General features: G+C 41.0%; 6 protein-coding genes across 8 annotated transcripts; 3 read left to right on the forward strand and 3 right to left on the reverse strand.

Annotated features, from left to right (window-relative positions):
* Positions 1-10,385: 10,385 nt before the first annotated feature.
* Positions 10,386-24,273, reverse strand: GPATCH1 (G-patch domain containing 1). The gene is made up of 20 exons (XM_069868506.1): positions 24,138-24,273; positions 22,866-23,000; positions 22,503-22,588; positions 21,909-22,069; positions 21,451-21,548; positions 21,234-21,292; positions 20,662-20,907; positions 19,845-19,992; positions 19,025-19,104; positions 18,036-18,240; positions 17,012-17,299; positions 16,138-16,316; positions 15,730-15,857; positions 15,061-15,194; positions 14,570-14,739; positions 13,680-13,884; positions 12,974-13,084; positions 12,382-12,506; positions 11,842-11,987; positions 10,386-10,473 (listed from the first exon to the last, which is right to left on the reverse strand). The coding sequence occupies exons 1-20, from the start codon at positions 24,214-24,216 to the stop codon at positions 10,452-10,454; spliced, it is 2,805 nt and encodes a 934-aa protein (XP_069724607.1). The 5' UTR covers positions 24,217-24,273; the 3' UTR covers positions 10,386-10,451.
* A 6,199-nt stretch (positions 24,274-30,472) lies between these two features.
* On the forward strand, positions 30,473-59,681 carry RHPN2 (rhophilin Rho GTPase binding protein 2). Its single transcript, XM_069868511.1, has 15 exons — positions 30,473-30,668; positions 40,980-41,095; positions 44,169-44,297; positions 46,840-46,915; positions 47,881-47,958; positions 48,611-48,735; positions 49,653-49,819; positions 52,039-52,226; positions 53,435-53,591; positions 54,034-54,153; positions 54,240-54,434; positions 55,167-55,243; positions 55,995-56,141; positions 56,811-56,966; positions 58,199-59,681. Exons 1-15 carry the CDS (start codon positions 30,612-30,614, stop codon positions 58,448-58,450), a joined length of 2,040 nt encoding a protein of 679 aa, XP_069724612.1. The 5' UTR covers positions 30,473-30,611; the 3' UTR covers positions 58,451-59,681.
* A 1,606-nt stretch (positions 59,682-61,287) lies between these two features.
* FAAP24 (FA core complex associated protein 24) lies at positions 61,288-64,838 on the reverse strand. The gene is made up of 5 exons (XM_069868396.1): positions 64,807-64,838; positions 63,711-63,862; positions 62,960-63,099; positions 62,521-62,673; positions 61,288-61,820 (listed from the first exon to the last, which is right to left on the reverse strand). Exons 2-5 carry the CDS (start codon positions 63,820-63,822, stop codon positions 61,578-61,580), a joined length of 648 nt encoding a protein of 215 aa, XP_069724497.1. The 5' UTR covers positions 63,823-63,862; positions 64,807-64,838; the 3' UTR covers positions 61,288-61,577.
* A 374-nt stretch (positions 64,839-65,212) lies between these two features.
* Positions 65,213-82,489, forward strand: CEP89 (centrosomal protein 89). 2 transcript variants are annotated; one of them, XM_069868652.1, is made up of 19 exons: positions 65,216-65,287; positions 66,909-67,015; positions 68,115-68,270; positions 68,876-69,068; positions 69,631-69,736; positions 70,261-70,289; positions 71,314-71,368; positions 71,875-72,093; positions 72,472-72,614; positions 72,973-73,023; positions 73,885-73,968; positions 74,616-74,723; positions 75,409-75,520; positions 75,757-75,937; positions 76,332-76,499; positions 77,165-77,306; positions 77,910-77,999; positions 80,288-80,457; positions 82,025-82,489. In XM_069868652.1, the coding sequence occupies exons 1-19, from the start codon at positions 65,249-65,251 to the stop codon at positions 82,257-82,259; spliced, it is 2,388 nt and encodes a 795-aa protein (XP_069724753.1). In that variant the 5' UTR covers positions 65,216-65,248; the 3' UTR covers positions 82,260-82,489. The 2 variants fall into 2 exon arrangements, with proteins under 2 accessions (XP_069724754.1, XP_069724753.1); XM_069868653.1 differs by lacking the exon at positions 66,909-67,015 and having other exon boundaries at positions 65,213-65,287.
* Positions 82,490-82,573: 84 nt separating this feature from the next.
* On the forward strand, positions 82,574-100,003 carry SLC7A9 (solute carrier family 7 member 9). Of its 2 annotated transcripts, XM_069868654.1 has the most exons (14): positions 82,574-82,916; positions 90,923-91,030; positions 91,856-91,981; positions 92,650-92,797; positions 93,674-93,916; positions 94,433-94,558; positions 94,827-94,926; positions 95,045-95,089; positions 95,380-95,503; positions 96,901-97,004; positions 97,792-97,888; positions 98,627-98,776; positions 98,902-99,076; positions 99,798-100,003. In XM_069868654.1, the coding sequence occupies exons 3-14, from the start codon at positions 91,877-91,879 to the stop codon at positions 99,869-99,871; spliced, it is 1,491 nt and encodes a 496-aa protein (XP_069724755.1). In that variant the 5' UTR covers positions 82,574-82,916; positions 90,923-91,030; positions 91,856-91,876; the 3' UTR covers positions 99,872-100,003. The 2 variants fall into 2 exon arrangements, with proteins under 2 accessions (XP_069724755.1, XP_069724756.1); XM_069868655.1 differs by lacking the exons at positions 95,380-95,503; positions 96,901-97,004.
* Positions 100,004-100,781: 778 nt separating this feature from the next.
* Positions 100,782-121,302, reverse strand: TDRD12 (tudor domain containing 12). Its single transcript, XM_069868574.1, has 30 exons — positions 121,169-121,302; positions 120,710-120,871; positions 120,266-120,402; positions 119,453-119,572; positions 118,329-118,384; positions 117,036-117,121; positions 116,077-116,275; positions 115,406-115,482; positions 115,167-115,225; positions 114,357-114,417; positions 113,681-113,791; positions 113,111-113,296; positions 112,268-112,421; positions 111,892-112,019; positions 111,047-111,238; positions 110,181-110,309; positions 109,790-109,907; positions 108,836-108,969; positions 108,531-108,748; positions 107,704-107,803; positions 107,145-107,332; positions 106,650-106,860; positions 106,050-106,142; positions 104,992-105,161; positions 104,357-104,478; positions 103,596-103,650; positions 102,671-102,784; positions 102,436-102,589; positions 102,277-102,343; positions 100,782-101,517 (listed from the first exon to the last, which is right to left on the reverse strand). Exons 1-30 carry the CDS (start codon positions 121,187-121,189, stop codon positions 101,432-101,434), a joined length of 3,708 nt encoding a protein of 1,235 aa, XP_069724675.1. The 5' UTR covers positions 121,190-121,302; the 3' UTR covers positions 100,782-101,431.
* Positions 121,303-121,896: the final 594 nt, after the last annotated feature.

Here is a 121,896-nt window from a genome sequence, read left to right on the forward strand (position 1 = left end):
CTGTAGGAAAACGCATAAACAGAGTCATGGAATCATAGACTCAAACAGCGCTTTGGGTCGGAAGGGGCCTCAAAGCCCGTCCAGTCCCCCCCCTGCCCTGGGCAGGGACCCCTCCCGCTGGATCAGGGGCTCCCAGCCCCATCCAGCCTGGCCTTGAGCCCCTCCAGGGATGGGGCAGCCACCCCTGCTCTGGGCAGCCTGGGCCGGGGCCTCCCCACCCTCCTCAGGAAGAATTTCTTCCTCATGTCTAACCTAAATCCTCCTGCTTCCAATTTAAAGCCGTTCCCCCTTGTCCTGTCTCTCCAGACCCTTGTCAAACGCCCCTCCGGGCTTTCCTGCAGCCCCCTCAGGGCCAAATACCAGAGTTTCAAATAGAACCTTTGGGTGAGGTAGCTCCCAGTCAGGTTCCAGCCCTGCATCTCGAGTGCCAGCAGCGAAACCGAGGGCAGGTCACGCCTCAATTATGGGCTGAAATCATCTATAATGAGGCAAAAATTAAACCACACTGTGCGCGTGCACACCCTGCTTGCAGAGGGCCGGGGTGCCCGACCTAACGCGCACACGCTCGTCGGGCTAAACGACTAGAAACAGTGAATTGGGTGGGGTTTTCGGTGGTTTTTTACAGATCTGATTAGAATTCTTCATGTGGCATTGATACTGCCGGCAGCAGAACGCCTTCCCTCAGGGCCGCAGCCCGTTACCAGCAAACCCGGTCGGTGGAGAGGGATCATACAGCCACAGAATCATTTAGATTGGAAAAGATCATCATCAAGTCCAACCCTTAACCCAGCAGGGCCAACTCCAGCACTAAACCGTGTCCCAAAACCTTCATGAACGGGCCTGATCACAGACCTGGAGCGTAACGGGAACCTGCAAAGCGTACAGGCAGCTCTGGCAATTTCGCAGGCGTCTAAGGCGTGTTTACAGCCAAATTCTAGATGTTCTTCTTCAAATAACTCCTACAGAAGGGCAGCCGCACCGACGCATTCTCAAACAGTCTTACAACTTTCTCATCGGAAGAGGAGCTGTGGGAATCAGTCAGCCTAGAGGGATACAAGAGCCAGAAAAGTGCAGAGGAGTGTCCAGTTTATGGCTTGTCTAACAAACACGTTCTCTGTAAAACCTACGCTGAACATAAACACAAGCAAACTGCTGCACAGGATCAGTTTGGGGCTGAAGAGCAGCCGACTGACGTGGTACTCAAGCTCTTAACAGGCGATGGGAACGGACAAAAACCAGCAATAAATAATAGAACCTACTGATTTTATCAAAACCAGAATGTAAGAACTCATTTTTCCTTGTTTTTCTCAATTTGGGAAATAGAAGATTCATTCAAAAGAGAATTCCCAGCCCAGTCACATCACTAATGCAAGAAGAGCCAAGCCTCTATAGAGCAACTGCTTTTTTCCCCTGTTTCAGAAGGAAAAAAATGAAGCTTTGATTTTTTCCAGCTGAAAATGGTAAAGGAAGAAACAAAGAACACTTTCAATTCTAATATAGCATTACTTATTCTAGTCCTAATCTGTTCTAACATAGAGAAATTAGTTCAGTATTTCTAACTACATTAGAGCCAAATTAATTTAATATAAAACATGCATATTTTGTTTTTTAAAAAATCCTCGAGGAGCACAGATACAGCATTTTCTTTCAGCCTCAGTAGCAAAAGAATAGTAGTTAATTACAGAGTAAAGAGGGAAAAAGAACGCTGGAAAATAATACAATTTATCACCTAATATTTATTCGAAGCCATAAATCTGTACAAAACAAATTATTCCCTAGGAATATTTTTCGTTTAACCTTGGATTCAGGGGTAATTGTTGCTACATAATTCACAACATATGAACAAGGGAAAAAAAAATGTACCTCCTTAGATTTCTTTGTATTCTGCAGCTTAACTGCATTCCAGGCTGTCACATGCCCGGTTCCAACTATTTTCCCCAACTGAAGTTCCTTTTAGAAGAGGTTGGAAACACTATTTTTAGGAATAAGGCGTCCAAACATTTTGAAACACTTAATTATTTCTTAATTGAGATTCTCACATGCACTGAATAGACATAATCCTCCTGAGGTTGCTCCTAAGAAAGGGTAGGAAAAAAATACCATGCTCCCTGGTGGCGGGAGCCTTTCTTAGGCAGGATTAATTTGTGCTGCGTCGTGTCAGACAGGAACCACAATTTACTCATAATGCCTGAAAGATCCTTTACAAAGTTTTTGTAAGAGGTATAGCAAAAGTTGGTGGTTTTATTCATGGTTTTACTCACAAAACTCTTTCTGATGTCCAGGGACAGCAAGGATTCTTTGTTTGCTTTAGGAAAAAATAGTTTAGCTAAAGAACAGAAGGAAAACTGTCAATAATTTACATATCCACATATTTTCTTTACTAAATTGAACTTGCGCCTAGTGTATTCACTTAAATTCATTTTATATTTCCCAAAGGACATGTCAGTCATTTTATTCTCTAGTACCATGCAGCATAAATAAGATTTCTGCTCCTGGGGATTTTATTCTTTACCTGATATATCACAAGGATGCAATCCATCTCCTCAGAGGAACCCCCTTGATATGAAAGCTCAACTCTCTCACATTTAAATACCATGTCTTTGGAAACAATCTTTAGTAATCTTAAACTGGCTGTACATTTTAAAATAACTGAAAATAAACAGAATTATCAAATTCTTTTGAAGATTTTCTGTGATTACTCGAGGTCAACCCTGAATATAACTTAGCACTTCTATGAGAAACTTGAACATTGTTAAATTTCATCCCAAAAAAACAGAAAACAGGAGGTGAAATCCTCACATCCAGGTATGAGTCAGCTCCTGAAATCACATCAGGAATCACTGATTACCTTTGAGGCCAAAAGGATCCATTTCTTGGGTTTGCTGATCACAACACCTGTCACCTCATCCCAATGACTCTGTAGGAAAGCAAACTCTTAACTGTTAATACAACATCAGGGGAAAAAAATATTTTTATTAGAATAAAAACAATTATCTGTACCATCTTCCCCCTGTTATAAAGGAAGGAAACCAGCTCGGAAAGCAAGCTGGGTCAAGCAGCTCTCTCGGACATCCCCATTATGACAACAACAGTGCAGTGGATTGAGGTGAACAGCATTGAGTTGGCATAGGAATAGATAGATTAAAATCAAAAATGAATTCTTTATTCCAGCTAGGGAGGGCATTCAAACATGAATGACATTATCAGATAAAATTCCTAGAATTTAGGAAGGCAGGATCACGTTTTTCTCAACAAATGACACACCTCAGAAATACAACAAAAACATGAACATTTTTCCAGCACAGAGAAGCAAACATGCATACATAAAACACGGGGTTTATAGCAGAACCTTTAAAACACGCTTTTAAATTCAGTTATGAGACCAGAATATAATTATACCAAGGCATAGATACTAAACTGGAATTCTCCATAGTTACAAAGATATTAGCATTTCAGCAGATGCCTTCTTTTATTTTAATGGGAAGCTGAGTTACTTACAGTGATTGCAGTGAACTGGGGAATTTCCAGCACCTGTATAACTTGAAGCATTCATGCTGGTGGAGAACGAGCACTGCTGCTACCTGGAAGATGCGGTCAGTCCAGTTCTGGAGGGTAAGTGAGCTTATGTTGAAGGTAACGGCTGTGAGGCACAGGCTCATGAGCTCTCCTACGTGAAGATGCTATCTCAAACACAGACAGCAGTTGAAAGCTATTTTTAAGCCCAAAGCTTTGAAGGAAAATCATCTTTTCTAAGATCTTCTGGAGGGTTTGTTCATGTGTGTTTGTTACTACGCCTCGAACAATGTCTGCAGTAAGTAAAAATGTCCATTAAACCCATATTTTCATAAGGTAGGAAAAAGCCAGGGCTGCAAATCTGAACTCTGACGTTGCTCAACATCTGTGACATTAATATTTGACAAATGCATGCAAAGAACTATGAATCTGTTAATCATCTGATCATCAGTTCAAGTCTCGTGGACAGTTTCTACTAAAATAAGAAAGAGATGAAAGGTATCCTAATACAGTTTGGTGTGTTTGCAAAAAAATAAAGTCATGATGGCACAAAGCCACCTAATGAGGGTTGGATTCTTTTCTTATTTTATGCAGGTATTACTGCCTCACGTTCTGAGGAATATCACTACGGGTATGGAAGAGAAGAGGAGGCTGAGCTTTAAGCAGGGAAAGCTAAATACTGAACAGCTACCTCATTCACAGAATTGTCCCTTCTAAAAAGCACTGAAACCTGATGGACCCAAGGGCTGAGCTAAGCTTGACAACCTCCACACTGAGAGTTACATTTTTTTGAACGCTTCCCTTTTAATGTGCTGTTTTCTGTGGACACAGAAACCTACAGATACACAGAGTGGGGCATTTCAAAGTGAATATATACACTATCTGGGCTCTTAGGACTTGCTGGAAGAAACTGTCTCCTAAAGATCCCCCAAAGAGCCTCCTGCAGCACCAAGCACTCTGTCTTCACCACCAAAGCACTGTAAGCACATTAGAAATTTCAACCACATGAAAAGTTCTGCAACATCTCTAGAGCTGCTTAGAACCTCAAGCTAGGAGGGGTTTAAATCCCTTCTTGGATGAGGTCATGTTGCAGGATCAAACCCTGGCTGTTACATGCCCAGCTATTTTTTTGTTGAATGCAGCTTAACAAGAAATAGTTCAGCCGCTCCAACACAAGCTCGTTGTACTACGAGTAGGTTACCACAACAAACCACCCATTTGCCCTAAAAGAAATCATACGCATCTCTATGCGGAAATTTTGACTCGGACATTCAGGGGAAAAGATTAAACGATTCTAGATTAAATTCTAATTTTGGAAGCAGTGATGCCCATCAGAAAAGAAACCTAGACATTCCAGAACTGGGTGAGGACTCCAGTGCTTCCTGAAATCCACAGCGGAGAAAGGATTACGAGCATCTCTTACGGGAAACAATGCCGTAGCCACTGCAATTTAAAAGAAACATTACAACGCTGCAGATTGAATTTCCCATCCAAAGTAATTCCTGATCCCTCCAAGACAATGTTATTACAGTGTTTAAAGGCAGCCTCTCTCTCTAATTATTGTTGTAAGAATTCGGAGCTAAATTGGTTGATTTTATTTCAGGGCATTTTCAAGGCATTTTTAACGGTTGATTTGACATCTCTATCATCGCATACTTCCTTCTGAACATTTTTACTGTGTTACTAACTGTAACACAGTTGAGAGATAAGGGTTTGGCCCGGGAAAGCTCAGGAGATGATCCGAGCAGGGCTTCTGGCGTGGGGAATGAATTTCCCCAACAGTGCAGAAGGAAAAAATAATCTCTGTACTCAGAGAGTGGCCATAATCAGTTCACTGTGAAATGGAAGCACATATCGAGCTGGGGCCCACAGCATCTGTCCCGAATCCAGTCCTACTTCATATTTCAATTAACAATGCAGATAACGAGATAAAGAGTACAGATACAAAATGAAGCCAAAGGCGACTGCAGTTATATAAGGGAGTAAATTAAAATTCAAAATTATCTTCCCAAAGTGAAAAAATCAAGAAAACAAAAGGATTCTAGCAGTCTCTGTAGGAAACAAAGCTGTCACCACTGCAGTTTGCAGGAGTGTTAGTGTTTAATTAATGATCCGATACGCATGCTGCCTGATCGGGTTGATTTTGTCCAGTCCAAGGTGCTGGGGTAGCAGGCAAATAATCAATCACTGTTGCACTTACTGCATCAAACACACAGATGGTATTTTCTTTTTCTGAACCAGATACCACACATCTACTATACGAACAAATATTACCTGAAGTAACAATGCTTTCATGTTCTACTCTCCACTAAAGAGGAAACAGAAGGTTTTAGGAAGATGCTTGAGGACTAAAAGGATTTTCACAGTAGACTTTCTAGCAGGCTCTTTTGGCAAAAGATGGCAGATGTCTTTTTATCCCATTTTTCTGGTTTTGCGTTAGCAAAAAGCTTAACATTAGACAAGGCCACCCTGTTCAAACCCTAAAATGCAAATTAAATCAATCTCAAGTAAGGCAGATTATTGTTATCATAGCCATTTCTATTGGAAATACCCGAGATGCTCATCAAGAGGCTTACCCGAGATCAAGCCACCATCAGTACCAAAACTGGGACTAAAAATCAAGCCTGCCTACCCTAACTATATTGTATTATATGAAAAAAGAATGGTTTTCTTTCTTGTTTTTCAATAACAAAGCAATAAATCTGATTTTTACAGTTGTACCTTCTGCAGGAGGCATTCGAATGGACACATACAAAAATTTTTCCTGTTCCAATACTCCAAGACTTGACAACGTTATCATATGAGGAAGTTACCACTCTAAAAATTATGGTAGTGAAAACAGCAATCAAATGTTTTCATGTAAAAGATATTTAAAAAATTAATGACAACATTTAACTCTGACAATGATTTGACATCCTCACACCCAGTAATTTAAAATAGATTTTTAAAGGCAACAGCAAAAATTATTACGCAGCTTAGTTGAAAAAAGATTATCTATATTTTAAATAGAAAATAATAATAATAATGTCATGTATGTAATTTTCAGTGCAAGCAGTCAACTCCATTTCATTTCATCCGTTACAAGATACTTAATTATTTCTAACGTTAGAATAATTTTACAGCCATTATAATGTCTTCTCTTTAATGAAGGCAAAACGCTCTTGTCGGCAGAGTATTTTGGATTTTCGGTGGATATGCTGCTGGGTAACCCTCTGCTACAAACTCTGCGCTGCACAAAACCAAAGCTTCATTAGACAGCAAAGCTATTAAATAAAATTTACTAAAACTGGCAGGTTTCTGTGAAAGGGGAAGTCAATTTTTCCCCATCTCACAGCTTTGTTACAATATCCCCAAACATCCAAAGTAGTCTTTCTATCGTATTTCACTGGATGTGACAAAGGGGCTTACATACCATTGTGGTTTTTCCTTTTGATAACGTTCATTAACTGCCACTTTCATACCTTTTGCCCAAGAAACTCAATGCATTCAGATTCTAACAACCGAAAAAGCCCCATCCCTGGAGGGGTTCAAGGCCAGGCTGGATGGGGCTTGGAGCAACTTGATCCAGTGGGAGGTGTCCCTGCCCATGGCAGGGGTGGAACTGGACAGACTTTGAGGTTCCTTCCAATCCAAACCATCCCATGATTCTGTGGCAAATGCAATTGGATTATTAAAATCTATTTTCTCCATATACTCCCCACAACCAACACAATCTCTGCTTCTATACAGAAACTCATCATGCAAAAGACCAGCTGAAATGTATCAACTGGCAATAGTTCTTATTGGAAAGTAGTTTCCAGGACCGTACACAATGGTATTTTCCTTGCCATTTAGCAACTTTCAAGGATATACACAACTGCAGCAGACAGCGTCGCCTGCATCCTATTCAGCAATCAGAAACTTAACCATTCAACTCTACAATCTGATAAAAATTGATTTAAATGATGACTTAATGATAAAAGATGCCAGAAATAGCACCCCTGGAGGCACTGCATGACCTGCTTAACTGAACATTAAAATAGGTTGCAGTTGTTTTAATTATTATGCCCACAGATTGGCACTAGATTAACATGCTTTTCTACTTTAATTGACAAGACAGGCTTAACAGAGAGCCTATAGAATATTAATAAATAATACAGACCGAAGAGAACTTTTATGAAGGTATAAATCTCACTGACAGATGAAACCCTGAACCTTGGCTAAATCATTATTGTTCTTCTATACAAGTGATGTATATTTACACTTCCCTGTGGGAACACACAGCAAAGACTGCCAGCCCTGGACAACTCAAAAACCCCGTTAGACAGGGCCTTCTTACACTTTTGGGTTTCTTGTTTTTTTCCAGTACTTTTCAAAGTAGGTCTGGATTATGGTAGAAACTGAAGTCTGCACTTCAGATAATTTATAAGATTACATCATCTGTATTCCTATCATATTCAGGCATTACCATAACTCTTTACCAGTTCTTGAATCAAGTCATGATTGTTTAATATCTGCCAGATCTCAACACCTGTAATCTATTTAGCCCAGCTACACTGCCATTTGCTGGCATAAAATACAGTTATGCGAGCCCTTGAATGTTTCCAAGCTATCTTTTAGACTATATTTAGATTGGATGCCCTGGAATCCGTACACCTCCCCAGTTCAGATCTCACCATTGCCCTGCCCGTAGCAGCTGGAACCTTAGGGAAACTCCAGCTAACTACATAAAACATGGAGACGCAAGAAAATAGAGTGTGAACTGAGATTTCAATGGAAGGAAAAAGCATGCAACAAGTATGAAAACACTGATAACTTCTGTATCTCCTCCACAGGCATAGACATAAATAAGCTAGAAAAAGGAACTTGCAGGAGAAAAAGACTAAGATTTGACTATCCACCTGCAGTTTTAAAACATTAATGAACCAGAGCACCAATTCAGCACATGCTACACACGCTTACCAGGGTCACTCTTTACCATCAAAGAATGTGTCTGGAGTATGAAATAGGAATTTACTGCTTATGTGTGACTGCAAAACCATTTACAATTGCTGTTTTTAAACGTTGGTAAAGTATCTTCAGAAGGCTCCTGGATGAGTCAGTCAATCTTCGAGCCTCTATAACATTCTCTGTTTGATTTTGGTTTCAAGATGGTATTATTTGATTTGTTCTGGTTGCGTTCATAACGTACCCAGAGCCTCACTGTTCTATGATAAGAGCTTGAAAGGATTTTCGTGTCTTCAAAGCAAAACCAGCAGGAGCTCACAGTACCACTGTGTCCTCTCAGAATCTTTAATTGGATCTGGAAAGGAACAGAGCGGTTTAGGAATGTTTCCTTGAAAGGGTTTTTGATGGCTTAGCCCACAAGGGGGGGTAGGAAAGCAAGAACTGTCAGAGAATAACAATTTTGAGTTTCACTCCTCTAAGAGTTCACATACTCTCTTTGGAATTAGCTCTGAGCTAGTTTCAGATCCAAATTCAGATTTGCCTTCAGAAAGGCAAAAGGACATGGATTACTTTTTTTTTTCTGGAGGGGAAAGGGGTTTAGTTTGGTTTTCCAGTTTTCCTTCCTTTCATGAGAAGTAATATTTGTCTTGTAACTAACCTCGTGAAGTCTCTCTCAAGCCTTTTGACTACTCCTTTCCCTGGTTCCAGCCCAAAGGGCAGCACATGGAGCTCTTCAGTCACACGTTCCACTACAAATTTTGTCAGATGTTTGGAAAAGGCTTTTCTTCAGTCATTCAGGAGTTTGCTCGTGACTGTCCACTTGCATTTGTGTGAACAGAGCTAACAAAAATCAGCCACCTAAGCATAACCCACACAGGAGGTGACAAGGAGCTTTTCAGCAGCCCTGGAGCCCAGAGCCCACCCTGCTCCAGTGCTCTCCCCGCTCCCATCAGCTCTCGGTGGCCCCAGCGGGGGCCCGTGGCTGCTCCCCACCGCCCTGGGGCCCACGGTCCCCCAGCACTACCTCAGGCTGGCTCATCCTGCGGCTCTGGCGCTGCCCCTGCCAAAACACCAGCGAAGCTTCAGCAGGGGACAAACTTCGAGCCACTTCCATGCACCGCAGCTGCCAGTTTATCGTTTTCCTGTAACAGAGGCAACCTTAAGGTCACCTACCACAGTGAATTCCAGCTCAGGCTTTCCTTGTTGGCTTTAAAGCAGGAATGCTCTCCGGATTCCCTGTGTACCTGGACAGATAAGTTCTAGGGGTCTATTTTAACAGCCTGATCATTAAAAAAGCAGTATTATTTCGTAATTTATATTAAAATAATTCTACAAGATGACTATTGCTTTTTAAATGAACCGCGTGAAACAAAGAAATTAAGCAACTGTGGGTTTAAGTCCACAAAATAAGGCAGATGACAATTATGGTAGTAACTTTTTAGTACCTTAGCCTTAAAAATTTGTGTCAAAATGACAGTTGACTGGTTTAGATGCGTTACGGTAAATCCTATATACAATCTAGAGATGCACAAGTAGCTCCAACACAGCCCAATACTGCAAACCTGCCATGGGAAAATCTGCATTACTCATTAAAAACACTTGCACCCACCACAACTTTCACATGGCTTTAGTTTTTAACTTCCTAACTTAATTAAAACTGAAACTTCTCCAGTGTTTTACAGTTCCTAGGCAATGCCTCATCACACAAAAATTATTTGTAATACTTAAGTTTATTAAAATATCTTGTTTTGTGTTAATTAAAACAGAGCCCATAGTATTTCAGATTTTGCTGCCCAGAAAGGGCTTTTTAAAGAGGTTTTTTTTCCATAATCCATACATTTTGAACATACAAATCATCACAAAATAAACATATGCACATTTACTTTCAAACAAATTCAATATGAATACAGTATCTACAGTGCTTCCAAGTATACATGATTGATCTACCATCATGGAGGAGATCAAAAATTTGAGATCAAGTCACACAGCACTCAAGAAAGCGAGCTGCCTCTTCAGTACTGAAGTTGTTTTAATCTAAAAGGGAGAAACAAAAAAGAAAGATCAGACTGTAACATTAAGAACATTCAGCTACTTGAGCAGCTTCTAAAACCTTAGTTTAAGAAAGTGATCTGAGTTATGCGAGATAAAAACATTCTGAGTGATGTAGAGACATGCAAACACTTCCAAAAGAGCTGTTGATACAAAGAAGTCTGTTCTGTGCAAAATGCATAAAACTATTTTAGCTATTTAGAAATCAAAGGGGTAGTAGCTCAGTTTTTCATTAAGAAAACACCAATATGGAACTGAAGCTCTGTGGCAAAGGGACTTAAGGCAGAGCCCTTTCACACACCAGCCCTTCCACCACTACCGGTTCACTCAACTAAACACACAGACCCCAACTGCTGTGCATTAGCTAGTTGGATGTGCTATTTCATAGAGTCATAGAACCATTTGGTTGGAAAAGACCTTTGAGATTATCGAGTCCAACTGTACCTGTGTACCACTAATCCATAAACCCACATACCTCATCTACCCATCTTTTAAACACCTCCAGGAATGGCAACTCAACCCCCTCCCTAGGCAGCCTCTGTCAGGGAACACATTTCAACAAATACCTTCAGATGTCTCCTTCAGGTAATAAAGAGACACAGAACAGAAGCCAACACAGCGACTGCTCTAAAAGGGATGCACTTAAAGCTGACTATGATCTGAACTAGACACAGTTACTTTGCACTTTACTTCAAGAGTGCGAACAAAATGAAATTGCAAATCATTCTTTTTTGATTTTCACATCTCTGTTGGCGCTACATTCCAGTCCCTTATTTATGAAAATGTAACAGCAGTCTAAATTTAGTAGACGTGTACGTGACTCAAGCACTATTCTGCTTGCTTCACTGCTCCTTGCTCAAGCACAGAATTATCTTGAGCATCAGTGCCGCACACGGGATGTTTTTGAATCGGATCTTTTGCTTACTATCAACAAGGTGAAGCAGACCCAAAACATTCTGAAGCAGACAGCATTCCAGTGCTGCCAAGAGAAGCAGACAAAGTAACGGCTACGAATCCCCACCTGCACCTGTTCAATTTTCAATTCCCATTCAAAATACCTTCCAAAAGGATCTGTCACCTTTAACCGTAACTTCCATGAACTAGCAGAGTTGTGTACTTAGTGCCCTTTACTTTAAGAGGCTTCTATCCTAAAATTAATTGCCCTCTATGTTAAGATGCCTAATATTTGTAATCTTTCCTCGCTTTATTAAGAAAACTAAGCAGTGTTTTATATTCACAAAGGCTGGCTGATCCGTATTCACTGCAAACAGGTTCACTAGAATGACAACTCATAAACTGAGGTTTTGCTTATTCACTGCAGAATTTGCAAGTTTAAGTAAACTGTCTCTTTACCTTCTCAGAAGTTCTTTGGGGGACAAGCCGGTGGTGTCTATATCACTGAGGCTGTCACTGCTATCTGAAGTGTCTGAGCTGCTCTCTTTTTCTGATTTTTTATTCTTGTGTTTTCCTTTGTTTTTCTGCTTCTTATGTTTCTTTTTCTGTAAAAAGAAGAGAAATAATCTCTTATTTCATTGTGAAAGACCGGCTTTTCTGAAAGGCAACAACAGCAAAACACCGATTTTCATACTAAAATCACTCATTTCATCTCAAGTCTTGAACCCCCTTCTAAACCACAAATCTCATTATTTTTTGTGTATAAGCCATGAGTTACATGCAGTTCCCAGAACGTGCCCAACATCTTCAGCATTAAGCCATCCACAATACTGTATCTGTAGTTATATTGTATACATGGAAAGGTCCAGGTTTCAAGACACCCGAGAAACTCAGTTCTAGTCTCAGTATACCCCAGGTTTGCTACAACCTAGCACAAACAATAAAACAGTTTGACTGGCAGATGAAAGAATCAGTAAGCTGTTCATTGAAATTCAATACTTTTTCCTTTTTGTGTTTGTGTTCTCTCTTAGTCTTGTGTTTCTCTCTGTTCTTCCTACGTTTTTCTTTCCCACTGGGCCCAGGAAAACTCACTGGCACCACTGGTTCCTGTTGCCAAGTAGAGCCTAAAGCACAAAGCAAATGTGGAAATCAAAAAAAAAAGACAAAAAAACAGGTTATTTTATTATTAAATGCTGTAATTCCTTTAATCTAATAGGATAGTTTAAAAAAAGGGCAACAAACAAGTAAGCTTTCAAATGGAAATACAACATCTAAAACTCCTAAATGCAACCTTCCTACTGTAATAAATGCCTTTGCAATTTGTTATTAAAAGAAACTGCAAGGCTGGTCCTATATTTTCACTATTTTTTATCATTGCCTCTATGGAACTACAGCAAAACAAGTACACAGGCAAAGAGGTTCCTGCCCATAGATCACAGCAGGAAACTAAAGCGTTTACCGATTTGACATAACACAGGCATTTAAAAGGTAAAGTGCCTATTCACAAGTGTTTTTTTAAAGAGTAATATCACCTATCTTCCATACAACTGCAATGTGCAGAGTTTACACACTAGGAGTCTACAGAACCTACCAGAAGAAAAAGATGGAGGCAATTTTGGTCCAAATTCCTCTGCTGCATCATGCTCCTGCTTTGAAGTAGGCAGCAAAGAAATGCCAGGATCAGCTGCAGCAGTCACATTCTCTATGAAGAAAAGCAAAAATTTCTTTATTGAAAAGGCAAAACAAGGTAACGCTTTTTCCAAGAAGCCCTTAAGAAAGTTAAAGGAGGCTTTCTAAAAAGCTCTACAAAACCACATTGATCAGCATCCTCTATCTCTGAGGCCTGCTTCGGCCATCTGGATGGCCGACTTTCTGAAACGCACTAGCATTCCAGGTAGGTCTTTTGTTCCTTTTTAATCAAAATAGGCCTCTTATACTATACAATTACTCATTAAAGTAATATCAGTGTATGTGTTTGCTTCTATTTAGTAACACAGTATTGCTTTTCCATTACTTGGGACGAATAAAACACTCCACAAAAAAGTAAAAGTTAGTTGGCTCTGTTAACATCTGTGACAGTGTAAGCTAATTATATTGTACATTTTGTTAATTTAATGGTATCTTGAAAATATGGAAACTTTTTACAGCTTGTGTATTAAATTCTACTGAAAAGTAGAGTAAAAGATTGGCCTCTTCCCTCTCTAGTGGAAGTATTGTGGCAACTTTTATAACTAGAATAGAAATAAACTCAAGTGTTTACAAAGCATTTATAAAAATGAACACCCATTAAGTACCACCTTGTACGTTAGATGAAGAAGTGCCTGGTAGATCAACTTGCTTCGTGGTTTCCAATTCTGCTACTGAAGTAGTTGGTTGCTGTTCTTCATCACTCTCTTCTTCAGAGGAAGATGATTTTTCATCTGAGGAACTCACAAAAATGGCTTTAAATAAGTCCATGGATGGTCTGCTTTCTTCTTCCTCATCCTTGTCTTCATTAGCCACCTGCAAAACACCGTCAAAACAAACTGTATTTTAATACTATACAATCTCTCTGCTAAGCAATAACTTGAAACATGCTGACAAATATTTAGAAAACACTCAAATACCACAATACCTGTGAAATACAAAATCTTAGCAACTGCTGGTCCAAAATAGTGAAACTCAAACACTGATAACACTCAGACACTCCTGCACAGGGTAGTGCAATTTGTGCTACACAGACAGTTGAAAACAGACCCACGTGTATTATAAATTATAATTCATTCATTCAAACTCCAATTACACACTACTAAATTCAAGCAAAAGGAAAACACCACCCTTCTCCCCAAAGTGTGCACCCTCCTCCATTCAAACCAGAAAAAAACTATATTCTGTGCCTGTAAACCAAGTAGGTGTAAGGAACTGAACTGAACTGAACTCCCAGACTGCTGAGCTAGTTTTTCTTCTCTTCAGCTGCTGCTTCAAGTTCAGTCAAACCTTCTGTCCTTGTACAGAGTAAATGTTTTACCTCTCAGAGTTGTAACCTCAAAATTCTTCAAAGTACAACCTCACTTCTTTGCTTATCCCGAGCTGGCTCTTCTGCAAACTGATCAATATTAAATCAGTTCATACATTCCCCAACCTTATTTCAAGGTTGTGATGCTTTACAGCTGTTCCCCTTTACATTCCAAAGCTGCCGTAGACTCACCTCAGTGGAAGGACTTTTGCTGGGTGCAGTTCCACATTCTTCTGTTGCTGGTGCTGGTGGCTGCTGCTGAACATCCGCTTTTGCTCTAGCAAGACTAATGAACTCACTGATAGAATCTTTTTTCTCCTTCTCTTTATCTGACACATCCCACCTTGAAGGTTTCTTTGGTTCTAAAAAACATCCCAAACATTCGTATCAGTTCCATGCAAAATTATCCTGCATTTCACAGTCTACTTGATCCGAAATTACTCTGCTTCTTCGGTGGAGTTTGACATTTTAAAATCTTTCTAATGAATATCTGACCTATAACGGTCTTCTAGGTAGAAGAAACTAGCACAATATCATTGATGCCAGTTTTTATTTTCAATTAGTTTCGGTTCTTTAATTGAAAAAACAAACAGGTGGATAAGTTCTCCACAACAAAGGCATCCTTTCGCTATACTATTAACTCATTTACTCGCTCATTATGAGCAAAGTAACAACAAACTCACTGTTGAGACTGTTATTCTGTTGAACCTTTTCATTTGTTGCTTGAGTTGCAGACGTGGTGGGCTCAGGCAGAGTTAAGAAATTGAAGACAGAATACTTGTCTCGTTTCACTTTCGGCAACCCAACAATGGAAGAACTACAGGGAAATAAAAATATTTGTTGATTATTGTTTTCAACACAGAAAGGCCTTGAACTACATACAATAAGCCATAACACCTACAATAGCCCTTAAAATGCTGCTGGAAAGCTGGGGAGGGGCTCTTGATCAGGGAGTACAGGGATAGCACAAGGGGGAACGGTTTTCCGCTGAAAGAGAGGAAGTTGAGATGAGATCTTAGGAAGAAATGTTTTTCTGTGAGGGTGGGGAGGCCCTGGCCCAGGCTGCCCAGAGCAGCGGTGGCTGCCCCATCCCTGGAGGGGTTCAGGGCCAGGTTGGATGGGGCTTGGAGCTCCTGATCCAGTGGGAGGTGTCCCTGCCCAGAGCAGGGGTGGGACTGGATGGGCTTTAGGTCCCTTCCACCCCAAACCATTCCATGATTCTATGTTTAACAAGGTAGTTCTAGATCACATCTGTTATGAGTCAAAAACAAAACATCAAGCCAGATTTTCCACAAGCATATGAAAAACTCAGAATTTTGAGCTGTTTAAAATATCAGTATTAATTGTCTTACTCAGGATATGGATCAGGAACGTTAAATCTTTTACACAACAGCTTTTCAGGATGCCATTCAAACTTGTCTCTTGTGAGTTTGCCAAACATCTTCATCTTCACAGCAGCTTCCTTATCATCGAGATCATTCTAAAAAAGTCAAACATTTATAGCTGCTAAATAAGTAACAACTTACAGAACTGACAATGTTAGAAAACTTCAGAACAGAACAGAAACAAATATTTATGTGTAGTTTAGCAAATCATTGTTTTGTAAGCAGAGAGTGTTTTTCTAAGTTTGCTAAACAGAAAGGCAACAAAACATCGACGTTGCATCTACAAACAAGTTTCAAAGAAAAAGACTTTTGGAAGCCACAGTTAAGGCAGAAACTGCAGCTCCAACACACTCCAAGTCTGCAAACAGCATCTACCTCTTGGTCCCGAGGAACCTCAACTTTGTCAACATCGTCCTCGTATTTGGCCCGGGTAAACCTGGATGCCAGAGCTGAATTTGAGGATTTGTAGAACATTGCTGCACGAAAGAACTCCTCTTGTTCTCTTCCTCGCTCCCATTCTGTCATATTCGGGTCTAAATACTGCTCCAAGGTATCTAGTATGAGATAAGGAGAGAAATGCTTAGCAGAGATTACAGCTTACTAAGGTTTGATGCTTTTCAAATAAAATAAGATAAAAAGCAAACATCCTTGCAGGTATCTACTCAGCGTTTAGTTTAAGGATAGTATTACTCTCAACTGTGTTGAATAATGGTATTTGCCAAATGCAAGAGACTTAAATATCTATTTTAAAGAAATATTGAAATTACCATTCTATTGTGATTCCATATTCTTTCTGCCTTTATAGGATCTATCAGTTTTACACCTCAAGGACAAACAAACTAAATGGAAATTCTGGTTCCATGTAGAGTTCATGGTACTGGGGAAAGCTGAAGTCTACTTGGGCAAATGAAAGGGAAATCTAGAATTACAGGCACTTAAGTAGAACATCCTAGAGAACTTCACTTCTGCTACAGCATGGAAGAATGAAATGTAATGCCTAAAATCAATTCTTGCCAACACTTATGTTACTGAGCAATTTTCCTGAAATCAACACAATTAAATAGCGGTAAGAATTTCTTTTAATATTGGCCTTAAAAAAGAAGCTAAGGAAGAAATGCTGTGAAGCTCAGGAAAAGAACTCATAGTGAAGACAAATGCCAATAGTGAAAAAAAGGGGAAAAGGGAAAAAATATCAAGAAATATTCTTTCAGAGAAAAATCAAAATATCGGTGTTAATCTCTTCATTTACCTTTTTCTCCTTGTTTAAGACTTTTCACAAAATTTTCATATCTTCTTTGTTTTTCTGGATTTCTTGCAAACGGTTTGAAGTCACTGGGACCGGCACTTGCTAACTGCCCCCCCAACAACATTTGCCACTTGCGGGAAGCATCCTCTGGGGAGGCCGGCTGCAACCTGCTGCTTTGGGCCTGCTGAGCCAACATTCTTGCTTTCATTTGCTCTTCAGATGCCTGTTTTACTTCTTTGAGTCTTTCTCTGTCTTTCTCAGACAGATATTCCAAAACAGAAGGAGCTGGACCTAAAACCCAAGGAAGCAGTAAGACATAAATAGAAATGAAAAAAATCATTACAACCATTTCTACCACTATAGTCAAGGAAAAAAGCCTACCGCTACGCGTATACATTCACAGAAAACGCCCTCAAGCATCAATAAACAGCATAATGGCAGAGACAGCAGAGAGAAAATCAGCCACTATTGCATCTTTTATGCTATTTACTACACAATTACATATCACTTTGTAAACCTCACTACTGTAGATACCAACGCAAACCACGAATCACTTATTCAATGAATTTACATGTATTTCAGTGAAACTTCATTGCAGAGGGAAAAAACACATCCTCACAGCCTACTATCTTCCAAATTCATAAGAAAGTCACAAGAAAAAATACCACCACAAGAAAACACAGTCACCCACATAATTTTAGTCTTTAAAAGATGTAAGTAAAAGAAAACACAGGCAGATACGTCAGCAATTCATCTGGTGAAATGAAACAGAACAACAACTGGGGCCTTGAGCAGGCTGATCCATGTGTCCCTGCCCATGGCGGAGATTGGAACTGGATGATCTTTAAAGTCCCTTCCAAACCAAACCATTCAACAATTCTATGAATGACAATGTATTGCAGCTAATCAACTACATTTAATACACTTATATTAGAAGAGTGATCAAGGTCAGACAAAATATTTACTGTTAGGTAAATAAGCAGGGGGTGTGCAGCACAAGCAATGGCAGGGTCACATCTAGCAGTACCTTTCAGGGCAGCCTCTCCTAGTCGTTCCCCCCTCTGAGACGCATTCAGAGCATGCCTGCTTTGTTGTGTTGTGTCACTCCCAAGTTTTCCAGTCGATTCCTCTAATGCCTTCTGTAAATGGTAGCTGTCATTCCCAGCTGCTACCACAGGTCGGAAGTAGTGGACTGGTCTGTAATTTCGTGGCAGGTCAGGTGGCAGATAAATCTTGCCGTGAGGATCACAAAACAAAAATCCACTGAGAGACAGATACAACTTTGTATTTAACACTTACACACATCTTTGAGAAATAGTCACCTCTACCTGAAAGTTCCTCAATTTACATCCTAGCAGCAGAAACAGGTATTACAAGCTACTGATTCTTTTAGACTCAAGTCAGTAAGTTACATCATACAAACTTTGGGAACTAACTGTTATATTGCTAATAAGTAATGACTATGAAAAACAGGAAAACATGCGATACCATGTGAATGTTCTTCCTTTTTCTTCATTTGAACAAAGATCACGTCAGACAATTCTGCTTGTCATTCTAATATATGCAAATATATAAGGCATAAATAACGCCAAATGGATAACAGGTATAAAAAAATTAACTCATCACCAAAACAGTGAAGTGGATGAACCATAGGGCCTGATTTTTAAAGAGGAATTAAATACTACATCTGAAAGACCTAGAAGCACGATGCACATCTTTTAATTTCAAATCTAAATCAAAGCATTCTCTCAACTTTATGTTCAGTGGATTGCGTGGAAGGCATTTGCTAACAGCCACACAGAGGCAAAGGTTAAATTCACCCAGTGGTCTGACAGATTCTAGGTTTGCACTGAACTGCCTCCAACACTACAATTTTGCTCATTCAGTGTCTTCATTGTTGACTAGAACACTTATTTCTAGGAACAGAGAAAACATTGACTGACAGTACAGTCCATGCAGCTCGCATGTCAATTTGCTGATGATATTCTTAATACAAATATAGTCATATCTGCTTACCTTGCTTGGAGCGGATGATTTTGATGCCAAGGAAAAACCATCCAAGATTTTGCCTATGTATTTAACTTCTCTTTCAGACTCTACAAAATGACCACATAGTTGGTCAAAATTTAACACAGATGTTTGGCAACAAGCACTTTTCCTTAATATTTTCCATTTCTCAAAATATTTTATGGATAATAATTGCAGTTCTTCGTCTTCACTGCCTTTCATTTCAAATTAAGGGTACTGAATCTGGAATAGTGTTATACAGCTAAAAAATGATGACCAGAGAGATGCTGTAAGATGAACACGGCTAACAGCGAGGCAGCAGCACCACTACTGTGCACTGCCAGCATCGGGAGTGCCATTAACTGTGTACAACTAACATCAATAGATCCTCTATAAATCACTAGGGTATTTCACACACTTCAAATAAACCAACAATCAGATAAAATTTAACAAATGTTATTTCAAAATACCCAACTATGAAAGAAAAATTTCTTTGTAAGCATCAGGTCACATTTTGTAGCGTTAATTCACAACCACTTGTTTCCTTCAGTAAAGCTGAATGCTGTATCTTGCAAAGCACACATACTGTCCTTATAAAAATATAATTTGGGGGTTTAATCTACACTGGGATTAGTGCAGGACTTTGGAAATCATTTCCAAATTTGAACACTTGAATACAGAAGGTAGATGAGAGGAAGTTTCAGATATCAGGGCTGGATGATGGCAGTTCATTGAAAATTAAAATATTTGGAAAATAGAGACTATACTTGTATTTTTTTTCCCCCAAGACAAGTCACAGTAACTCTTTAGACAGGAAAACAGTTCTTACTTTTACTGGATTTATACTGTTTAGGCGCCGTCCAGCCATACAAGCCATCTCCAGGTTCCTCATCTTTCAGAACTGTATCATATTTTGACAGTGTTTCAGTTGCATAAATATCATCATCTTCCTCCTCTAAAGCTCCTACACCGAAAGCCTAAAATATATTTAAAATGAGAATTCAAAAGTGTGTAACTAATTGGTTTGAGTTGCACCTACACACCTACAGGTACGTCAATCCATCTCTCACATATATGTCCAGTATCCATATATGTACTAGGAAGAACACACAGCTTCACAAATATGGCATCACCAACTAGTGGAAAAAAACAAACAAACACAAAAGCGAACATATTTCACCCCCTAGGCTAGGAAGGACAGTGAGTTTGGCCCACATCGGATAAGGAGAGCAGCCTCATTCCACAAGATAACATCTGCAGTCCAACTAAGAGCACTTTCGTTTCTCAAAGGATAAAAAAATATAAGTTGGCATAAAATTAAACATGTATCACTTTCAGAAATATATAGAAGCACAGTCCATTTGTAAGAACTACAAATATCATGGAAGAAAAAAAAAAATCTCTCTAGCTGATAGTATTTTATAAGTCTCCCTAACAGTACCTGTAAGTGAAGGCACTTCAAGAGTTCTAAGGATTTACCCACACCTTCACATTAAGTAAAAACCCAGAAATATCCTGTTCTCAAACCACACTTCAGATTTGTGGGAATCACCCTACAATGACCAGGTGCCTTCTACAGAGGAAAGATCAACATTTATTTAGATTTTACCACACTAATAACAAAATGCATTATAAAACGCCCTTACCTGACCCGTAATACCTAGTTTTCTTCCTTTATTGTGTCTGAGATCACCAATTAAATCGCTTGTGTCTCCAGAACTACCTGTGAAAAGATTCACGTGTTCTCTGCCAGATGCACCAAATAAAGCTTGTGAGGGGTCCAAGCCCTTATAGCCAAGCCCATGGACATTCTCTTTTGGAGTCAAATCCACAGGCATTACATCTTTGGGTGCAAACGTCACATTCTCTGGCTGGTATTCATCCTCTTCATCCTTGTACAAAATAAAAATATAAAACAGCAAACATCACTACAAGTTCTGTCTATTAAGCTTTTACAACATTTAGCTAACGTGAAACAAGTCAAGTTTGCGTTTCATAAATTGCATATATGAAACCAAGTATAAACTACACCTACTTAGGTAGGAGAAGAACATGTGTAGTTACACTAAAACCTTTTTTTCATAATAAGCACAATAAATATTTATGAATGCTTTCAACAAAACTTGAAACTGCATATTAAAGAAACTTCTTTGATGTCTTTGAAAGTGTGCTAGCACATATTCTGACATAAGTCAAACAACTTTTGCTTGTTCAGTACCTCAGAACCCTCAGAGAGTCCAGGGGGTAACGCACAACCGTAGACTTTCACTGCAGGGTCTGTAAGGGAGAACAGTATCACGTTAAATCGCAGTTCCTTATTATATTTCTCCAATATTAAAGAAACAGATCAAAGAAAAGGCTTTGAAATGAACTTTCTAGTCAGTCTACGAACACTCATTTTCTATTAATGAGTTTAGGATCTTCACTGAACTTACCTGGTTTCTGCCTGAGTGGCTTTCTTTTAACTCGTGGTCCAATTCCTTGTCCTTCTTTCCAGCCCATTTTTCGTAACAGTTCAACCCCAATTGTTATTCTCAGAAGACAAAAAAAAAAGGAACAGTTACCTCAAACTACATTTTTAACATTTCTTGAAAATAATACATACTTACTATTTGAAATTATGGTTTCACACTCCACTTTAAAATCAAATCTGAATATATCAATATTTGTACCTGCACAACATCTCGGTTTAAATGGGACATTTAAATGTCTTTAATGCTTACCTGCTACAAGTCTGCACGTACAAAACAAAAATCCAGGTGGAAGCCACTGACAGCATAAAACTGCAGATCTTCCAGTCTCTTTCACGGATTACTGTGGTCAAACATTACTTTTCTAACCAATGCAACAGTGAAAGTAATTGCTTGGTTAACTTTTAGCTAAATTTACTTACTTTGATGGTCCTATTAAATCATCAAATGCACTGGTTCCTGGAATGGCAGCAACTACTCCTGCGATCTGTCTAGCTTTCTCTTTTATTTTATCTTTAGCTTTGGAAGCAAAATCATCTGTGGTTGTAATAGCTTTCGGTGCTATCCCAAATTCACTAAGATCCTGGAAAATAAAGACAAAATGGAAAAACGAAGATTAAAAACGCTTCCCTCAAATACTTACTTACTGCAATGGTAAAGGGAAGAAAGCAGGGTATGACCCTCATCTTAGTAAGTTTTTCAAGCTGTTTTACAGTTGCTTCTTCAATAAGTTGAATAGTCATATTTAAAACAGCTTCAAAAGTATTTGTATTTTCTGATAGAGGAAGTGAAAGGGTTGAGTTCAGGTTTGCAGTTTTTTTTAATACTGAGATTACAGGAGCTCCCAAAGTGAATCTATGAAACATCCTATAGGAACTAGCAGTATAACACTGTACACACAAAACACTTTTAAAGGTACTTTTTGCTATTGAAGTTCTTCAGAAAATTCCACTGCCTGAAACACCTGCTGCCATGGTAACTACTTTCAAAAGATTTGTATTCCATCCTAAATTAACCTCTTCATCCATGAAGTCTTCTGGTCCAAGAACAGTTCTGTCCGCTCTCTTCTGCCGTGATGACACAAAAGTTGAAGGAGTCCATCCTTTAAAGAAATGAATATCCAAGTAAGGTACTGTAAACTGTAACGTAATGTTTGAAAGCACATCGAACATTTCAATCATACACCTTAAGGATATATCAAGGCAACATCCATAAAACTGCAGTTCAAAAACTCAAGGGGAAATATCTTCAACAACACTGTTTTAACTATTTATGGTATAATGAAAAGCAGGAAAAAAGTACTTAGTAACATGTAGCTTGTTTTCACTGACATTAAATTACGGTAATTGATTAACCCAGAATACAGGAAAATATCTAACCTTCCTTTGTGCCAACAGTGTTAAAGTAACCGGCCGAGAAACCACCAGTAAATGCTCCATGGAAACGCTGATATCGTCCCTTTGCATCTTTAACAGTCTGTTCTTGAAGAGGAACTGGCTTTTTAAGTCGTTCACCTACAAACAGATAAATCAGAAACTCAGTCAAAACAGTGCGTAAAGAATGGACTCTCCACACGCTCCAGATGCCATCTCTTCCTTGCAATTAAGGATTGGCTCAAACATTAGCCACCCTGAAGCAGAAAGCATCAGCAGTTTACATTTGTCCCCACCATTCCTTAAATATATGTATACACTGTGACGTATCTTGCTAAATTAAAAGCACAAAAATAGAAAATCTAAATTCTAATGAGTTCTGAGAGCATTATTCTTCCTGTGGAAGGGCACTTTTAGTTGTTAGTATGCAAGATCCCTGACAGGGCTTTATCCCTTAAGTAACTTGCAAAATTACACTGTGTCAGAAGCATTCAAAACTGAAACAGAACATAAATGCTATCGACTTTGACGTAAATATTTGCAACTTTCTAACAATACTTCTATTAATTAAGTGGCACAGACTCAAGAGTCACAGCTGCACCGAAGTCCTTGGACCATGCCAAGTCTGCCTCACGACCACAACAGAACTGTGTCCCACTCTGCAGCTCCCAGCACAGGAGGAACACGGACCAGAGGAGGTCACCAAAATCATCAAAGGCCTGGAAACACCTCCCCTATGAAGAGAGGCTGAGAGAGCTGGGATTGTTCAGTTTGGAGAAGAGACGGCTCTGGAGAGACCTTAGGGCAGCTTCGAGCACTGAAAGGGGCTGCAGGAAAGCTGAGGAGGGGCTCTTGGTCAGGGAGTGTAGGGACAGGAAGAGGAGGAATGGTTTTCAGTTGAAAGAGGGGAGACTGAGAGGAGATCTTAGGGAGAAATGCTTTGCTGTGAGGCTGGGGAGGCCCTGGCCCAGGCTGCCCAGAGCAGGGGTGGCTGCCCCATCCCTGGAGGGGTTCAGGGCCAGGCTGGATGGGGCTTGGAGCCCCTGATCCAGTGGGAGGTGTCCCTGCCCGTGGCAGGGTGGGACTGGATGGGCTCTGAGGTCCCTCCCGACCCCAGCCCTGCTGTGCTCACGCCCCACTCGCACAGAGCTGCACAAGGGCCGGGGTGCCGGCCTCCCACACGCCCGCCCCCCAGCGCGGCCGGGGCAGCGGCGGGGGCTCCGGGCCGCCCCTCTGCCCGGGGAGGCTCGGGGGGAGCAGCGGCCGCGCCGCCCTTACCCTCCTGCAGCGGCGGCAGCGCCGAGCCGAAGCTCACCAGATCCTCCTCGTCGCTGTCGGCGGAGTCGGGCGCCGCCATCTTAGCGCGACGGCGGCCGCCGAGGGACCAAAGGCGTCAGCGAGGGGCGGGGCAGGCGGAGCCCTAGGGAGGAACCTGGAGCCGAGGGAGGGAGCTCAGAGATGGGGGCGCTCGGCACCTCCTACAAACACCCCAATACCTGCCCAGACATGCAGACACTAAGTATCTTTTACCCTTTTTATGTTGAGGGTCCCAAAATTGTATACAGGACTCCACGTGGGGTCCGACAAGAGCAGAGTAGAGGGGGAGAATCCCTTCCCCCGGCCTGCTGGCCACACTCCTCTCGGTCTGAAAAGTTGTTTGATATCCCTAAAAGTCCATAATGTTAGAAAACGTAACACACTTGATGTCAGTGGCCGTTCACTCGCCTGTCTCAAAACCCACGCAGCAGGCCAGCCCCCCTCGCTCACCCCCAGACTGAGGGCTGGGAAGGGCCAGCTAGAACTCTGAGAAACGGGGTTACCCAAACCAAGGTGTAAAACAAACCTCGCCCTGGGTCAATATTGCCAAGAGAGGTGAGAGTTCAATTTATTACAGGCTTTAGCAGATACATGGCAAAATGTGGTTAACCACGTTGTCTTGGGAGCTGTTGGAAAAGTGTCTGCGCAAGAATTGGTGCAGAAAACCCTGCTCTCAGACCTTCACCAGAAGAGCTGTAGCCCTCTACACATGCAGGTAGCTCTGCGTCTCTTTGGGGAGTATCAGATCACAGAGGAATTCTTACTGAATATATTTCATACAGAGACCACAAAAGAACCAGCAAGCATTCATCAGGAAGACCCAAGTGTTTGTCAAGCACTGGAAGAGGCTGCCCAGGGAGGTGGTGGAGTCCCCATCCCTGGAGGGATTCAAAAGATGTGTAGATGTGGCAGTGACTGGGTTTATAATTGGACTTGATCTTAAAGGTATTTTTCAACCTAAATTATTATGTGAAAATTTGGGGTTTAATTTTGCAGCTTTCCACATAAACTCTCCTGTCGATGTTGATTAATTTGACTTCTCAAGCTTACATTTTACCTTAATGCTCAGATTCACTGCAAACACAATACATTAAAAATCTAAAAACCAAACAACCCCTAAACCACTGAAACTCAAACAAAATCCACTTCATTTTGTGCTGAAGATAGACTTTGTCAGTCCTCAGCTTTTGTAACCCAGTATCACCCATTTATTGAAATCCTTGAAAAGAAATCACAACACAGACTGGCAAGATGCCTGCCCATGACAGAAAAGGCTTCTGCACGTTTAGTGACCTATTCTCTAATCCAGCATTTGTGTCTGTATGCACAGAACTGGTTTCTTTCAAAGTGAAACTACCTGAGTTTCACGTGGTTTCAGGTTTCCATAGGAAATATTTACAGGGTTCCATGCAAATAGGGAGTAGTCTGTTTAATTTAGGCATCTAACTCAGTTTAAAACAATATAGTAGAGGCCTTAGACATTTATCTACATGCATTATCTTTTTTCATAATTATTCACTAGTAAGCAGTTAGCTAGAACATATAGTGGCAAAATGAGTTGTTAGCACAGTCCCCGTTTCTCTTTGTTTAGGAAATAATAGTTCCTGAAGAGTCAATTCTATGTGACTTTGATTTAAGACACTGGCTTATATAAACCTTTTTAGCACAATGTTAACAGAAAATCCTTTGAGTGTCTTGTCTGTTAATTTTCAAAGAGTTGGAGTAATCAAATATTGGCGGGGGGTGGGAACGGGGAGGAGAGGAGGGTGGGTGTCCCTTTAAGGCTTTTCTCGGGTTAGAATTACTTTTGCATCCCAATGTAGTTTACTCAGTCTCCTGTTTGCAACTGTTAAGCCAGGTGGCAGTTGCTGTTTGTAGCTGTTAAACAAAACAGCAATTCCAGTGTCTTTTGATGACTGCAATGAAACTAAAATGTTCGTAGGTCTGGATAACTTACACTTAAAAGAGTTGGGTTTTTTTAAAGTCATTTGTCTGGTGAAAAAAAAAATCAGTATTTTTGGGTGAAAGCTCAAATACTTCAGTGTATGCCTGTATCTCCAGGGCTGAAATGGAGCCCCTGAGGTACTTCAGGCTTTTCAACATCTGTTTTTGAATTAGTGCATCAAGAAGATCAACTGAAAAGTGTCTTCCCTTACCTTTTGTTACATTCTTTCCAAGCAATCTTCAAATAGGTGACTTTTTCTCATTTAGTTTGAAGTTATGTGAGACACTGGAACTTCAGCCTAAAAGCAGCACAATCGATAGCTAAAAGAATCAATCGAATGAATCAACAATTTTCATTTACAGGGGTGTTAAAACCTTGTTAAAGAAGAAAACGAAAACAGAAGCACAGGAAGTATAAAAATACAATATTAAACACTGTACCTTTTTATTTTTCAAAACACAGTAAAAAGAGACAAAAAGCCTGACTTTACCTCTGTGTTATCTTGCATTCAAAGGGAATGTTCCCTCAAATATTCTTCCCATCAACACACAGCAAAGCAGACACAGGGAGTACAGACCCTGAGGCATCGTTTGAGTTCCTGCAAAGTGCCAATTATCATTTTTTAAAACAATGGACAACAACAACAATAAAGAGATAAAGACTATTGTGCTTAAGTACACAGATTTTATCTAAAGGGAAGGCCTTATCTAGGAAAAGTGGTGATGATTTTGCCCATGTTTGCCCTTCCACACCGAATTCCCACTGCAGCTGCAATCTCGTTTCCAGTGTGATAGCACAGTGGGAAAGGCAAAGCATATCGGATAGTGAACGGGAGGCTTTTTAGTGAAGATAAAGCTGCAATCCAAAGCCCTTACACTGACTTTGTGTACCGTTTCTGTACCGGTTTGCTATCAGTCAGTACATTTCTTGGTAAGGAAACCTTCTGCTGGCACTTCTTACTTGCAGTTCCTGTCTGGTCACTTTTCAATCGTCTGTCACAAAATTCAGAATTCCTTTTGTTTGTGAGAGCACCTTTTAATTCTTTACTCTCAAACTTTTCTAATCTCCTGAATCTTGTAAACTTACAACCGTGTAAAAGCAGATTCACATCACTATTGCTGCTGTGACCCCATGCCCTGCTTTTGCCATTCTCCATCTCTTTTTTTCCCCCAAAATACATACTTGGAAAGAATTGAGAGTGCGACTAAAGCGCTTTTGCTGATAAGCCTCTGTCTCTGTGGAATGAAAGCTGTCCTGTTACCTCCCTGTGGCTGCAAGGTCTGTAAAATCACACAAAAGAAACTCTTTCCAGAGGGCAGCACCTGGCCTTCCGAGCCAAAGCAGACCCATCTCTTCAGTATGTGACAGTGTGTCAACACATGTCCCATCAGGAAATGAATTTCTCAAACAAGAGACTGATTCCTAGTGGCTAAAGACTGAAGCCAGGATTACATATAGTCACGTATCTTTCCTAGATGGGGGAGTGAGAGAAGGACAAGATGAGCTGAGGAAGTGCAGTGACACAAACAGAACAGAACCATAACCCATAATATGTGCACATACATTTGTGTCATAACACTATGGTGTGTCTGTGGTAGGGCTGTCCAAGTTCTGGTCCCTCTTACCTTACTATTATGGGACAAGTCAAGCTCTGCCATTCTGTGCCTTTTTGCAGCACGGTCACTGTTCCCATCCCCTGGCTGGTTTATCCCGAAGGTGCACAAAACCAGATAGCACCAGCTAGAGTTCAGTAAAACAAAGAGAGAGATGTGCTGCAGTGATAAGATTCACTGCTTTCAAGCTCAACACTTGAGGCACAACCTACTGATCTTCTTTGGATGCAAATCCTTGAGCATTTGATGCTCTCTCAGAGATAGTGCCGAGTCTGGTGCACCTGAATTTACCCTCCTCTAATATTAGATAAAATATTAATCAAACATCTGCATCTATATATCCCTTATTCAGAGTGCATGCATTCCAGATTCCTAGTCTGTTATTACTCAGTCTTTACAATGTGGCAAACCAAACTTTCTGATTAATATAATCGTGAGAGATTGCGAAACGCTGCGGTATGAACCCATCTCTATTTAGGAATGCTGACAGCAACCAAAAAGCTGCTGAAGACAAGATGTTGAACCAAATGCTGAGAAGAGCAGGGACATGGGGTTTTTTTGAGGGTAAATCAGCCTTTGGAATGTTCTACACTACAATTTACATTCCAAGGTTAGGAAAAACTCATGCCCAGTCATTACACAGCTCAGCCCGAGCTGAGACCATACAGTTAGTGTGAGCCTTTTGCAGAAAATGCCTGTTCACTGTCTGCAGACACCACTTAGTGACTTACTTAAGAAATCTAATGCAGTTGTGATGAAGTTCCCCCTATCCAGGTGAGGGGAAGGCACACTCTAATCTGGTGATGTGAAGTGACAGACCCAGGATGTGGAAGACAGGGAAGGAAGCCTGTAAGAACTGTCTTGGACTCTTGAATTTGCTGTTAAATCGTGCTGTGTGCAGCACTGCTGCCTTTGGTTTATTCAGAGATTGCACCAGCCACAAAGACAGGCTGCATTTCATCACCAAGACATGTCAAAAGTTATCTTCGGTGTTGTGCTGTGTAGAAATTTCTGCCAATGTGTGTTTTACGCAGAGCCATGATAACATTCTCTCCTCGAGCTGCTCACTGCCTGACCCTTCACTTGGCTACTGACTCCTGGAGCTTTATTTGGAGGAAGAGCCTTTCAATGAGATCCATTTTGATTACTCCAGTGAAAGAGTGCAAACTCTCCACATGGTTATATTAATACTGTCTCAATTGCCAGATCGTATCAGCATGGCCTGCACTGGCAAATTTCTCATTTATCTCTCATTTATATTAGCCTAAACTATTTTATGTGTTTCACATTGGAGTTTTACAATAATGTAAAACATTCTTCACCCTGAATTTCTATTTGAGCAAGTTAAACAACTTTCCCACCTATTACTATTTAACATATAATTTGATACAGTCATCCAATCTCTTTAGAGTTATTGAAAACAAAAATAAAGGGAAAAGCACCGTGAAAAGAATTAACAAAATCAGGAAGAGCAAAACTCAGCTGACATCAGGAGAAGCAGATCCTTGGATCCCAGTCTCTGAGCTGCTGACTCTGGTCTTCTTCCTCAAACCCAGGCAGCAGACACGCAGTTTGCCCAGACTGCTCCGCATAACTCTCTGGAGACACCGGTGTTTTCAAAGGAAGTTTCTGTTAAGGATGCAATTCCACTGATATTTTTCCTTTGATAAAGAACTGTTGTCTCTGTGGATTCTCTCCTGACACAATTATACTGTACCTCTAAGAAAGATGGAGAAAGAGAAAGGAAGGGGAGGGAAAGACAAGTTTGTTAACACTGGTTTAGGTATTTTGCTGTAGCGCATCTTCCAATGCCCACGTAATTCCCTAGGTCAGACCTGGCTGGGACTGGGAACCAGTGTTGGCTGTTTCCCGATCCAAGTGTCCAACAACACCTGCGAAACTGGTTACACAGCAGAATATTTTGAAGACGGGAGGTTTCCAGTGCAAACACTGCAGATTTTTGCAGCTCTGAGGTTGATCCCATAGCGGTTTCCTGGAGCTGGGGCCAGACCTGCTTTTTTCACCAGGACACTGCTGGGCTGGTCCAGGGCTGAGCCCTCTCCAGCTCCCCGGGTTCTGGGATCTCTCCTTGGGCTCAGGGATCTTTCCCTAGCTCGAGGATGTCTCCCTTAGGCCTGGAGAGCTTTCTTGGGCTTGGGGATTTCTCTCTGTGCTCTGGGATCTCTCCTGGACGCAGGGATCCTCCCAGGCTCAGGGATCTCTCCTGGACGCAGGGATCCTCCCAGGCTCAGGGATCTCTCCTGGGCTCAGGGATTTCCACAGGTGCTCAGGGAATCTCTCCTGAACTTGGGGGTCTCTCCAGGTGCTCTGGGATCTCCCCCGGGCTCAGGGACCTCTCCCATGCTTGGGGATCTCTCCTTGTGCTCTGGAATCTCTCTCAGGGTCAGGGATCTCTCCAGGTGCTCTGGGCTCTCTCCCGGACTCGGGGATCTCTCCCTGCACCCCGGCATCTCTCCCGGACTCGAGGACTTCTCCCAGGCTCAGGAATCTCCCCCGGGAGCTCAGCGGTGCCGCAGCCCCCCCAGCGGGAGCCGCTCGGGGCGGGCCGGGCCGGGGCGGGGCGGCTCCTCCCCCGGCGGCTCCAGCAGCACCAGAACCGCCGGCGGCGGCGGCAGCGGCGAGAGTGGGAGATCAGATCGGATCGGATCGGCATCGGGATCGGCTCGGCTCGGCTCGGCTCGGCTCGGCATCGGGATCAGCTCGGCTCGGCTCGGCTCGGCATCGGGATCGGCTCGGCTCGGCTCGGCATCGGGATCAGCTCGGCTCGGCTCGGCATCGGGATCGGCTCGGCTCGGCTCGGCTCGGCATCGGGATCGGCTCGGCTCGGCTCGGCATCGGGATCGGCTCGGCTCGGCGATGACAGAGGCGCTGCCGCCCCGCGGGTGCCCGGCGCAGGACGGCTACTTTCGGAAGGTGCGGGCTGCCCGGGCGGGGACGCAGCTGCCCGGTGGCGATGCGGGTTCCCGGGGCAGCTGAGGGTTCCGAGGGGCAGGAGCGGCTGCGGGTGCTCCGGGGGTAGGAGAGGGGCACAGGGCCCCGGGATGCCCCGGTGGCAGAAGGGATGCAGGAGAGACGCGGGGGGTGCCCCGGGTGCCCCATCCCCTCTCGGAGCCGGGGCTCGGCGGTGCCGTCGCTGCGTCCCCAAGCTCGCTTTGCAGGGGAGGAGCGCTTCTACCTCCACGAAATGAGTACAGTTCCACCTTTTTCTTTCCCCCTGCGCTCTTTCCTTTTCCCTCCTCGCTGCATCCCCTCGCTTTCCAGTGGGTTGCCTTGTGTACCTGTAAGGGAGTAACTTCACACACACGCTGGGAAGCTCTAAGGAGCGTCTGCCGGGGGGCTCGGCTGCAGCCCCTGCACGGGCTGAGGGGCCGGGGCCGAGGGCAGCACCTCTTTGTTCCATGGAAAAGCGCTTCATGGATAAGGTTGTCGTTGTTCATCTCTGCTCAAATCGTAGAATCATCATAGAATCACAGAATGGTTTAAAGGGATCTCAAAGCCCATCCAGTCCCATCCCAGTCCATGGGCAGGGGCACCTCCCACTGGATCAGGGGCTCCCAGCCCCATCCAGCCTGGCCTTGAACCCCTCCAGGGATGGGGCAACCACCCCTGCTCTGGGCAACCTGGGCCAGGGCCTCCCCACCCTCACAGCAAAACATTTCTTCCCAAGATCTCATCTCAATCTCCCCTCTTTCAGCTTAAAACCGTTCCTCTCGTCCTCTTCCCACACTCCCTGATCAAAAGCCCCTCACCAGCCTTCCTGGAGCCCCTTTCCGTATTGGAAGCTGCTCTAAGGTCTCCCCAGAGCCTTCCCTTCTCCGGGCTGAACCCCAGCTCTCAGCCTGCCCTCCTATGGGACGTGCTCCAGCCCTCACATCATCTCCATGGGCCTCCTCTGGACTTGATCCAACAGATCTAGGTCTCTCCTGTGCTGAGGACATTCCAGAACTGAACGCAGAGTATCCCTGCAGTGCCCCTCAGCTCCCACCTGGATCTGGGGCAAGGAGGCACCTCTGCTCTGCTCCCCTCTCTAGGGCTGGTCAAGTTTTGCCCCACAGTATTTGCCTGCAGGAGCTTATGCAACAGCTCTCCCCTTCACCAGAGAACTGTTTGTGGCTGAAAAGAGGAAAGTTCTGCCTGTGCCAGCAGGAATTGGGGCTGCCCTGTAAATAACTAGGCAGACCGAAACAGAACTCTTACCAAATCTTGTTGGGTTTCTTCATTTGAGTAACCCTGCTATAGCATTTGGTGAGTAATCACCTCTTCCTTCATAGTCCTTAGCAGGAAATCATGAAGTGTGGCAAAGCTGCAATTATTTAGTGTTTTCACAGCTCTGTTTCTTGCACGGGAGGCTCATACATTGCCTTGGGGCACCTTCCTGAAAAAGCTGACTTTTCATGAACTTCATAAGTTAGGTAAATCAGCTTTTCCACCTGTTTGTTCTTACTGATGGGCACTGACTGAAGTTTACTAGCCAAGTTGAGCTTCATGAGCCATAAGGAGTTTATCTTATGCATTCAGACTTGCTAAAGGACTGCGTTTATTTTCTATTAAATTGCTGTATGTTAGGGATAAGCTCACTGAAACAGTGTTAGATCAGTGTAAACCCCTTATGCTGGAAAGGAATGAAGTTCTTCTCATGTGAAAATACTGTAAGATCCGTTTTATAGCTAATGATGAGCATCTTTCCCACTTTTTATTTACTTATGTCTTAAAACAGTAGAAAAAAAGATATTTATCTGATATTAAATAAATCAAGGTGAGCCAGTGTTGCAGTGGAACATTCCTCCCCCTGTTCAGTCAGATCTCTGAAAGGTTCACCCAGCTCAGAAATGTCTTTAATCAAGTTGTAAACTTCAGATCAGGCTAGATGCTCAAAGCCGCCTGTCCCTGGAAGTCAGATGTAAGCAGGAAACCAGTATTCCCTGTTATACATTAGTAGAATGGTCTTAAAGATCAGACCTTTGATTCTGACTCAGTGGGTCTAGGAGAAGGGGGGAGGGAAAAAAAACCCCAACCCAACTGAAAACCAAACCAATCCTGCTTATGGCATCTCGAATGGACAGAAGCTGTGAACCCAAGGAGATGCTTTGGGCATTGTATCTTCAGGCCTTGCATGTCCATGGGAGTGGCGTGCTAGGTGAGTTCATGTAACTGAAACCTGCTCTTGAGCTGTTCATGTGTGCCCATAGCTCTTCTCTGCCCTCCAGAGTTCCTTTGTATCACCCTTCTCTCCCTTTTTAAGTCACACTGCTTTGTTTTCCTGAAAAGATTTGAGGGCTGGTTCACCCACTGTGTTGGTGCAGAATCACACTGATTTCCAAGGCTAGTCCTGTGTTTTTAGGTCAAAAGGCATTTAATTGACCTTTCATAAGCCACAGAGCAAGGTGAAAACGCTTGCTTCATATCAGTCCTGCTCACAAAAGGGCTTCCAAGCAGTGTTTATACAGTGAGGTTGCTTTCCATACTTTGCAAGAATATTGTGCGCAATGGAATTTTATAATTGAGAAGAATCTAGTTCATACAGTATTAATTTGTTTTAAACTCTTGGTGTTTTCTTTTGATAAATGGATTACTGTGGGGAGTATGTGGTATAGCGGCCTTCTGTGCATTATGCCTCTTGAAGTCTTAGATACAGCATATGAGAAAACCATGCTCAGTGTTCCCAAGATTAAATTTACTTAATTCTTGTTGAGCAATTTTTTTTCTGTAGGGAGGAGGCCCCGTAAAACTGTGACTGGCTCTGTGTGAAGGGCAGTGAGCAGTAACAGGGAAACAGAGACACAGTCCTGCTCCCTGCTCTGACTCCTGTTGCCACCCTAGGAAGCTAGGCTTGCTGTGACACTGCCAGGCGACTGAGTGGTGATGGGTGGCGGCTTCTGCCGTCCACTTGCACCGTTCCTCAGACTCCCTCTCTGTGCTCCCTTCCAGCCACACCAGAACTGCTTTGTAGGGAACTTTTCCTCATACCCCATCTCTGTCTCTTTTCTCCTTGGCAAAGGCCTGTCATATCTATATAGGCAAAATTAAATTTCCATAAAATGTATAAGATGCTTTGAGCTGGCTCAGATGCTTCTTTTTACCAATACCTAGTTTCAAGAGAATTACCTGTGAGCCACACAGGGTTTATGCAACTCTTGTCAGTGTTGCCCTTATTCCCTTCCCTTTATACCTCCCCTCCAAAGCCGTTTGATCAGCTGCAGCCTTCCAGTACCTAAAGGGGGACCTCTAGGAAAGGTGGGGACAGATGTTTTAGCAGTGTGTGTTGTGACAGGAAAAGGGGGAATGGTTTTAAACTAAGGGAGGGGAGGTTTAGACTGGCCTGACCTAGTGAGATATCTCTGCCCGTGGCAGGGAGGTTGGAAGTAGGTGATCTCTAAGGTCCCTTCCAACCCTAACTATTCTATGATTCTATGAGGAAGAAATGCTTTACAGCGAGGTAGTGAAACACTGGCACATGTTGCCCAGGGAAGTAGTGGAGGCTCATCCCAGGAAACATTCAAGGTCAGGTTGGATGACACTGTGAAACTAGATTAAACATGTCCCTGTTCTGCAGGGTGGGTGGACTGGATGACCTGTAAAGGTCCCTTCCAACCCAAGGCAGCCTATGGTTCTGTGATTCTATGACTTTAGCTTTAAAAATAAACAACAAAGTCCTTGCTGATGTCCTGATTAGGATATGGCAAGGTGGAAGAAATACTTTACTTTCCATCAAAAAGAATATGGAGCTTCTGTCTAGAACTTTTTCTTTCTGGGAAGATAAGGCACCAGGAAACTGGTTCTGCTACTGTTCTGTTTATCTCAGCCATCACATGCAGATAGTTAGTTCAGTATATTCCATGGTCCGTTGCCAGGGCAAACTGTACCTGAACTCCTGGGCAGTGCGAGTGTTCTTGGACTGTCAGCCTCCTGCCTCGATGTCCTCTGTGCAGAGTTCCACATTCCTTCACTATTACCGGCAGCAGACTGTGAATCAACCATGAATATCCTGCACGTCCATCCAAGTTCTGCCTTTGGTGTTTCTTCCTTATGAAAGAGTCTGTGGTCAGCAGAAAATAACAACAAAATTAATGATAAGAGCCAAAACCAATTTGTTTTACAAGTAGAGCAAAGTGTTTAGACAGGAAAGGTTTTTCAACAGACTGAGAGCAATTAAAGCAGGTCTGTCCTTTATGCTGCTTTGCCTTTGTGAGTTGCTTCTCCCGCCTCTGGAGAAGTTACTCTTTAAGCCTGACATGGCTCTGTGGATTGCTTGGCTTCTCAAACCTCTTCCTGGTTTTTTTAGTTACTCTTGAATTCTTGTGGGAGAAAGAGCTCTCTCTTTTAAGCTGCTTCTCCTTTTTTTTTCATTACAGCACACCACCCCTCTAAATCAGTATGTTTTCATGAAGTAAATATCCCCCAAACACATCAATGTACAGAACTCGATATCAATGTACAGAACTCAATATTTATGAAGTAGTATTTGTCCTGTCACAGGATCCAGTGCTTGTGTGGTGATCAGTAGGGCTACGTCTGTTCTAGTTTTGGGTGGGTAGGAGTAGAACAAGGCCAGGTTGGGTGAGGCTTTGAGCACCTCCAGTGGGAGGTGTCGCTGCCCATGGCAGGGGGGTTGGAACTGGATGGGCTTTAATGTCCCTTCCAACCCAAATGATTCTAAAATTTAAGGAGGAGATATCTAACAAGTTCTTTCTGCCATATCTTTCCGATCTTGGTTCACTGCATTGTAACACCTTACAGATCGTAATTTTTCAAATTCCTCAGTCAGTCAGGAAGTTGCAGTGATAGGTTACTTGATAGGTTGATTTCTAAGGTTACCGTTTCCATACTTCTCCAGGCATCTGTTGGTACAGCGCTAAGCATCCCATCTTCCATTTGGCTGTCTGTACAGCAGTCCGTTGTGCGACACAGAGGCAGAGCAGCAGGACAGCTAGCTTAATAAATCTGTAGATTCTGATCAGTTTAATGCAGACACTCCTTTTCTCTTCCTTTTCTCAAAGCTTTGGTTCCATCTGCAAGGCTAGATACTAATCACAAACACTGAGCTGATGATTCAGAAAGACAGACAGTACATATTATTCCTCCCTGTCAGGGGAAAAGGCTATAAACAGAAATCAAGCCATTCCATAAATGAAGCACCAGGTAAAAATGATGATAGGTATGATAACCACCTCAGGAATCAGCACTTCCCTAATTAACTCTTTCTCTCTCCTTCCCCTCCTTAGCTTTTGGGGTTTCTTCTGCAGGGCTTCCCCCGACTGTGGTTTAGCTTTCTACCAACCTGCTACACCTGTGCTTCTACGGGGTTAAGCTCATGTGGTTCTTCTTAGTTATTAGTAGCCAGGCAACCATCAACATTAGCATTGACCCAGGAATATTTATTTCCTCATTTGTCCTCTTTCCACTTGTCTGCTGGGACAGAAACAATGTGTTGATGATTCATCCCTGCCCTGTCATGCCACAGCCACTCATTATATACGAAGTCATAAAACCTAAAACTGGAAGTAGGCTTCATGTGAAACTAGGAATCATGTGAAACTTGGTTTGTCAAGAGGTGAATGTCTCTGATGCAACATTCATTTTCATTTTGCTTAGTAAGCAGTGTGATGAGATGGACTATTGTGTAGAATATATGTGTTTTGAACTTAATGCAATAATTAGTTCTAATGCTTTATATAAATCTCTGGGGCCAGGCACTCAGAACTGTAAAATACTCGTTCACGGCATAGGCAGACCAGGCTCTGGAAGACCAGATCTGCCTCCCCCACCTTCTTAACTCAAATACAACTTCTGCTATTGAAAGATTTGCAGTAAAGAGCAAAAACTTCAAAACTGAGCTACGAGAAACATGCAAAGAGAAACTTCAATTATAGTAAGGAAATCAACATAACAATTTAGCAGGACTTGGGACCAGTGCTGGAAGTACTGGCATGAACCATACTGTTTACTGCAGTTGCAGCCAAAGAAGTTCTGTGCAGAGGTTAATTACACACATGTTTAAATATCTGGAGGATATGGCCATTTGCGTACGCTGCTGGGCTTGACAGGCAGCACAGGTTGCGCTGGCTGGAAAAGAATGTTTTATTTTAAGTAAGAAGGCACACCCAGTTTCAACTCTGTGTCACCTTCAGACAGAGTGTGGCTCATCTTGAACAGTTCAAACCACAACGTCATATTTATGTTAATTCAGATGCTCACCGCGATTACTCATTGTTTGGCAGACAGTCGTGATTTTTGTGTCCACCGCACTGGGTCTCTGATATTAAAAATTACTTGTGTCTTGAAGAAAGAACTTCCTGGCATCCAAATTAAATACAATTGCTTCTTTATTTGGGTTTCATATTTTTGACAGCTGCCTTCCCTCTGCGGTAGGTAATTTCTCAAGGCCTAGAGCCTAGACTTGGAAAACCACAAAAATTCTGCCTGTGCTCCTTAGACTGGAACATTTTAAGAATCCTTCGGGTGGGAATTAAGCACTGGTGCATCGTCCATCCATCTTTAACCTGAGCACCTGCCTACCGGCTTGCTGCCCTCTCTGCCCCCACCTCAGCTGTAGAATAAAATCTCCCCAAATCCTGCCTGAGTCCTGAACAGCCACTCGGCCGCTTCTGAGCGGTGTGGGATCTGCTGTGGCGTGGGCTGAGCCCGGTGTGACAGAGGCAGTGGCACACTGAGATCCCGCAGGCGTTCACAGCGCAGCTGCTCGCTGAGTGTGTGTGTCGGGGGGTGATGTCCATAAAGTTAAATGTACAACCCAGTGGGATGTCCTGCCAGCTAAGCTCAGGCATTAGTTCGAACAGCAGATGAGCAGCAATGCTGCTGGAATCTGTCAGCCTTCAGCAAGACACATGTGTTTATTTGTCCAAAATCAGGGTCTGTGGCTTTCAAGATGTTGCCTGACCAGGTCCATAAATAATAAATAGAAAGAATCTGTAACTTGTGTGCAGGTCTTGTCTCCAACAGGGATACACTAAAACACATCAGCTTCCTAATTCTGCAGTTCAACCAAGCAAGATGAAATAAAGGATCTGGCTAACTGAACTTAAGGTTTTAAAAAACTTTTTTTTTGGTTCAGGAGCCAAGAATATTTAAGCACTTTAAATGTTTCCTTATGAAGTGCAGCTATGCTCTGAGGGGAAGAAAGGCTCTAGAACTGATAGCTGAGTTTATGGTTTGAATTGTATTCACAGTGGAGTTACTCAATTTATTTGTCTTTACTTTTCCTTCCCAAATGCGTGCAATGAAAGCTTAAATCATTCTCCATTCTTGGTCATTTTTGCAACTTCCTTAGTAATAACCATTCTTCTGTTGCTATTTAACTACTAATTGTATTGATGGTGTAAAAGCCAGGGTAAGATCCAGTTCACTATCCAAGTTGTCTTGGATCAGCAAAGAGATAAACAGTAATTAAATGAAGCTTCTAGTATCCTGTAACAAGAAATGAAGCAGTAGGTGTGGAAATCGCTGGGAAGTTTGGCTGCCACTTTGGCTGCCAGATATTGTAATGAACTGAACATTAACATTCTTGGGATTGCCCAGATGTGAACGAGTACAAAAGCTGTCTAGGAAAGGGATCTTGTACATGGAGGAAAACAAAATGAAGCACTTTCTTGGACCTGTCTGTTAAATAACTTTCTAGTACACAGAATTTGTGCTTTACACAAGGGGGAGTCTTCCCCAGGTTGTGTATTTCTCCTGTGTTTGTGCAGATATTGGTTATTTTCACTGTAGGAAAAGAATCTAAGCCTGCAAACGAATGCAAACCAGCTGAGTGCCCCCATCCTCTGTGCAGGAGATGGAAAAAACAGTTTATTCCAAAAGGTAGAATGCCAGCTTGTAGGCCTTGAAGTCAGTGGGAGGTACAAGCTTGCCTGTTGTGAAAACAGACTCCTCTGTCCAGAAGAAGCCTTTCATCAGGGAGGCAGAAATGCAGGACTTCCAGGAACACTGGAGGTGATTTGGGTTCCTCTGCCTGTCAGCACCTTGTCCTATTAGGCCCCAGGACTGGTTTTGCATTAAAGCTTCACACAGAGATGAGTGGCTGGTCCTGAAATGCAGGGGAACATTTCTGCGATTCTTTCCCTTTGTACAGAGTTTAGATCGTTGCAGTTTTGCTCTCGTTGCTCAAAGGGAGCTTGTTTGATTTCTGGGCTGGAGCTTGATCAAAGGTCCACTGAAATAAACACACCGCTTATACCGAGCTTCATGGGCATCAGGCAGTTGATCTTCCTGAAAAGTTTCCCAGAAGGAGAGCTGTAAAGAAGAATTTGAGTGATGTCATGAAACTTGTTTGGCACACAGGAAGGGCAGGGAGCTCTGGCAAGAAGCTGCAGCTTTGCAGAGAAAGTCAAGACAAGGGCAAGGCAAAGACGTGGTTAGGAAGGATGCTTGGATTAAGTGGTTGAAAAAGAAGGTGGAAGAAAGCATCACAGACCTGTGCAGGGATGCAGGGATAAAAGGCCTAAGATGAGAACCGGCTATTCTAACTGAATGCAAAAAGCCAGAGGAGGTAATTTGCAAGGTTCAAATGAAAAATGGCATGGATGGTATGAAGAAAACTCAGAATGCCAGTAACAGCAAAAGATTATATAACATGAAGAAATGGCAAAGTAGGAAAACCAGTGGCAGCCCAGAAGCAGAAACAGGCTAAGACAAGAAAGCAACATGCGGGTACAAGACCATGTTGTACCTTTAAGCCTGCCTTGCTTATGGATCTGTTTATAAACGTAGGTAAAGGAAAGTGAAGTAAGTATTTGGCAGTTAAAAGACTACTTATAATCGGAGAGGAATGAATGAGTTTGCCACATGTGCCTGTCCTCTCCTGTAAGTTAATCTTCAACGTATTGTGCCTACTGCCACCCCGTTCTGGGCTTCTGCTGGTATTTGAGTGCAGAAATGTTGCTGCAATGACAGTAACTTACTGTGGTGTGGTTTTTGAAGTTATCTGGCAAACGGTGCTTCTGAAGATATTTGCACAAGCTTCCTGTCATTTTTCCTATTACAAACTTTTCAAACTAAGGATTTAAAATTAACATTAGGCTGTGGGATTTCTCAGTCGAACTGGTGTAATCTGGGTTGATAAACTCATTTCTCTTTTGTCAAGTCAATTTGCCTTCCCTTGCCAACACAAATAAGAACTGAACTTCAAATAGATGATTTGAACTTTGTGTTCTATTTAAATACTTGCTTTTGTTCTGCTGGTACATCATTGCCTGACTACTCATAATTAGAGCTTGTTGAGAGTCTTTCAAATGCTGTTACATCAAAACCACATTTTTCTAGTCAAAACTAAGAGGAAGAGGTCCAAAATAGTGCGTAATTTAGTGGCTGAAGTACTTGAGGGAAGACTTGTATCCGGCAGATCTGTCTCCTCCTTGTGTAATACGTGATCCAGCAGGACTCTGATAAGCTTTGTAACAAGGCTGCTCAAAAGGACATGCTTTATTTAAGTGTGAGCCTTAAAAGAGAGTGGTCTTACTTGCTTCAGGATCAGCAGTTAAGGCTGGGTTAGGGCAGGGTAGATTGAAAGATCTGAGGGCATCTCCTGGGTACGCAGCAGAGCTGTAGAGATAAGCAGTACTGTGCCAAAAATAAGTTTGAGACGTGAAGAGAGGAACGTAGGGAAGGAGGGGTAGGAAGGTCTGAATGCCAGAAGGAGCAAGAGCAGAGATGCTTAGAAAGGTTCTTAAAAGCTGAGCAGTGTTGCCACCAAAGCTGATCAGTTCTGTGATAGAGTTGTACTTCAGGGTTGCATATATCCCAGTACGGAACTCCAATAGTTTGCAGAGGTTACATAGAAGCTTTGATAACAGTTATTGCCTCACCAGAAACTGGTTTTATGAAACCCACAGAAACTCAGAAACACTCTGTCAAATTAAGTTGTATTGGAAAATAGCTTCAAAATTTTTTTAGCAAAGAAAAGACTGGCTCACATGTGCATAATCATAGAATCACAGAATAACCAGGTTGGAAGAGACCCACCAGATCATCGAGTTTTAAAGCAAATATTTTCTGCCAGGATTTTAATGTCAAATGCTTTGGTCATAGTGTCTCTCTTGCTTTTAATGGCCAAGTTGAAGAAACACTATTAGTCATTCATCACTGATATCATTGTAGTTAATTAATATTCATATAGAACCCATGCTGTTCAATGTCATTCAAATTCAGCGTTGCTCCTTTTTCAGTCTTTTCCAACTGCAACAAAACTTCTTGCTTCCTTAATTCCAGGGATGTAATCCTCTTGCTGAGACTGGCAGAAGCAAACTGCAAAATCAAAGAGCTGTCCTAAACCAACAGATCTTAAGAGCAGTAAGGATGAGAGCCGGTGCAGAAAATCTTCTAAGGTATGTGTCATGACTTCCTGCTTCTCCTGGCTGAGCAACAACTTATTTTTCTTGCTTTTATTTTGTACAAGTCTCTGAGCTGTTGCTCTGTCCCATCTGTCTAATGGCTCCCCTAACATGCTGCATCAATTACTGCTGGATGCTCTGTGAAACGCCCTGGAGTTAGTCAGTGCTGCAGCTCTGTAGAGTTATCTCCTGCTATAAAGTGTTCTTTCAAAGCTGCTGTGCTGTAGCAAATGAGCTGAATGTTGGACGAGCTGAATGTCGGACAGTCTTGTGTTGCCCTGCCTGAGCAGTTTTATTACTAGTGGTGATGGCAAGTGAACCTTGCTGAATCTCGTAATGGGTCCTTTTTACACCTTAAATCAAGTAAAGCTATTGTCACTATGCTGTGGGTTTTTCCAGGATCCTTTAGATGTGTGCTCCATAGCGGAAAGGACCATCAGGTGCCTTGTTTATTCCATGTAGTAGTGATGTAGGAGCAGCAAGGTAGTGCACGTTTAATTTGAGCTGTGTTACAGTTGCCACTGGATTCTCCTACAGTTGAGGCAGCTGAAAGAGACTTTGCCTTTTATCTATTATATTTTGTCCACAAATCTTTTTCTCAGAAATTTCTGACAAGGCTGTCCCCATAGGAACAGCCTAATGTTGACCCTGTCCTGAGGCTGCTGCATCCGGGGTTTAACTGCTCAGCCACCAGCCCTGTTGCTTTAGGACAATCCATCCCTCTGTTACACAGAACTGGACGTTGCCCCCACGCTCATCTGCAGGTCTCTCCCTTAGTGTCTGCTTCTCTGCAGCTGGAGGAACAATGGGTCTGTGAGAACAAAACTGTCAATATACTTCCTCTAGGGAAGTGACAATGCTTGGATCAATTCACTTGAACAGGTTGCCCTTTGCCTGCCTCCTGCCCTTATCTCCACTCTTTGGCAAGAGAGGTGATAGGTCCAAAGCTAATATGTAGTTTTAACCTCTGTGACTGACTTAATTTTGCTTCGTTTTCTGGCTTAAGGAGTAAAACTCAGAGTGGTTTGCAACCATTTGTATGCACAGCAAAATTCTTGGATCTGCTTTTGAAACCAAACACTGTTAATTCAGTTCTAACGTTCAACCTAACCATATCCTGAAGTCTGGCTTCTGACTCCTGTATTAACTGCTGAAATACTGGAGCTGCAGTTGAACAGAGTGGGAATATGCCCATTTGAGGAGTAGAGGGTGAGACTTATTTCTAAGTTATTAAAAATCTATAATGAATTTACACCTGTTAGACTATTAAAACTTGCAAGGTCTTTGAAAGAAGCAGTTTTAAAAGTAATCTGACCACTAGATAGTTCACATGAGGAGACATATTTACAGTTGCCTAAGGAAAATCCCAAATAAATGACCTTTACGTTTTCGGATTCTATTTGCATTTCATCAAGTTCTAAAGAAGCAAACTGATTGCTGTCCACAAGGAGCCCTTGAGAAAAAACTGGAAATGCGGGTTCCTTCACTTTTGGCTTAAAGTAAACACTAATCTTGAAACAAATGATCCATGTAGTGCAAAGACTTTCTGGTTTGGAACTTCTGAAAGTCACCCTCCCCTTTTCATTGTCTTTTGTTCTGGAAGTTCTAAGCTAAAACTGAATTCAGAGAAAAGTTACGTGGATCTGAAGGATATCTGTTGCTGTCTTTGCTGTTTGTCATTACAAAGTATGCCTGCAGTGCAGCAACGTGAAAAGGTAATCAAATTAACTCTGAATTGGTGTGGATGTTGACAGCAATGTAACCCTGTTTGAGAAGTTCGCCTGGACGAGTCATTAGCATTTCCGAGAAAGATATTGGAACTGTCCTGTGGAGGATGGGAAGCTAGACCAAACACAGAGCCTTAATAGCACCGTAATTAAATTGCTGCTAGCATCAAAGCTTGCCCACTTATGTCTGGTGCTGCCTTTCCCAAGGAAGTTCCACTCCACTCTATATTTGTGTCCAGTCTGGCTCATGTGGGCAGCAGCTGTTAACATTGCTCAATCCAAGCAATCTCAGGTATTCAGTGAAATACAGCATAAAAAATTCACAGATAACGCATATTTGTAACATGAAGTGCAAGCTTAGACTTTTAGCCTTGGAATAACTAGTTCTTCCCCAAGCCGCTCCATAAAACTGTAGCATTGTTCCAAGGGGAGCCCAGATCTACGGGAAAATTGTTCATAAAATTTATGAGGGGGAATTTTGTCTTAAAGAAAGAAAAAAGGTAAATGCAAAATGCTGCAAACAAAATGAGTTTGCTATTGTCTAATGATTTGAATTCTAATATATTTTAAGCCTGGATACATTCAAGGCCTTTTATCTTAAAGTCTCTTGAAAACAGTAATTCTGTATGGCGAATCAGTAGAAATAGTGATATACTATCCTGAAACACACGAACAAGGAATCACACAGAAATGCCGTGGGGGCTAAATACTAAGATCCAGTGTGCTAGCAGTTCAAAATGTTGTCATGTAAATACGTGAATGGCAAAGGAAAAAAGCAAATCCAATTTGCATCTGACAAAATATAGTAATAGAGAAAACTGTATTGTTTTAAAAAAATATCTTTCTACCTGCATATTTGGTTGTAAAACATTCTGTAGTTTTAGTTTTATGGGAAAGTTGTTTTCTTTTATTCTAAAGATCAGAATTCTCAACAGATCATTATTCGATTTATAAAGTGAAAAATCTGTTTTGAGAAAAATACCTCCTGACTTCTCCCCCCCATATTTTCTTCTAGGAGAAGATCCCATGATCCAAATCCCGGATATTGATTCTGTTTTGTTGATAATGTATCTCAAAATAAGTGTGACCCTTAATCACACAAAAATATTAGCCCATAGCGAACCTTCTACGTGTCTACATGCTGCTCTCTGGAAACTGTCCCAGGTGCTCCTGACAGAAAAACCTCATAAATTCTGAAACATGAGGCCTTGTATCGACTCTTAGGAGATAAAAAAAAAATCTTAACAATGCTGAGAATGCTGGCGAGGGGGTCAGCCAAGCCCACGGACAAACCCTTTTCCTCAGCAATAAAAACATTCTATGTCTCTTTCTTTCTGCAGAGCAACCACTAACAACAAAGTCCGAGAGCAGGTACTGCTGGAGCTGAGTTTTGTCAACTCAGACTTGCAGATCTTAAAGGAGGAGTTGGAAGGACTTAATATCTCGGTAGAAGTTTATCAGAATACAGAGTAAGTATAAAGCTAAGTTACTCAGTTATTAACAGATCTGCTGTTTACCACTGGAAACAAAATTGTTTCTAGGTGAATGTGAAAACTGGACAATAATTACGTAAAAGAACAAAGAGCTTGATAGGAAGAGAACATATTTGATGGTAGATTTGTTGACTAAGGGTTAGTCTGCATATTTGCTTTTCACTTGGGAAAGGTATGTACCACTAATCCTTAGATACGGCGTTCCTTTGTGAAGGAGAGTATTGCGAGAGTCGAAAGCTCCTAGGGCTTCACGGGGAAACACATGGCATCGAGCAGAATTTCTTGTGCTCAAGTGGCTGTTTGGTTCAGTGCAAGGAGTTAGCAAAACTGTTCTCAAATGCAGTGCATACAACAGCCCACTCTTCAGATGGAGAACACAAGTCCAACGCTTGATTTGGAACTTAGAGCAGACCTGAGGTAATCTTTAATGTGTGCACTTCAGTGATAGAAATCCATAATTCAGCTAGTTAAATCAGAGAAATTTTGAGTAGGTGAAGTTGGAATTGCTCCAGGATATTTTGCCAACTTTGAAAAGCACACTAAAGTTCAAATTGTGATGGATTCCTCAAAGATAGAACTGTAAAATTAAAGATTATTCATTGCCTGAATACTGCAATGATTTCTATTTCTGTATCAGTTTGATGTCTTGCTGCTCCTAAAATGAAACGTTGAGAGCAAGACTGCAGAAGCACCACTGCTTCTTCTAGCTAAAGAATATTTGAAATATGTGGATTCTTAATGAAGAGTGGGTCAGGCCCCAAGGCATGTAGAAGCCTTGCAGATGGACAGCAGTATGCTTTTTATTCTCTCCTGATCAATCTGTTGAGTGATGTTTTACTTTTCTGATGCTCTTCATTATAAGCACTACATAATTTTATGTTCCATCAGCTAAAATAATTCATAGAATCATTTGGTTGGAAAAGACCTTTGAGATCATTGAGTCCAACCGTACCTCCCTGTGTAACTGCTCTCCAGCCTTTATTAGCAAACAGCTATTAATAGTTGCTTTCTGAATCTATTGTGCTTATCGTCATCACCATGAGGTCACACCCGCATTGCTAGGTTACGCTGTATTGTGTTACACTGGTCTGAAGGGTTGCCCTTCCCAATACTTGTACATATCTCAGCGGGATTGAGTAGCATGATGCTATTTCTGCTCAGTTCTGGAAATCCGGTATCACCTCCCTAACTCTTCAGAGCCCCCACGATGTTGACTCTGTGGGTGTGGGACCTTAGAGATCTAAAAAATATGAATTCAGTTCCTTTGAATGACAAATACTAGTGTCTCCAGGGACTGTGGGTGGTACTAAAATTCACTGTACCAGCAAGTTAGCATTTCTTTTGAGTGTATCTCACTTCCTTTTGGGGGAAAAGTCTTGATATAATCTGTTGTAAAATGTTGCGGCTTCTAAAACCTTCATCATTGGCACTACCTGCAGTGGTGTTTTGGCATTATGTCCTGGAATTCCTTTTCAATTCACTTTCTGGATCGTGCCCACCAGTTTAAGGACCCTTTTGTCTGCTGAGGAAGCTGCACTCTTGCTCCCACCTTCCTGAGGTGGAATTTTCACCAGTAAGAAAGTGATTTTGCTGGCTTTGCTCATAAGACCATGAATGAAATGCCCCCACGGATTCTGTACTTAGTAACAGAACACACTCTACAGTCGTTAGAGAGGAAAATATTAGATAAACCTTATAATTGCCCAATACTGATCCATTAAACCCACTCAAAAAAGTGCTCACCTGGAAGCAATTCTGATCTTGTCTGTAATTAGGTGATATGCTTGGTGGAGATTGTGGGATAAATGCTGCTCTTTAATTCATAATAGTTTTACTAGCTAGTGTTGTTAATTAGTATGAATCAGGTTTAAGTCCATGATACAGATGTGTATTCTCTTGAGGATCAGACCTTTTTTGAAGTCAAAGTTCTCATCCTTATTGCCCTTTGATAGAGGTTGACTTGTTTGAAAGTTAACATCTAGCACTGTCTACAAACTAAGTAGTTCTCAGACTTCCTAGTTTTAGACCTCTCTCTGTTAAGGTTGGTATGCTTTGGCCCTGCTTTCCCTGGGTCAGACACACATCACTTCTACATACAAAACTGTTGGTAACATGTAAAATACTGATGGTAGCAATCAATGGTTGCCATACCTTTTACTGTAGCAGATCTCCTAGCAGCTGTGGAGCTGTTTTCTGCCTGTATAACATGTGTATGTGTATAAAGGTTGAGCTAAATTTCAATAAAACAGCCTTTGAAACTCACCTTTCCTTAAAGAAAAAACGCCCACAGGAAAAACAAAGCGCAGGGAAGTAGCTTTCCTCACTCTCTTCTTGAGGAGTCATAGGCCATTAAGCTGACTTTCTGGGGCAGGAAGGAACTGTTGTAAGCTATGTACCTTTTACCCGAGCACCCATCAGCATATTAACTTCCTGTCATCAAATGAAACAAAAGTAACTATATTAGCAACAGACAAACAGAAAACACATTTTTCTGAATCGCTTTGGTTTTTTTCCATAGAGAGGCTTTCAGCATTCCCTTGGTACCTCTCGGCCTGAAGGAAACCAAAGAAGTAGACTTTACACTCCCCCTCAAGGTAAATACTTTGAGATACATTTCAGAATGTTAACAGAAATGCTTTCTATTTCATAGTTGTTTAAAGAAGCAGAAGTTATATAAATAAAGTTGTTTCATTTGCCCTAAAACTGAGATCACAATGTGCTTAAAAATTAACCACCGATTATTTGGGATGTTGCTCATATCTAATTAGGACAAGGAGTAAGAAGATGACATAAGAAATCCCACATTAAAGACAATAGATTAAAACCAAAGAGAATAAAAATTCCTCCTACCGTGTTTGTTCCAATAAGACTATTGATTATTGCTGCGTGTGTGAAAGAAAGTAGTCCTGAAGGCTTTACTCTGCATTACCCAGCAATGCTCCAGCTTCCCCAAGCAGGCCAGCTCAGTGTTGCCGGCTTGGCTAATACACTCTGGTTATTTGAGCCACCTGCTGCGTGTTTTGTAGGTGTCATGTAGGTTTCATCTCATGGTAAACCATCTTGTCTCACCACAGCACTTGTCTGTCCTATCCCTTCATTCAGGTTAAATTCCAGGGCCAGGTTATGGTACCACTTTATGCCATTGCAGCTTTGTTAATTTAAGTGGAATTGCGCTAATATAGCTGACAAGAATCTGGCAGTCTCTTTCTGTAAACAAGTCTTTATGGTCACTTGATTCCCTTGTTATTTTATCAAACAGGTTTCATTTGTCCCTTTCAAAACCACTAAGTGGTGTGGTTTTAGAACCCAATGGAGTTGATGTCATCGGTGTGTGGTTCCTTTATACCAGACAGAAATTTCTTGCCTCAGTTATCAAATCAAATTATTGGTTCCATTGTCTCGTTGTGGTCTCATTGCTATATATTTCTATACTATTGACTGGAAGGGCGTAGACAGCATGCAAATCACAACTGAATAAATTTTGTACTATTTGCAACTGTAGAAAATAATTAATGGCTTAAGTTAATTTTAGACATTCCAATTTTTTACCTTTTTTTAGGATTTTATTCTGGAACATTATAGTGAAGATGGTTCTGAGTATGAAGACGAAATAGCAGATCTTATGGATCTGAGACAAGTAAGTTCAAGTATGGAATTCCATAAGGTCTTCTAATCTACAGTGTAAATAATATTTGTATGGAATCAGGATATGCCACTATTACTGACTTACCGTAGTCTTATCGACTTCATTTCTGAGATATGGAACATGAATCTCCATAGTCCAAGAGCTTTACAATCTGCATAAAGAACAAGTGAAGCACAGGATCAAGTTATGCAAAGTCATTGAGCTGTTGACACAACTTTGTAAATCTAAGATTTCTCTCAGCTACTTTTTTTTAAGGTATATGAAATTCAGCAGGAAGTTGAAGTGAATGCAGGTGGCAAAAGACTGTAGTGAATGGTTACTTCTAACTTATTTGTTTCCTGTGTTATACTAGAAACAAACTTTATCTGTAGCTTTCAAAAAATACCTACAATCTTTATTTAATTAACTTTGAGACTTGCCAAACAGACCCTGTTTGCTTCCTTAAAGGTTACATGCTGCTTCTGTGCAGCTAAAAAGCTCTTATTTGGAATGCATCCATATGGCCTTAAGCTTACTGTTTTCAGATTCCACACATTTCTATGATATGCAGAAGTCCAGAGGAAGCAGAGCTTTATCCCTAGTATTTAGTATTCATGCTGTAACTCAACAGAATACACTTTATTTTAATCTATTGTATTTTAAGGCCTGCCGCACTCCTAGTCGAGATGAAGCTGGCATTGAGATGTTGATGAGCTATTTCCTTCAACTTGGATATGTAGAGAACAGATTTTTCCCACCCACCAGGCACATGGGAGTTTTATTTACATGGTAAGTGTGTAGTTCATGGTTGACTTTTTTTTTTTTCAGAACACTGCAAATCATTAAACTGTCTTCTGTTTAAATTGAGCATGTCCAGCAGGTTTCTCCCTCAGCTCCTTGCAGTGTGTTGTCACTTGTATTTTCAGTCTATTCAGGTTTACTCTTGGCAGTGCACCCTTTTTGTGCCTAGAGTGAAGCCAGTGGCCAGGCTGTGGTTTGGGCTGCAGGTTAACACAAGGGAAAGAGAGAAAATCATCTTCAATTTGGACAACTGCAGACATTTCCTAGACTCTGAACCTTGGTGCACGAAGCAGATGGGGAATAGGTCAGACCTTAATTCCCCTCCTTCAGTTTGTCAAGAGGATTTGAGCCAGAAGAGAGGAGGAGGAGTGACTTGATTTATTCTAGTGGGGCATTTACTACATCTATGAGCAGAGTTTGATTCTGAATTTAGAATTTTTGGTTTTATGAGGAAAAAAAAGTGGCTACCATGCAGCCAAGAGTAACTGTTAGATTCCGAGTCATAACTGCAAGGAGAAACTTTAAAATACAAGCTACAGAGGATCTGACCATGCCAATAGTTGATCTTTGGCAGCGTCTAAGTCTGAGAACATAGCAGCATGTGGGGATACTTCCCCAGTACACTTTCAGCCTCTTAGGTTTTATAGGCACTTTTGAGTTAGATATAAGGTTATGGAGCGCTGCTGTAAAGCCTGCTGAAAAGCAAGCCTCAAATAAAGCTGTTCTCAGGCTTGCAGCACTTAGATTGTCCTTGTGGTACATAATGGTATTTATATTCACCTTCATTTTTGCTGTGGCAGAACAATTATTAAAATTTCTACTGCTTCTTTTAAAAACAGAATGAAAATACTAGTTGTTTCAATAGACTCCACTAATCTTAACACTTCTAATATTTGTTTCCCAAGGTATGATTCCTTCACAGGTGTCCCAGTGTGTCAGCAAAACCTGTTGCTTGAAAAAGCCAGTGTTTTATTCAACATTGGAGCCCTCTACACCCAGATTGGAACAAGATGCAATCGTCAGACCCAGACTGGGCTCGAAAATGCTGTTGATGCTTTTCAGAGAGCTGCAGGTACAATTGAAAAAGATTGGCAAGGTCGTTATGCAAATGTTCCTAATCTCATCCTGACATCCTGTAGATTTCTACATTTCCCACTGACTTCATTACACACAAAAGGAGGAACAGGGAAATTAGAGAAGCCTAGTGAAGAGCTGAGATGAAGCTTTAATTCAAAACCTGGCACTGTAGTCTGAACATGCAGACAGAGACAAGGAATACTGTGGTTAATTATTAATGAACTGCAGTTCAAAGGTCTGAGCAATAGCCCCAACATTAACTGCTTCATTGTTCATTCTCTGTGTTGCAAAAGTAGCTGCTTTTACCTCAGTGATATTACATTGGTATAAAATCTGTACAGAAACAATTTAAGGATTGATTATAGGCTTAAACCTAGTTTTCCATATGGTCTCTTCAAAATTAATCTTACTGTGTTCTCTGGTAAAATTTGCAATTTGTTGGAAACTTACCACAAATTTTCCATAGATTCTAAAGGCAAACAGGTTCAAAATACTCAATCTCTGTTCCAAGTGAAGAAAAACATCAATTCAAACAAAATGAATCGCATCCCTCAGACTAACATCACAGAAAATTTCATGTTTTTTGGTTTTCCCTAGTAGATTTTCCTAATTTTTTTAAACGTCATCTGTGCTACACACATAGTTCATGTCTTTAAGCTTCATTTCTGCATCACCAGTCTGGGGCTGTTGGTTTCCATTTTATAGGTAGCTTTGGCATTTACGAACAGCATAGAGCTGGATCGTCATAAAACTCCTGTTTTGAACATGCAGCTGGCAAAAGTGATAGTATTTCTTCACACATTTATTAAGTAAATTGGCATTTTAAACTGGCATTTCTTCTAAAAGAAACTTCAGTACTTGAGAAATTGCTCCTTCCATTTTGCAGATAAAAAAATCCCTGCTTTTCACTTCAACATATTTGCAGAACAGAATGAATTCACAAGTTGAAATGCCTTGTTTGCTCACCCAGCACCTTTGCAGGGCCCCAAAGCAACGTGCTCGGGAGGCGTTTCATTGTACCTGTGCACAGCTCCATAACACTGTTTATTCTGTTGGTAGAGACGTGGTCTGGGGTGAGCATTAACTGTGTCTCTGTGCTGAATGGAAGGTGTTGGGCAGAGTTTACCCTCCATAAAGCTCTCAGTTTGCATATCTTTACCGAATAAGCAGAAATACTTTGAGAACTAAAAAAATAATTTCCACCCCTGCCATACTTTCAGTTCCTTTCTGTTGGGCAGTCTGTGAATACTTGGGACGTGCAGGGTTGGGTTTTTTTGGTGCACAAAGGCAGAGAATTTAAATTTGTTTGAGGTCATATTAATAAAGATACAAGTGTAACACAGAAAATGAAAAATTGCAGAAATTTGTAGGAGAATACAGCACCACATGGCCAGGGCCAAACATAGTGGCAAGAAATAAGATTAACAGAAACTGGGACACTTAAAAAGCAGAGGTCTTATCGTCACACTTTTGTAGTATTATCAGCAATTAGTGGACTAGTAGAACTCTCTAAACCAGTTGGATGACTTGCATGCTAAAGGCTGCGCTTCCATCCATGAAACTGTTTCTTTATCTTTGCGCTACAGGTAGTGTTTACTTTTAATTTGATAAACGGTAGAAATGATTAATACATCGGCAGCACCAAATGTCTAGAGCAGAACCTGCTATTACCCTATTAAATATATTGTTCTGATTTACTTACAGGAATGGAACTGAGCTTCCAATGGGGACACACGATGCATTTAGCAGCATCTAAAAAAAAGATGCATAATTAATTAAATTTATATGTTTGTGTGTCCTTCCATCCAAGGATTCTGCTGTAATCTCCTCTTAGATTTCTTTTTCTTTCTTGTCCTATGGATAAGTCCTGGCCTACCACTCACACGCACAAGTCACACAGTTCAGCACAGCTTTATGATCGATCACAAGATCTTTGTGCTTATCAAAAGTAAATCTGAAGGTACTGCCCTTAAAATACGTAGCTTCTGTTGCTTCTCTGAATTGTAATGTTGAGAGCTGTGCCCAGAGATATTTGATGGAAGTGAAAAGCAAATCCTATAGGTCAGTTTAATTTCATGCACGCTAAAAATCCCTTCAGATTGCTCCACTGCAATGCTAGAAAGTATGCTTTCAATCTTACTTATGGTACATGCTACCATTAAGTTCAATTGTTTCTCTCTTTGCAATGCTGACAAAACCATTTTGTATTTTCAGGAGTCCTAAGCTACTTGAAGGAGACCTTTACTCACACGCCAAGTTATGATATGAGCCCAGCTATGCTCAACGTCCTCGTAAAAATGATGCTTGCACAAGCTCGAGAGTGTGTTTTTGAGCAGATGGGTCTTCCTGGAATACGCAATGAGTTTTTCACACTAGTGAAGATGACACAGGAAGTTGCCAAGGTAAAATAAATCTTTAACTGTTTACAGTGCAGTGTTACTGGCTACAGCCTCTGGTCATATTGACAGAATTTATGAAACCTAAAGGATAACACCCCTTTCTGAAAACCAGAAGTTATAAGGAACAGCTCACAAGCTCCAGGAAGAATCACAACACTTCTGAAGATGAAAATATGAATATCTGCAATTAAATATCATTATTATAGCACTGTTAAGATTTTTTTTTTTAAATTTATAATTCAGGAATTCTATAGAAACCAGCTGGAACACTCAGGCAGGGAGCTCATGGAGGGTGCTTTACAAGCAATTTGTCATATCACTCTTTGAAACAGTGCAGATCTTGTCCACAGAACAACATACAAAAGGACAGTGTTGTTTGTTTCTCTGATAAGTATTGGAACATAACCTGGCTGTTATTTTCCAGCAGCTAGAGGTTATGCAAACATAAAAAGCTTAAGTCCAAAAGAACAACTAAATTGTAACCGGGGAAGGGCCCTGGTGAGCAGTCAGATTTGTGGCTGCAGAGCTGTCTTGGGACCTGCCTGAGCCGTGGGGAGGGAGGCTGTGCCCCGAAAGGTAGAGTTTGTTGGCATCAAAAATGGGGTATGCCAACAAGATATGAGTATGCTTTCTTAGCTGTTTCAGAGTAGCAGCTAAATAATTGATTCCATACTGGATAAATGGGCAAAGCCTCTCCTGGGAACCCTGTAAAGCCACCCTGACTTATCTGCAGGGGAAAGAATTTAGGAGTCTGTCAGGTGGAGTAGCTGATCCATTAAAGCAGCATTTTATTTCCTCTGCATAAGGATAGAAGCCTGTTTTTAACTAAAGCACACAAACTTAAGGCTAGATAGGACTCCACAGTTTCAGCAGCGAAGCAGAGACCTGCTTTATAAGCAACGTGCTTCGCCTTTTTTCTTAGCTGAATTAACCCAATGAGATGCATCTGTAAATTAAAGCCATTTATTACATGGTGTTTTTATTGAACTCTGAGTCCACCTGTTCTTCTAGAAATCCATGTAGTTTTAAAGGGAAAAATCACAAATGACATTTCAATTTTTCTCAAAACTTAGCCTTTCTAACTATCTTTTTTTTCCCCCTCTTTGATGTGATGCACATGAAATTACCTGAAGCCTGAATATAATATCCCTTACTTGAGCTCCTAATAGCTAATGTTAAATCTCATACTTCGATTCTGTGCTTTATTTTAGGTGGGAGAGGTTTACATGCTGGTTAATGCTGCAATGAACCAGGAACCGGTGAAAGAGAACATCCCCTATTCCTGGTCTAAACTGGCACAAATAAAGTCAGACCATTACAAAGCTCTAGCACATTACTTCATTGCCACCATTCTGTGTGACCATGAATGTAAGAATCCTACATTTTCTATATATTAGTATAAATAATAATAAACACTTAAGCAGTTATAATTCTATGAATAAGAATAGGAGCCAGGAACTCTGGGGTTTCAATATATGTTGATTTATGGCCATTTACCCATTCAGATAAGAGGCTGTGCTTTTTTGTTCTTTACAGGAGAATGTGAAACTTCAATATGTGAATTTTTGCAGAAACAGGATATAATATATCTGTTATATGCTAATAAATTTTTCCATTCTTGTCAGTATGTTCTGGTATACAAGTATTACTTGCATACTGCAGATGATAAACCTGATAGAAGTTCTAAAAATCTGAAATTCCTATCAATATATAAGGGTAAAAATATTTGACTGCATTTGGAGAGAAGATAGAAAATAGAAGACAGACCAAGGGATCTCTAACGGTTAATGTTCTATGTCAATTATTGTAGTGCAGCCTGGTGATGATGAAGATCAGCAGGAGAAAGCCTTCTCCCAGCTGTATGACTACGTATCCGAAGGAGTGACGGTTCTCACCGTTCTCAAGGACAAAGTTCAGAGAAAGCAATTAGGTAACTGCCTGTATTACCCAGCTACTGGATACAAGACTTTGTCTTGAGTGTCTGGAGGACAACCAAAAGCATTTCGTGTTTTCCAGGGAAAGCACATTTACGCAAAGCTATTGTTTACCATGAAGAAGCTCTGAGAGTCTGTGGTCTGTGCAAAAAGCTTCGGAACATCGATGTTCTTCAGGAGGTTCTGACAGCTGCTCATAAGCGCTCGCTCCTCAAATATGCGCAGCAAGAGACAGAAGATGACTTTCTGAGTCTCATCCAGGCTCCAGATATCCTTCGTAAGTACACGCACCTAGGAAGAAAGGGTATCTAACTATGCAGAAATGTGCTTGCATGGGGATATGCCTTTATTTTACACATATAAAATGTCCATATTTATATTATGTATGGATGCATAAGTTATATCCTCTACATTTGAGCTTGAGTTCAGATTCCTTACATGATGCTCAATCACAGGTAAATGAATGCTGTTACAGCTACTTTACAGCATTGCTGTCTCTGGCCACGTCATTTTCTGGGTTACATAACAATGGTTATTAATTAGAATTCAGCTTTTTTTGTTGAATAACTCGTGAAACAGAAAAACATGGGGAAACCTTAAAAGCTAAAATCATACAGGGGAAAACTAGTAACTGTTTCTCTTACATGTTGAGTTGTTAACTCAGTTTAGCTGCTATTGGTTCTCCTTACCTTAGTCCAATCCATTGAACTCCTTTGGAGGCAGTGGGGAAGAATAAGTGCTGGTTTTAAATATTTCTTTAAAAAAAAAAAGCATTATTTTCTTTGGGTGGATTGTTTTAGGTTTTCTATATTGATGCTATAATCCCTGAAGATATTTTTATGGTGATACAGATATTTGTCTTACAAATTTCCACAAAAATTAGGTTTTTTACAGACTGCTAAGAAATTAGGAGAAATTTCTGTCTAGCTCAGAATGCAAGAAAAATAAATTTGTATGTCTTTTAACTAATACTTGAGAGAAAATTGATTTGTTTTTCATTTTGTTTTAGCTAAAACAGAGCATAAAATAGAAATGATCGCTCCTCAGTTTTCCAAGGTGAAAGTTAAAGACTTCTTTCACAGGCTGGTACGTAATGTGCTGACACCTGTCATTTTGCTCACAAGTATAAATACACTTTTAACACATTAACAAGTATTTTAGCCTGAAAAAGTGATCCCATAGTAACTGGGGCTGTTTCAGAAGCTAGTGGAGAGATCACTCCTGGCTTCACAGGTGTAAATCAGCTTGAGACTAGCAAAGAATAAAAGTGTCATTTGTGTATGGCTTTGTACAACACTCGATAAGCTTCATAGAAGTTTCAGTGAATAATTGCATACAACTTAAAGGAAACACAGAGTGCTTGGAGACGGACACACAGAGTTTATAATGCTGCATGCTACAAAGCCAATCCTTCAGGTGGCTCTCTGTGTCTTGGTGGGCAAAGGAGACTGGGAGTTGCAGTTAGGATCAGAACATGCGATGTTTCATGAATCAATTTGTCTCCTGCAAAATGGAGTAACACAGGACCTTAGGGCCTGTGGCAGCCAAAAGATTCCACACACGCTAACAGAGATCTTGGAACAACTTGTCAGTTGTCCTCATCCCACACTGTTTGAAGCATCACCTGAACAGTCACAAAGTAGGGCTGAGCTCTTAAGGGAACATCTTAAAACCTCTGGGATAAATCTTGCTGTTCCATTTTAATGGAAGTAGCTGGAAGTTAACCCAACTGAAACCCACGTAAGATGAGCTTAAAGCATCATAACTTAAAAAAACAGAAATGCTTACTTAAAAATGGCAGTAAACCGTAACATGCCTGCTGCTATGTTGCCTCCAGGGCCCACTGACAGTGTTCTCAGCCAAACAGAGATGGACGGCTCCACGTACTATTCGCATTGACCATGAAGGAGGCAATCTAGGATTCAGCCTTAAAGGAGGTTCTCCAGTCCAGATTTATTGTCTTGATCCACTTTGTTCTGCTGCAGTAAGTACATCAGTGCAATACTAACAATTTATCTTCAGACTCTGGCGTTGCAGTCTTTTAAATGTAGCTTTAGCTTGTTCATACTGGTATATGGAGGATTTATTGAGTTCTACTATACATCAGTATGGTCAGTTCATCTAATCTGAACACATTTTCAGTGCTGTGTACACCTCAGATGCGAGGGTATCTGTATCCCTGACACCATATTAAATGACAGTTGGATTTCTTCCTCTGTTCACACTTATTAGATAAGAAGTGCCAAATAAAAAGCAAATGTTATTCCCTGTCTAATTCAGGAATTTAGGAGGGCTGAAGGCTTTAGAAAGTAGCAACAATATGGATGAGGATCAGGAAGGGAAGGCAAGGTAGTTCGTACCCAAGGTAAAAAAGGGGAAAGAACCTATTATCAGCTTCTAATGTGTTTGTTTTGGGGGGAGGAAACAAAGGGATAAAGCAGCATGCAGTGATGAGCACAGTTTAGGAAGGGCAGAAGCGACCACAGAAGTACAAATAAAAATACTGAAGAAATAGAAATAAAAACTGGAGAAAATATATCCTGGGGGACAATAGGGTAGCAAAATAGCAAATTTCATTTAAGGAGAAAAGTGAAAAGGAGCCCAAAACATCTTTCCAATTCCACACAATAAACTGTGTGCATTTTTTTTACAGTCACTGGGCCTAAAAGAAGGTGACTTCATTGTCTCGGTTGGTGGCGAGGATTGCAAGTGGCTTGGAGTGAATGAGGTGCTGGAAAAACTGAAAACCGTGGGAGAGCAGCCTATGGAGATGGCAGTTATCAGTTGCCAGGATACCACTGCATCAATGGTATGTAATGAGGCAAATATGTTTTGCAGATTGGATATGCACAAGCGTTTTTTTCACTTCCTTGGCTCCAGTCCCTGATTAATCTTTACTTTTGTATAATCAGATACCCCTGCCACCAGTGAATATATAGCATTCAGGCATGCGTTCAGTTTTAAATAGTCCATTTCAATCATTGTGACTTACTAAGCTAAAGTACAGTTCTGTGTGCACAAGAACGGTTGGGTGGTTGGTTTTTTTGTAGTGGAGCTGCTTGGATTAATTGCATTATAAATTCCAGTGCACATTTTATTTTCTTCTGACTTGTCTCAGAGGATGAAAACATTACCCTGTTAAGCATTGGAAAAGCCACAATGAAACAGAACATCCAGTACTATGTGATTATTTACTATGCACTGTTAACAGAAGTGATCTGTGACTTCTGCATTAGGTCACAAATTAATGTATGCATTTTTATTTTGGTGGACTGTAACAGTCTAGCCAGTTATTAAGCCACTGTAGAAGCTTTAGACTTTGGAAAAATGATCACAAGATTAAAAAATGTTAAGCTCTAAATAACTGAAACTTATTTGTAGTGTGAGAGAAGCTGTAGTTCAGCTTCTGACATTCCCTGGCAAGCTCAGGCACTGAGGCATTGTTGCTATAGAAGTGGTCAAGGTGCTCTTATTGCTGTTAGGTTTTCCTGTTTTGTTTAAGAAGTTGATTTTCCTTCTTGAAAATAAGGATTTGCACACCTACCATTCCAAGCTGCTGCTGGAAACACAAGACTAGAACATAATTGGGTTGCTTCAGCGCACAGCTAAGATAAGATGGAGGGAGCTGTGCCTTTCAGGTATCCCAAAGGAATGTCCTGCTGTAGCTATTGTTGTCTTAGTTGCCATCAACGTGGAACCTGTCCAAAGACAGCAAAGACTCCCCTTCAGAGACTGGTGCAAGAACTACGGACTTAAGCACTGGGGAGGGGTTGGTGTATGTATTGTACAGCTATGCTAGAAGTCAGTAAATACTTGCTATAACACAATCCATGGAAGGATTCACAGGTCCCTTTTATGCTCTACAAAGTTTTCCGAGGCAAGCTTCGTGCTAATGACATCCTTAATGAACACAGGGCCTTTCAGAGCGCTGCCACTCGGTATTTTGCCCATGTGGACTATTTGCACAGAACCCTTTTGTTATCTTCAAAACTCTGACCCATTTTGGGTGACTGATTCTTGTAACGCCTCTCCTCCCTGCAGCATAGTAAGAGCGCAACTTATTCTGTGGGAATGCAGAAGACATACTCCCTAATCTGTTTAGCCATGGAAGAGGACAAGATTGATCAGACCAAGAAAGCCCCACTGAAACTGCCTTTCCTAAGCTGGGGAACCAAAAACAGACAGAAAGCTGCAAGCACCCTCTGCCTGCCTTCAGCTGTGGCTGGAAGCTCTCCAATTAAAAAGAAGCTTTCCCCCTTCACACTTCTGAATACAGAAAGTTCATTGTACTAAGTCTTTTCTGTTAACATGACGTTTCTTTAAAATGTATATAAAAACATATTGATCGATTTTATCTTCATGTACACGTGTATAAATTCAGTCAAATACCATTGATTTCACTTACCATGCGTCGTGACCCCATGGTGAGGCATCAGGGGCTGGCAAAACCTGCAAACTGAAGTATGTGAAGGTTAGAATGAAGTTGCATTTGGGAGGCATGCAATAACAAGTTGTAGATAAAATTGCTTATATGAGGACTGGATTCCTTTGGAATTTCAAAATACAGTATCATTACTAACTTTTTTTATAACTGTGATAGATGGGATTTATTTATTACGAACTCAATGCTGCGTGTAAAACAACAGGGGAAATGTTAAAGGATGATTTTGCTGTAAAGTTTTAGTATCAATAATAAATGATTTAACACTACTTTAAAGAAATATCTTAACAAACCACAGGTGCGCAAATAACATTATTCAGAGAAACAAACCTTGTTCCAAGGTTGTGTTTTTTACACACAGACCTTCTCTTTCTAAGAGTACGAGGTAAATTCTACTGAATAGTTAATTTAATTCTGGAAGAGAATTAGAAAGCTTAGAAGTCAAAAGATCTTATGAACTACAAAAGGCTTTCACTCTGCTCCTTTTCTGATCTAGGTTACATTTTAAACGCTTGCTGATTCAGTTGTTAAAGACAGGCTTTATTCCAAACTTGAAGTCATTTAACCTACTTACCATAAGACTTGTATCACATTGGTCTTGATAAAATTGGTAGCTGTGGAACAGATCTCAAACCTGACACGTTCCAGCATATTGACAAGAAAACAAATTGTGGCAATGCTTGAAAACATAAGAAGAGAAGCATTTGTGAGTTTAAGTGGCAGAACATTTATTTACTATCATACCAAGTTAAAAACCAAATAGATATAGAGTCCACCTCCTCCCCTTGGAGCAATTAATGAGCAAGTATTGGCTGTATATGGTAACAACAAATAACTGTGTGAGCATTTCTTAAATACTCTTCTCTTTTCCAACACTGAAATTGAGGACTGCTAACACTGTAGTGTTAGTTAACATTGCTGTCTACAGAGTAGATAAATGCTGTTTGATACTCAAAACTTAATAAGGGGGAAGTTTGTGTCTGGGTGTAAACATTAAAGTTCTTGTTTATTTTTAGTTTCTTATGTAATAAGTGTAAATATGTTGATGACACTTAATTTAAGAATAAAAATCAGATGCTGCTGTTTAGTGGTAGCTTTTTGTTTCTGCGCCAGCTTGCACAATGTGCAAGTCTTCACTCTTTACTGCTGGCACACCTCTTGCACGTGGCTGTAGTGCTGCTTACAAAGATCTAAGAAACTGTTAAAAGTTTATATGGTATCATATAGGGACTTTGAAATTACAGACTAAAACTTACTTCTTCCTTATCAAGGGTGTTAACATTTTCTCAAGTTTCCCTATAAAGGTTACATTAGAAACTGTTGGCAATTACTTGTGACTCACCTATCCTTAGTACTTATTCTTCCTGTGTATTTGCAGTAGCGCTTATTTAACACAGCCAAGCAGCAGCAGTCAACACACAAGACCCTGCCACACAGTATTCTGCAAGATTTACTTGGCATGTATGACTAAAGTTACTATCCAGGTAATGAAAGCTTCAGTGAAGCCCATGGATTGACCTTCCAACCCTCATTTCTCTTAGCCCACTATGGTAGTCTTCCTGCAACTGTCTTCCCCTCCCAAGCTGCACGATTGCCTTTCCCTTCCCCATCATTTCACTCAATCTTTAGGAAAGGTTGGGTTGTTGCTTTTTTTTTTTTTTTTAAATTTACCACTCCCTCCAAATAAAAATTTGGGCTTCGAGTGCCATACAGATATACACATTATTTTCTGTCAGCTGACAGACTCATTCTGCAGCAAGTGGTACCAACAGCTAACATGGGGCAGATAGTGATTTCAGAGCCTGTTACGCTCCTGCTCAGCCCAGAGGAATATGTGTAGCAAGCTTCTATCCTCAAGGAAGTACAAGGCAACTATAAAGCCCCCAAAATAAAGGTTTGCAATAGATTAGTAGTTCAGCCTGTAACTCCATTAGTACTAATTGATACTACTTTATTTAATGAACAGATGGCCATCTGAAAAAGGTGTTTGCTTAGCAGCATCAATAGCCACATACCTTTAGATATGAAATCTTGACTCCATAGCAAAGTGTCAAAGTTGGCAAGAGAGAGTAAAACCTAAACAGATTTATAAAGAAGCTTAAGCATTCTCTCATAGTAGGACTACAGTATCTTGTTCTGGAAGTTATGTTGGTTATTACATAGTAAATTAAATATTTATGGCCAAACTACAAGTGTACTTGAATCACAAGTCAGAAATCAATACAAGCAATGAGTCTGTTCGATATTCACACTAACCGGTGGCCGAGACTGGCTACAGAGCTGCCAAGGTTCCACTATTCACTTCTCCTTGGTTTATGAAAGGGAGTTGGAAAATGCAGCTCCACTGCCTTCCTGCTGGGATCCAAACCCTGAGTAGTATAGAAGAAGCTTTTCACACACCTCCACAACAGATGCGTAAGGGAAAAAGCAACTTTGCCATTACTAACTCAGATAAGAGCATAATTTAAAATCCATCCTCTTTAAAAATAAATCACAAAGATTATTACTGGAAGTTGAGTTAGGAATTTTGATCAGAGCTTCCCATAGTATTTTCTTTGCAGCATATAATTATAGTTCTTTTAAAGCACTGAAACATTCCCAGTTACTGAGAGGATTAACACCAACCACTTATTTACAAAGTTTATTTCTGGAAGACAAAAGTAAGCAGACAAATTGCTTCTTCGTTTTTTTCTTGGATGCTGAAGGGGAGAAGCTTCTCTCAGTTTTCTTTTTGGGTTTTTTTGTACAATACAGATGCAAAATATTTCAGAGCCCCTTTTCTGAGGAAATTTTCACAGCTGAGTCTACCTGAACAGAACAGCTGTGAAGCAACAGCAGCAGAGCAATACCTAACCAATTAATCCACCCTCCAGCTGCTACCAGGATTATAGAGATTACCATCACATGTGATTATTTAAAATATATGTAAATCAGAAGAAATAGAGTATTTATTTTCCAAACCAGCACTACACATGCTTATCAGGAACATAAAAAACTGTGAATTTGTTGTGCTACCGCTTGTCCAACTACCGGCTCAAGCTCTTTGACGGATGCGTTGCAAATCCCGTGGATGCTTCCAAAGTGTTGCAGTAAAAGCAGAGCTTTTGTTTTCCCAACTCCTGGGATTTGTTGTACAGTCCGAAGCACTGCTGGCTCCGCGAGCTGAGAACTCTGTTTACGGAGAAAGGGGTTACTGCTGTGCTCCTTGCTTTGTTCACGGACCTGAAGCAAAACAAAACCGTGAGTGACACCGAGTGCCCTCTGCCGGAGCTCTGCTTTCTGTTTTTAAAACAGATTCTTTCATCCCGAGTTACATTCAAACACTAGGAAGCTTTAAACAGAAGCTCCCTCTATAAGTGTGCGCCCTTATTAAGGGTTTGGCTGTAGATCCACAAAATCTCACCAAGAAACCAACAGCTTCTTGATACCAACTATGAATTAAAACAATGATTTTTCTCTTCTTTTTGATGCAATCAGAAAAGATAAAGGAAGAGAAACAATATGAGAACAGTTTCCCCAGCCTGAGGGCAAATCAAAATATCAAGTTGGTTTTGAAAGAGAACTTAAGTGAGGATTGTATAACACTATCCAACAGCATCTCAGAGCAAGGTCACATTAAAAAAAAATCCAGTATCATATCCTGCAATGTTTTTTTATTCCCAAACCTTTCCCTTTGGAGACGTCCCCTATAGGAATCTTTCTTCCCAAACCTTTCTTTTGCTCCTGAACTCTTTCCGCTGAACTATATTCCTGTATTGCTGTTGCAGGATATTCATTGCTTGTATTCAAATACAAAAACACATTGTGCTCCTTTAAGATCCTGGGTATTCTCTTTGAAATCGGTGATAATTGTAGGAAAATCAGGCAATTCTCCTCTTTTCCATATTTTAATAAATGTTTCTCCACTAACACAGAAACTTACCAGCTGAGTAATAAGTTGAGAAGCTTCTCCTTGATTTGCCACAGGAAGCAGCACCATTCCCAGCTCCAGCACCACAAGCTTTTGTACTGCTGAGAAGTACTGGTCACTTATTTGGGTTCTCTCCACTATTACAATTCCTCCAAGGCTGCTGGTCTGTATTGAGATGGAAAAAAAGAACACAAGACCTTGTTAAGGGCAAGCTGAGGCAATGCAACAGAGAGAAACCTCTGTCAAGGGTCAGTTGTCTGAAAACAAATCAGAGGAAAAGCAGAAGTCACAGCAACTGTGTTGAGGTTTAGTATAGCGTTGTTACACATCTGTGTAGCTTTTCAGTTTTCAGGTAGCAGTTACCATAAAAATTTAGCTAGAATTTAAACATAACACAAGAAGAATGTAACCAGATAGTAACTGAAAACTTTTCTCTTTATGCAGTACTTACATTTCTAAACTGAACCAATCTTCTTTTGAATTTATCTCCTGCGACCAAATCTGCTTCAGAAACGTATAAAATGCAAGTTCTGTTTGACAGATGAAAATCCACAAGTCCCAAGCCATCTTCAAAGATGAGTCTGACTTTCCCTTAAGAAAAGAGTGTTAAAAGAAAAAATATAGTAGTTTTTTTTTTTAAAAGAAACCCTAGCAATTACTTCACAGCACAACCTCCCCAATATGGAGGTCATCCTAGTGACTTGATAATGAACATCATATTCTTTAAAAGCCTTCCTTCTCATCAAGCAAGACCAGTACAACCAATCCAAAACAAACTGTGATGCCTTTAGTAATGCCAACACTTCTCAGTGAACTCTGGGCCTGAACAAAACCTGGACATGCTATTCTGAAAGGATCATTTCTGTTTAATTTGCTGTGCCAACGAACAATAGTTCCCTCTCAGTATCCAGGTAAACTCAAGGGACTTCAGTGGAAATGCTTATTCACTGCTGGGATTCCTAAGGTGCAGGCATTTCTGCTGCTTCTCCACAGTGCTCAACAGCTCTACAAATACAACAGAACTGATCACAGATACGAGAGGGACGAACAGGAATTTTCAGCCTGCTACCATAGGCTGTACTACAAATACAGGACCGAACAGGCACAGTGAAGTGCATTTCAGCCAATCTTTAAGTTAGTTGGTGACAGAGGGGAACACTTTGCCTAAATTGTTCATCCTCTTCCAGTTTGTTTGTGCTCACCTTGTAGCTTTTGGGCTATCTCTGATCCTCTCCACTTCTCATTTCCAATCACATGCCCCAAAGGGACAACTATAGATACAGCTGTTGCAGTAAAGTTTCTTTTTGTTGTCATCAGGACTCCTTTAAATCTTCGCTTCAGTAGCAGCTACACCCTAGAAAGAAATGCAGAAGAGATATAAACGCATTTTATAAACCCATTCCAAACTTTATGTTACAATTAAGGTTTGTAAGATGTAATGCTCTGGAGGAGACACTATTTCCTCCACAAAGCCTGCAGCTACAGTTAACACATCAAATCTGCTAAGCAATTCTGTCTCCTGAGTACAGGCTCTTGGTGTGCGCCTTCTACCCCCAACTTTGCCACACAATCTGAAAAAAACCTGAATTTGTTAATTTGTATTTCTATCACACACGATAGAAAATGCAGCGTGGGGTTTTTATTTACACCTTCATCCAACCCTGCTAGAAGACAGACTTCTTTACCAAGCTGGCTCCAAAGGCATCGCCAGCAGCAGCCACCAGACGGATTATTAGAAAGAGGCTGTTGGGAGAGACCATTTTGAGGTTCTTCAGCTTCAGGCGGGGCTCTGACTTGGGGGGGAAACGTGAGCCCGAGGCGGGATCTCGGGGGAGCCCGAGGCGGGATCTCGGGGGAGCCCGAGGCGGGATCTCGGGGGAGCCCGAGGCGGGATCTCGGGGGAGCCCGAGGCGGGATCTCGGGGGAGCCCGAGGCGGGATCTCGGGGGAGCCCGAGGCGGGATCTCGGGGGAGCCCGAGGCGGGATCTCGGGGGAGCCCGAGGCGGGATCTCGGGGGAGCCCGAGGCGGGATCTCGGGGGAGCCCGAGGCGGGATCTCGGGGGAGCCCGAGGCGGGATCTCGGGGGAGCCCGAGGCGGGATCTCGGGGGAGCCCGAGGCGGGATCTCGGGGGAGCCCGAGGCGGGATCTCGGGGGAGCCCGAGGCGGGATCTCGGGGGAGCCCGAGGCGGGATCTCGGGGGAGCCCGAGGCGAACCGGGCGGAAACGGGCCAAAAGGGGAGAGGGGGACACGGAAACGGCCCACGGTTGATGTGCCCCGAAGAGACCGAGCTCCGTACCGCGTGGCCCGGCCTCTAGCGGCGGCGGCCCCTGCTCCAGAGCCCGCACGGGGCGCGGCGGCCGCCGGGACGGACAGAGATCCCGCCGTCCCCTCAGCAGCCCCAGGCCCACCCCGGGCCCCGCGCCTTTATAGACCGCGCGCCCGCCTCAGGAGAAGCCACGCCCCCTCATGGAGGCCACGCCCCCGTTGACTGACAGCAGCGCCCGCCAATGGGCAGCGAAAGCCGCGCGGCGCGCCGAGCGAATGAGGGGGCGGGGCGGGGCGGTTGCTAGGGGCGGGGCGGGGCCCAGCGCGGCGCGCGCGGATTGGCGGAGCGCCGCCCGCCCCGAGCCCGCAGCCAATCGGCGGCGCTGTTGCTGCCGGGCGCCTCGCGACGGGGCCGCGTCCGCAGCGCCGGGGTTGGGGGGGGGGGGTGTGAGGCCGGGCTGCTCCGTGTCGCCATGGCGCTGAGCTTCAGGAGGGGCCGCGGAGAACCCTTCGTGAGTACCGGGGACCCGCGGCTGCGCGCCTGGGGGCCGCGGGGGCGGTGAGAGACTGCAGCGGCTCCGCCTGGAGAGGATTTAATTTAATATTTAATACTTTGGTTTGTACCAGTTGGGAGCAAATCCCTCCCCAGTCTAGGAAACCTCTCCAGGAGGGCGTTAACGTGGGATCTAGGTCCCTCTGCGGCTCCTGGAGCTGCCGACCTCGGCAGATGTGGGTTCCCCGGTTCCGTAGCCGTTGTCTGCTCCAGCCCCTGACGGCCTGAACAGCCCGAAGCACAGGGCCGCTGTCCCTGTGATGTGAGGAAGGCTCTGGGGAGACTTTCGAGCGGCCTTCAGTGCTGAAAGGGGCTCCGGGAAAGCTGGGGAGGGGCTCTGGATCAGGGAGAGGATGAGGGGAACGGTTTGAAGCTAGAAGAGGGGAGACAGGGACGAGATCTTAGGGAGAAATGTTTTGCTGTGCGGGTGGGGAGGCCCTGGCCCAGGCTGCCCAGAGCAGGGGTGGCTGCCCCGTCCCTGCAGGGGTTTAAACCAGGTAGATGAGGTGCTCAGGGGTGGTTCAGCAGTGGACAGTTGGACTCAATGATCTCAAAGGTCTTTTCCAACCAAACAATTCTATGATTTTGTTCACTTAAAGGTGTTGACTGTGACCGCCAGGGAACAGAGCTGAGGTGAAGGGATGCTGTCATCCCACAGTAAAACAACAACGGAAAATCAATGTTTTATTTTAATTTCCACCACTTCCTTGAGCAGCCTCTGCCAGTGCGTTGGGACCCTTTCTGTGAAGAAATTTTTCCTGATGACTAATCTAAAGGTCCCCTGGCACAACTTGAGGCAATTCCCTCTCGTCCTATCACTTTGCAGAAGAGCTTAGCGCCCACCTCGCTATAACCTCCGTTCAGGCAGCCTCCTTTTCTCTAGGCTAAACAATCCCAGTTCCCACAGTCACCTCTCATAACACTTTTTGTCCAGACGCTTCCCCACTCTGTTTTCTCTCTCACGTCATGCTCCAGCCTCTCATTGTCCTTCTTGGAGTGAGGGGCCCAAAACTGAAAAAATAAAGCAGAGTGAAAAGGCAGTCTTTGTAATGAGCCATTCCGTTATTTGATGTGGCTTCCTGCAAAACCAGAAACATTTCCCTGTTAATTTGTTCATTATCCTGGTGAAGACTATTAAGGAATAAATGCAAAAATATATATATCTCTGTAGCAGAAATAGCAGAAACTTGGCCTGTTTCATGCCATAAAAGAACAACATCTGCCTGCAGGTGATGGGTGATCATGGTGATCTCCTTGTTTCTTCTATACATACAGGAAAAAAACCAAGCTTGATTAAGTTAAAATTGTGATTTTGCAGATTGTGATATCGTAGGTCAACAGCCTACTTTCATGGGCCTTATGTAAACTCCATTTCTAACCTTCATTGGCAGCTGTTCATACATGTTAAAATGTTAAATGTGGAACCATTTCAAGTCTTCTGTTTTCATTAATTGCATGTGATTGTTCTTCCTTTTTGTATTATTTTGCACCGTTATCTTTTGTGCATGTTCAATTCTGTGGTTTTTTTTCATTGCGAACCTTAAAATCATTGTCAACTAATTTTATTTTAAATCGTTTAGAAACACATAGCTCATGGCCTGGTCCCTGCCGCTACCATAGCTCCTAAACCTGCCGTTCCCCGCACCCCTCCCCCTCGTAGTCCAAACCCTTCTCCAGAAAGGCCCAGGTAGGTTTTGAGTTTGGGGTTTTTTTTGCTTCATCAGCTGCACTAGCATGATTAGAAGAATTGCATGTCTTTGCTGCAGTATTGATGTCAACCTTTTCATAAGTAGAATGTATTTTTAATTGGGGCAATTCTGTTCTTTGAACTTTAATGATACCTATTTTTCTCCCACTCCTCAACACGCTAAATAATTAGGACAATGACCATTATGAATACATATCCAAGTAAAGATCATTTACTTCTTGTAAATCTGAGTCAATTAAAGATAAACAGGCTATTTACAGTTAGGGCCATTTTTAATTTGGCTGCTGCACTGGAGTAGCAGTTCTGGCACTGTGAGTAGGAAATTTTAACTCATCATGAAAGAATAAATTAAATATTACTAACATGCCATTTTATTGTGCATTTAAAAAAATCATGGACTTCAAAAACTGACACATAAGACCATGTTGGATTGGATCAGAATTAGCTATATGGGCAAGTTACATAAAGAGAAAATACAGATTTATTTTTCTTTTCACTTGTAGTTTCTCACAGGTTTTGTTTTCTCTATGTTTAGTTCAATTCTGGTTGTTTTCTGTGGTCTTTCTGGTGTCTGTAACATTCCAACTTCATCCCTTGTTCATTTCTTCCTTTCTGACCTCCAGTTGTTGTCATTCCTGTTAAAATCCTCATTGTGTCTCTCCCTTTTATCTTTCATCTTACCCTTCTCTATACTCTTTTTTTTTTTTTATACACTTTTTCAACACGACACCAGGTGGTATTGTTGCAGCTAAAGTGAATGCTAAGTACTGTAAATTATCAGTGTTAATTTAGAGAATTAACTCAGTATATTCCATGATTTTCATGCATGTAATTTGGGAAAGCTGATAGGTATTGTACTTTACTCTTAGATATTTGTGTTACGATAGCTTGCCCTGTTTTGTGCTTTATTCTGGGAGTTAATAGTTTATAACCAGTCTATTAGCATTTTTGGTGGTGTTTGTGCTTGTTAACTGTGAACATTTTGCTTTGCTTAAATAGTGAAGATGTTTTGCAATGGAAAAAAAGATGAAGAGAAGACATCGGCATTGTTTCTTTGCTTTATTCTGTTATCTTCCAGGTCGGCTCTAGCAGCAGCCATCCTTGCAACAACACTAACAGGGCGCACTGTTGCTATTCCTCAGCCTCAGCAGCGTTTTCTTTCTGAAAGTGATTCCACTGATGTGGAACAAGAATGTTTTGAACCATATGCAACAGTCACAGAGCTCAGGATGGGGTAGTGTATGCTTTCTGGTTTGGTATCTTACATTAGAAATAGAGTCTGTCAATGGTACGGTTTTACCAAAGAGTTACAGCAAACTCCTGCTGGTGCAGCTACCTAATTTTTCTCACCAGATCATAAACTGGGTCTGAAGTGTCTGCAGTTCTTCTGCCATTTCTCATAAAGTGATGTCACACATACAAGTTCCGAGAGGGAGATTGTGCAGCAGTCACAAGGAAAACCATATGTTATTTCTGCCAAACGACCATCAATTATACAGTCAATAACTGAGGAGTCAATGCAAGTACATGTCAGATATTGTCTTTGTGCTAAATAACTCCTTCAGGCTCTTCTTTTGGTAGAATTAGCAACCTTCTATTGCTAATCAGGTATTTTCTTTAAGAGAGAGAAGAAAATGTAGCTCCAGTGTTAATCCCTTATTTGAAAGTACAGACATAGGGTAGATTCCTTGTTACAGCTATTGGAGGCTTAGGTGTCTGTTTGTCAGCTATCTGGACTTGTGTATCTTGTGAGATTGATGATTCTTCTTTACCAGTGTTTGGTTTTTTTGGAAGAATAAGCAACAAAGAAACAGGTTTTAAACCACTTTCCGTTTGCAGGCCCAACTGGAAACTTGATGGCAGTGACAGATCTGTACAGTCTCTGGAGCTATCAGGCAATTATGGTGAAGATGAGGACGTGGATACCTATCTGTCAGATAAAGAGGCAGAATCCAGCTGTCAGAGTAATGAGAAAAGGGGAGAAGGCTCTAGCACCAATGCTATTTATGCTGTTCCCTGCAGAAATAAAAAGGTAGAATTTTCAGATTCATTTATTCCTTTGCCATGTTTTAATATAGCAATGCAAATATTAAACATTTCTAAGGCAAGAAATCAGAAAACAGCCCTGGGTGAAGGAAGAGCAGTCAGTGAGAGGAGAGGAGGGGGGAAAAAAGGGAGCAAGTCAACCACATGGGATGCTGGTATGTGATGAACAAGGGACAGAGAAAACAATGTGGTGTTATATAGTTGATAAATGGTTGATCATTTATTAAGAGCAAGTTTAGGTACAACATAGCAAACAAGCAAACATAGGATAATTTCCTAGACTCTTGTGACTGAAGAAGATGATAGGGAGTACTTGCCTGGTCAACAAGATGGCTGTCAGAGTTTCCTACCTCCTGGTGATCATTGTAAGGTTCAGATTTTACTTACGTAGAGCCCTAAGCAAAGAAAAAAAAAGTATGTCCTATCATTTATTATCTTACAGTTCTGAGCGTTACTGGGATGTCTGCCCTAAAGGACACAGACACCAAGATATGGGGGCTATTTTAACAGTGTTACGATGTAGACAAGCCTGTCTTATTTTTACATAGGAAGAGTTTCCACCATCTCCTGATACTAACACTGACAAGAAGGTGGTGCCTTCTCCTGAAGCTGAGTTACAGGGGCTGGTGGATGAGCCAAACATGCAAGCCGAAGGTAAGTAAAGTTATTTCAAGTCAAAATGCCATTCCTTTTAATACCATTACAAGGGAAAAGTAATGCCATGTCTTAAGATCAGCAATTAATAATAATCAAGTGGCATAGTACTAGGATTGTTTATCCTTTCTAGAGAAAGCTTGCTTGCCATCTTTTAAGATGTGGGCCTTAAAATTGTACATGGGGTCACAGAGGAAGTTTCTGACAAAGCAGAGAGCTGAATATGATCATAAGAGCTCTGAATTGTTAAGTAATTTAATCAGGTATGGGGTGTTTGTTCATAACTGGACCTGTCATTAAGCTGCCTACTTGTAACAACAGAATATTGTAGAGAAAAAATTGTGATGAGAGCAAGACCAACCTGCACAAGAGTTTTAACGCTTAATTATCTTGTCCTTTATTTTAATATCAGGAAAATAGGACATGAGGATTTGATCAAGAGCTGCAAAATGCAGTTATAAATTTATGGACATAGAAAATGTGTTCATTTTTAATTGACTGAAAGATCTGTTTTTCTTTAACAGAAGACCAACATCCTGGCTTGAATTTAAAGGTAAGACTTAGATGGAGGTTAATTTGTGATACATTTTGGAAAAAAAAGATGCTAGAAAGAACTGATGTTATAGTTCTGAGTTTCTGAGCCTGGCTTCATCAGAGTTTTTTTGTAGCTTTCCAGCTGGGCCCATCTGACTGCTTTCAAAAGCTTGAAAAAGAATATCCAAAAATTTAATTTCTCAGATCAACTTGCTGAAATATTATTTACAAAAATGGTCAGTTCTTCCATTATTAACATAGCTTTTTTCCTTCCAAGTTCATAATCACATATATTTTCTTTTGAAATTGTTCTTGAGTTTTCACTCACTCAGTCGTCAGTGCCTTGGTTTGCTAAAGTACATGGCAACATATCCTTACAGAGAGAGAGTTTGTGTATCAGTCATGTTCACCTCAAATAAATACATTATTATAAATTCAGCCTGTAGTTCTTTCCTTATAAAAGAACCTTCTGAAAATGTAAGAATAGGGGGTTTTTTGTTTGTTTGTTTTTACCAGCAAAGGAAGAACAAAGTTCTTCTAACAAGATTTTACATTTTATGTTATTCGCTGATTCCCAGTTAGGGACTGACAATTCGTATCATAGTTGACTATTCTAAACTCATTTTTCATCCAAACTAAGACATGGGATCAATATCCACACTGTTTGGTCAAGAAGCTTTATGTTTATATAACTTTTATGTCATCCATAAAATTGTTTTGAGTACTCTTCTGACATCTGAAGAAAATACTAACAATTTCAAGTGCCACAAGTGGTGGCAGTTATAAGAGATGTCAAGATAGGTAAATGACAAGTCATATTGCTGGTGAAGTTGGAACTAGATGACCTCTAAGGTCCCGTATGACCCAGACCATTCTATGATTCTGTATATTGTCAGTAGTGAATCCAACCTTGAATTTTGTTCATATGAAAGAAACTGCTTCACAAGTTCTGTTTCTTAACTTCTCTGACAGTGCTGCTGTTCAGGAGTACTGCAGAAAGGATAACTGCTACAGCAGATTGTCTCTCTTCATTTTTCTGCTAGGAAGAAAAATCATTAGCTGAAAATCTGATACGTGAAAAACCTCCGCCATCCCCAGGTACTGTGGGAATTTTTATATGCCTTTACTACAAATCTTCACTTTAATAATGTGCATACGTGTATAAAAATACATTTTCTTGCTTGTATTCCCTCAGCCTAATTGGTGCGGGAGAAGTACTTCTCCTGTGCAAGAAATGAGAAAGTTCTGAGTACTCTGTAATATGTACATAAATGCTGACAAGTCCATGCAGGGCACAAACACTTTGCTTCCTGCAGGGGTTATTTCTGCTTCACCTCTCTCATCGCACATGTTAAGGAGAGAGCCCTTTAAGGAGGGAACATTTTCCATGTCTGAGAGAAGAGATGGAAATTCGCAGCCACTCCACTGTATAGCTCTCTTTCCACATCCACTTTTTTCCATTCTTACTGACCTTGTCTTCTGGGAGCCTATTTATGTCTTATAAAATATCAGTCATACATAATGCTGATATTGGAAAAAATGGATTTGCTGAAACTCCTTCAAGGCTGACTGTCATTTAAATACATTGTACTGTGGCTTTACAGATGTGTCTGTTCGGGCCAGGCAAGCACGGGAAAATCTGACTAAAGAGAAGTTCAGGGAACTAAAACAAGAAAACTGGTCCCTGAGAAAGGCTTACCAGACTAAGGTCCAGCAATTTGAAGGAATAAAGCAGCAAATGGAAGAGCAGCAATCAAAGCTGAAGAGACTAGAACAAGAAAACAGAAAACTTAAGGAAGCTGCAGAGAAGTCATATAGTGACGGTAGGAGAAACATAAGCTATACTGTAGTTATCTTGTTTGACTTTCCTAATTTCCTACCACCTGTTCCCGTAGCAGTAGGTTTCCACTCACTGATTTGAGCGAGTAGCTGTGCAGAAGTAGTTTCCAAACAGAAGTTTAGTATTTTCTGCATTTATAGAAAATTTGTCAAGGAAAACTTACCTGATCATGAAAAAAAAATTACTCAGTTGCTTGAAATTTAATGCTTTTTTGTTAGTAGTTTTTCATGGGATTATTCCATTACAATATTCTGAGACTTCTACAATTCTTGCTGAAATCTTGTTCCTTACACTTAACAAATTGTTGTGAACATTTCTTGAATTTTGATTCGACTTTCTTATTGGATTTCTGCTTTAATAGAGGTGGCTGCAGAATTACTTTCGCTCAGACAACAAGCACAAGAACTGGTAGATGAAAATGATGCCTTGAAAATGACGGTCCATCGTTTAAATGTAGAGTTAAGTCGCTATCAAACAAAATTCAGGCCATTGTCCCAAGAAGAGGTGAGAATCTTAGTTATAAAGGAAGTTTGAACTGAAACGTCCCTTTGTCCTTTCATTCATCTTTGAGTTTTTAAGACTGTTTATTCCAAATTTGCCGCAAGGTCTACAAATAGCAGAGGCCTTTTCTGAATTTTAAAGTAAGCATTTATCATTAGGTATAACTTTAGGAAGTTCAACTTCTCCTATATTAGTAAGATACTGAACTTTTGTTGACTTGGTTCGGTGTGTGTTATGTATGCAACACATGTAAATAGTAACGTGAGCTTGTTTGGGGTAATAGTTGTGACTGTAGAAGACAGTATTTCATGCTTCCAAAAGCAGGAAATAATTTCATTATCTCTTGAAATATCTACTTTAGCATCTAAAACTGACAAGTTTACCCACGAAAGGACCACCACCACCCTGGCTGGTAAGTAAAATAATATTTTCACTTATCTTTCACTTATCTTTCACTTATTCCTTTAAGTAAAGTAGTGGAATTTGTTTACTGGAACCAAAATATTCAGGATATTATTTAGTTACTCTGAACTGTCACACACTAGAAAAAGATTGTTTCTTGCATAAAGAGACGTAGGGCAGAGCTTTGCAATGAATATGTGTAGCTCCAGCTGGATTTACAGTAAGCTGCAGTCTGCAAACTATCACCAGCCTTGAACTACTGAATGTAAATTAAGTAGAAGTACTGTTGCCCTGAGGATTATGAATACCATCTTCACTTAGATTGTTTAGACCTTAAATTTTCCTTCCTCATTGTCATTCAGTACGATACAGAAGTAGGAAAGCCCTCCTTGAGCTCTGTCTTTCTAGCTATAATATCCAAGAATCACATATGTATGTCTTTAAAGATGCAGATTTGAGAGTGTAAAAATTCCTTTCCCACTACTAATGAATCTAGACTAAATTGGATGATTATTATTAACTGTATTCACTGAAGTGTTTCAGTCTGGTTTTGTATTCATTTGCATCCATGCTCGGCTGTGTTATACATGGTGATAAGTAACAGCTGCTTTTCAGTGAAGCGTGCAGGTACAGCGTCCAGCCTTGTCCTTCCCAAGGTCTGCACCTAAAGCAGTGCCGTTAGGTGCTTGTGCAGCATCATTTGGTGTACAGGGGTCTGTGCTTGTCTAAGTCCTCCGCTTGTCTGCAAAATGTATATGAAAACCCTTAAAGCTTTAAAAGTTAGCACTTTATAGCTGAGAAATAGTAAAAAATACTGACAAGGTTATGGTTTGTAGTTTACTTTCATGGATTGATTTTTTTTCTTTTTAAGTTGGATATGAAGTATTTGTCACCTCTTCTGTTGGCGTATGAGGACAGAATAAGAGAAAAGGAAGATTTAAACCTTGAACAAGAGGCAAGTTGCCATTTAAAGAAAATACAATTCTGCTCTAAACCAGAAGTAAATTACTGACATTTTTGATTAGTCCCTTTAAAAAGCTGCTTTCTGCCTAAAATTAAAAGTGACTTTGTTTTACTTTCCCATGCAGAATTATTGTGCTGTCTTGTCCTACTAGGCCTGCTTGGTTTTGCCAGCCTGTTTGGATGTAGAAGCGGGCGCTACGCTGTCATGTACAATAATTGTGCTCTCCAAATGGAGTAAACCCTAAACACAATCAGTGGTGGAAATAACCTACTATTGCCATTCCTTATGGGGATTCAGTGCCCTGTGTAGCTGCTCTTCCAGTTACAGGCCTGTGGATTTGGTTCTTTAAATCCATATGTTACAGATCTACAGCTTAATTCAAATTACACTTGGCAGAAGTGTGACACAATTCAAATATCTATATTCTTTTTAATCAAATATTATTAGATTGATGAAGCAATTTAGAAATTATGTTTGCACATCTGAATTAAAGCTGAATGAGCAGTGAGATAATACGCTGTAACAGAAGAATTAGAAGGCACCCAGGCATATGTATTTATAAAAGTTTTTGTCAATGTAAAAATCAAAACAAAATACTTGCCTCTAAAGAATTTTACATGAAGTCCTTTGTCTTCCAGGAGGAAATGAAGAATTTTAAAGTACGAGTTGAAGAGCTTGTGAAGGAGAACGAAGACCTGCATGAGCAATTAAATAAAAACAATTTCATTACCCATACAGAATGGCAAGTCATATTACTAAATATTAATTTAAAAACTACTAATTTTGCTCATTCCCTGCAGACTTTAAGATTACAAATTGATGGAATAGCATAGCTGTCTCCAAGCCATTTGGCACCATCAAGTAGCTTTAATTCTGTCATATGTGAAGAGTCTGAGAGAGCTGGACCTGTTTCACCTGGAGAGGAGAAGGCTCTGGGGGGATATACCTGAAGGGAGGGTGTCAGGACAGAGCCAGGCTCTTTGGTCCAGGCTCTTCTCAGTGTTGCTCTGTGCCAGGACAAGAGGTGGTGGGCAGGAACTGAACACTGGAGTGTTTTGTTGTGAGCACTGCAGGAAGCTGTCCACAGAGGTTGTGGAGTCTCCATCCCTAGAGATATTCCGAAGCCATCACATCAGAATGTGGTCCTGGGCAGATGGTTATAGGTGCCCCTGCTTGAGCAAGGGTTTGGACCAGATGGCTTCCAGAGGCTCCTTCCACCTTCCGACCCCAACCATTCTGTGATGCTATATATGTTTATATATAAATAACATATGATTATATGTATGACATGTATAAATATGATTTTAATATTTTGTTCAAATGTGATTTTATGAGTTCATGCTGTTGAAAGTCAGTTGTGGGGGGTTTTTTTGGAGGTAAGTTAATATTTGCATCACATTTGATTTATAAGCTGGTTGTTCTTGCAGGCAGCAGCTGCAAACTCAGGCCAAGCTGGTCTTGGAAGAAAATGGATTGTTGATGGAGCAACTTGAAATTCAACAAGCCAAAACAAAAGACATCCACAGGCAACATGTTCAAGAAGGTAAAGTGCTTGAGCCGCTAGTCATTTGAACTTCACCAGTGATGGTACTGCAGGTTCATTTTTTGTGGTTTTTTAGTTTTGGGATTTTTTTGCAACTTCCTATATACCTACAAAGCATCACTGAGTGCAAGTAAAATTACTATGAGATCAGTCTGTGGATGTCAACTGATACTCTAGATAGATTTAATTCTGCTGTACTCAGATTTGGTTTTGTTTTTTTTTTTTTCTCCCAAAAGCTTCAAAATTGACCAAACAGATTATAATCTTAAAAGATAAGAAACAGAGTCAAGACAAAGAGATAGCAGAGTACCAGAAGCAGTTGGAAGCTTTGCGTTCTACTTGTGAGGAGCTGAAAGCCAAACTGGATAGCAGAATAGCAGTGGAGGAGCACTTTACTTTGGTGAATGATTTAAAAAGGTATGGGTTTACGTACGGTGTACAGAGAAACAATTCTGCTTGGTGGATCATGTGTTTCTGTTTCTTGGTAGGTGCCTTCCTGAGTTCTCAGACCTTCTCTTTTGGCATTGCTAGTAATGCCTTTGAATATAATAGGAAATGAATACATTTGAAATATTTTTATAATTTAAATTCTATTTCGAGTGCAGTCAGGATGAATTATTTGAATAGTTTTGTTTGTATTATACTTCATTCATGATTTGTCATGAGATTGCAATACCTCTCTGGTGTCACCACTGGACACTAAGCATTCTCAGTGTATCTTTTACATACTTTCAACACGGGTGCTTTACCATAACTGAGCTTTTTAGTGAAGTAGGTCTATACGTAACGCCTGTTTTCTGTGCTGTTGCAGCCATTTACAACAGGAGCAGGAGAAGAAGCGCTGTGAGGTGGAAGAGCTGATGGGAAAGATGACATCACTGCAGGCTCAAAAAAAGAAACTGCTTTTAGAGAAAAATAACTTCATGGCTGACAACAAGATCCTGGAAACAGAGATGGAAACGACACAAAAGACAAACAGGTCATGTCATGTTCTCATTTTCTTATGTAGAAATATGTGTAGTTCTAAAAATAACAGCAGAAGTATCTGTAAAAATATTCTTTGTAACCCCACAGGGTGTAATTTCTACCTATTACAGAAAGAATGTGTTTCCTAAACACATTTTGTCACATTTAAAGGCCTGGTTGCAAAGTAACTTGTGAAGCTTTATATGTTTTCATTCACATTTTTCTGTGCTTGCATGAAAATTAAGAATATATCTTAATGCTAGTAGTTAGCTCTAGCAAATAATCATTTGTGTACTCACCTGAAAGACAGGGTATTGCACTCTTGGCAGACCTTCCCATGCACCTGCGTGGTTCAAAGCTGGGCTCACCATACTTTAAAAAGTAAAAACGATATGATTGTTATATTTCTTATGAAATAAGAGCCTGTTGCCATTGCACAAATTTTTATTTTGAATCGCTGTTACTGCTGTTATTCACACAACATATTGTAAAGAAAAACAGCCCCAGTGGAAAATGATACTCTCAGCATTGCAAATATTTTGAGCCGATACATCCTTAACAGTATTTTTGATTGCTTGAGACTTGTATAGGTTGATCTGCATGTACAATGCAAGTTATTTTAATGCCATTATTAATTCTCAGTCTCAAGATTTATTTTTTTTTTTGCGCATTTTATAGGAGATTAAAGAAGAAAATAGGTCTATTGAAACAGCAGTTGGAAGAAGCAGTGGAAAAAGAAGTTGCAGCCCATCACTATCTAGCAAACCTTATTGGTGTGGTGGAGAAGATTGCTCAGGAACGGGATCATCTTATTTTTTTTGTAATTATCTTTAAATAATTAATAAGAGTTAATTGATATTTTACACAATTATTATAATATACACAATTACTACTAGAAGAACTTATTGTTAATTTACATTATCAAAAAGCAATCTATCATTTCAGTTTCAGGATTTAGCTGTTTAAATAGACTTTTGCAAATAGGACAGGAGCAGCAAGGTGTTTTCTAGAAGAATGGTTAGAAGTAATTACACTGATTTCTGGAGGTAACCTAATTACCCTTAACTCACATCAGCATTAGGGTCTGCAATGGTTTATATAAAGCTTAAAAAGTTTTTTAATCTGATTTTAGAGATTGGCTTTAATTGTTGAAGCTGCACATCTTGAAAAATAGCACAGTATTGGTAGCTATGATCCTTTTGTTAGTGTAACTGTTAGTGTAACTGTTTTGTTAGTGTGATAGTATTTACAGTCAATTATTAATTAGCCACTATTAGAATAATTTTCAAGATTCTTTTACCATCTTGGTTCCTCACACTATTGCAGCTCAAACCAGAAGAGCTTTGTCTCCTCAGTGTATGTATTTTGTCTGCCCTGTCTGAAGTGATGGTTACACTGAGTTACATACGCTATATGTTTGCAGGCCAAATGCTTGGAAAATGAGAATCATGGTGTTCTCAACAAAATAGTAGAAGGCAGTCTGCGCTTAGGAAGGCTGGAAGAAAAAGTTAAGGTAAGCACTATTTCTAAGGTAAATATTATGTAAATGTTTTGGGTTTTAATGAGAAAAGTCAGTAGTCTGTGTCTGCTTTTACGAACAACTAATTACTTCATAAAGAATTTTTTAAAACCAAAATAGATCATCCTTATAGTTTTCACAACTGTCTTTTTCTGTTGTATTTGTACATTGCACATCTACCAGATCATTGCATTTACATCATTGACTGGACAATTATAACTAGTTGTAAAGATAATTAAAAATGATATTTGTATTTCATTTCATTTCATTGTAGTCCAGTTATTCTCTCTCCTACTTTTTTTGTGTCGGTAGTAATGTTTCAGCTTGAATTAGATGTGGAAGAATGAAAAAACCCTCTTAAGTGTACAGTTATCCTGAAGTAGTTTCCTATGGCCACAGGACAGGAGGTTTAGAAACAGAGGGTGTTCAAACATCTCCCTAATTAGAGAATATGTTTTAGGTTATCTTTACAACTGCCTGAACAAATACAAAGCAGAGGGTGCAATTGCAGTAGAACAGAATGCAGGCTACAATAACATTTGAAACTTTAATGTTTTTACATCTTTGGTGCTACAATAATTGCTTTTACTGTAAACTTGAAAAAGGAAGGAGAAGAAGTACTATTTTGTACTAAGTCAAGTCTACCCAAAATCAGAAGTCTCCATACGTTGCAGTTTTTTACGCTTCTGCTCCTGCATTACATGACACCAGTGTGTACCACTATGTTAACAGAGACCAGCTCCTTCTGCGCCTCCCTTGTAAGAATCAGCACAGCCCAGGAATTGGCCACAAAGCAAATAAACCTAGTCGCAGATGTAAAGAGAGTGCAGTAAGCTGAAAAATGAGATTATACACTTCCTGCTTAGGTTATGAGATACGCTGAAGGTCTCACTAGCCTGATTATATCAGCTGGAGAAACACCACTATCAGCTGCTTTCAAAATCACAAACTGAGTGACTGCCCTGTATGTTGAGTTACAGGATAAAACCTCTTGAGCTATTTAGGTGTAATCTGTCTCCAGTGATAATAGTACTTAAAATGCATTCATTTTCTGAAAGGTTGATATGACTATCAGTAACGTGTAACAGTATTTCTTATCTTAGAAGAGGGTGTTTTGCATTGGCCTTTAGCTATTCTCAGCTATTTCAGCAAGATACAAGGTAAGAAATACAAGTGATGTCCTGTAAATTAGAGCATACATTTATGATGAGAGAAAAGCTTCTAGCCTACAGGTCTGAGTTACTTACAAGTGCCTACAACGTGGCCTGACCTCACCTGGCTTCCACAGGCAAGTGTGGAGCAATCCAGGCTCTCTTCACCCATCCAGCTGACGTTCTGCTCAGAAACATTATGCATTTTAAATGGACATAGTTATAATCAGCCATAGGAGTGTGGTCAGAACGGTGCATCCCTCGTATCTAGTTCCATGCACTAATCATTAGGTTAGAAAATGGTGCACTTCAGCCCTTTGTGCCCCTTTGATTTTGTAACCATTCTGTACGTGACACGGCTCTAGATGGCAAAGGAGTGGGCAGAGCCAGCAGAGGCAGCTGCGGGGTCTGTAGGAGGCACAGGCCCGAGCCATCTTGGGCAGAGTGCAGCTTCAGGCAGAGACCTCCCATGGGCTGGATCATCAGTGACCACTAGAGACAAAATGGATTTCACCAGAACCATTGGCTGCTTTCTTTATCAGCTTTTTCTGTGTTAAAAGAGAGAAAGTTCTAGTGCTCTGAAATAATTACAGGCACCTACCCTAAAGAGAGAGTTTCAGGTTCCAGGTCCAGAGCTGGAGGAGCCATTTCCTGGCAGAGGTGAAGAGTGTTTTCCTGAGCTCTGCACTTCCTCTAGGCTAGATCCAAGCAGCCTCAGCTTAGAAGGAACACGTTTACCTCCACCTTCCCTCAGCATCACAAGCACAAGCACCTACCTCTGTGTTTTGAAGACTTCACTGGGAATCTAAAGACTTAAGAGATGTGACTGGTTAACCTGCAGGCTTCTAATCCTTTTGTTGGAACTAAGGGAAAAGCTAGGAAAAAAAAACCAACATGGAAGTATCCAGCATCCATACTGGTTTTATAAGCAGAACAAAGTACAATACTTTCAAATTAACAAATAGGTCGAAAAAGCCCATAATCCAACCTACCTGACACATTTCAGGAAGGCAGCACTGATGTAAAAGATTAAACTGCAAATTAGTATCTCTAGCTCTTTCTTTTGTTAGTAACGAGGTGTCTGTAGTTCTCCTATAATCACATTTTTCCTATTCTCTGTAACGCACACAGGGATATAAAAAGAAAGCAGCTGGGAAGCTTGGAGATATCAGTCTTAAAATGACTGAGCAGGAGAAGGAGTTTGCTGGGAAGACTGCTCAGTACCAGCATGAAATGAAGCAGCTGCAGCGCCTGCTGCAAGACAAGCAGGAAACCCTGGATGAAGTGCTGCAGCAGAAGAGGTACGGCAGCCGTGAGCGGAAGCAATCCAATTGATCTGAGGGGAAAAAGGGGTTGGGGAGGCAATTGCCCACAGCCGCCAGCTCTGGCCTTGCATCAGATCCTCACATAGAATATTCTGGGTGTCTGTTCCCATTGGTGTTTTATCTATACTGAAAAAGCTGGAATGTTCCTCATAATTCCATCCTTCCCAGCTCCAAAAAAGACTTTTTGCAGGAGGAATTTATTCTGGATGACTACTTTTGTTCTTAAGACTATTTAAGAAGAATATCAGTCTCAGCCTAGTCTTCAGTGATTTGGGAGGCCTATAAACAATCAAGATAGATGTTAATTATTTAATAGCACCTTCTACCGAAGGCTGAACACTTCCTTCTCTGCTCTCCTCAGCAGCTTTCAGAATAGGAGGAAATTAAGGGAATCTATGAGTATGCATATGATGGGCTTCCTTTTGAATCTGCCTTGGAGTTCTGTTCATAAGTGACACAAATTGGCTACAGACAGAATAAAAAGAAAGAGAATTTGACAGATTTATACAAAATTATGACAGTGTTGAACTACCCTTCTAATACAATCTTCTGGAAAGGAATTTTTCCCTATGGTTCCAATAAGCTTCATAGCACATTCACATTGTCAGCATACAGGAAAAAGGTTTTACAGTTGAGGAGAGGTAATTAAGCAGTCACTTTGCAAGTCATCTCTGCCCTTGTGAAGCAATAGATTTCAAGACCATCAAAGAACAGGGCGTGATATCAGCACAGCCCCTCTCAATTACTTTACCCAGTGCTATTAAGCAGGTGTGAGTAGCTGGGAATTGTAGGGTGAACATCTCAGTTCAGTATTTTGACTATTCTGCATTTCTCTGGAAATAGTTATTTAGAATTTTTAATCAATTAAGTGCCTTTCGCACCTCTGGGCTCATGTTAAAATTTCTTATTAGCAGAGAACACTGAGTTAAAGACGTTTGCTTCAGTGTAGGATAGAATATAGTTCAAAGTCCCATAATATGGGACTTTTCATATAAACACATATCCTCATGTTCCTTTATCCATCTTAAGTACTGTGGTAATACAACATATCTTCCCAAGGTAATCCAAACATCTACATCATCTGTTATTCCTGTCTATCTGAAGTTGAACATATATTTTGGTAATCTTCGTGTACTTATTGGTTTTATAAGGCTTATCATGTTCTCTCTCCCTTCCCTCCACACAGTCAGGGGAGCAAGGAAGGGAAAATTATTTGTAGTTTAGAAGTTGCCCATAATCTGTATCTTGACAAACAACATCACAAGGTGCCTGATTTTGTAGATGGTGACATCTACATTTCCACTAGCTCTATTCCCAGTCGATTTATAGCCAGGAAAACTGTCTAGCTGGTAATGTTTCAATTCAAAATGCCTGTATAAATACTTAAGGTAAATGTATACAATAAATATACCGTGTATTAGATTATCTAATCAGCTTAAAGTATCTGCATGCAGGCTGTTTAATACCTGCTTATCCACACACTGGATTATGGACTGCTGAAAAGTGTTGCTAAAATTAAGATTTCTCTTCATTTTTTTTCTAGGAAAGTGGAAGGGGAACTTGAAATCATTTGGGAATCCACATCCAAAGAAAACAGGAGAATGAAAGAGCTCTTACATAAATCCCTGGGGAAGAACATGTGGAATACTGTCACAGATTATGAGCCGCACTTAGATGAAAGCTCTCAGAAGGACCTGTTTTACAGACATGATTTTAGCTATTGTGATGTGAAACCTTTGTCCTCTACTAAAAATGAAATTCAACAAGAATCTCAGTGAGAAGAGTAACGATGTGTTACGCATCTCATCTAAGAAAGAACTCAGTGCCTTCATTTGACTTTTTCAGCATCACAAGAGGCAATAGAACATTTACCCTCTTCAAAACAACAACAGCACATTCTCCATCTGTACCATAGTGTAAACCTAGCCTGAAACATGACTTTGTTTTCTGAAGAAAAGGCTATTCCTTGATAAGGCAAAACACAGTACAGCTCTATGTTCACGTAAGACAACAAGTATCCAGTTAATAAGATAAATAACTGGTGAGCTTGGCCTTCTAGAAGTAAGCAGGAGAGCAGCAAGACAGGAAGCCTCCAGTATGGTAAATCATATGCCTGTACCATAGGTGTTCTAATTAAAAGGACGAATTTCAATAAATTCTCCCCAAATCACCAAATACAGACAGAGTATGACTCTCAAAGCATGTGCAAAATCATTGTGCGCTCCACTTCCACCCTGATGAGGGAAAACACCAAGGTAGTCAAGTCAAATAGACAGGAGTTTCACCATCAGTGGGATTTTAACATGTACTTCAATGACTTCCCTTTGCGGGGAATCAAATGAGTGCAACACCCTCACCAGGTCACCGGGATCAGCCTCAGTGTTCTGCAGCAGGACTCTGACAAACCTAGCGCTGTGATCTGGGGTTAACGAGAGGTACGTCTTCCAAGTCCTTCCTTCTGGCTTTTTCAACTTGGTTATTTCAGGACTCGATGACTCACAGTAACAATCAAAACATCAGAAGTGCTTTTTAACCACAGTCTTAAATAATGTGATAGGTGGAGGTGTCTGGTGGGGGTTACTGGGTTTTTGGGGAGGGTAGGGAGGGGCTGGGCTGTACTGAGCCTGTCTCCTGCCAGCATTCTATGTGAGAAAAGGCATGTGAAATGGAAGGTCAAGTCACGTACAGACACGCACACTCCCCTCATCGCCATACGAGCTCAAATCGTACGCTGATAGTGATCCCAAAGGAACAGCAAACACACACGGCCCTACCCACATTGCTTTCCATGTTTTGGAAGGCAGGTTTTGAAAATGAACTATTTTATATCATTTTTTTTTTTAAGATAATAGAGTATGCAAACACAACCTTGGAACAGTAGATGTTAAATCATTTCCATATTCTTCTCCTTTCTTTTTAATTGCCCTTTTGAACGTGTTATGATAAACAACCTCACAAGAAAAAACTATCATTTTGGTAACGGCTTAGGAAGAGAAGTGAGATTTTCAAAACTCTCAGTATTGGCTTAAGTGTTCTGCCACTTCACAAAACTGAATGTCTTAGAATTCCCCTGCTGCACTCTTGCTTCCCATCCTCACAGTTCTCATTTCAGAGGGGATTTGAACGCGTGGTCCAAAGGACAGAACCCTGGCAGCCACACTCTACCTTCAGAAACACCACACTTGCTTTCTCATTTGCATATCATTAAAACATTATGTTAAACTTTAAGTGAGCTAACATTTAATCACATCCCTGGGAGATAATCCGTACTCAGTTTGCATGACAATCAAGAAAACACGATGTTCCATGGATAAAAGAGTCCTTTTAGGGCTCAGGACAACTTTATTTTTGCATAGCAAAAAATGCCGTTAAAGGGTATTTTAAATCCCTGGATACCTGTCGCCTATTTGACATTCCTGGACAGTAAAATCCAGGATTGTTTCAGATAAACAAATGCAAACACATTTGCAGGGGTGTCAAGTATTGTACAGACAGAATTAATGATTAGCCAGGTACTTCTCTCCAATTCCTTCTGACAGTGAGGAGCGAAACTGATTTTCTGCTTTCTGAACAGCTAAAAGGACTGGTTTTCCCTTAAGTCTCCTTCAGATGAAAGATAAAGCTTAGGCTCTGGCTGGTTTTCCTCTTGCATTAAACCACCAGTTTTTCGTATCTTTCTATGTGCAAAATGTACATGAAATAATGTTTACTGCAAACCACTGACTTTAGGATTAAAAAAAACAAAGGGCGGGCATTACGTGTATAAATATTCTTGTTTAAATGGTTTAGGTTAGAATCAGGTTAGAATGTGGAAAACAAAGCTTTTTATTGTTTATTTTTAGCAACTATGTGCTGTCACACGAGCACGAGAGCTGTCCTTTTGAATGAAGGGATAAATCTCTCTGGGATAAATTTCTCATTGCAGCTTAATTCCCTAGAGAGGCAGCGCCAAAGAGACAACATTTGAACAGCATCACAGCGCAACCAGGGAGGGAGATGCTCACGCGGGGCAGTCTGGCCAAACTTCACGTTCCCATCACATAAGAGTGACGCACACAGAGCTCCTGAAACACACTTGACTTGAGCAGAGGAGCAGGAACAAGAGGCAGGTTAAATCAAGGGGTGTCAGGCAAATCAGACTGGGAAAACAGCTGCATCCCACTGTGTGCGAAACACCAGGGAGAGCCAGAGCAATAAAAACTGTTGCTGGTACACACTCTTCCCTTTAAAACAGTATCGCACCGCTGTAAGAGAACAGTGTCACACAGACCAATCTAAGTCACTCCAATGTTTAATTAAGGATTAATTCTGGTCCAAGACCAAAGGTGAAAGTGCATTACTTTCACTACAAAGATGAGTCTGAATTTTTCCACCTTTACCATGTCATCAGTTTGCGTGTGCTTATGTGCAAGCATAATGAACACTACTAAATACTTGCCAGTTCTCCTCAACGGTGACAGGACTTTAATCATCTTGCAATCCTGAGCAGAAGCACACACACTTATTTCTCAGCTTTTAGTATGAAAACAATATTTTAGCCTATATAATCTAAAATAACGCAATCAAAAGGACAGGGGATCAAGACAGCACTGAAAAAACTAGTTGAAAACTATTTCTTATACCCTGCGCTTTAGTAATGTACTAGGGATAGCTCTATAAGCCTACAGAACTAGTTCTAACTTGAACTGTTTAGCACAGACACAAGAACTAGAGCTTCCATGTATTTAGCCAGTATAAACAGTTCTGCATTAGCCTAACTTGAAACCCACATCTGTCAGAGAAACCTTCGGCCAAGGGAGGTGTAATTCACAGAACTGCACTCGCCAGGGACCAGATGCAGCCTTTTTACCATCACTGCAGATAATTTTTTCTGATACAGAAGCTGACTAGAAACAGGGAAAGGAGCTCCTGCCCGTTGAGAATAAACCTGCACGTCCCTACCAACAGGAAGTGGGTATTTTCATGATGTTGAACTGCATAGGTGATAAGATAACAAATGAGGAGCAACCAATATTTGATGATTTTGATGTTGTACAGCACCTAAACAACAGGACTCTACTCTTGACTTAGGGGTTGCTGTCACCCTGCTTTAAGATCCATGAACTGTAACCACAATCATTTTCAGGAGTAGCAGGAGTTCCGCTCTTGTTCAAACTTAATATTTAAAGCTTCAGTTGTCAGAGAAGTTTTCACAGTTTGTGATCCTTCTGAACAGAGATTGTGACAGCATCTTAAATCATTAAACGGTCTTTAAGATCAAAGCCATCAGCTCCCAGCACACCGAGCTCCTCTTTAGAATAGGGCACACTTCGCAGATATGAACAGCGCCAGAACTGAGTCCTGGGACAAACAGGACCATGAGACAGCAAACGATCCCACAGCACACGTTGCCAGATCCTCTGTGTTGGGAACCCTCGGGAAACACAGCGTTACAGATCTCTCCCAAGTGGGTGAAAACCAAGGGAGAAATAAAGCTTGTAATCATTCTTCACTCCTCTGTTAACACCAAGGATGAAAATAAATTACTTCAAGTAACCTTTGAGCCAAGCCACATTAAGTAATGGGATGAAGTTCATGGAAGAAAATAGCATCAGGAAAAAATACCAAAGGTGCAACTTGAGCTGTGAAACAACTGTCTTCTGCAATCCAGAATCCAAGAGCGAGAGGCTACTGAGCTTAGGTCACACAGGTCCATGCAGAAATCCTTACCTGAAGTGCTACTATGTGCTTGTGACGTTACAAGGATATTGAGAACCTTCAAAACCTGGCCCTCCCGCAGCAATCGGAGAGGCAAACAAAGGTCTGCTGCTCTCTCTCTTCTGGCCAGATAAGCAGGAATGCAAAGCTTGCAGGATGTCTTCTACACACAATAACTAAGGAACCACAAAAGCTTTTCGTGATCCTGTTATGTCTGTGAAGCTGGTGCATTTGTTCTGACTTCTCTCCCAGGCTTGCTGCAGCTCTGAGCACCTTACAGAAAATCTAGGATGGTGGGAAAATTCCCATATAGGCAGATTTACTGGGCCACTGCTGGCAGATGCTGGCTGGAGCTCTTATTAAAAATATGTAATGAAGGAATCCTCCTAATCCTGCCCTGAGAGGTGTCTCTGCCCACGGCAGGGGGATGGAACTGGATGGGTTTTAAGCTCCCTTTCAACCCAAACCAGTCTGTGATTCTCTGGGCACTATGTTTAGCCCTTCCCCAGCCACTCTCTTAGGACATCACCCCTGCTTTGTACTTTTGATCACAAATTCATACATTCAGAGTGTTTTCCATTAGTGGCAACAAACACAACCACCAAACAGAGCAGGCCCAGGACACGCTCCCACAGAACAAGCCTTTTCCAGCCTGACACTGAGTCGCTGCTGCTCCCTGCTGAAGTGATTCAATTAATTCATCTACTCTAGTTCAGGTTGCATTTTTAAATATATCTCTTTAGACCTTGCTGCCGCAGTTTACTGGTGCAAGTACAGAGAAAGTCACCAATAAAAGCCCTCCCAAAATTGTTCTATTTATTTTACTGTTTCTTCCCTAGCCTCTTGGCTTATTACTTTGAGAAATCAAACCAGTTTTTCTGGACAGAATTACTGATAAATTCATGCTCGCTGCAAGTCATTCCTTTAGGTTCCAGTGCCACAGCCGTGTCTGCCCGGCACTGCCGCACGACACAGACACACGCAGCAGAACGCTCTTCCTATGTGCAAAGGTAACAACTTTTATGCATCTTTAAAGTGCTGAAATGAAGAATTAACTGCACTCTTCCGAGTAAATCATCACCTTGTATTTTGAAACAAGTTCCAAACACGCTCAAGTGTGAATATGTTGGAATTGTGCATAATCAAATAAAAGAGCTTGGTTAGTACGGAGGTATTGAAGGAAACTGTACCTTAAAACCCGGAGCTTCATGAGACTTTTAATCACATTACTTTGCCTGTATTAACTATGGACACTATTCTCAAGAAATTATTTGGCTGTTACCACCTGGTAATGCCTCCTCGAGGAAACACCAGGGAAACTGATGAATTTTGGACTCAAAAGAGAGATCAAAGCCAGGTGCTGTTCCTCAAACAGAAGTGGAGCTAGATATGTATTGGAGAAATCGCTAATTTCAATCCAGCTTTGAAACATTTAAAAACTTTGGCTCTGAAAAAAAACAATTCACAGAATCACTGAATAGTTTGGGTTGGAAGAGACCTTAGAGATCAACCAGTTCCACCTGCCTGCCGTTCGCAGGGACACTTCTAATTTTCTTCAGAGGCCACCAAAACTCCTTTAGAATATCTTGAAGTAAAGACTCCTTGATTTTTGTGATCTTGGGGATAGAAGGGTGGCATTTACAAGCTTACAAGGAGTCTCTGACCAGCTGTGCTTAAAAAAACCCCACAACACACGGCGCATCTGCGTCTGACTGAAAAACGTGCACTATGCAGGCAGGCTCAGTGCAAAACCCTCAGCAAAGATCTTTTGAACAGCCTTACTTGTCGTAGGGGCAGCACAAACCACACTGTAACCAGGAACTCGGGGAGGGAAAAATGCAGGTATTTCAAAACCATCTCCTTAGGAGCTCCAGAGTCGCCTGGTCTTTCCTACTGACAAGACTTGAAGACCTGACAATCCAGTCGCACAACCCGGCATCCATACAGCTAGAAAAAAAGCCACCTTTCTCCTCTTCCACTTCAGGACGCCTGCAACTACTCAGACGCAAATTAAAATACATTTAGGGCCGACAATACTGAGACCTCCTCCTACGGCACATCTGTTAGTGGCAGGATTCGGAGCAAGTGCAAGCAGACAGGTCCTCCCATGAAAATTAAGTTCCCTGTTAGGTAGCACGGCTCAAAAGGAAAGTTCCCATTAGAGGTAGTGCTAAGCTCCAACCAAAACCTGCAGGTTTGAACCATCCTCACCATTTGCACAAGTGTTAGTCAAAGCAGAACTGGTGCATTACTGCAAGCAGTAAATACCAAGCCTAACAAACATTAACCTTTACTATTAGTGACTAATGACAATAAATGGGGTGTTTATACGCTGTGCCCTTGCTATATCCCGAATTAAAGTTGAAAATTACTTTTTACGATTTAATTGGCAAATAGCATTTGAAAAGGTTCAAACTACGCTGTTGAGCCAGGACTAGCCAACAGTGTGTTTGCTGCTGCAGCCCCTTGGAATTTGAACTCTTTGATCTCATCTGTGTACACATTTGAGAGGGAAGGAGTCTTTTCCCATGGCTGTAAAATGCCATTTCCCTTGTGTGTGAAGAAAATCCCAGTGGAATCCTTGAACTCAATGTTTATCTTTTCCTTAAATGGTTGAGGAAAAGAAGGATTGCTGGTAAACTTGTGAGACCTTTAACAAGGTTATAGCATCTCAAGATTAACCCCTAAGCCAAAACCAGACAATAAATGCAGATACTTTTCCATTTCTATAAGCAAACATAGGCTCGGTAAGGTCACATCAGGGGCAGGGATTTCAGACACCTATTGAAAGGTGGGAATATTCCAAATACACATTCCAGGCTGACTAAAGAGACTGGTTGCAAGGTATTTTCAGTGCTGCTTTGACAGTACCTGAATAAACAGATGAGCGTGTAGGTTTGATGCAGAAAGAAGAGACATCGGAGACCATCACAAGCTGTGCAGAACATCCATCCACACAGGAATGCAAAGATCATCTACATAGATAAAAAATTCCTAAGCAAAACTTTACTTTATATGGAGCTGAAGAGGGCACACTCAGTTTTCTTTTAATCTTTGCTTTGTTGGTCTCGAGATTCCAGGGTAGCAAGGATGTGAAAGGTGTGTCTGCTTTATTTTCAGGGATAAAAATTCAGCCCTGCAATGTGATTTCCGCCTTCTTTTTTCTTTCCATGTTCACTATTCCAGTTGTCTCTATAGCATGTCAGGAGAAACATTAAAAAAATTAGAAGATTCTAAATCTTAATTTCCAAATTATCAGCTACAAGGAACACAGGAGTACTTTACGTAATATCAGATCCCGAAGGAGATATCTGCAATTGATGGACATTAAAATTTTATCTAACCCAATATCACAATTACCGTGAAAAATACTTTAAAGTCCTTGTAAATGACGCAGAAGAAGGAATAAGATGTTAGCATCTGGCTTTTCATAGGCTTTTAGCAAGACTAATATTAACTCGCTCTATTCTCTTTATCCGTAGGGAAAAAAAGCACTTTTGTCCTATTCTTGTACAGAAGGCAGTTTTTGAATGAGAAGAATAGAAGAGCTTCTCTTGAGGCTTAACCTTATCTCAGTGAGAAACAGAGAAACAAAAAAACCAAAGGAAAAAGTAAGACACGGTCCAAACGCCAGAGCTTTGGCTGTTTCCATCCCTGCTGTTACTGGGCAGTCCCGGCCACGGAGAGAGCCCCTCGCAGCACCGCAAACATCAACCCGTGTCAGCCCGGGCCTTCTCTTAGAGGCCAGTGGTAGTGACACATTTGCACCAGCATCACCAAGCAGCAAATTCCTCTTGCTCAGGCCTGAACGTGCTAACAAGAGGTTGAAGGGAAGCAACTGTCAGACCATGCGAGGCTACAGCTGTGTCCATACCTGGGTCCAACACCTTGGTCTTATTTCCAGCCCTGTGACCTTATCGTTCAGGAGGTGTTGTCTTCGCCTGATAACAAATCTCACAGAGGTGACTTAACACCACTGCAGCTTTTTTTCAGCTAAATCTACTGTTAAAAGCTGAATATTAGCTCAAGTCAGAGCAGGTTGATCAGGGCCTATTGGTTTGGATGTAGAGGAAAGGAGCTGCACAACCCCATCACCAGAACAATGAACCCCAAACAATGAACCCCAGTTCAGGGCTTTCTCAGGAATGTTTGGGATGGCCAGCCGGAAGGAAGGAAGCAATACCTCAGGATAACAAGATGTCTTTTCCTGCATACACAACTGGAGAGAAATAGAGAACGGCATTTTTTCACTGAAGCCAGATTTTTAAACTTTTACAAACCCCAAAACTTTATTGGAGCTGCAAGTGAGGCGATTGCTCACCTGTGAGAAACACAGGAAACATTTCTGTTCATACTTCTCTACCTTCCCGAGATAAAAACATCAACTGTTTTTTTAGGATGCAACTAACATCTGGACAGGCGTTTTTAATGCACCCATAAAAAGACAATCACTCAAGGTTATCTTTCTAAAGCATTTCTAAATTAGAAATTGCTCTGTATAAATACATCTAATCAGACTCTCCAAATCATAGCTCACTCTCACTATGGAATACACTCCTTAGGTACTGGACAAACATTCCCACAATAGAACAAAAGCTTTTTTTCCCTTAAAGATAAACTAATTGGACTATTGGTTTACCTGTGGTTCTTATCTCAAAGCTTCTTGGCTGAGAATGGGTTTAATGATTACCGTTTATAACCTCTGTACTTAAGCTGCTGCTGCTTCTGCGCGTTCTGCTTTCAGCCATGGACGCACATTGCGGGCTGACCAGCTGGTGAATCTAACGGGAGAAAGAGAAACACACGATACAGAGATTCTTGGACCCAATTCACACCAGACGAATACGATCAGGTAAGTGAGAGTAGGAATTGCTATAAGGCAATGGTTGTGCCCCTATCCTCAGCACTGGTGAGGCTGCACCTCAAATCCTGGGGGTTCAGCTTTGGGCCGCTCACTAGAAAAAGGACTTTGAGGGGCTGCAGAGCATCCAGAGAAGGGGAACAGAGCTGGGGAAGGGTCTGGAGCCCAGGGGTTCTGGGAGCAGCTGAGGGACCTGGAGCTGTTTAGCCTGGAGAAGAGGAGGCTGAGGGGAGACCTCGTTGCCTGAGCAATTTCCTTCACATCTCAGGTTCTGTTTTATTCCAGTACTAGGGGGAACAAGCAAAGTGTTCACAATCTGTTTACATTCTAATTTGGTGCAAGACATTCACCTTGAGGCAAAGAGCTGCTAATTAGAGCAGCACCGCAGACACCACTGGGTTAGCAGGTAGTTGCATCTCCGAGGAACTGAGACAAGGCCCCAGTTAAGGAGATCAGGAAGGTGTCCCCTATAAGCACACGGGCCAGCCTTGGGGAGAAGGATTAGATCTGCCTGGAACTCTGGAGGAGTTGCAAGGAGGGGCCAGCTGTGAAAGAGAGATTGTTCCAGTCAGAGACATCATCCTCTCAACCACAGGTAAGCTGAGAGAGCAGAGGGAGACGTTCACTGCCAGGTGGGTATGGGGAGAGGCAGAGGGATGCACAGAACCTCAGAGCGGGTAGGTGGATGAAATCCTGTGCCTGGAGGGCAGTGTGCATGCGTATGGTTTCTGGCACTGGTTACCTACGCTACTTCAGACCCACCTCCATCAGTGAAACACTCGGGCTGGACTGATATTTGGGTTTTTATTTCCTTAGAGATTCCAGCGAGGAAACCAAATGGGTGAAAAAAGCTTGAGGAAAAGAAAAGGAGAGGACACTGGAGAAGAGGATGGGGAATCCATTCAGAGCCACGAACCCCAAACAACGAACCTGCAAAAGGAGGCAAAACTTTTTTGTTTCCCCCTTCCATCCGCGTGCATGCGAGGGGCAGAGGGAGGGAAACCTGCACCTGCAGCCCAGTTCAGCAGTGATGAGCTAGTACTTTGGGGTATTAACTAATACCAGTGGGGTTGGCTTACATTTTAGGATACTGCTAATTACTGCTTAAATAGATGTGATATAAATGCAATCAATAAGTAAGGATATGTAATTAAAGTCTTTGAATTATTTTTCTATCTGATAACTTGATCAAGTGAGACCCTTCATAACCTTTACCGGTTCTTTCCACCTGTACTTCTGAGAGGCTGAAGTGGGTTGTGCAGCTCACTGTTTTCTGAAAGCTCCTTAGTGTTTACAGCAAAAACGTAGATAAAGACAGACAAGGGAAAATTTGTCTCCTCTGGAAAGTTAAGGATGCTTTAGAAAACAACTGTGCAATTTGCACTCTGGAGGGAGGAGAATTCCTTTTTAAGTGACCTGGGAGAAGATTCTTTACATGGTTTTAGGTTGATGACTGGAAAAATACCGATGTTTAATTAAACTAGCCAGAACTAAGGGGAAAATGTGAAAAATTAAGTCGGTAACGACAACTCCTGTAACTGTATTATACTGAGGAGTAAGGATTGAATTATTAGAGATGGCTTTACCAAAGTGCCTCGTTTACTTTCAAGGTGGGCCTCATCAGTGGAATCTGTATGATCGTTGGCACAATTATTGGCTCAGGGATCTTTGTTTCTCCTAAATCCGTTCTTGCCAACGTTGGAGCGGTGGGTCCTTGTTTGACCACCTGGGCAGCCTGCGGAGTTCTTGCAACGTTAGGTAAGTGAGTTGACAAAGAACGTGAATCCTCCCATAAATCTCTGTCCTGCTTCAGCTTCCTGCTCTCATTTCACAAACCAGCTAACAGCATCTCGACCCAAATCAATCATTTCCTGATTCAAAATCAACTCATTCCCGAGTGTAGCTGCACTCAGACAGAAATTTAAAGTACGTGCTGTTAAAATGTAAAGTTTTTTAAACGGTAAAGCGCATTTTCAGTTCATTTTGAAAGGAAGTTCTAGTTCTAATACTTCACTCACTGACTAATAAAGAGAATACTTCTCTGTTTCAGTCGCATTTGCTGGCAATGAGGGGCAATTCTGCTCTTCCTTTACTTGTGTAAATTAATTCCATTATCTGAAAACTGAGCGCTAAGCACCTATGAAACAAAAAAAGGATTCTTTGGGCACTGAGTCAGGTACCCAGCAGAGAAGAGCCTCCACGGAGATGCCAGCTACAGCGATGGCTCTAGAGGTGGTGCTGGGTTTTAAAGTAGACATTTTGCTTCAGAACTGTTTTTCCATGTCCCCAAAGGCCGGGCAGCCAGTCCCGCTGCCCCTGAGGGGCTTCTTAGAGCATTGGTTTCTTCAACAGAAATCCAACATGAAATCAGAGTATTTGTACTTGAACACAAACAGCAGTAAATTCTGGACTGTAACTTATTTGTTTCAGTCTGCTTTGTCCAAATGCTCACAAGTGATTAGAATTTAATTTTGCATAGACAGTGAAATGTACAGAACACGAAGAGAGCAATGATGCCCTGCAGACACCCATTTCCTTACCTTTTCTACCTAATAAAGTGACATCGCTCTACCCAGCCCTGGCTCCAGAAGCAGATGAACTCAACCAGTAATAAAGGCTTTTCTTGTTTTTCAGGTGCACTTTGTTTTGCTGAGCTTGGTACAATGATCACAAAATCCGGGGGGGAATATCCTTACCTGATGGAGGCATTTGGCCCAATCCCAGCGTTTCTGTTTTCTTGGACAAGCCTGATTGTCACAAAACCCAGCTCCTTCGCCATCATTTGTCTCAGTTTTGCAGAATATGCATCAGCTCCTTTTTATCCCGGCTGCGATCCACCCCAAGTTGTCATCAAGTGCCTGGCGGCAGCTGCCATTGGTAAGTTCACACGTGTCAGGAAACAGGATCCATAGCTGCACAGCAATTCCTGTTGGCCCATCAACAAACACACTCAAAAAAATGGAAAACTCTGGAACGCAGTGCAGGGAGTCCCTCCCGCAACAGCTAAGCCAACAACATATCAAAAGCATCGGTCCAAAAGATGTTTTTTTTCCTAGTCTAAGTTTCTTTTTCTCTTTACTAAGATAGAGCTGTGGAACAAGTGCTCATTTATATCAGAAACAGAATGAAAATTTAATTATGGAGGTGTTATTTCTGTATCAGAATGCTGTGCAACTTCAATACATATTTTTGTTAGAGGTACAACATAAAAATCAGAAAACCTTATCCTCATGATTTTAAATGTTATCCAAACATAGTACGTTAAAACGCCATATGAATATATAAAAAGCAAGAGGAAAAAGCAGTACAGCACATAAGGGGAGGGAGGTTGAAGAAGGAATTTTTCTTTAAATTCTGACAAATGGAATGTAGAAATCTGAATTTATTTTCCAGTGGTGATCACCCTGGTGAATTCCTTGAGTGTGAAGCTGGGAAGCTACCTCCAGAATTTCCTCACCGCTGCCAAAATGATCATTGTCACAATCATCATTGTCAGTGGGATTGTTCTCCTTGCACAAGGTAATTAGACGTCATTTACTTGTCGCAATTATTTTAGCTTTCCACTGACAGGAGCAGCAGGACAAGGCGGCTCCCTTTGATCTCAGATCTCTGGGGAATGATGGTATTTTCCTTTAGAGAAGGCCAGGGCGGGAAACGCGACAGGTACACATTGATTTAGACAGTGAGATGCTTCAGATGGCAGAACAGAGGGTGGAACGCATCTTCATCAGGTGGGGATTAAAGGAATTAATTTCCACACTGATTGGTATCTACATCTTGTTTGCAGGAAAAACAGAAAACTTTAAAGACTCTTTCAAGGACAGTACGATCTCGGTGAGCTCCATCAGCCTGGCATTCTATAACGGACTCTGGGCGTACGATGGATGGTAAGAGATCATTACTAGCCTTAATGGTTACAGTTTCACAGCCTTTAACTGGTTGGGAATATCTTAGTGTTTTAACACCTGGCTGTTAATGACATTAAATGAATGCTTTTCCTTCCAGGAATCAGCTCAATTACATCACAGAAGAACTTAAAAATCCTTACAGGTAAAACTATGTCAGAAAGTTGTTTTTCTAACAAAAATCAAATGCTTACTATTTCTGCACAAGCAGGTGAATATGTTGGTTTGTTTTTAAACGCAATGGTTATTCAAGCCTTCATAAGCTTGCATAGTTTTATTCTTTTCCTTTTTTAAAATCCTGATTTCCACAGCTCTGCCATAGAAATGTAAATACACCTACAGAGCGTGTGGGAAAAGTAAGAATCCACAGTTGACTGTGACAGCTCTACCAGTGACAAAGCAATGCTGATGGGGTCTTACTTTTGCATTCTTTAGAAACCTCCCGCTATCTATAATTATTGGAATCCCCTTGGTTACAGTTTGTTACGTTCTGATAAACATTTCCTATTTCACCGTAATGACTTCAACAGAACTCCTGCAGTCCCAGGCAGTTGCTGTGGTAAGCCGCTTTCTTTTGTCATAGCGCATCTGAGGAAGGCTGTGTGCACCAGTCAGGAGCAAAAGGAGCCTCCAGTTTTCCCTAAGATACCATTAAATTCAGTCTAGGCTGGCAGCATCACCTTTCCCCCACAACTACTGTCGGTTCCTAATCCCAAAGTTAAGTCAGTAATGCCCGAACGGCCCTTCTGTTGTATCCCAAGGGAGACAGCAAAGGGCGAAAGCCATGCAGACCTAGCACTTTGTAAGTGCTGCAGCTCAGAGAGGGACTTTCCCATAAGCAGCAAAGAGATGGAAGGAAATATAACACCTGCTTTGCCCTTTCTAGCGTTTCCCGTATTTCGGAGAAACAAGGACATGATCCAGGTGGTGTCATTCTGGATACGGCAAGGAGGTCACAATTCACTTCCTCCTTCATCTCAGTTTTTTCCTTAACAAGACTAAGAAATCTCCTTTTCACAGTATTACAAGCTATGCTACTGCAGAGAAAAGCAAAGATGATAATTAGAGACATTTCTAAAATCTTAACATCCTTTCAATTCCAGTCGGTAGTTTTCCTGGGGGATACGTCTCCGGAACAACTGCTGAGAGGTCACACAGCAATTGTTCCTAGTGTTAGGTTTTGGGGAAACCAAGCAGTAGTGACAGCGTGTGAAAGGCAGCGTAGCGCAGCAAAGGACGCTAAGGCAGAAATACTTAAAAACGTTAACAAATAAAATCTTACAATGTCACTTTGGTGCATTTCAGCACCTTGTGTGCACCAAGAGGTCCAGCACCATGTAAATCAAGTCGTACCTCATTTAAGAGCCTCTTTAAACGTGCCCTATCCTTACAGCCCAAGCCACACACATCGGCGAGTGCTGAGCTCAGCCTGAACACCCTCCATCTGCTGCTGAGCAGCACAAGGGCCGCGCAGCAAAGAGCGTGAGGAGAGCGCGGTGCAGAGAGGTCTGTACAGAGCAAGCAGAGTTCTTGCTTGGCACCAATGAGTGTCCTATGTCTGGACAAAGAAACAACACTGAGGTTACACTTGTGCCAAACCAGAACTCTTTATGCTTGACTTATTAAAAAGAAGTCACCCACCCCCTACTGAAAACCCAAAACAAGCAGAACTTATTCTGTGACAGAACTTCAATTTCTGTGCATTTTACATCTGTCTCCTGCTGTTCCTACAGATGCCGCCTGCCAAACCCCACCACAGCAGCACTCGGTGCTGGGAAGAGTGGCTCATTAATCACTCAAGCTCTTCTTTAATAACTACACAAAAGCCACAGCACATGTTTTATTGGTCACACACCTTAGACACCCACTTACTGTACTTCTAAGGAGGCTCCAACGTTGCTGAATAGACCAAGCAATAGAATGACAAAACCGATTCCTTTTCATCCCCTATCCCAGACATTTGGAGACAGAGTCCTTTATCCGGCCTCCTGGATAGTTCCTCTCTTTGTGGTATTTTCTACAATTGGATCTGCCAATGGGACCTGTTTTACTGCAGGCAGGTAAGCTCCTTTCCCAAATAATTTGAATTGAAGTCTTTAAAGGATAGAAAAAATCACCTACACCTGGATGTACCGACACACCAAGATACAGGCATCCTTCTGATCCAGATGTACACGATGTGATTGAAAAGCACCTGCAGCCCAAGCTCTGTTGTTTAATCCTCATCAAGCAGCTGTAGCTGTGCAGGGTTGAAAAATGAGAAAATGAGGTGTCTCTATTTTTCATTCAAAGCAGGTAGAGCACAAAAGTTGGTTGTTTTTTTTTTTTTCACCTCTTATCAAGTTTAATCTAAGAATTAACCAGCTAAAAACACTACCGATAAGAACACGAGTTCAACAGTGATGAAAGACAGGAATTGGAAAGAAAACCTATTCCTGCCTAGCAGTTTTTCTTCCCTTAATGATTTAAAAATATTTTAAAGTTCAAATCCACCAGGGTACAATATGGCTGTAAAGACCCATTTTTTGACAGAAGGCTCTTAAAGCAGCTTTTTGATATGAGGCAAATAAAAATTGAAAAAAAATTAAAAAGGGAGACAGCAGCTACATTTGTTTAGAAGATTTCAAATTAAACATGCAGGCTGAGTCTGAAATGAGTTTCGCACTCACTGTTTTAACACCAGTTATGTCCCTTATTCCCGTGTACTGCGATATTTGTTAACCCCCCCCTGCACAGAGGAGGTGCTGACAGAGCTGCCGTCAGCTGCAGCCACACCACAAAACCTCCCGAGGAGCCGTGGATTTCAGGGCCCCCCGGCTAACCGACTGCCTTGGTTTTGTTTCACAGACTGGTCTATGTGGCAGGCCGGGAAGGGCACATGCTAAAGCTGCTCTCGTACATCAGCATTAAGCGCCTGACGCCAGCACCTGCCATTATATTTTACGTAAGTTTGTTGTCTAAAGAAAGAAAAATTAGCAGCAGGAGTCCCCAGTAACACAGGCTGTCCCAATCCCTCCCAGCCACCCCGACAGAGGTCTCCGATCATCTAGACATGAAAACTGCTATATGGGGAAATAAGAGTACATACAAAACCTCCCAACTTCTCAATTTGAATGGTGTCATTCCAGAACTGGACTTTAAAATCAAGAATCTACAGCATGAAAACAAATTTAAAAATTAAACAAGTTACTAGTATTAGGCAAATCCTTGATTTCAGGGGATGCCTGAAGCATCTCAATTCAAATATTCAGCTCAGTAAATTGAAACCTGCATCTCAAGCAAAAGTTTCTACTCAGTAAATGCATTTTAAAATAAATCTCTACTATCTTTCCTTTTACCAATTCCTCTTATCTTCAGGGTAAAACAAGATAAACTCAATATTGCTCTGTCAACTGCCAGTAACTTAAATAACCTAAAAATTTAGCATCTTCACTTCCTGCACGATATGCAGTCAACATCAGAACAGCTCAATACGATTGCATTTTAAGTCTTTGGACGTAAAATGGAATTGAGATTGCACACAAGAATGAACACAGCCTGGCAGGATGAGGACGCTCAAGGCACCGACACCCAACATCTGAGCAAAAGCACCCACAGGTGGCACTCTGAACACTCCAACATTGACATACCAGTACAATTCAGCTTTATTTATAGACTCTGCTAATTTTTGGCTTTCTTTCAGGGGATCATCGCTATTATTTACATTATCCCTGGTGACATCAACACACTCATCAACTATTTCAGCTTCGCGGTGTGGATATTTTATGGTGCAACCATACTTGGGCTCATTGTTATGAGGTTTACAAGGAAGGAACTCCAGAGACCCATCAGGGTAAGATCAGCATTTCACGTGGCTTTTCCTCAGCTCCCACCCACACTGAAACACGAACTCACCCCGAGTACGTGGATATTCACACAACAGCCACAGGCAGAACCCTCCTCGTCTGTATCCTGCAGGTACCCATCGTCATCCCAGTCATAGTGCTGCTGGTCGCCGTGTTACTGGTGCTGGCCCCCATCATCAGTGCGCCCGAGCTGCCTTATCTGTACTGCGTTCTATTTATTTTGAGCGGACTTATCGTTTACGTACTTTTTGTTCATTTTAAATTTGACTGGCCCCAAAAAATATCAGGTAAGTAAATCCCAGAGCGCTGCTGAGCTTCGCATTAATGACCATAAAGAGCTCAGTTGCATGAGCAGGTCTGCAGGGAAGGTGTTCTGCAGACACACAGCGAGGGGCTTTAACACATAATATTTTACTCCTTCCTGCAAAAAAGGGAATGTCTGACTTCAGGAAAAACAAACTTAATGCGCAGAAAGGCAACACAACTACAGCACCACAAAGAAACACAACGGCTTTATCTGTAAAGTCAGTTTTCCAATTGTCTGTATTTCAAGTCGTTGCTTTCACCATTAACTGAGGGTTAGCAGACAGATGTTCTTATGCCACAAACCGTGGTCCTTTTAGCCCTGGTTATCTGTTTTACTGCACTTAAAAGAAAACATTAACAGCATTAAGATCAAAAATAATTGAAATGCTGCCAAGTGAAGCGAGAGCTGCAGAAACCTAGAGTGACCGTTTATGAAGTGATTTTGCACAGCCTCAAGAGAAACTCCGATTATCTCAGGGTTATTAAATATTCTAAGGGATCACATAATTGCAGAAAGAGCAAGTTTAGAAACCCCGGAATGCTGTCACTTGGATCTTAATGTTGTTTTTATTTAAGTTTGCACTATGGATACAGAACACAGACGGGTTCTCACAAGGACAATTGTCTCACTTAAAACAGCAGTGCAAGCCCAAACAGAAATCCTGTTCTCCTAAAACCTCAAACAAAACCTTTTTTCCTCAGAGCCCATCACTATGCACCTTCAGATGCTTTTGGAAGTTGTTCCAGCAGAGGAAGTCACTGAACAGGATATTTAATCCGTACCAGGCTGGTTTTGCATGCCTGGTTGAAGGAGATTCAGCGAGTCCGGCACACATTTATACTTTATCTACATTGTTATGTTCATACTGGTGTATTATTTTTGCAACACTTTAGTACTTGAAAAATGTTAAATATGTAAGAATAAAAGATTTGAGCCAGATCAGTGTCCAGCAGAGCTGCTTTCATTGTTTGCGGATATGTTACAGTACCGTGCTTTCTGCATTACAATTACTCACAATAAATGAGGGGAATTTCTCAGTTATGGAGATGGCAAAACTGCCCAGCTGATGTAAAGCTCAAGCCAGCACGTGCTTCCGCCTCCTAGAAGGGTTTCTACTTTTCAAACAAGAACTGAAATTAAGGTTTAAAAACCTGTCTATTAAAACAGCCTGTTTTATTGATCTACCATCAGAAAAATCACCTCACTTTATGCTTAGATGTCAGGCCAGTCAAAGAAGAACAAAAGAGGAAGGAAAACATCCTGCCTGACCACTCTTTTTCAGTTTTGCTGATCTGACAGTCATCATTTGACTCACAATGCAGGGAAAGACCAAAACACCTGCACAGCTGCTCTTTCTTTATGTACTTCCACAATTACAGCTGTGGCAGTACCTGTACTCAGGCAAAGGCTGTAATCAAGCTCAGTTGCAGCCAGGTTCCCAGCAGCACCCGTTTTAACCATACACAAACAATTAACACTGTTTCTGTTCACGTGGCCATGTTCCAGCAGCACCTGCAATATTCTTACCCAGGAAGAAGCACCTTCCTTATATACCAATACTAGAAAATCAGTCAGTGGGAACATTATTAATACAGTCCCCTCTCATTCCTGAAGTAAGGGCATCCCAATGTTTCTTGAAAGAACAACTCCCAACAAGCACACATATTCTTCCTAGTCAAGGCAACAAAATTTTACGCTTAAAATAATTTTGTGAAGCGCAGTCTCTATTCTAAATCCCCACAGAGTTAGGCTGGGAAAACCAACGTGCTTTAAGATCTACAGATGCAGAGAGATTGATACCAGATTCATTTATTAGGAGTATCTTTTACATTACTACTTCACTACAAGACATCCTGGATGCACACAAACCAAACAATGGTAAAAAAAAAACCCAAACCAGGGATGCGGTAGAAACAATTGGCAGGATTTGTGAAACTTCAGAAGTAACTATTGCTATCACAGCCAGTTCCCTCAGATAACGTACAGATAGCTCTGTAGTAGCAGAGCTACTTCAGAGTAGCTTCCAACTTCCAGCAGCTTCACAACCCAAGCTTGAACTTTAGATATTCCTGTTTGGACAATGTGCACACACATATGCATCATCATGAAAGCCAATAATTCTGGTGAAGCACTGGAACACACACAGTGTTCTTCTCTAGAGCATCTCTTCATGTTCTCAGACCCAAAGGTAAGGAGTTTGTTCACTATTTCCCCCCAAAAATTAAGGAGAGTTCTGCAACCTATGTTTAGTTTTATCAACTGAGTGGAAATACTCATGCAAGAGACAGTATTTTGAGGCATGATTCTTGTCAGAGGAAAAAGATCCGTCTCCAAACTACTCATCACTTTCTGTACTGCTGTCTTCTGAGGAGTCAACCAAGTCCTCAGTTACTGCAGAAGTGCAATGCAATTTTTTAGTACCTAGAAGTAATAAACAACATAACATCTATAAAGCAGGAAAAAACAAGAGCTTCAGAACAAATACGTAGTAGCATTAAAAAAAAAACCCAAAAACCCACAAACTCAAAACAACAAAACCCTGCACTTTAGACCACAAACCAGAACAAAACTAAAAACTCCTTCAAACTGCTTTTTGTCTGTACTGATCTGAGAGTTGGGGTTGCTCAGCCTGGAGAAGAGAAGGCTCCAGGGAGACCTTAGAGCAGCTTCCAGTACTGAAAGGGGCTCCAGGAAAGCTGGGGAGGGACTTTTTACAAGGACGTGGAGTGATAGGACAAGGGAGAATGGCTTTAAATTGGAAGGGGAAAGATTTAGATTAGACATTAGGAAGAAATTCTTCATGATGAGGGTGGGGAGGCCCTGGCCCAGGCTGCCCAGAGCAGGGGTGGCTGCCCCATCCCTGGAGGGGTTCAAGGCCAGGTTGGATGGGGCTTGGAGCCCCTGATCCAGTGGGAGGTGTCCCTGCCCATGGCAGGGGTGGGACTGGATGGGCTCTGAGGTCCCTTCCAGCCCAAACCATTCTGTGATTCTATTCTGATAGAAAAATACCCTGCTGGTGTATAGTTTGCTACTAGCAGCCTTTGCATCTGTTTTCAGAGCATCTGGGCAACCCAGACAAGCATCACACCAGCAAGAAATTAGTATTTCAGATAAAGCTTATACAAAAATGAGGATGCCAATCACTTTATGCACACAAACACTGGCTCGTTCATTTCTTACCAACTGGAAAAGGGCCTTCATCTTCCAAATCTTCCCAGTGTTCAAAATCAAAAGACACATGAGGGTTCTGTTGACAAAAAGCACCGTTTGAAACCTCTGCACCAACACACTACGAACATGTTCAGAACATTGTCATTTTCAAATTTATTTCCACTTCACCTTGTTCTTCAGTAATTTGCACCACACTCCTTTCTCCTCTTTTGCAAGTACAATAACCACCTCTTTATCCTTAATGACATACGTAGACTCCTCTGAAAGTATAAACTGATGCAGCTCCAGGTCGGCCAGATACAGTTTGTCTCCTGAATAAGCACTACGTTATAGAAAGGCTTTAAGAAATTAAACGCAAGCTGACAAACATTTTACTTACTATACTTATATTTCTTAAACCTACCTGAAAAGCACCTTCTCTTTAGCAAACTCACATTTACAGTCAGCCGCATTTGCTATTTTCACCCTCACTGTAACAGTCTCTTCATTTTCGAACCACTTCACTTCTGGATAAAAGCTAAAACAAAGAAAGTTTAACTGGCTTATTTCAAAAACAGAAAACTGCAGAGTTTCAGACAAGTTGTCTCACGTACAGCCAGAATTTTCCCCTTAGGCTAAACTAACCCCAGGGGCTTTGGCACCTGTAGGTACTCAGCCATTATAACCTGACAGATGTCAGTCCAAAAGCACTGTGCTCTCAGGCTCTGGAGGAGCACGTCTACCAACAGGGGAGACGTGCTCCATTAACTTCCATATCCAAGGAAACCAAACTTCCTGCCTCACGTGAGGCTGCTATCATAGTCTAACGGTGAAACGGCAAAGGAAAAGGCCACGGTAGCAAGACAAACCTCCGAAAGTCGAAGAACACTTCTCAACTGACCACAAATACACACTTCAAGGCTTTGAACCGCTTATTCTGCTGTGGTTATGCCTTAAACTTCCTCCAAATGGTTAAAACATAACCCAGACAAGTGCAAGTCAGAGCCAGTATCACCTAACCAGGGACAGAGCTAAAAGTGTTTGTTTTCATCCACCTCCTAGTGCTATGAGGTCTAACTAAAGATCACACACTTTCAACAGATAAAGTCAGCTTCCAGGAGTAAGCAAAAGAGCACTTTAAATTACTTAAGGGACTCCGAAGGTGATGTACGTATAAACATAGACCCCCAACAGCAATGGAATCTCTCGAGCTCGGCAGTGAAGCAACAGGGCGCCTCTTCCATGATTCCACCCATTTACTCACAGAGCCGATAACCTCAGTAAGGATGACTGCCCTGCTTGGCAGCTCATGCTAGAAAAGCAAGCAGGGGAACTCTGAATTCCTGTACCATTTCTGCTGATCCTGGGTAGAGTCCTCTGCTTCCTCAGTCTGAGCTACACCACCTGAAAACAAAAAATCCAGAAAGATTTTATATTTCTCTACACAACAGAAAAAGTAATCTCAGAATACCCCAGCATCATCATAAAAACAACCTCTAGTAGTCAAATCACTACTGCAGGACTACATTGGCATTTATATTAGGCACTTCCTATCCGGAAAGATTTCCTAAAGTTAATAATTCAACTGCAAATTTTAACTAAGGAGTATTACAGTTAGTAGGAGAAAATTAAAAACACCACAAAAATGCAGTTTCCAGGTCAGGAAAAGGTTTTTCCAGTTTCAACACATTTATGCGAAACCAGAAACACTGTCATTTTAGAAACTGCTGAGAAGTTTCATGGATGAAACCACTGACAGAGATGTTAGCACCACAGCTTGGAAGGAATGTGGCATTACAGTCACTCCATTACACCAGGAAAAAAGCCTCCCAGGACAAGCACTCCAGGAGCTGATCCTACTTCTGCCTGCTACAACTTTTTAATCACTCCCATTTTGTCACTCCGAACTCGTGTGCCAACTGCTGCCACATCACCCTGTCCCCCTGATCTGACTGATAAAGCCACGTGCTTCTAAGCCTCTACTGACCAAGAACAACACCCTTCAGCATTAGATTAAAAAGGGAGGAAAAACATATTACCTCTAGGGTAACGTTTAAGACCCTACCTTTAATTAAAGTTTTAACATTTATGGAAATTATGAAAAGGTTACCGCATGGCTCATTCCCTGAAGGAATTTCAGAAGAACCGCAGTTTTCAGTAGGATTTTCTTGTATTAATGGATTCTCTGGACTGGATTCGTTCTCTGGCCCAGCTGTATTCTCCTCTATGCTTCTGAACATGGAAAAAGACATTTTTACAAGAATGGAGTTAAATACCTTTCCTATTTAAAGTACACCTCATTATAGATGGAAATGCTCTTGAAGTCAAGGCTTCCATTCTACTATAGAAAAAAAAACCCAAACCAATAAAATGCACTTCTATAAATCTCTCCACAGGGCTGAGCTTCAGCACCTCAGTAGGAAGCAGATCAGTAAGCACACAAAGCCCCCACAGATCATAAAAGATAACAAATAGATGGGGTCTGAATTAAAATTCTATGATAAACTCAACTATCTGCATCCAATACTTGTGTAACATTTCCTAGAATTGGCGTTTTTCTTTCCATGGTGGTCATGGGGCTAAAGAATATGTAAAGGAAACCAGATACATTTCAAACACTATCGTTTCTGTGTTTATATGAAAATCACATTCAGTAATATTAATCAAGAAAATATCCAGTTAAAATTAAATAACAACATTTTTCTCCTAGTAAAGTATATGCTGAAAAAATCTGTGAACACTTACAAAGGCTCCGCGTTCTTTGCATCATCCACCACCTTCACGTGCCTGCACAACTCCTGCAGCTGCGGGATGTGCTCTGGATTGTCAGCTCCCAGACCCGTAGACAGAATCTCAGATCGAACATTGTACTCATTGATAGACACCTTCAAGCCTGACAGCCTGGTGACCCGGACCTGGAATTACAGAACACAGTGAATGGAAACCACAGATCACAAATGATCTCCCTCCAGCTCCAAGCTGTTCTTTAAATAAAGCTTTAAAAACACACCCCCGTTTACTTATAGCCCTACACAAACCCAAGAGCACAGGTATCTGAGAAAGGCTGAGATACGCCAATGGGAAAGGAAGCTGCTGAAGAGAATTACCTCTCAATCATCTTCTCTTTCCACTTCATGTCTCAGCTGACTGGTCAGATGGAAAACACACTTGTACTCTTTGAGAGGGCCACGCAGCCATGAGAGGCACCATCACGATCCTGAGATCTAGGGAGGCCCTCCTGCTAAATTTGTCTAGACCACAAAGAAGCCCCAAATCCCTCAAATTGTGAGCTACCTTTGGTAACAATTTTCCACAGAACTCATTGCTCATAAAATGAAGTAATTTCTTGAAAGACATCATGTAAACACAACTAGCTTGTTCACGCCATTAATAAAGGCTTAAAAGGAATCTCTTTTTTTTGTTCTTTGATATGACTGTCAGAGTGGATCCCTGCCTTTCAAAGCACCTTCTTGAGGTGTACTTATCCCAGAACGGCTGGTGTTGGAAGGGACCTCTGGCGTGACTCTCATCCAGCTGCCTGCTCAAGCAGGGCACTTCAAGCCAGCTGCCCAGGACCACGTCCTGATGGCTTCTGAGCATCTCCCAAGGATACAAACTTCTCAGCCTTCCAGGAACCTGCTGTGGTGCTCAGGCACCATCACAGCAAATCTACCAACAGCACTACGTGAATACCACACATAGAACAAAACTGAAATAGGAACGGACAGACAGAAAGAAAAGGTGCTCTTGTTATAAAGGAGTTTAGACACAAACATTTTGTAATGCTACAATTCTGTACCTACCATTGGGTCCACCCAAGCTGTATTTCCCAAGGTATGCACTATTTTTGCTTTATGTAGTTTTCCTTTAATTTTGTGATGAACATAATCAGTTACCTAGGAGAAACAAATTGTTACTGCACTTGAGATGTATGTCAACATCACTTTATTTAATAAAAATGAAACAATCTTCTGAGCTTAATAATGAAAAGGGTATTCAATAAACAAAACCAGTTGGGAGTAAACTAGTTAGATACTCCAGTTTTACTGTAGGATAAAATAGTGTCAGCCTTTAAGGAAGAAGCTTCCTTCATGGAAGAATACTTAAACACAGGCCAATTTACAGAGGCCACCCTTGTCACTCCCACAGATTCAAAAGCAGCAATAACTTGCTCTGGAAGAACATTTAAATCTGAGGAGAAAACCCGATGAATTCCACTTTATTATTAAGTAGGACAACAATGAAACTGAATTCTTAGCATCCGGTCCAACAGCAGGTATTTAATGGTAATAAGCCATGAATTCTGACAGCTAGATGTGCAATTCACAAGGGTTTTCTTATAGAAAACAGAGAGAAATTAAAGAACTTAGAGGAAACACCATAAAAACCCTGACAGGTACTACCTGTGGGTTCCATTCAGTTTCATTATCTAGGGGTTTCACTCTACAAACAATGAATTCCACAGCTTGAGGTGGCAGACACTGGAATCTTGCAGGCAAGTGAAGCAGCTGATAGCTCTGAGCTTGGCTTATTCTGCCTTCATCGATGTATTTAATTTTGATGCTGAAGAACACATTTTCCTCCTCTTTTGGGGGCATCTCTACCACCTGAACCCTTTATGCAGGAAAGGAGACAGAATTATTCTTCATATATTCAGCTGAGAAAAGTTTTTAATCTACTCTTGTTTGATTTTCATAGCAAAACTCCTTACCGTGCATGTGGGCAGTCCTTGTGCTGGCCATTCAGTGATTTGAAGTGGGTGCAATAGCTTTTTAAAGAATTATTTGAATGGCAGCGATTTTCAGCTGGTTAGGGCAGGCTGACTTTTAGCTGAACTGTCAGCTTTAAATTAATTTGTATTAAAAACTGCACATAATTTATAAAACCAACAACCTTACCTGTGAAAAAGCGTCTTCTCACATAATCCATAAATCGTCAGCTTCTCTATATTTTTAGCAGAGATTTTATTACCAGGTTCCTTGAAATACTTATTAATTTCTTCAGAAAGAATTCCATATTGGTCCTTTTCTTCATCTACAATTCGCCCAAAGTAGTTCGTTGCATTTACAATGTAGAGAGGCACTATCTGAAAGCATAAAATACGTTAGAAAACAGGAGGACTGGATTATTTCTTTAATTAATGACATGTAAGTTTTTGTATTGAAACCCTCTCCCTACAGAACGGGAATCTTCAACGCAGAAGAAAATCTGAGATAAACAGAATCACATGCAAAACAATTTAAACTAAAGCTGAGAACCAAGAGAAAATCTGGCTCCCTTACTTATGCTCCCTTATTTAGAAAAACCTAAAAAAATAACCAATATCCAAGAGACACAGTATACAGGGTATAGTAATATTTATGTAATGTGAAAAAACAAGTAATATGCTAAGCAGCATATTTTTATTTTTAAGAACAGTCATCTTGGTACTCAAACCCAAGGTAAATAACTACTTACTGTCACACATCCAGGTGCCTGCAGCATTTTATCTGGCACATTCTGGGGCACATCCATTTGTATGTTGATTTGATGACGATCTGGACACACTGTTCTATTCCTATGTATTAAAAAAAGGTTTTAGAAAAAAGCCCTTTGTTTTCAGCTGTAAGCTACTGTGATGTGAAGCACAACACTTCACACATTAGAATTTCATCAGCTCTCAATATTCATCTTGTGTCATGGGGGAGGTCAGACAAATACGGCCAAAACACTCCTGGTGGAAAAGTTTGTACAACAAACCAAAAAACAGCAGAAGACGTGTTTCAGAGTTAAACACCAGCACTGAATTTTTACTTGCAACAAGTAATGTACAATAAAGTCATACTTTATTCGGCTCCCTCCGTCAGGCACCAGTTACAAAGCAGTTACACGCAGCTCAAAGAAATCATCCTCTACTCACCCGCTCCAGAGGCACAGGAAACAAGGCAGAGAGTAAAGCACAAACTTAGCACAATTACCATCAGACTACCAATCAAAACAATGGCTTAAGGTTCCCTCAAATACCTCTAGGCAGTATTCATAACTAACTATGCTACTGTGTCACACTGTGTATGATGGCTCTCCATAAAAATGTTAGGTTTTTTGTTTTTATAGAAATACCTAAGACTAGTGAAACACATGCAAGTATGACAGGAAAGGAAAAAAAAAATGTCACGAGCAAACCCTGGTTTAAATAAAAGTATCCCGCAGGAAAATTCATCAAAAAAGTAGAATCAGTCACTGTTCAGGCCATACATGCCTTCCCACATCAACACGGATGTCAAGAAAACTTGGTATTTCCTTACTTGCAAATCCCAAACATTTTAAGATAGGCACACAAGGGCCTTGAAAATTTCTGATCTTCTTCACCTTCCAGCGCCTGGGCAGTAATATGCAGTTCTGGTGGAATTTCAGCTTCCGCGTGCTGCAAATAGCGTAGAATCTCAAGTGCATGACGAGCACTGCTGTCTGTTAGCAGAAGGACTGACCTTGCCTTCGTGTATTCCTGATCTACAGAAGAATCCTAAAAAGAGATACACATTCTTAAAGCTTTTAGGTATCCACCACTTAATCAAATATGATACTAATCCTTTAAAAGATTTAGTCAAACCTTTATCACATTACAGAAGTTGTCAGACATGCTGCACAGACGCTGACCAAAGATTCTGAGAGAGGGACAACTGAAATGTACCACGCAAGTAGCATCTGTGATTCCCAAAGGCTGCATGCAGTCATCTGTTAAAACTAAACACATGTTTTATACACACGCATCTGAGATAACTGTAATACTTCAAACATGTCAAGTATTATACCACATTAGCAATGGCTGCTTTTTTCTCCTCATCCATTGACTTAAGAATGGAGGAAAAGGCCTCTTCCCCAAGGCATGAGATTTCTTCCCTCAATACACTTGGTAAGCACACAACAGGAACAGCATTTCTTGTTAGTCTCTAGTAATCCAGCATCATTATCTCATAGCAGCATCACAGAATAAACAGATCTGACCATAGCCAAGTGCTTCACGAGAGTAAGAAACACTTGAAATACTATAGAAACACTAACATCTTTGTATGAACATTTTTTGCTTTTGACATACAAAATAGGAAAAAAAAAAAAGAGGTTTAAAATTGGGCAAGGTTCTGCTACTGAAAACAGCTTGAAATTTAAAATTCTCCAAGAACACACGTGAAATTATGAGTAAAGTCTTCAGAGTTTCTGAATTATTTCAAAAAAAATATTCTCCACAGTAGGAGGCAATTGTTAGACTAGGGAAACTTTCAGTGAATACTAGTAGTTCTTTTGACTAACGCATAAAGAAAACCCCTCCTTTCTGTTCCCTTTAATAAGTGAGGTTTTTCCTCACACAGTTAACCCTGGGGCCCACCAACAACAACAACAAAAACAAGAGATCAGCTGTAGCACTAATAAGTAAAGGGATAACTAGAAAGTATTCACAGGGAACTGACCCCGCAGAAGTGGCAAGACAGCTTAGTGTAAGTATTTAGTGTAGAACATGAGTCACCGTGAAGACATAACCACAACTAGACAAAAAGGAAACACTCACCTAACACGACCCGAGTGCCAGCACTACACTTCTCTGTCCACTGCTCTAAGACAGACTTCAAATTAAGCTTGCTCTCTGTATGTATTTTCAAGGAAAATATCGAGTTGCTCTCCAGTGCCTGAACGACAAAGTAAAAAGTTGTATGTTCTTCCAATAGAGCAATAACTGCTCTAATAAACTCTGAGGTTAAGAATTGATTCTAGGCCAGATATTCCTGTCAGGATTTCCTCTCCTTGGCAGAAGGGGAAATTCAGGCTATTTTTTTTAGCAGAAATAATTAACTTCCAAACTTACACTTCTGCTTTATTCTCAGATACCATAAGCTTCAGTTTGTCACACCTTAACAATTGAAAAAAAGCACTTACCTATGCAAGTTTAAACACTGTCTTACCTCGTGAACCATTTCCGCTTCATTTACTGAGTCAGTGAATACCAGCACCTTCTGAAGGCTACTGTGGGTCATATCCAGTGTTTTGACTAACACAGCAGTTCGCTCACTGCTCATGCAAGGTTGCACAACCTACAGGCAGATACAGAGCACAGGGCTGAATATTCTCGTGAACTACGTATTTTACTGCCTAATTCTTCCTTTTAATAAGAACTAAGCATTGCTACCCAATACCAAAGAGAATTCAGGAAGCGGCAGCTCTTCTGTTAAGCTTAGAGAAGATATGTGTTTAGGACAGCATCCACAAGCAACACAATTACAATCTCACATCATGATTTTTCTTTTTTTTAGGGGATTTATCAACCTTTAAATTTGGCATTTTCAGGTACCACTAAAAAAGCTTCATGCTCCAATAGCTACTGCACCACCTGAAACAGTCTCAGTAACTAAAGCAGCAGAACATGGACATTTTCAGTCCCACCAAACCATTAATGAGACTTCTAACGTAAAGCAGTGATTTTTCAGCTTCATGTCATGCTCAACACGTCCAGTTTCTGGTCACAAACTATACTATTTCTCAATATTTCAAACAAAATTTCAAACAAGATTTATTTGCATCAACATTGAACATCTTCACATCAGTACAAAAAACAAGGTAGAAGACCTTCAGCTCATACAGCAATTAAACTGCACAAGTTCTCCCGAAGTGATGTCAGCTCGTGCACAGGAGGCGCACCTGAACAGTTTTAGTCAGGACTGTAATACTACCCACTTAAAATAAACCAGCAGCATCCAGGTACACTGACCTGATCAGAACAAACAGCAAAATAGCTTGGTAAACAAGCAATGACCTCAGGCCCAAATTTTACCTGCTGCACATTTCCATAGATAGAAGCTTCTTCCACAGCTGTTATCACAATGTAAGGATCATTCATGAACTGCTTTATCAAGTGCGCTATGTGTTTATTCCAACAAGTTCCAACAGCAATAATTCGCTGGGGTGAATGCTCCCACTCTTCAGTAGTAACAGCTTTCTTGTAACAGTTTAAGATAGTAAAAACCTACGAAGAACAAAATAACCAGTTCTTTTCTACCCTCTCACCCTACTCCAATGAGCATATAACAGCAGTGAAAATCACAGTTTCAGCATTGTTATTTCCAGGCACAAAACCACCACCACAGCAAAACACAAAATTTCACATCCCAAAACAAAGCATTTGGTTTGTCAACTTTTATCTTATCACTGAAATGACTTCTGAAGCAAGAAAGAAGCAACAGGACAGCAGGAAGGGACAGCATGTGCAAGCACACAGGATTATAATGCAGGATGGAAATCTCAGGAAAAGAATCTATTCCAATCTGGAAAATACTACGCTGAAGAAAAAGCAGATGCAAGTGGTCAGAGGAGTCAGCAGGAACCAGGGGCTAAAGTAGGAGATGAGTCCAACCTGCCAATACAACATTTTATTTTTTTTTAAGAAAGGGGGGTGACATATAATCATTCCTAAAAAAATAAAAAACACTTAAGACAAAATGAATATATTCCTGCTGACATTGCTCATCGTGGACAGATGATGCAAGTCTTTGGAGCAGACTAAAGGCCCCTGCACTGCTGCTACCAAGCTGAAAAGAGTGCAATTGCTTGGAAAACCACTAATGGCAAAGGAAGACAGCATAACGGAGCAGTAGCATGGGACAGGACAGGGCCACTTACCTCTTCAGTAGCCTCAGAGAGCAGCGTCTCAACCTCATCAAGAACAAGATGGCAAAGTCTACAAAATAACGTACTGTGATGTTCAAATAGTCTCAAGAAGCTGTACGGTGTAGTCACAACTACTCCACCTACAAGCAAGAAGACTGGTTTAGGTTGGTTTTAGGTGCAGTTTTTGAGTGGGCAGTTACCTGTTTTGTTCTTTTTAACTAGAGAACAGTGAACTCCACCTTCTGGTTAACAGTCGTTTTTAGTTTACTTGTGTTTTTCTACCCATCCACATCTTCAATATCTCAGTGGGTAAACCCAAGCTTTTGAAAGAGTGAAAAGTCTGAATGTCAAAAAGTTTACAAAGCAGGAAGACAGAAAATATTCTTACATCCTTGGATTTTCAGTCTTCTAGCTTCTTCTTTGTTCTGGCCGAGTACGATCAACATCGGATGAAACTGCCCGGAGCATCTCCCAAATGTTTTCAGGTTTTCAAAGACAAGTTGTGCCTTCTTCCACCCAGGACACATGATGAGCACAAGTGGCTACATACAAAGGCACAGAATTTTACACCACAATATTCCACAAGTGTTCAGAATCTTGAGAATCGTACTACTTCAGCATTTAGAGCAAAACCAAAACCTACAATACAGGCTGTAAGTACTTCAAAACTGAAGCTTTTAGAACCATATCACCTCCTAAATGTAAATGTTGCTAACCTAAGGAACAGAACCACAGGCTACCTGTACACAAAAAGGATGCACATAGCAACATACAGCAAGAAGTCCAGATATGCAAGTACAGCCCAAACAAGAAGCAGGAGCAACTTGTCTTACTGGGGGATGTACTCAGCAGTTTCCAGAGGCTCCTTACAACTTCAGTAATTCTGCATTTCTGTGATCCGAATAGAAAGTGAATTACAAATTTAAAATCACTAATACAAAATTAAATTTGATGACTACAGACCCTTAAAAAAAAGCTCCATCGAGTATCGAAGTGACAGCCCATTAACCACCCATAAGATATTAACTGATAAATAAGTTCTAGACTCTCACATTCACACCGTCCACCTCTGTACGCCTCCGAGCGGAGGGTTTACGTAAACTGGCAAGCATCATGAGGGTACACCAAGATCACATCAGAGGGACTCATTCTAAACATTCACTATCTTTTGGATCATTATTTTACATCTGCACTTTGGAGCAGCAGGTTTCCTGTTCTAATATATACATACTCCATTCCTTTTTGGCAAGGCTTTGTGGCGACTTCCCAACTGCAAAACTGCAAGAATTGGTGGGATATATAAGAGAGGATCATTTCCCTGATGCGATACAGTGACTACATCACATCCTTGAGCTATCGGTGGCCAACAGTACGATTGCGTGAAGCTTGGGCCTAGAAACATTTTCCGAATAAGTTCCTACAGAAAGAAATGAAGAATTCAAATGAAAACCATGTACACTACCAAAAGAAGACAAAACAACGCTCAGTGACTGAAAAGCTTTTGACCCACTATATAATAGATGTCCATAACACGCAATACCAAAAAAAGTTCTTCTGGGCTGAGGGTTAAATTACTATTCAAATGTAAATCCCACGACTTATGGTGCTGGATGATAGACCAGAAGAAACACATACAATTCTCACAGCCTCTCTCTGAAGCTTCTTTTACTCAGCCACGTGAACAACCTCCTAGATGTCCCTCAACCAAAATTAGGCATTACTGTAATATTTAGTATCTAAAATGGGAGCATGATACCAGCCTTAAGAAGATACTTGGTGTGATGTGTCACATTAGCATTACCTTTTTCAGACAGTCATAAAGCGGTGCCGTTTCCAGACTTGAGGACGGCTCAATTTTGTTGCTAAGAAAAACAAAGTTTCTTTCTTCACTAAGATTCTGAAAACTCTGAAACTATGACAAACACCAAAAATGCAACATTTAATAAAAGAGTTTTAGCTTACCTACGACTCAATTAAAGATGACTAATAAATTCGCTGTGCTGGGTTGGCCTTGGTTCATCGCCAGGCACCCATGCAACCACTTACTCATCACTCTTCTTCCAGAGGGACAGGGGAGGAAAACAGGAGAGTAAGCAAGAAATTCCAGGGGGCAAGAGAGACAGGGTTGTCACTTAATAGTTACTGATGTATGCAAACCAGACTCAACTTTGTTAGTTGAATTTGTTGCCAATTACTATGTGTGACAGTCATACAGCTCTGTCACAGAGCACCTCCTACTTCTCTGATACTGGCATTGCCTCCGATTCCCATTTTTGCTTTGTTCCCTCCCTTGCATTTTTTGCATTTTGCATTTATTTCATAAATACGTTTTCAGAGCCGCCACCAGCTTTTGCCAACGCAGCTGGAATCAGCCCAACCTCATTCTGCAAAGACCATTCCCTGCAGCCCCAGCACTACCAAAACCTTCCACAATACATCTGCACAAGAAAGTAAATGGAAGCAAATGCTTGAAATACCTGTTGGTCATCTTCAATTATGTGGGTCTTCAGAGGATCAGAATTTAAGAACTGCTGAGGTCTGAGAAACATACAAACACTAAATCCAACATAAATACAAAACTGAAATGGTATTTATAAATACGACACATTTCTATAATCTCATGAAGCAATTCACTCACAACATATTTCTAAGGTATTAGCTACACCAAGGAGGAAACCCCTCAAACATGAAAGTAGTCAAAAGGCACCGTTGTAAAAATAAAATTTAGTATTAGCTTTTAAGCACCTGCAAATGACCGCATGGAAAAATTTTTAACAAAGATAAATGACAGGTTCCTCAACTTGAGCAGAAAAAAAATCAGACTGAGCTGCAGTCAAAGGTTTTCTTGAAGTTTCTAACAGTATCTCTTTGTATCAGCTAGAAACTGAATTAGAAACCCTTACTCGGCATATTACTTATGCATCGACTGGCACACAGCACAGCAAAATCATTGCACAAATCAATTCACACAGACATACTTCATTAAGTTTGGAAACTTTATTCTTTGCAATTTATAAAGCAACTCAACACGCTTAATGTGGGGGAAAAAAAATACTTCCCCATCACATCCTTGCTGTTGAGCTATTGCTTAGAAAGAACCACTATTTTGCTGTGGTCTGTGTAAGTTATCAGCAGCTTCAAATTCCCTTTTTCCCTAAAGGCATGGTGTGCATATTTTCTTACCTTTTACCCTTCTAACTGCCTAAGAAGAGCAACTGGAAACACGCAACACCACCTTGTTTTCTGATTTCATAACCATTTAAAATATTTAACACACTGCACCATACCTGTCCATGTGAACTACTGCGTCTTCCCTGACAGGCAAACCTGGAATCACGTTGACAATCTACCAAGAAAGAAAAAAAATACTGAAGCAGAAAGTTTTTAACTACACCAAAAGTCAGCAGAGTCCCTAAATCTACGTGACATGACATAACAAACCAGATGATTACAGTAATATCAACCAACCCTACACGTGTTTAATCCACTTCACCTTTGACAATTTAATACAAAATACGATACTTGCAGGCACAGCATTTTCCTTTAGATCCATGCTTGACCTCCGGTCAGTCTCTTTGGGAAAGGAACTGCAAACAGTAAGACCTAGGAAGATAAGCAAAAAAAAAGATAAATACGTTTCTGATTATTTTATTTTCCCATTCTTTTATTTACCGACTTTAGGTGCTTGTGTCATTTCCTAACAGCAAGAACAACCACCAAAAAGTAGTTATCTATGCACAGAGACAGCTATGCAGGTGAACTGAATTAACAAGGATGGAAGACAGAAAGTTACATTATTCTAAAAACACTTGAATCGCTACAAATGAAGTAACTCGTGGTAAACATTTGTTTTAGAAGAACCTCTGTTCAAACAAATCCATCTAAATGCAAAAAACAGTAATCCATCACTGATCAACATGAAAGTAATTTAAAAGCTATTAAGCCCATCAACAAATGCTCATGCAAACTCACCCTCAGCTTTCTTTTGTCTTACGCAACACACAAAGCTTTACAATATTCCTGTACCTGATGCTTTCAATGGTCTTTGCAAAGTTTGACACATAAGCATTGTTTGTTAGGACACTATTTGATCCAAATGACGGATTCAAACTAAGACGGGAGGTTCACGTTCAATATATCCAATTAAAGACACGACACACTGCATGTGTGAATGTTTCCAAGCAGCGTGGTTCCCACCTGTTTCAAGACTTGTCGATTCCTTCTCCTGCAACAGCACTGGCCTGGAAGCAAGCGCAGGATTAGTGATTGTCACTGGATGAGACTTAGTATTTGGTGACATTTGGTTGTCCTGATGATCTAGAGAACTCGCTGTATTCTCTTCAGGTTCCTCAAAACTAGCAAATTTCTTTGAGACAAGTTCGTCGTTAACGCATACCTAAAAAACAGAGATCTTTATTGACCAGTATCAACACACAATAAGCTACCCCACCACAAATTTGTTTAGAATTTATGCAAGGCTTTAAACAACAGCAGTAGCACAGAGGTGGTATCTGGGAAAGCTTCCTGAAGAACATTAACTGCAAAACAGGAAAGTCAGTCCTATCTTCCTGTACGTTCTCCAGACAGCTGTTAATTAGCTGCCTCGTTCATGCTTTGGCCAAAAACTTCTGTATTCAAAGTAAATTCTGAGCACTAAAACTTAAAAAAATTGTTCGTTAAGTTAAGCTGGTTTATTTCTTTTTGATTCAATGTGCAAACTCTCAATGGATCAAGGACTTGGTCTGATGCAAAAGCAAGTGTGAATTTCTATTTCTTTTTATAATACGATGCAACTGCCTTATTGAAGCATCTTTGAGTATGATACCACAAAAAGGTGCAAAAGCACACTAAACAATTCACAGTTGCCCATCAGAAGCACTGTGCTTGACTTTATTTGCTTATCAATACCTTCAAAAAAGAGAGATTTGCATAAATAAAAATTTGCATAAATAAAAATAAAATTTCTGCCTCTTGGAATTCTCCAGAAGTTTACAAGCAATGGAAATACAAACCAAAACCTCTAGTAAGTCTTGCTTCTACGGTGTGACAGGAATTACAAAACCCACTCGCAAGTAATGCTTTTCACTCTTAAACTAATTGCAAAGTCATAACTCACAAAGTGCGTGAACGGGTTTATAGGTAGAAAAGTCTCTTACCTTTTCATCTTTTATCGTCACATAAAGAAACACATCAAACGTATTATCTTCTAGAACACATAATCTGGCTTCCATTTGAGTCGCTGCTAAACACAGTAATAAACAAAAGGACAAGAAGACGACGAAACCTTTATCAAATTGTCAGTATTTCTCACTTGTACTTTCAGAGACAGACAAAAACAGAAATCATAATTAGATGGGTAACGTTTCTTTAGTACAAATGTAATAACTTAAAAATGAAACAAGATAGTAACAAGGCAATTTAAACTTCAAGTTACAAAACCAAAAGTTGTAACAAACTAGTCTTAGTTCTACAGTAAAGTCTCGCTTCATCTTTTAGCCTCTGATAATCTGCAGTACAAATGCCTACTTTCCCAAACCAACATTTACTTTTCTCAGAAGTCACGTGTATAGCATAGTTAGGCTTTTCATTGAAGCAAACACAGCTGATCAAGTCCATTGGCAAGTTTGGAAGCACTACTATGTGCACAAACGAAATGCAAGCCATTAAAAAAAAGGTATGGTGCAGTCTGGAAAGAGCTATGAAATAGCACTCGATATTATTGCTCCCTACTAACCTTTACTGTGCACAGTGACACCTGGGGGGGGGAGGAAATCATGACAAGTACCAGGAGTGTGAAATTATAAGTCTAAAGATCCTTCACTGCTTTCATAAACCCATCCTCACCTCCTCAGATAACTTTTATGTCGAGATTGTAATACTTGTGAATAAGCAGGTAGGTAGATTTTCAGGTAGAAGCACACAAGACGATCAGGGAATGTCAGTAAAGAGCTGCTTCTCTAGTAAGAGCAAAAGCTGTCTCATACCAAAACAGAAAGCTTGACATGAAAAAGACTGGATGACCTACTGACACACCAAAAAACAACCAGAAGGGTAGACTCTTAAGCCAGATCTTGCCACCTCTACAAAATCACAAAAATACACCTGTAATGCCCATTCAAAGATTTAAGCTAAACACAAAGGAAGGTTTCCCTGTTCAAAACAAATGTTATGCAAGTGCTACTGTATTTAGCCTGCCCAAGAGCCTGGCCCTCTCTAGTCAGCCATCAAAGTTTATGCAGCATGGAAACCCCTGGTACTCAAGATGCAGCTCTACAATTTTTGCCTTTGACAATACATATAAAAAACCCCTATGTAGCTTCCTTATCTTTAATACACAACGTTCTCAAATATTAGCAAATACAAGAACACAAGTACCACATTTCTTTAATAGTTTTATTCTTCCCAAAACAGAAATGACAATTGAGATTCTGGCAGGATGTTTCACTTACCTTTGAGAAGGTTTTGAAAATAATGAGTAGCAGCACTATCCCATCTCTTTGCCGGTCTAGGAAAATAAGTACAATCCACTTATCCCACATCATCAGAAAATAAAATGGTAATTTTGGGGAAAACTTTGGATGCATGTGAAGAAATGTTTTCAAGTCATGCCAGATGAAGAAATGCACCAGATACATCAGCAGAATCTTACTGCTTAGAAATTAACTTCAGCCTTGATAATATTGTTCCAGCTCAACAGTAAAACAGGACTGATCGCAAATTAGTGGATGCTGCTTTGTGAATGCATGAGTGCTTACATCCAAAATAAATTATGGTTATAAATAAAGCAAGAATCTACTTGCGGAATATATTAATTAAATGGGTAGTGAACAGTTTTGAACAAGCACTTAAACACTGCAGTAAAGAACAAAAGTCTGTAGCAAAAACAAAGTTCACCCTTTATCATCTTCTGCAATTTAAAGTATAAAATAACAAATCAAATGAAAAGCAAACTAACAAAACGTAACAATCTACTACTGCTTTGATAATTCACAGTGACTCACTCCAGATGTACACTATTGCTATCCAACCATACTATTTGTTCTGTCAGAATACTGAGAGCCAAATACCGATTTATCCTTCCCAAAAAGAGTATAAAAAAAATAAAACAAACTGCTTGATCACGTACAGTTCTGAATATTCTTTAACAACAGAAACCAAGGCAGCTTTCTTGCTGTGGAGGCATATTCCTCAGCAAGCTAGTCACATCCCTCTCAAGCTGGCGGGATCTTTGACAAGAGCATCTTGAAACTCATGGACACAAAAGCATTTTTCTTTATCCTAGACCCCATTGAAAAGCTTCAAGTCCTTTAAGAACTGCCAGAAATGTGTCTAAGCTTCCAAAGGCTTTTAAATAAATAAAAAAAATTCAAACAGGTGAACAATAAACACCAAACCGGTAATGAAAAAATCATTAAGGAAGCTCTTAAGCAGAAGCAGTTCTATTTAAGAACTGCTCCTCAAACAGAAAGTTTCCCAACCTGATTTCGTATGTTCCTCTTGAGAAAACACTGCAATAGAACTTCACACTTAAAAAAAATTCATGGCTAGGACACGTTCACTCAACTCTACTTACACTATTTTTACAGTATCTTCACAGAAGTCGATACGCAATGTCACTGGCCTCGTGCGATACAGCCTGCACTTCTTTGCTCTATATGGGATCTGTGTAAATGCTTCCAGTGCAACTCGAACACTAAAAACAGATATGGTAAAGCTTATTGTACTCAAGGTTGCATATTTTACAAGGGAGATGAACTTGAAATCTAGCAAAGAGCTGGATCAGTGGATTTTTTACAACACATTCTTCGAGATTTTAGAAACAGCAGGTTCCATCGTGGCTTTATTAAAAAGTCAGAACCTGGGAAAATTCTTCTTTTTAGCATCGCACCCAAATAGACTGTCAGCTCTGAGCGAAATAAATGAGAGCCAGTCAATTACAGAGGGAAACCCATAATAGTGTCAAGATGTCACAAGCTGGTTCAGTCAAAAGTGAAACTCTGCTTCCATATATACACTTTGTGAATGATCTTCATTGGTTATAACACTTAACTTTTTTATTATATAATCACTTACTGAGTGAGGAAAATGTACCTAAATAACATTAACCAGCAATCATACAATTCAGTCATAACAATCTAGCATTATTTCTATTTAAAACTTTAAAAAAAGCAAAACTTAGACCATAAAGCACTATTAAAAATTCAAAAAGATGGGTTTGCATCCACACTTGAAAGGGCCTGTCGTATAGCTATTAGTTTCTTGTGGACCCAACCCACACCTCAATCATGCAAAAGCCTTATCATTATCAATCTAAACAAGTATGAATCTGTGCGCACTAACTAATAAATAAACTTCAATGACAGCATCAAAAAGCCCAAACACTTACTCCTTTGAATTCACAAAAATGTATTTGGCATAATCCACCAGAAAGCACTGTATTTGGTAGTGATCTGTACAGTACATCATTGACTTAATAACTGCCCGACACCAGCATTTGAGCTCCTCACTGAAAACCACATAAACCTGAAAAAGAAAGAACAAGACAGCAGGTTCATGCAAGCAGAGTGAATTACATCCATTTTTTTTGAGAGGCAAGAACATAGTATTTTTTTATACAGTCCTCAGTTTTCTTTAAAAATGCAAGTATTGCAGCTTATGCAGTTACGAAGTTTACAGATAAGAAAATATAACCCGCACAGATGCTATTATCTACCTCTCTACACAGCAACATTAAAAACCAGACTAATGCGTATCTTGGGTACTTCACCCCCAAACCAATGCAAATAACAGATTATTTCTCTCTATCTGCACAATGCAGAAAGGATTTTACCTGGCCTCCTCCAGCCATTAGCAGTTTCAGTTCATCCACATCTTTGTCTGATTTGTCATAGAACTGACTCATTTCAGCATTCAGGTTTTCATATTCTATGTCATCAGCTATGTAAGGCGCAGATCCTTTCATAGTAACCCAAAAGCAACCTGGATTCTCAACCTGGGGCCAAGGGAAGACAATAATAACAAACACTGTTAGCTCCTGCTAAAATGATAGGACATTTTTAGGAATATCTAAGCAGCAAATATAAAAACAAAACTTAAAATTTTTAGTGAGGCACACAAAAATTACAGCAGCTGATACTTATCATATAGATGATTGTCAAGTAAAACGTCTTTCAGCTTCAGACCATTAGTTCATTAAATGACTTCTCAGCCTACAGGTTTCCACAGCACTGAAATTAACGGCATGCGTAGTCTAAAAGTAGTAGCATTATCTAGAAAAACACCAACTTACCTCTAATACAAAGACTTCCATGTTTTTCAGGTAGTCTTCCTCAGCACAACTGTAAAAGAACAACAAACATCTGATGAACCATTTTTAAAGCTGTAATTTGTTTTGAAGTGTATCTAAAGCAAACCTATAGATTTCTCGCTCTCATCTCAGCAGTACCAGTCTAGGCAGACTATTTACATCTATCAAAGGGTTCAAACCAGCCTTCTGAATGAAGCACAGTTAAAGCCTAATTACAATTTGCCATCCACGCTTATATACATACAACCGTTTCAATTTTTAGTACATCAAAGCACACCCTTTATCCTCAACCTACTGAAAGAGCTGTTTATCCTACATTCAAAGGTCAACAGAAACAGGCTGACTGAAAACAAGGCCTGTAAAGGCCCCTCCAAGCTCAGTCATTCCATGATTCTATGATTTAGTTTTACCCAATATTGTATAACACCAGCATAACATGCAGGGTAAGTGTAGGTCTAACACTGCCCTATAATCCACTGTAACAGGACAGACAGAGCACTGCCTTAAGACACTATAAAAATATACACTTTTATTTCAGGAATAACCTGTGAGAGGCATAAATAACCTCTCCCAATAACCCAGTTTAAAAGAAAAAAACAGCAAATGACCTATCAAAGCATGAGGGACAAAGCACACCCATGTGAAAGGCCTGCTCCCTTAACACATCCCTAACAGCCCCCCTGCTTTATAATTAACCACAGGAGAACCAA

Source organism: Phaenicophaeus curvirostris, chromosome 14 (genome assembly GCF_032191515.1).
Source record: "Phaenicophaeus curvirostris isolate KB17595 chromosome 14, BPBGC_Pcur_1.0, whole genome shotgun sequence".
NCBI lineage: Eukaryota > Metazoa > Chordata > Aves > Cuculiformes > Cuculidae > Phaenicophaeus > Phaenicophaeus curvirostris.

Bases quoted from the DNA above. Each gene is read 5' to 3' on its own strand.
- GPATCH1 (XM_069868506.1), bottom strand. From the start codon at position 24,216: ATGGCGGCGCCCGACTCCGCCGACAGCGACGAGGAGGATCTGGTGAGC. The intron at 21,293-21,450 runs GTAAGTTCAGTG...TCTCCCTTACAG, and splicing joins GCCACTCAGGCAGAAACCAG to ACCCTGCAGTGAAAGTCTAC. The intron at 10,474-11,841 runs GTAAAGAGACAG...TCTCCCTTTTAG, and splicing joins CCCAAAGAACTTCTGAGAAG to ATTAAAACAACTTCAGTACT.
- RHPN2 (XM_069868511.1), top strand. From the start codon at position 30,612: ATGACAGAGGCGCTGCCGCCCCGCGGGTGCCCGGCGCAGGACGGCTAC. The intron at 52,227-53,434 runs GTAAAATAAATC...GCTTTATTTTAG, and splicing joins TGACACAGGAAGTTGCCAAG to GTGGGAGAGGTTTACATGCT. The intron at 54,154-54,239 runs GTAACTGCCTGT...CGTGTTTTCCAG, and splicing joins AGTTCAGAGAAAGCAATTAG to GGAAAGCACATTTACGCAAA.
- FAAP24 (XM_069868396.1), bottom strand. From the start codon at position 63,822: ATGACAACAAAAAGAAACTTTACTGCAACAGCTGTATCTATAGTTGTC. The intron at 62,674-62,959 runs GTAAGTACTGCA...ATCTCAATACAG, and splicing joins GATTGGTTCAGTTTAGAAAT to ACCAGCAGCCTTGGAGGAAT. The intron at 61,821-62,520 runs GTAAGTTTCTGT...GTTTTGCTTCAG, and splicing joins CTCAACTTATTACTCAGCTG to GTCCGTGAACAAAGCAAGGA.
- CEP89 (XM_069868652.1), top strand. From the start codon at position 65,249: ATGGCGCTGAGCTTCAGGAGGGGCCGCGGAGAACCCTTC. The intron at 73,024-73,884 runs GTAAGTAAAATA...TTTCTTTTTAAG, and splicing joins GACCACCACCACCCTGGCTG to TTGGATATGAAGTATTTGTC. The intron at 77,307-77,909 runs GTAATTATCTTT...ATATGTTTGCAG, and splicing joins GGGATCATCTTATTTTTTTT to GCCAAATGCTTGGAAAATGA.
- SLC7A9 (XM_069868654.1), top strand. From the start codon at position 91,877: ATGGGTGAAAAAAGCTTGAGGAAAAGAAAAGGAGAGGACACTGGAGAA. The intron at 94,927-95,044 runs GTAAGAGATCAT...TTTTCCTTCCAG, and splicing joins CTCTGGGCGTACGATGGATG to GAATCAGCTCAATTACATCA. The intron at 97,889-98,626 runs GTAAGTTTGTTG...GCTTTCTTTCAG, and splicing joins CACCTGCCATTATATTTTAC to GGGATCATCGCTATTATTTA.
- TDRD12 (XM_069868574.1), bottom strand. From the start codon at position 121,189: ATGGAAGTCTTTGTATTAGAG. The intron at 109,908-110,180 runs GTAAGACAGTGT...TTTGTCGTTCAG, and splicing joins AAGCGGAAATGGTTCACGAG to GCACTGGAGAGCAACTCGAT. The intron at 102,344-102,435 runs GTGAAGTGGAAA...TTTTGTCAACAG, and splicing joins GCAAATTACTGAAGAACAAG to AACCCTCATGTGTCTTTTGA.